This window comes from Phocoena phocoena, chromosome 7, assembly GCF_963924675.1.
Source record: "Phocoena phocoena chromosome 7, mPhoPho1.1, whole genome shotgun sequence".
Lineage (NCBI taxonomy): Eukaryota > Metazoa > Chordata > Mammalia > Artiodactyla > Phocoenidae > Phocoena > Phocoena phocoena.
In genome coordinates this window covers 81,458,279-81,602,457 of record NC_089225.1, presented here as the reverse complement: position 1 = coordinate 81,602,457, position 144,179 = coordinate 81,458,279, and the positions used below count along the sequence as shown (strand labels likewise).

The 144,179-nt window shown below is 41.3% G+C and overlaps 1 protein-coding gene across 2 annotated transcripts; it reads right to left on the bottom strand.

Moving 5' to 3' along the window:
* Nucleotides 1-35,882: 35,882 nt before the first annotated feature.
* Nucleotides 35,883-122,381, bottom strand: CDK15 (cyclin dependent kinase 15). Of its 2 annotated transcripts, none has more exons than XM_065880639.1 (13): nt 122,259-122,381; nt 121,386-121,535; nt 121,087-121,181; nt 114,743-114,822; nt 98,562-98,656; nt 97,747-97,809; nt 89,807-89,930; nt 88,086-88,206; nt 74,934-75,027; nt 68,294-68,357; nt 53,704-53,752; nt 46,567-46,706; nt 35,883-35,992 (listed from the first exon to the last, which is right to left on the bottom strand). In XM_065880639.1, exons 1-13 carry the CDS (start codon nt 122,379-122,381, stop codon nt 35,883-35,885), a joined length of 1,308 nt encoding a protein of 435 aa, XP_065736711.1. The 2 variants fall into 2 exon arrangements, with proteins under 2 accessions (XP_065736711.1, XP_065736712.1); XM_065880640.1 differs by having other exon boundaries at nt 35,883-35,974.
* Nucleotides 122,382-144,179: the final 21,798 nt, after the last annotated feature.

Genomic DNA, 144,179 nt, shown 5'->3' with positions numbered 1-144,179 from the left:
CATCAAGAGAAAGAGGACTCAAATCAATAAAATTAGAAATGAAAAAGGAGAAGTTACAACAGACACCGCAGTAATACAAAGCATCCTAAGAGACTACTACAAGCAACTCTATGCCAATAAAATGGACAACCTGGAAGAAATGGACAAATTCTTAGAAAGGTTTAACCTTCCAAGACTGAACCAGGAAGAAATAGAAAATATGAACAGAACAATCACAAGTAATGAAATTGAAACTGTGATTAAAAATCTGCCAACAAACAAAAGTCCAGGGACCAGATGGCTTCACAGGTGAATTCTATCAAACATTTAGAGAACAGCAAACACCCATCCTTAAACTCTTCCAAAAATTTGCGGAGGAAGGAACACTCCCAAACTCATTGTATGAGGCCATCATCACCCCAATACCAAAACCAGACAAAGATACTACAAAAAAAGAAAATTACAGACCAATGTCACTGAAGAATATAGATGCAAAAATGCTCAACAAAATACTAGCAAGCAGAATCCGACAACACATTAAAAGGATTTTACACCATGATCAAGTGGGATTCATTCCAGGGATGCAAGGATTCTTCAGTATATGCAAATCAGTCAGTGTGAAACACCATATTAACAAATTGAAGAATAAAAACCATATGATCATGTCAACAGATGCAGAAAAAGCTTTTCACAAAATTCAACACTCATTTATGATTAAAAACTCTCCAGAAAGTGGGCATAGACAAAACCTACCTCAACATAATAGAGGCCATATACGACAAACCCACAGCAAACATTATTCTCAATGGTGAAAAACTGCAAGCATTTCCTCTAAGATCAGGAACAAGACAAGATGTCCACTCTTTTTTTTTTTTTTTTTTTTTTTAAATTATTTTTGACTGTGTTGGGTCTTCATTGCTGGGCGCAGGCTTTCTCTAGTTGTGGCGAGCAGGGGCTACTCTGTTGTGGTGTGCGGGCTTCTCATTGTGGTGGCTTCTATTGTTGTGGAGCACAGGCTCTAGGCATGCGGGTTTCAGTAGCTGCAGTATGCGGGCTCAGTAGTTGTGGCTTGCAGGCTTTAGAGTGCAGGCTCAGTAGTTGAGGCGCACAGGCTTAGTTGCTCTGCGGCATGTGGGATCTTCCTGGACCAGGGCTCGAACCCATGTCCCTTGCATTGGCAGGCATATTCTTAACCACTGCACCACCAGGGAAGTCCAGGATGTCCACTCTTGCCACTATTATTAAACATAGTTTTGGAAGTCCTAGCCATGGCAATCAGAGAAGAAAAAGAAATAAAAGGAATCCAAGTTGGAAAAGAAGAAGTAAAACTGTCACTGTTTGCAGATGACATACTATACATAGAAAATCCTAAAGATGCCACCAGAAAACTACTAGAGCTAATCAGTGAATTTGGTAAAGTTGCAGGACACAAAATTAATGCACAGAAATCTCTTGCATTCCTATACACTAACAATGAAAGATCATAAAGAGAAATTAAGGAAAGAAACCCATTCACCATTGCAAGGAAAAGAATAAAATACCTAGGAATAAACCTACCTAAGGAGATAAAAGACCTGTACTCAGAAAACTATAAGACACTGATGATAGGAATCAAAGATGATACAAACAGATGGAGAGATATACCATGGTCTTGGATTGGAAGAATCAATATTGTGAAAATGACTATACTGCCCTAAGCAATCTACAGATTCAGTGTAATCCCTATCAAATTACCAATGGCATTTTTTACAGAAGCGGAGCAAAAAATCTTAAAAATTGTATGGAGACACAAAAGACCCCGAATAGCCAAAGCAATCTTGAGAAAGAAAAACAGAGCTGGAGGAATCAGGCTCCCCAACTTCAAATTATACTACAAAGCTACAGTAATCAAGACAATATGGTACTGGCACAAAAACAGAAATACAGATCAATGGAACAGGATAGAAAGCCCAGACATAAACCCATGCACCAATGGTCAACTAATCTATGACAAAGGAGGCAAGGATATACAATGGAGAAAAGACAGTCTCTTCAACATCTCTTCAGTAAGCTGGGAAAACTGGACAGCTACATGTAAAAGAATGAAATTAGAACACTCCCTAACACCATACACAAAAATAAACTCAAGATGGATTAAAGACCTAAATTTAAGACCGGACAGTATAAAATTCTTAGAGGAAAACATAGGAAGAACACTCTTTGACATAAATCACAGCAAAATCTTTTTTGACCCACCTCCTAGGGTAATGGAAATAAAAACAAAACAAAAATAAACAAATGGGACTTAATGAAACTTAAAAGATTTTGCACAGCAAAGAAAACTGTAAACAAGATGAAAAGACAACCCTCAGAATGGGAGAAAATACTTGCAAACAAATCAATGGACAAAGGATTAATCTCCAAAATATATAAACAGCTCAAGCAGTTCAATATTAAAAAAAAAAACAACCCAATCAAAAAATGGGCAGAAGATCTAAATAGACATTTCTCCAAAGACATACAAATGGCCAAGAGGCACATGAAAAGCTGCTCAACATCACTACTCATTAGAGAAATGCAAATCAAAACTACGATGAGGTATCACTTCACACCAGTTAGAATGAGCATCATCAGAAAATCTACAAACAAAAAATGCTGGAGAGGGTGTGGAGAAAAGGGAACCCTCTTGCAATGTTGGTGGGAATGTAAATTGATACAGGGAATGTAAATTGATACAGCCACTATGGAGACCAGTATGGAGGTTCCTTACAAAACTAAAAATAGAACTACCATATGACCCAGCAATCCCACTACTGGCCATATACCTAGAGAAAACCATAATTCAAAAAGCACATGCACCCCAATGTTCACTGCAGCACTATTTACAATAGCCAGGTCATGGAAGCAACCTAAATGCCCATCCACAGAGGATTGGATAAAGAATATGTGGTACATCTATACAATGGAATATTACTCAGCCATAAAAGGGAACAAAATTGGGTCATTTGTAGAGACGTGTATGGATCTAGAGACTGTCATACAGAGTGAAGTAAGTCGGAAAGAGAAAGACAAATATCGTATATTAAGGCATATATGGGGAATCTAGAAAAATGGTACAGATGAACTGGTTTGCAAGGCAGAAATAGATACACAAATGTAGAGAACAAACGTATGGACACCAAGGGGGGAAAGTGGGGGCAGGGTGGTGGTGGTGTTGGTATGAATTGGGAGATTGGGATTGACATGTATACACTAATATGTATAAAATGGATAACTAATAAGAACCTGCTGCATTAAAAAAAAAATGAAATAAAACAAAACAATACAAAACCTCGATCATGGCCAGGCTACAGTTTCTGTAGTTTTTCTCTGTGGAGAAAGGTCTCAAATCAATCAGGTGACTTTATTTATCTAATAGTCACTACCAAGTCTACTGCATATCAAAGCAGAAGTGTGCCTGCATTAAAACCAGGTGGTCCTTGTAGTCCAAGTGAAAAGATAAAAACAAAGTACCAGAGGTCAATGTTGAGTTGTCCGGAAGCCTGGGAAGATCTGAGCTCCTTTCTCTCTTCCCAGTGTGCTTTCTCCCCACATTTCACCTCATTTCTGTTCTTATACTTTATATCATTAACATTATTGAGTGTTTTCTTGTGCTAGACACTGTGATAAATCGATTACTTACATTTCCCCTTTATGTCTTCATGTTAAGCTGGTATTCTTCGCCCATTTTTCAGACGAGGAAATAGAGGCTCAGAGGCACCGACTGGCTTGAAGGTACACAGCTTATAGTTGGTGAGGCCTGTGCTTGAGCCTCCATGGCTCTTGCCTCCAAATCCTATGCACTTTTTACTGCACAAATACTCCTCTACAGCAACCTGTAAAACAGATATTGTTCATTCTGTTGCCAATAGAGAAACAGGCTGAAAGAGTGCAAGCAATTGATTGCCCAAAGTTTTACCACTAGGAAATGGCGAAGCTGGAGCTGGAACTTGGGTTTTTTGACTCCAAATTCAGTGCTATTCCTCTTACCCCTGCATCAGCCCTGGGTCATTGGCAAATTCAGAAAGGAGAGAGAGCTGAGTTCATGGTTTCTCCAGGGCCCCTTGCCTTGGTCTGTCACTACCTAAGCCCTGAACTCAGGTGCCTGGGCTTTCTTAGGCCTTGGGCTGAGCAAGCTGCCCTCCAAGGCCCCTTTCATCAAAAACCACTTTCCAGTGCAATTGACCACAAGCATCCTCACCTGGGTTTGGCTAGATAATTTCTCAGGGTCCCTCTTAGGTTCTTTTCCATTAAGATCCCCCTTCAAAGTCCCACTTCTGCAGGAGCCCTTCCTTCTCTCTTTGGCTCAGTTTACTCTATTTAAAACCTTCTCTCTATCAAGCTGACTGTTTTCTCCTTCACTTTTCTGCCCTGGGTCTATGAGAGTCTCCGCTAGATCCCAGATGTGGCCTCCCTAGAATATGGAAATGCCCAGCACACCCTTGGGGACCCCTCACGTCTGTGAGGAGGTAGATCACCTAACAGCGCCCTCCCCTGCACAGGCTCCAGGCCCATACCCCACGCCTGTTGCTCCCACCTTGGGTTTACTGTCCTGGAAAAGGTTCGAGGTGGTGATAGAGTTAATGCAATCCAATCCTAGCCTGTGAGGAAGAGCTTGGCACTAGTTATAAACCTGCTCATTGCCAGGGCAGCCCTGTTCTCCATCATCCTCCGCTCCCTCTCCCCAGTAAAATGACCCATTTAAACCAGATTTTTCTTATTAACAAGCTTCCTACTAAATGGCTTCAGCTGTGCTTGTTGATTTATAGGACTTAGAAAGCACTGCTCAGCTGTGCCCCTCCCTGCTAGTCCAAGGGCCTGACTGAAACATCTTGTCCTGGTGACATGGTGGGAGGGCAGAAGTCGCCTTCCAAGTGGCAGCTCCAGAAGGGGCTTCTTCTTTTCTTCTTAATATTTTAATTTTAGAAATGTTCAAACCCACAAACTTAGAGAAAATAATGTAATGGAGCCCTTTGAACCGTCACCTTGCCAATCTTGTTTTATCTGCTTCTGCCTGTTTCCTAAACTAACCCCACCAGCTAGATTATTTTAAATTAAATCCCATTTTATCACTTCACCCATTTCAGTATATTTTCTAAGAGATAAAGGACTGTGTGGCCTTTTCACATAACCACAATATCATGGATATATCTAAAAATATTAACAATAATTCTTTAATATTATCTAATATCCATCCAGTGTTCAAATTTTCTTGACTGTCTCATAACTTTTAAATACTTGATTCATTTAAATCAGCATCTAATCAATGTTCCCAACTGCATTTGATTTAATATGACCCAAGTTTCTTTTCAATCTATAACAGTTCCTCTCCTCTTTTTTTTTTTTTTCAGGGACATCTTGATGTAGACGAGTTCCCCAAACATATGTACACTGTGCCATCACCAAGAAGGAAATCCTGAAAGCACCCTTGTCAGCACAGACCTTCCTTATACTGTGGGTTAAGTTATTTATGTCCTTGGGTATGGCCCTAACCCACAGGCCTCTGCCTACTGTCCCTCAGAGCACCTTAAGACGGTTAAATCACACATAAAAATGCTCAACATTGCTAATCATTAGGGAAATGCAAATCAAGACCACAGTGAGATATCATCTCACACCTGTCAGAATGGCTATTATCAAAAAGAACACAAATAACAAATGCTGGTGAGTATGTGGAGGAAAGGGAACCCTTGTACACTGTTGGTGGGGATGTAAATTGGTGCAGCCACTGTGGAAAACAGTATGAACGTTTCTCAAAAAACTGAAAATAGAACTACCATATAATCCACCAATTCCACTGCTGGGAATATATCCGAAAAAAACAGAAACACTAATTCAAAAGACACGTGCACCCCAATGTTCATAGCAGCATTATTTACAATTGCAACCTAAGTGTCCATCAACAGATGAATGAATGAAGAAGATGTGGTATATACAATGGAAAATTACTCAGTTTATGAAAACTACTCATAAAAACGAACAACATTTGCAGCAACATGGATGGACTTGGAGGGCATGATGCTAAGTGAAATGTCAGACAGAGAAAGACAAATACTGTATGATATCACTTATATGTGGAATCTAAAAAATACAACAAATTAGTGAATATAACAAAAAAGAAGCAGTCTCACAGATATAGAGAACAAACTAGTGGTTACCAGTCGGGAAAGGGAAGGGAGAGGGGCAAAATAGGGGTACGCGTAAAAAAAGGGGTTATGGGATTATATGAAATTACGTGTGTGAAACTTTTGAAAATTGCAAAGCACTATAGAATTTAAAGAATCTTTCATTCAATAAAAAAGGAAGGCTTAATCATCTTAGACCAATACTGACTGCAATAGCGGGGTCCTCAAGTGCTGAGCAGTCACCAGCCCCTTCACTCCAATGACTCATACGTATCAGCACGTAAGCATTTACCACTACCCGTCAGGATCGGTCCTCTACCATCTCTATTTTCCCAGATGAGGAAGTAGGATAGAAGAATCTGTTCTACTCTTTCTGATCAGTGGATGTGGGCTTTGAAATCAAGTTGTCTGAAGGATGCACCCATTTCTTAACCACTGAGGGGCCCTGCCTCAGGGTACAAGGTCTTATTTCCCACCAGGGGCTTTGCTGGGTTTCCAGGCTCCTCTCAGGCAGGGCCAGCAGGGAGAAGTGAGAATTTTGATCACTAGGATGTGTTTGCAGTTCTGGGGAAAGGTGAGGGCAAGGAGGTGGCAGAGAGGCACAGCTGGCATGGAGCTCCGGATCTTCTGTGGACTCCCTTTGTCCAAGCTGGGCTTGTGCCCATCCCCACCAACTCCCGGATGGAGGCTGTGAGCGGGCCTCCCCACCTCCTGTCTTTCACAGGTCCACACAAACCATCATTACCACATCTCTCAAGCCCACACAAATACCACATCCACGTGCCCTTAGACCCACACCACTCAGCTCACAGGCCAGCCCTCACACGGCTCAGGCCTGCAAGCACATACTTGCCTACACACACATCTCACGGTGCAGAATAAACACAGACCCTGGAGGCGCTGGCGGGGGGTGGGGGTGGGGCGGGTTGGCATTTTCCCGATGGTAGCCAGAACTAAAGGCTACCTGACTTCAGATAGAAAGGTTGTCTATCTATCATCTATCTAACTATCTATCATCTATCTATCTATCTATCTATCATCTATCTGTCTATTATCTATCTATCATCTATCTATCATCTATCTATATCTATCTATATCTATCTATCATCTGTCTATTATCTATCATCTATCTGTCTATTATCTATCTATCATCTATCTATTATCTATCTATCTATCTATCATCTATCTATTATCTATCTATCTATCATCTATCTATCTATCTATCTATCTATCTATCTATCTATCTATCTTTAATAGGTCTTTAGTTCTGGAAAAGGCAAAGGCTTTTGAGCTCCTGGTCTCTGTCGGTCCAGAGAGTCTGGAAGGAGCTTGAGGGTTAGTGAGTGAGGCCAAGGTGGAAGGGTAGGAGTTGGGTAAGCAGCCGGCTGGATAAATAGGACTAAATCAAATTCCCCCCATCTGAAGGAGGGGAGCTCTAACCTGCGGTTTTAAGAGATGGAAAAACACCAACTGCTAGCAAGATAATCCAATTTCCTTTCTCCCTTGCTCTGAAGGGGGCTGCCCCAGCCCTCCTGCTCCGACCTCACGCTGGGTTTCAGTCTGGCTAGAACTCTTTACCCCTGCAGCAGAGTTCATATCAAAGCCTCAGCCCCCCAGGGTTCATTAGGAGGCATTTATTTCTGCATATTCTTGGAGAGCAGGAGGGAGGATAACTTGATTCGCAATGCAAATTACTTGGCTGTAATTTCAACTCTCCCTCCCTTCTCACAGGGAGATTTTGCAGGTCATTAAAAATATATGATTAAAAAAAATATATATATATATGATTGCCTCCAAAACAGCAGTGACTGCCACTCTGCTGGGCAGGACCACGTACTGGTGCTTGAAGGCCACTGAACGATGTGGGGTGGATGCCAGGCCCTCGCTCCTCTTCCAACCTCTATGCTTCAGATCCCAGGGATGGTGGCCCAGTTGGGAGGCCAATGTGGGGATGCAGACCTACTCTGTCTTCATTTCTGTTTTGCCTTTTACTGCTGTGGGGCATCCAAGCTCTTGGTTTCCTATCTGTGAACTCTCGGTTTCCTCCTCTATAAAAATGGGGATAAATAAGGAGCTGGACCCAGGATACCTGGCACAGAGTAGGTGGGCAGTCAGCTCTTTGGGTTAGGCCCTTCCCCACCCCAGTCTTGCTGTCTAGCTCAATGACCCCTTTCTTCATCCCATCGTCCACCCCAATTTGGGCTACTGGGATCCAAACAGTCAAGGGAGTGTTGCCCAGATCTTCTGCTAATGATAGGGGTTTCACTTGGTGTTTCCTTTCCTGTATTTTTGTGGGAATTCAGAAACCACAGAACTATCTAGGCCTTTGCCTTCACCCTAATTGATCCCATAGACATTGGTCAATTATAGGTGGAGGGAGGAACTAAGAGATGTGAGCATCGATCAAAGCCAATATCTCTATATAAAACCAAGAAAAGGGCTTCCCTGGTGGCGCAGTGGTTGAGAGTCCGCCTGCCGATGCAGGGGACACGGGTTCATGCCCCGATCCAGGAGGATCCCACATGCTGCAGAGGGGCTGGGCCCATGAGCCATGGCCGCTGGGCCTGTGTGTACGGAGCCTGTGCTCTGCAGTGGGAGAGGCTGCAGCAGGGAGAGGCCCGCGTACCGCAAAAAACAAACAAACAAATGAAGAAAAACCAAGAAAAGATTTTAGGCCAGGCAGGCAGGAAACTACTCCTCCATGAGTCTGAGGCACTAACCTGGGATTTCCTGGGAGGAAGGAGATCTCTTTAGACATAGCCTCCCTGAGTCTCAGATGCTCTAGTCCTGAACTGCATGCATAAGAGATGTCCTGCTTATATAATGATAAAGTTAATTCGTAAATCCGGACCCACAAAATTGAGGCTGCCCCAGGGCCCAGCTCAAGTCACAAATCTAAACCTAAGTCAGCCTGCACTTACAGGAAACACCTCTCTGTCACGGAAAACTAACACCAACCACAATCCCCCAACTCAGCTTCAGCTAGCTCACCTTACTCTAGAAAATAGGACCTGTAGCCTTGTAAGGAAATCCCTAACCTCCTAGACAATCATGCACTATTTCCAAGTTGCCCCTTGTTGCCTCTACATACTGTAAACATCACTCTTGACCAAAATCCCTTGGAAAGAGCACTATATTCCCACAAGACATGGATTGTTTGCCTTTGAACAAAGGACATCAGACTCATTACTAAACTGTTTTAGTTTTGTCATTTGACAATAATATGCACATAATCCTTGAGGAGCATGTGTTGCTGTGTATAATTGTTAAAGGAAAGTTATATATTTTGAAGGTTTTAAATTACCTTTTAAATTCAGATTTTAAAGATATCTGGGAAAACAATTTGGCAATTTCTCAAAATGTCAAACAGAGTTCCAAATGGCCCAGCATTTCTACTCCTCCATCTACAGCTTAAGGAAATGAAAACACAGGGCCACATGAAAACTTACACATGAACTTTTCATGTGCAAGTTTATTCATAATAGCCAAAAAGTGAAAACAACCCAAACGTCCATCAAAGAATGAATGAATAAATAAAATGTGGTCTCTCTCTCACACGCACATACACACGCACGCACGCACGCACACACACACCCCTGCCTGCATTCAGGATTTGGTTTCAACAGTTTGATGAAAAAAACCAGTCTTCTGGGTTCCCTGGTGGCACAGTGGTTGAGAATCTGCCTGCTAATGCAGGGGACACGGGTTCGAGCCCTGGTCTGGGAAGATCCCACATGCTGCAGAGCAGCTAGGCCCGTGAGCCACAACTACTGAGCCTGCGCGTCTGGAGCCTGTGCTTCTCAACAAGAGAGGCCGCGACAGTGAGAGGCCCGCGCACCGCGATGAAGAGTGGCCCCCACTAGCCGCAGCCGGAGAAAGCCCTCGCACAGAAACGAAGACCCAACACAGCCAAAAATAAATAAATAAATTAAAAAAAAAAAAAAAAAAAAAAACCAGTCTTCTTCTCCACACAAGGGGTTTGGAGCCAGGTTCACCCCAGGAGCCTGAGAAGAGAGGGCCCTTTCCCAGCGTCACCTCCTGTGGCGCCTCTAAATTCTCTCCTCTACATTGATCTTCTGCTTCGGCATCTTCAGCTTTTTGCATTTCTGGAAGCCTCCCATGCCTTTGTGCATCCTGATCATGGAACGCTTTTCTACTGCTTCTCTGCCCACGGACCACCTACTGGTCTTCCAGAGCCTTTCCCTGGAAGCACTTGGTCTCTGCTTCCTCCTGGGCAGGGAAGAAGCACAGGCCCCATGGGATTGAGCTCCTCAGGTGCAGGGACTGTGGCTCACTCACTTGAATCCTGGTGGAATGCAGGATGTACGGTAGGTGCTCAAGTGATGATGGGAAGGAAAAAAAAAAAAAGAGGTAGAGGGACAGAAGGAAAAGGAAGATCATTTTTGTATTATTTCTATTTTTATGTAATAACATTTAAAAAGAAAAGGAATTAGGTACAAAAGTTCTCTGAGTTCTATGCAATTTTTTGTTAGTCTCTAATTTAATTCATTAATACAGTGGAAAAGGAGAAAGGCACATTTTACATTCTAATGAAACAAACAGATTTGACGATTTAAAAAATGGTTATCTTGGACTTCCCTGGTTGTGCATTGGTTGAGAGTCCGCCTGCCGATGCAGGGGACGCGGGTTCGTGCCCCGGTCCGGGAGGATCCCATAAGCCGCGGAGCGGCTGGGCCTGTGAGCCATGGCCGCTGAGCCTGCGCATCCGGAGCCTGTGCTCCGCAACGGTAGAGGCCAGAACGGTGAGAGGCCCGCGTACCGCAAAAAAAAAAAAAGGTTATCTTTCATAGACAATATTCATTTCTCCCCTATAGAAAAATAATTTTTCTCCCCTAGAATGACCTTGACCCTTACTGTTTCAGGAAAAGGGTTTGATTGACCTAAGGGCCAAATATGGAGCTTCTTTCTCTTTGTTCAAATGGAAATCACACACACACAGGCATTCCGTTTCAAATCAGAAGAGGCTTAACTTTTTTTTTTTTTTGGTGGAAACCTATCCCCCTCAACACTCCCTGTGTGCAAATGCATCAGGTTTGTGGACTTCGAAGGGCATTCCCCATGAGTGCTGGAGATATGGGGGTTCAGGAGGTGGGAATGGCCCCTCTTTATTAGCTAGCATTTACTAAGCCTTTATAATCATTAACTAGTTACCCTGACGGAGTAGTTCTTTTTTTTAAAATTTTATTGAAGTATAGTTGATTTACAATGTTGTGTTAATTTCTGCTGTACAGCAAAGTGACTCAGTTATATATATATATTTTTTTCATACTGATGGACTCATTCTTATAGGCACTGATGAGAGTTGTCGGAACATAGCAAGATGGAAACTGATCTGCTGACTTGGTAACTGTTGTCCTGTCCCTAAACAGGTCCCTTTATGAGGCACTTTTCAGAACTGGGGGCAGTATAGTGCAGAGGGGAAAAAAAAAGCATTGAACTGATTCTTGCTCCAACTTTGTCATTAACCAGCTGTGTGACCTTGGCTGCAGCCTCAGCTGTGCTGTGGCTGGCTTCAATCAGGGAAAGCAAATAGGTAGCATATGCGCCACCACTGATGCCCTCCTGTCACCAGGGCAGACATTGTTAATCAATCCCAGCCCTTTTCCTGAGCCTGGACAGACTTCCATAATCCCACGTGCCTACAGCTGATCAGACTGCTGCAGCTTATTTACCATGCCTGGACTAAATGGTCTCTTCACTGTCCCTTCCAAGGCTAACATTCAGTAATGTTAAGTATTACAGCTATTCCATTCGTTGTGGCAACCACCACCAACAGACTGTAAAATCATGCCATTCCATGCCAAGGATCATAAAGAATTTCCCTCCTCAAAATACTCCTGAGAAACAGGAAAATAAGCATTCTATTCCAACCGTCCCAGAGGTTGAGTCTGCCTGAAACCAAGGGGATGGCCTAGATAACTCTAAAATAAGTTCCAAACAGGGCTAAAAGTGAAGGCAGCCACGGCAAATACTTCTTCCTTCAGCACTGAGGGCTGGGAGCCAGTCCTTCTATCCAAAGGGGAATTCCTACAGGAGTTAACAGGAGAGTTTGGCATTAAAGTGAATAGGTTCCTCTCATTCACTGCTGGTGGGAATGTGAAATGGTGCCACTGCTTTGGAAAACAGTCTGGCAGTTCCTCAAAATGTTAAATATAGAGTTACCACATGACCCAGCAATTCTACTCCTAGGTATATACCCAGGAGAAATAAATACATATGCCCACATAAAAATTTGTACCCGGATGTTCACAGTAGCATTGTTGATAACAGCTAAAAAGTAGAAACAACCAAAATGTCCATCAACTGATGAATGGATAAGTATAAAATGTGCTATATCCATATAATGGAATATTACTCAACCATAAAAAGGAACGAAGTACTGATACATACATGTATGAACCTTGAAAATCTTATACTAAGTGAAAGAAGGCAGTCACAAAAGACCACAAATTGTATGACTTCATTTATATGAAATATCCAGAAAAGACAAATCTACAAAGACAGAAAGATTAGTGGTTGCCTAGGGTTGAGGCAGCTGGAGGGTTCGGGGTGATGACTAAGGGTGGCGAGGTTTTTGGGGTGGTGAAAATACTCTAAAATTGACTGTGGTGTTGGATGTGCAGCTCTGTGAATGTACCAAAAGCCATTGAATTGTATGTTTTAAATGACTGAATTGTACGGTATGTGAATTATATATCAAGAAAGCTGTTAAAAAGCAAAGTTGTTAGATTAAAAAAATTTTTTTAAATAAAATGTGTAGGTTCCTTCGAAACTGGGTCATGTGTTGAGACGTGGATGGGCTTGGAGACTGTCATACAGAGTGAAGTAAGTCAGAAAGAGAAAAACAAATATTGTATATTAACGCATATATGTGGAACCTAGAAAAATGGTACAGATGAACTGGTTTGCAGGGCAGCAATAGAGACACAGATGTAGAGAAAAAAGGTATGGACACCAAGGGGGGGAAAGTGGTGGGGCGGGGCGTGGTGGTGTTGGTATGAATTGGGAGATTGGGATTGACATGTATACACTAATATGTATAAAACGGATAACTAATAAGAACCTGCTGTATAAAAAAATAAATTAATTAAATTAAAAATAAATAAATAAAATGGATAAGTTCCAGTTTTGAGGAAATCTTCATGTGGCAAGTTAAAGGTTGTGTTTGTGTGTTTATGTGTATGTGTGCCCTAACAGTGATGACAGAATAGCATCCTACAAAATGATCTGGTAATTAACATGACTAAATACTGATCTGATTTTTTAAGGCTTGACTAATGTGTCCCAGTCCATCTCCAATATCTTTAACTTGCTGATGAAAAAAGGGAAAATATATGTTTAATCCTCAATAGTGGACCCCACTGTACCATCATGCCTGTCTCCTCCGTATAAGCCTTCAATCCCACTCCTCTGCTTGTAATATAAAGTCAGAACATATATAACTCTAACAAGCTGCCCTTACTTAATGTACTAGGTCTTCTCCTGACACTTTTCCTAACACCCTCTGTTCTCTTGTCGTTCAGAATGGCACACCCCTGCTAAGCGGTCCTCCTGAGCAATTCCACACCTCCGTGCCTTCAGAGATGAGGTTCCCTCTGTCCTTTACACCTTGCTCCATCCACTCTGCTGTTCCTTATCTGGCAAAATGCAACACACTCCTTAGAAAACTGAAGCCTTCTCTGGATCCCCAGGCAACTGACTTGTGCCCATAACTCTGTACAGAGCTCATCGCTGACACATGCTTTGTGGACTTGTCCATCTCCCCCCATCAAGGGCAGGGGTGATGTCGTGGAGACTTATGAAATCCCAGGGCTTAGCAGCATGCCTGACATGGAGTGGGTCCTCAGAACACAAATGAATAGATAACACTTGGTGGCCCTGAGCTTGTGATAGTAAAGCTGCATTATTTGAGTAGATGATATGCTGTGTTTTTTTGCTTTTGGAATGGAGGTGAGGCAACCAAATTCATGTATAAACAGAATCTTTAAGAATTTGTTTTCACTCCAGTGATGGCTGATAGCTTTTTCTGCAAAAATCCAATTGTGTGGAATTACAGACACACCACCCACCTAATTAAGAATGTCTCCTTTTGACTCAGTTTGTGGAGGGTAGAGAAGACAATGAAAGGTCTAGTTTCTCTGGGTCTCTTTCTGACCAATGAGGAGGAAGTGGTTGGAGAAGCGATGGAACCTTGAGAGAAAACCCCCAGGTGGCCATTGACTCACCACGACTGTTGGCAGCGTAAGTCTGTTGCCACGTCTTTGCTGTGTGGTGGTCCTGGCGGATCTCCCCAGCACATGTGTAGCTGTAAGTTATGCATGCACTGCTGTGCTAATTGCATACATGTGAGATCACACAAAGGTTTTATACACAGACACGTGCTCATATACATATGTACACACAATAGCTACATAGCCCTTGTGTGATTTTAGATTAATATATTTAATAAATATTTATATTTATTAACATGCATATAATCATATAATAATGTTATATAAATTTAATAACATTCTTGTATATTCTAATTTTTCCCCAGCAGGTTATTGGAGTATAGTTGATTTACAATGTTCTGTTAGTTTCTGCAGTACAGCGAAGTGAATCAGTTATGCATGTTTGTTTTTTAAATCTGTGCCTCTATTTCCCCCCAACAGTTTAAAGAGCCTTTCTCTATGTTGCTACTCCCGTCCCACTCTGCCCTCCAATTCAGAGACAACCAACCTAACTCAGTGCAATTCCAGGAAGCAGAGCTCATTCTCCCCACTTGAGGATGAGCAAAAGAAGGCCCAGTGGATTGAAGGAATCGCCCAAGCCCCACAGCTGGAAGATGACAGTCAGCTCCCGAACCCTCCTAGATAAAGTCTCCTGCTGACTCTGCTCACCCCGGCTGCAGGGCAAGGGGCCAGAGCGTGCATGGGAAGAGCCTGTAAGAAAGCAGAAGGGCAGCTACAAGTTGTGCAGAGCCAGAAATGCTGTGTAAATCATTTAGGAACAAATAGGAACTGATCTTCATCCCACTTTGAAAATATTAGAACATGTGAGAATAAGTGTTTTCATGAAGCATCTCTGCTTCATACAATTCCAGGGCTTGAAACCTTATATGCAATGAGCAAGGTTTGATGGAAAAGCCGCCTTCTGTGGTGTATATACAGAATAAATGATGGCCCCATAAAACATGGATTTCTTTAATCTACTGAGGGAGCAGCGCTGACAAGACACCATGAGGGCACAGCTGTGTTTACTCCAGGGTCACCAAGTGTTATTTATAATAAATCCTTTCGCTTTTGCTCTCTGGTGACCACCTTTCCCTGCCCAGGATATGAAGTATGTTACCGCAGAACCAGACGCTGTTAATGGGCCCACATGGCTATGAACACACCAGCCGGTCCATGATTTTATAGCATCCATCACGGGACACCAGGATCCTTATTAAAGAAGAGAGCTTTTACAGCGTTTTCCAGAGCACTGTATGTATTTTTTAGACCCAACCCACAGGGAGAGTGCTACAGGGAGTGCTATTGCATTATAGGCTGTAAGATGGGGTCTGGGCCAAGGCTGCGAGGGAAGAAAATAATCAAATGGTATTTATGATATGTGGTCCTGTGTTGATGCAGTGCTAGGGGCCATATGAGGAAAGGTAGACTGTCTTGAGGCTTTTCCCTTAGGAGCTTCCATTTGGGAAGTGAACACTGAGGCATACGTAAAAATTATGACCCAATTCACCATGTACAGTGTGGAGCAAAAATGTAGTTAACTTTGATTTATAGCATGTAGTACAGACCTTGATCTACTCAACCTTTTTGGGCCACCAGAAGTCGTTACTTATTTCAATCCTTGTTTAATAGCTTATCAATTGGTCTCGAGCCCCTATTCCTATGTAAGAAGCAGAGTTTACCGAATATAATCTTATCTCTCTTTGATGGTCAAGAATCTTGTGGTGTCAGATGTTTGTAAACGTTCATCCACTCCATGAGCTCCATGGCCGACTGGGGATTAAGGGGGCCGGCTTTGATGTCAAAACCTGGCTCCACCACTTAACGAGCTGGGTGGCTTGGGACAAGTTGCGTCACCAGCCTGAGCTTCCGAGCCTTAGTATTCTCATCTGTGAAATGGAACTCATGGTAGTTACTTGGCTAGGATTAGAGATGATGAGTGTAGAGTCCTTAAGCCTAGTATCTGCTACATAAGAAGCACCAGGCAAATAAGAGTTCTTCTTATCTGTTGTATCAAGACGAGATGGAATGTAGATAGAGCTCAGATAGATCTCATATACCCTAGAAATATCGATTGCTGGTGGTGAATACTATTATGCCTGCCCAGATCTCCTCCTCAGGACCCACCCACCTGTCCTCCAGCAGCTCTAATGACTCACAGTTGTGTTCCTAGCTGGGCATGGCCCGTAGCCGTCAGGTACCGCTTGGCCCAAGGTTATACTCCTTCCCAGGCTGGATGATGTGGAGACAAATGTTCAGCCCCATTGCCTCAATTTGGGACAAACTTGAAGGACTGCCCCAGCTGCAGAGTTGCCTGTTGGGTCAGCTAAACCCTCAGATACAGCTGCGTTACAGGCCAGTGTCTCCCTCTGCTGGGTCCTCACCCCTTACAGGTGCATCTCCTGAGAGCTATCCCCAGGAAACATGTGGCCCCCAACTTTCCATGTGACAGTCTGTCTCAATCTAAGAGCTTGCTTAAAATAGTTGATTTAAACTTTTCTTGAGATTTCTTTCTTTCTTTCCTTCCTTCCTTCCTTCCTTCTTTCTTTCTTTCTTTCTTTCTTTTTCTTTCTTTCTTTCTTTCTTCCTTTCCTTCCTTCCTTCCTTCTCTCTCTCTCTCTCTCTCTCTCTCTCTCTCTCTCTTTCTTTCTTTTCTTTCTTTCATGTTGGGTCTTCATCGCTGCCCGCGGGCTTTCTCTAGTTACGGCGAGCGGGGGCTACTCTGCGTTGTGGTGCACGGGCTTCTCACTGCAGTGACTTCTCTTGTTGCGGAGCACGGGCTCTAGGTACGTGGGCTTCAGTAGTTGTGGCATACGGGCTCAGTAGTTGTGGCTTGCAGGCTCTAGAGCACAGGCTCAGTAGTTGTGGCACACGAGCTTAGTTGCTCCACGGCATGGGGGATCTTCCCAGACCAGCACTCAAACCCGTGTCCCCTGCATTGGCAGGTGGATTCTTAACCACTGCGCCACCAAGGAAGCCCTGTATATTTCTCTTGAAAGCGATAAGCAGAAAAAATATCAGTGAATTGTATTTTCTGGTTATTTAGGTCCCAGGTAACTGTATACGTTTTCTATTGCTACTGTAACAAATCATCTAATCCTAAATTTAGTGGCTTAAGACAACACAAATTTATTATCTTAAATTCTATAGTTCGTAACCCTGAAATGGGTCTCACTGAGCTAAATTCAAGGTCTCAGCAGGATTATGTTCCCTTTCGGAGGCTCTAGGGGAGAATCTGTCTCCTTGCTCTTTCCAGCTTCTAGAAGCTGCCCAAGCTCCTTGGCGTTTGGCCTTCTTCCTCCATCCTCAGGGCCAGCAATAATGGGTCCAGTTAAATATTACATCACTCTGACCTCCTTACACTTTTAAGGACCTTGGGATAACATTAGTTCTACCTGGTTAATCCAGGATTGTCTCCTTGTTTTAAGGTCAGCTGATTAGCAACCTTAATTCCATCTGCAACTTTAATTCCCCTTTGCCATGTAATGTAACATATTCACAGCTTCCTGGATTAGGATCTGGACATCTTTAGGGGGCCATTATTCTGCCTACCGCACCAATTAAAGTTTTACTATTTAACTTGATAAGACAAATGGGAACCAGAGCAAAGCAAGTGAAGACGGACTTACTTGGACAATTACAATGTGTATACATTTTGTCATCTGGGATGTTTCAGGGTTGTGAACATCTGGGAAGCACAGTCGGGTGAGAGAGGGAGCTTTGGAAGGAACAGGGCGGCAGTGTAGGCAAAACTAAAAGTGACATAGAGCTTGAAGAAACCTAACTTATGCAATGCAAAAAGTAGAAAGGCTGTGTTCTGAGTACATTTGAAAGGAGGGATTTAAGTAGGGTCTGCCGTAATGACTAAACCCAGTTAGAATATCTTTGGGCTGTGTTAGCCACCCTGACTTATCAAGTGCTGGAGACCGAGAAAGGCTGTGGAAGGGTGGTCCCATGTGTCTGACATGAAACTGATTGTCATATGGCTGGCCACATAAAAATCAGATGAAGAAATTTTGTCTAAATTTAACCAACACTGTCTGGGATCAGAAGCAACACCAGGTTTCCAGCAACTGGGAAGCATTTAAGTTCAGGGTAGTTCCATGAATGAGAGAACTGCTGACTTCCTATCAAAAAAGCTGTACCCAATACTCTCATTTGTCTCTTTAGAGCCCGAAACTCTCTCAAGCTAGTAACTGCCATTTCTGTCTTAGGGCTCGGCATTGCAGGACAGAGAGCTGCTTCAAGGTGCAAGTGTGGGGATGTCCATTTCCTCAATGAACACTTTTGCTCATGTTTGTAACCCACTGAATAAGAGTTTAAGAGTCCAGACAAGACACAATTGAAAAGGACTCAGTGACCTCATCAGTTTCCTCTGCCTCAGCAGAGTTGAGTGTCTGGGGCTTCCAGGCAAGTTACTTGTGAATATATATAAGGAAATTTAAGGTATGGGTTTTTTTTTTTTTTTTTTTTTTTTTTTGCGGTACGCGGGCCTCTCACTGCTGTGGCCTCTCCCTTTGCGGAGCGCAGGCTCCGGACGCTCAGGCTCAGCGGCCATGGCTCACGGGCCCAGCCGCTCCGTGGCATGTGGGATCCTCCCGGACCGAGGCACGAACCCGTGTCCCCTGCATCGGCAGGCGGACTCTCAACCACTGCGCCACCAGGGAAACCCTTAAGTTATGTTTTAAATAAACATACCAGAGCATATGCATCCCACATGAGTCTCCCCTTTAAAGCAGTCCCGTTGGAAGATGAATCACTTATTCCAAAGATACTATTAAAAACAATCTGGATCGTTTCTTTTTAGACACTTAAGTGCATACTTTGGAGTATCTTGATGGGAGCAAATATTTATCCTCTAAAGGTGGATTTGATTTTTACCAACAGCCAAAATTCATTTGTATCAAAGTCTGGGAAATAAGGTGAATAATCAAATTAAGTGATATTATTTTAGATTAAAAGATGAGTCTGATATAACTGAATGAGACTAGTTTTCTCCTGAGGGTTGTAGATGGTTCTGAGGGCCAAAGAGTAAGAACAATGGACTCATTGATGGGATTAGTTTGCACCTTTCAAAGTGATTTCTTTAAAAGATTATGCACAGCTGAGGGTAGTAACTTCTGGAATTTTTCTTGAGGTTTATTACTTCAGAGAGACATTGTATCTTAGTGATTCAAAGCATAAGCTCTGAAGTCAGTCTTGGAACCAAAGTTCAGCTCTATATTTTTTCAGCTGTGTGACCTCAAGCAAGTCACTTACCCTCTCTGAGCTTTGTTTTCTTCATCTGAATAGGAGGCTTATCCTATAAACTACCTCAGAGGATGCCTGCAAGGAATAAATAAGGTCATATACATGAACACGAGGTCATATATATAAAACACCCAGTCTACAGCATGACACACAGTAGGTGCTCAGTAAGTAGGGGCTCTTGTTTTTCTTCATCAACACACTGGGTACACACAAACAGGTGGGAGCAAATTCATAATATTGATTGTATTTTGTGATGTGATAGTACTAGTAACTATCATTTATTAAACACCCCTGGTGGGTAAAACCCTTTCAAGCCTCACTATAACCCCTTTAGAGGTAGGTACTATTATTGGACCCATTTTAACAGATACGGAAATTTGAGGCCTAATGAGTTAAGTAACTTGCCCCAAAGCATTCAGCTACAAAGCTGTGGAGTAAGGATTGGAACCCAGCTACTCGGACTTCCAAACTAGGACCTTTAACCCTTTCTCACACAGCTGTTTATGAAGACCTGTTGGTCCTCTTCACAGTGACATGAGGACAGCGTGAGTAGGGGTCCAAGCATGGGCTTTGGAACCACATGGGCTGGATTTAAGCTTGAATCCCAGCTCACTCCCTTATCTGTCATGTGGCCCCTCCCCGTTTTCTCAACTATAACGTGGGGCTAATGAAGAGAGGCTGCAGGAGTAGCGTGTCGCACGGTCGGTGCAGGGAATGAAATGTGAATGAAACCCCCAATTAACAGAACATTCTGCACAGAGTAGCTTTTGGTGCCATACCCCAACCCTTGAGATCCACACGCCTGCCAGGGGGAGAGCAGTATCGCTGCTCTGAAAGCCTGGTGATAGCCTAAGTACGAAGCACAGCCTCACTGATAGTGGGAAATTCTCCTGAAAGTGGGCAGTTTCCATCAGACTGTGGCCGAATTCCAGTGGGGGTGGAGGAGGTGACAGACAAAACCACTTAGTGTTCCTCCTTGGCCCACAAGTTGACACTCTGATCAAGCACTCTTCCTAACACGTGTTCCTAGAGAGGGGCTTCTTATCTGGAGCCGGGGCTGGCTGTCCACCCCAACTCCTGCCTGGGGCTGCCCCCCGCCCGTGTAGTTCCTTCTCACACCGTGACTTAAGAAAAATCCTGAGTGGCCAGAGGAAACATAGCATCAGTTGCAGCTCAGTGTCCAGCTGGTCTAGAGCACTCATTCATTCATTCATCTTCCACAGGAGAGAAGTTGGCAGCCAGTCTTACAGCTAAGAGGCCAATTATGGACTGAATTGTGTTCCCCCAAATTCATATGTCGTGACTCAGAATGTGACTGTATTTGGAGATAAGACCTTTAAAGAGGTAATTAAGGTAAAATGAAGTCATATAGGTAGGCCCTAATCCAATATGACTGGTGTCCTTATAAGAAAAGGGTGTTAGGACGCAGATAACAGACTGAGGGACCTTGTGAGGATACAGTGAGAAGGTGTCTTCTGGAAGCCAAGGAGAAGCCTCAGAAGAAACCAACATTGCAGACGCCTTGATCTTGGAACTGTGAGAAAATAAATTTCTTTGTTTATGCCACCCATTCGGTGATATTTTGTTATGGCAACCCAAGCAAACTGATACAAGGCCTGAACTTCATTTTCAGCCTTGCGCACAAGGGTCAGGGTGGATGCCTCCCAGGAGAGCCCTGCAGTGAGATGCTTCCTGGAGATCAGGCCACCAAGGCCTAGTGGTGCTGGATGTTTGGCACAAAGAGCCTCCTGGGTTTTCCGTCCGCACACCTGTGGCCAGTGCCCCTGGCTGTCCCCTTTGCACCACCTGAGCAGCCTTCCTGACTTCTGAGCCAGTCACTCGGGGTCACCAGGGAAACTCTACACTAGACTGTCCTGAAAGCGGAAAGTGGCTTTCAGACCTCTTGGGGGTGATTCAGACCAGGAGGACACTCTATTGAAGTGATTGTTTGTTTATTAAAGAGGCTTATTTATGCAGTCCTATCTGCTAACCACTTTTATCTGTTCTTTTTTGTTGCTTGAAGAAGAACTTGTTAAATGACCCAAATTGTGCCTTCTATCTGCCTTTTGAAAGGACAGAGTAACAAATGTAAATGCGTATTGGGTAAATGTGCTTTACTTTCCAAGAGAGGAACTATATGATCTGGAACTGAAAATGCTCAAAGGTGCAACCCATGATTTTTTTTTTCCCTGAAATTCTTTTCCACCTGCCAGCTTCTCACCTCATGGTAAATCAGGTGCTGTCCCAGTTATAGTGCTTACTCAACAAGTCACTGATGGGGCCAACTTTTACAAACATGGACCTGTATTCCTACTTGGTCAGCATTAATTTGTAACTCAGAAAGTCTTTGTTAAATATTGAAATTAAAATGGCTTTCCTGTGGGGTTATTTCCATTTCTTCATCTGTAAATAAGGAGCTTTAAGGTGATCTCTAAGATACCCTCCAGCTGCCAAAATTGTGATTCTGTTTTGTAAGATGGGCAAATGTGTGAGTCCTTCTATGCCGCCACACAGCATGCCACCATTCGAACCCAAATGCTAGTTATTTCGTTCATTAGCTTAATAAATGCTGTTGAGTGAGGGACTGAATTAATTAATGAATGCCTACTGGGTTCCCAGCCCCAGGGAACACGTAGATAAATAAGACAGTTTCTGCCCGTCAAGAGCTCACGCTCTGAAGGGGGAGACAGATGTGTAAACAGATGTGCTGCTCAGTTCCACTTTCTTTGTTTTCAGTTAGTTTTACCTATTATGATAATAAAAACTTTAACTTATTTCGTGCCTGCTCTGCGTCAAGCACTCTGCTGGGTGTTGTACAATGAGTCCTCATGTTCATTCTACAAAGTCCGTATTATTGACGCTCTTTTAAAGATTAGAAAACAAAGGTCAGATACTTAGGTCTGGTTAACTCCTTGTCCACATTTTAATAGGAGCTACGTGAGCTTTACTGTTTCTGGAAAGAAAAGCCAAAGGACACCATGATTCCATCTCAGTGAAAGGCAGCAAGTGTGGTTGATTTTATTTTCAATTTATTCACTTAAACAACGTTTATTGAGCATCTTCTCAGTGTCGGTAAAATTTAAAAGCTAAGTATTCTTCTGACCTGCTCCTGGTGCAGACAGTTTTAGCAAGGAAGTGTCAACTAATGATTATACCAAATGGACCAATACTCTCATGTAAAAGCAACAGAGTGCTCTGATCCCAGAGGAGAGAGCAACCAACTCAGGGCTGGAGCAGTCAGGGAGGGTGACCTTTGAGCTGAGTTTTGAAGGACAGATAGGAATTCATCAGGCAAAAGGAAGAAGGATGCTGCCGGCAGAGGGAACAGAAAGTACAAAAGCCTAGTGATACGAACAGAACACTGCCTTTGGGGAATGATGAGCAATTCTGTGTGGCTGAGTGTAGAAAGAGTGAATGAGCCTTGAGGATGGAGGAGCCAGATGGAGAGGTCGAGTGGGGCCATGCTGAAGGGTCCTGTTCAGAATTTATCTTTTGACTGATGAAGTCTTTTCTAGGGGGATGGTGACATCATCTGATTTGCTTCAGTGCAGTGCAGTGATTAGCAGTCCTGGCTACACATCAGAATAACTTGGGGAACTTTAAAAAACCCTGATGCCTGATGCTGCCCACCAGATCAATTAAATAAGAAGTCCTGCGAGCAGGACTCAGGCATTTGGTATTTGAAAGAAAACGTTCCAGGTGATTCCGATGTGCAGCCAAGGTTGAGAACAACTGGTGCGGAGAAAACTCCAGAGAAGAAAGAAGTTGGTGACTGGGAGGCCAGTTAGGGGACTACTGGAGGCCTGGAGAACCCCTCCAGGGCAGTGATTCTTGAACTTCAGTGCATCAGGATCACCTGGAAGGCTTGTTAACTTGCTGGATCCCAGCAACCAGCTTCTGATTCAGGAGGTCTGGGGCGGGACCGGAGAATGTGCATTTCTCACCATTTCCCAGGTGGTGCTGATACTAATGGTGAAGGGACCCCAGTCTGAGAACCACAGGTCTGTGGCCAGGCAGTGGGATGGAGAGGAGAAAATGGGCTGGGAGGTATTTTGGAGGCGGGGAGAGGGGGATCTGGCAACGGGGTGAATGACAGTGCGATGCAGTTAATCAAAATGGAAACGGAGAAGACATTTTGCTCTGTTTATGATGTGGGGGGAGAAGATTTCGGACATGTAGGACTAGACGTATTTGTTGGAAAGATCTAAGTGAAGGCACCTAGTCAGCAGCTGGGAATACTTCTCTAGCTATCTGGAAGAAGTGAGGCAAATTCTGGAACAAATCAGGACCTCGGATTTAGCCTGACTCAAGATAGACATGAACTGTTGACTGTATATAGCTTGAGAATAAATCAATATATTGCTTCTATTGCTGCCATCTTTTTCTGATGTGTTTAATCAATAAAAGATGGTGGTGGTATCTTTGTAGCCGCTCTGCAAAAAAAAAAAAAAAGAGAGAGATCCACGTGTTACCTAAGCCATTAAACCTGGTCGTTAAGTATACATAGGTCAAAAGTTAAAACTGCCTCCCCCAGTTTTTCCCATTTATATTCACACATGATTTTGAAAAGCAAAAATAACCTCTTTCTCTATTATATTGGTAATTATTATGTTTTCCGCTGATTTGTGAGAAGAATCCAAGGCATTTTGCTGAGCCTCAGTTTCCCCAGTGGGTTGGATTTAGTAACTGCCAAGTACCCTTCCAACTCCAGAGTTCCATGCCTTTGACTTGGTGTCAGTTTTGCCAGAAGGATCTCCAGGAGCTGGTAACACTGGAAAAGTTTTTTTTTTTTCTTCCCCATTTGAATTTAACTTTTTTAGAGTACATTTTTATCAAAAAAATAGTAAGGCCCTATTGTCAGAGCTCTGTCCTTAAAGGTATTTCCAAACTTGTTTCTTATTCCTCATTTGACAAATGCTGTCACAGAGCTCCATCACTCCTGCACGAACAGCTACCAATAAACAGAAAATTATTTCCAACCAGCTAACATGCTGTTTACTTTCCAGAAAAATTGCACTTTCCTATCTGACAGTTGATCAAGGGGTATCCCGCTGCTGTCAGCAGGGAGAAATGTTTAAACACAGAGATGGGAGTTTAAACATTTTCTCATTATCACAGAATAAGGGGGAAAAAACCCACAAATAAATAAATAAGTAAAACTGGCATCCAGACTCTCTAACCCCCTGCTGGGAGCGTAATGAAGCTGTGTCATGTGACCCAAAGGAGTGGGCTTTCATCTCTGGCCCCAGTACTGTTACTCAAGTGACACCTGTCACATGACCCAACTTTGGTCTTTTATCTGCCTTCCCCAGGCACCCTTGTGGGGAATTGTCTTTTCCAGAGATGTGTGGCCTGTGGTGGCCATTGTAGTGGGTTCTGTTAGTGCCATTAGCCTGGCCCTTTGCATTTCCTGCCTCAAATTCCCTGCACCTCTCCTCAAACATTGTTTAAACATAATAAAGTACGAAACACCTGCAAAACTAAAATAAAGACAAAAAAAAAATCTCAGAAAGGACCAAAAAATTCAGTGCCATCATTATATTTCATGGAAGTTTGCAGGAATTGGAATTTGGAAAGAAACAAATTTTAAAGCACTAATATTCATGTCTGAATGTTTATTAGAGCAGGTGGTTGATAAAACCCGAGTACGCTTCATTATAAAAATGCCTGCAATTTTAACTAGCCAGGCTCACCAGGGAGAACCACAAACAACCAGCACCAGGTGTGGCTTTTCCTTCCCCAACTTCATTCTAAAACCCACTCTAACCTGGCCTCCTGCCTCTCCTTGCTAGCTGGAACTCCATGGCGCTGAACCTTTCATTTTCCTGGTCTGTTTATCTTCTGCTCTCCTACGACGGCTACCGACATCCGTCATGACCACCACCTCCATAAACATCACCCACCATCACAGGTTAGCTGATTTTCACAGTGCTTACTATCTTCCAGGCACTATTCAAAATACTTTAAATGTATTAAATCATTTGATCCTCGCAAGCAACTCTGTGACACAGATATTATCACCATCCTCATTTTACAAAGGAGGAAATGAGAGCACAGAGAAGTGAAGTAACTTGCCCAAGGTCACACAGCTAGTTAGTGCAGAGCCAGACCCAAAAGCAGTCTGGATCTTGACCCTGCTCGACGCTGAGCAATCTTCAGAACGTTTCTAAATCTTTACCCGTGTACTTTTCTTTTTTCCGATCACAGAGGATACGTGTCTCTTATCCTCTTCCAGGCAAACGTAAACTCTTAATCTCATTTCCTTCAATGTCTGATTCTTCACTGATTCATTCATTTATGTATTCCACAAATGGTTATTAAACACCGATTATGTGTCATGCACAATTCTAGATGCTTGTGATATATCAGTGAACAGAACATTAAAATTTGCTCCTGTGGGATTTACTATCTAGGAGGGGGAGAGAGCAAATACACTCGACCCTTGAACAACATGAGTTTGAACATGGGTCCACTTATATGCAGATTTTTTTTCAGTAGTGAATACTACAGTACTACAAGATCTGCGGTTGGTTGAATCCATGGATGTGGAGGAACCATCAATAGAGAACCGACTGTAAGGTATTTTCAAATTTTTGACTGTGCAGAGGGTCAGTGCCCCTAATCCCTGAATTTTTTAAGGGTCAATTGTAAACAATAAATATAAGACATCAGTGTGTCATATATGAAAAAAACAAAAAAAACCCAGATCAGGTCAAGGGAGTAAAGGAGTGTGGGGTTGCAGTGAAACAAATGGCAGAGGAGTTCATTCACTCAAAAGACATTTATCAAGGTCCTACTATGTACAAGGGACTATTCAAGGTGCTTGAAATACATCAGTGAATAAAACAAAGTTTCCTATCCTCAAGGAGCTTACATTTTAGTAGGGGTGAGAAAAACAATAAACATCGTAAACCATAAATTATACAGCATGAAATCCAGCAACAACAGGCTTTAGAAAAAGCGGCCGGGGTAAGGGGGATTTGTGTGCAGGAGGCTTGGGTGTTGGATAGGGTGGCGGGTGTAGCCTTTGCAGATAGATGGCATTGGAGCAAGTCTTGAAGTTGGCAAGGGAGTTGGCTGCGTGAATATTTGGGGGAAAACGTTCCAGGCAGAGGAAAGAGCCAGGCAGAAGCCCAAGGAGGGAGCATGCCCAGTGTGTTTAGACTGTCCAATGATTCTCCCAACTTCTTTCTTTTTCCTTCACTCCATAAAATGCATAGTTCTCTCCTGTGATAAAAAAGAAAAGGAACCCTCTTGCTGCTTCCACATTCTAGCTAGTACTCCATCCTTTTCATCCTTTTGTGATAGTTTCTGAAAGCTATGTCCTGCTTCTACTTTCTTACCATTCACTCTCCCTTTAATCTGTTGTATCTTTCTATGACCACCATTCCACGGAAGCTGCTCCCTTAGAGGTCACCCATGACCAGAAGCCACCAAAATCCATGGCCTGCCTTGGTTTACACCTCTCTGATATTTTCTCTGTGGGTCCCTCAGTCTTGGAACACTCTTCTTGACTTTTATCACCCAGAATGATTCTAGTTTTCTGCCCCACCCCTCCAATTTCTAGCCATTAATACTTTGTTTCCTTTGCGAATTCTTCTTTCTTCCACCCTTGTGCTTCTTCTCTTTCTATATGTTCTCTTGGGGAATCACATCTTTGGGACTTCAGTGACATGTATGTAGGTGATGCCCACATATAGCCAGTCTTCATTTCCTAGTCCCAGGTCAGCCGTTCCAATTGTCTGATACACACCTCCAACTGAAGATGTCCAGAAATGAGTGCATAGCCTCCTCTCTTGAACTAATTGCTTGGCTAAAAATGATATAACAAGTCATCCAGGCCCACAGACTGGAAACCTTACAGCCATTCTTCATCTCCCACCACTCCCTGCACCACTACACCCCACAGACAGTTGCCGTGGCAGATTCTTTGGTTGACTCTTCAACAGTCATTCCTCACTTCTTCCCCAGTTAAGAGAAAACTGATTATTCAGGAACTTGCCCCTCAGGAAAGTGATCCCCGCTTCAGATCAGTAGCAAATCCTGACCATTCTAAAGCGTCATCTAATTTCTCTTGCTGGCAGTTCAGGGGTGGATATGTGACCGTCTGTTCAGTAAGATGTGAAGAGAACCATGCTTTCTTTGAAAAATAAGCACACAGGAAGAGGCATCCTCTTCCTCTACCGGACATTGTCATGCCTGTATGTGATGCCTGGGGCTGTGGTAGCATCTTGTGACCATGACAGGAACCAGCCTGAGAATTAGGCAATGAAGGACACCGAAGATGCAGTGAAGAAAGACGAAGGAACCTGGGTTGTTGATGACGTCTTTGACCCATCAGTTAATTAATCCTGGAACCTGGAATTAAATCTAGGTACTTCTAGATTTCTTATGTGACCTCATATCTTCATGGATTAAGCCACTGAATGGGGATTTTCAATTTCTTACAGCCAAAAACCATCCTGTCCTTTCTTTACTTCCCACACACAGGGCTATCTTCTTTTCACCCTCCTCCCCACGCCCTCACCAATTGCCTGCCTGGAAAACTCTCACTTGAAGACAAAGATGAATTGTCATCTTCTCTATGACAGGGAGGACTGAAATGTCATTGGATCTTGTATTTATTTCCACCTAATGCCCCAGTTGACTACAGGATCCTTAGTCCACTGCAGATGTTTGTGGACTAAATTAATGAATAGATGGGAAAGATTATTTTATATCTTGGTTCAGTTTTTGGCTCCCGCAAGATTTTTCTTGCAATATCCAATGACAGTTCTTACAAAAGAAACAATTGTTTACAAGAATGCCAATAAACTTGGATGAATTCATTACCCAGCACCTCAGATCTTATACCAGGTGCCTATTAACCTACTTAGGGATGCAGAGGAGTTAGAAGTAGAAAATGTGAATAGATTCAGAGAGGATGGACTAAAATAAAACTGTTCTGGGAATTCATTTATGAAAGGCATTGAGAGTAACAAAAAGGTGTCAGTCAGTGTAACCTTCAGGAAAGTCTGAGCACTTTGGTTCTAAGAATTGTAACTGCTCAGAGTGATTTATTTTCCTCCAGAAAGTAACTTCCATTGGATGTTCCTAGAGATTTCATTATAAAAAGGCAAAAGTTTTTGAGAATAACTCCAAGGTGGTATTGGATGTGCACTTAAAGTATCAAGAAATGTTAGAAGACAACGTTACCAACTCTCATAAAAATCCTACCACTCTATGTCAGCACTGTTCAGCAAAACTTTCTGCAATAATGGAAATGTCCTATATCTGCATTGTGCATTATGGTAGCCACTAGCCACATGTGGCTATGGAGGCCTTGAAATGTGGTTAGTGTGACTGAGGAACTAAAATTGATCTTGATTAAATTTAAATATAAGTAGTCACATGTAGGTAGTAACTTCCGTGTTGGACGGTGACCAACATGTTTTATGTGACCTAGAATAGTCAGGATAGGCTAGGTTACACTGCAGTAACAAATAATCTCCAAATATTAATGGATTAAAACAAAGTTTTATTTCTCTTTCTCACTATATATTCATTATACATCATCTGGGGACTCCGTTCTACATCCTTTCATTCTGGGACCATCTTGAATGCTGCTGGTCACTGTAACAGAGGGAAAAATGAAGAGAGATCTGGAGGGTGTTGCACTGGCAATCAAATAAATGCTTGATTCAGAAGTGATACATTTCACTTCCACTCACAATTCATTGGCTAGCGCTAATCATACAGCCCTATCCATCCACCAGAGAGCCAGGAAGTGTCATCCAATTATGGAGTCTGGGAGACAGAAATACCAGGTGAGTAGCACTAGTGGCTGAAAAAGTAAGCATTATTAAATAACTAATACATCTAATTGAACAAAAATAACTCATGTTTTTTAAAGTCAGGTATATGCCTATAGAAAGGAATCAACAAAAACATGGGAGGAAAAAAATATGCACAAACAGGAATGCCCCTTTGATAGAATCAAGGAAGAAACGAAGATTAGAATAATGTTTCGGTGTTTCATACATAATTTTTATTAAGCTTTTGAATAGGCAAATCCATTCATTAAAGGAGAAAAAGAAGGAAACACAAGCATGATTTATCTTCCATTATAATTAAAGAGAATAATTTTGTCAATTTTTACTTTTTAAAAAATCCTTTTAAAAAACCCCAAAACGAGCCTACCTGTTCTTACAACAATAGGATCTTACTATAATTCCAAGTATAGTCGCTCCACAGCTCTTCAAAAGCCCTTATTAGACATCTTTGAATTAGATGGGATCTTAGGGGTCAGCTATTCTAATTTCCAATATGGGAATCCCTCCTAGAGCTTTCTATCTCGTTTGGGGCAAAAAGGAAGTCCACTACTGCTGTGGGAGCTCATTTCATTGGTGGACAGGTGAAATTTTTGGAGAACTCTTCCTGCTGTATCAAAAATACCATCTCTGAGCTTTCAATGTACGTATTTGTCCCGGCTCCACAGCCACCCAGCAGAAAGCCAGCCCCTTTGCTCCGTGAGAACCCTCAATTCCTTGAAGGGAATTTCTCTGCCCCTGGGTTTTCCCTTTTTGGAGTATTCCTTCTTGTGCCCTGGTCTCTGTACCCTCTGTTCTCCCAGCAGCCCTCCTTGGAGCGTGCGGCCCAGACTTTGGGGACAGAGTCTGAGCATCAAATCCTAGATGCTTAAATTAAGTTCTGCGTTCTTCTCTGCAAGGCGGGGAATAATTACACCTACCTCTTACTTGTTAAGAGGATTAAACAGGATTAAATCTGTAAACTAATAGATGCACAATAAATATTTACTTCAATATGATGTTTCTTTTAAAGTGTGATGGGTAGAGTGAAATTTAACAATAATTTAGATGTGATCTGACTAATTCCCTTCTCTGGGACACCCTCTTATTCCTTCATTTATATCAGCCACAAGTATTAGCATTATCTTTTGTGGGCAGCCAGACATACTATTAATTCGTATTATAGTTAAAAGTGCCAACTTCCACTAAGCCTTACTTAACTTGTTGACATTTTAAGCCTAAAGTGTAAGAAATTAAACCAGATGAAATTTGATAGGAATGTATTGGCTGTTGCTCATCAGCTTTTTTTATTTTCTGGGTTTTTTTCTTTTGGTTTGGTTTTAATAGACTTGATTTTCCAGAGCAATTTTTTTTTTTTTTTTTTTTGTGGTATGCGGGCCTCTCACTGCTGTGGCCTCTCCCGTTGCAGAGCACAGGCTCCGGATGCGCAGGCTCAGCGGCCATGGCTCACGGGCCCAGCCGCTCTGCGGCAGGTGGGATCTTCCCGGACCGGGGCACGAACCGGTGTCCCCTGCATCGGCAGGCGGACTCTCAACCACTGCGCCACCAGGGAAGCCCTCAGAGCAATTTCAGGTTCACAGCAATATTCAGCAGAAGGTACAGAGAGCTCCCATACACCCCTCCCCCCAACATGCACAGCCTGCCCCATTACCAACGCCCTCCACAGAGTGCTACATTTGTTACACTGTATGAACCCACATTGACTCATCATTATCATCCAAAGTCCGTTTTACATTAGGATTCATTCTTGGTGTTGTATAGTCCATGGGTTTGGACAAATTTTTGATGAATGATGTATATCTTTATCCACCATTATAGTATCATACATAGTTACCCTGTCCTGAAAATCCTCTGTGCACCATCTATTCAACATTCCCTCCCTCCCCTAGCAACCACGATCTTTTTACTGTCTCTATAGTTTTGCCTTTTCCAGAATGTCAAATAGTTGTAATGATGTAGTGTGTGACTTTCAGATTGGCTTCTTTCACTTAGTAATATTCATTTAGGGTTCCTCCACGTCTTTTCATGGCTTGATCGCTCCATTTCTTTTTACTGTTGAATAATATTCTATTGTCTGGATGTACCACAGTCTATTTATCCACTTATTTACAAAAGGACACCTTGGTTGTTTTAAAGTTTTGGCGATTATGAATAAAGCTGCTATTAACATCTGTGTGCAGGTTTTTGTGTAGACATAACTTTTCAACTCCTTTGGGTAAATACAAAGGAGCATGATTGCTGGATCTATGGTAAGAGTATGCTTAGTTTTGTAAGAGACTGCCAAGCGGTTTTCTAAAGTGGCTACGCCCTTTTGCACTTCCACCTACAATGAGAGTTCCTGTTGCTCCACATCCCTGACAGCATTTGGTGCTGTCAGTGTTCTGGAATTTGACCATTCTAATAGGTGTGTAATGCTACACATTAGCCTTTAGCAAGATCTCAGGCTTTTGAATCATGATCCAATGCTAAATGTCAGCTGCCTCTTCAAGAGTTGTGTATTCTACAGATTTGATAGGTATGTGATTACTGGAAAGATCATAGACATTGGAGACTGCCAGACCTCAGGTGTGTACCTTACCTCTGCTGTCCTACCACAAAGGAGTTAGTTAACGTCTCTGAGCCTCAGTTTCCTCTTTTGTAAAATGGAAGTAATAAATGAGTAATAACAGTACTTACTTTAATGAGTTATATGAATAAACTGTGTGCCTTCTCCAGTTTTATTCAAGTGATTAATAATAAAAACATTTGACCAGAATAGGACTTAGGGCTGAAACTTGTACCACACCACTGCTGGCCTTTCTCCAGTAAGGCCACCGTTCTTTGAGCACATATATCTGCCTCATCATCCAGCCCACACAGTTTCATCTTTCAGGTATATCTGGACAGGCTTTGTCAAATGCCTTACTAAAATCAAATACTCAGTAAGGTAGATTTCTTTGGACCATCTGTGTACATTTTTCCTCCTTCCATCTCAGACTCTGAGTGCATAGGTACTATTTTTAAATTCTCTCTTAATTAGTTCCTCCTTGTTCTTCTAAAGGCTATATAGCGGTCTCTGGTTTCTAGGCTACTACATTTCCTGAGTAGATCATCCCCAGATGAAGTAATTTGAGTTTCCCCAGGTTCTTTTAGAAGGACCCATTGTAGAAAATGAAACACATGTTAGCCGAGACAGATCTCTCATTTTATTTGAGGCTTATGTGTGTGCACACAAGCATGTGTATCTCATGGTGCAACAGGACTTGAATTACAACTTTGGAACTCTTTGCTCTTATCTATCTATTCAGTATCTCTGCCATCAAGTCAGAGCTGAGATTACTCATCACTTTTGCTGTCATCACAGACAATTAGGATTCAGTAGAAGGAGACAGCCTGAAATTTAATTCTAACCAGCAGCTCAATCCAAACTCCCAAAATCTGGCTGGGATGGGGTGGTAATGTGTTTTGACAATCCAGTTAGTGAAGGAAGAAGCGCCCCCTAGGAAATCATAACAAAGAGTCTTAAGCAAGACTCCTTTCGTTGACAACTTTATCCAAGAAACCACCTTCCCTGTAGACTTTTCTAAACTTTAGACTAATCCTCTCCTTGCCACAGAAGTCCTTTTGTTGCGGAAAATTGTAAGTGACCACAGGAGTGACAGGCCTCTGCAAGCACCAGCTCTGTCTCCAAAGTCTTTCAATTGTTGTCTCTCGTCTGTCCTGTTCTCCTTCTGGCCCAAGGATCACTCTATCAAATAACGAAATGAATGAAATTATTCAGAAGTTCTCTTCTCAGATGATTTCAATGTATGTCTAATTTTTGAGCCAATCACTGTTAAATTCTAGGCAAATGACAGCATCAATAACCTTTCACTGCTTTTTCCTCAAGTATTATGCACTGTTGCCTTGGACATCATATTTAAAATATTCCACATCACAGGTGATGTGATGGTATAAAACCCTTGGTCCAGTGTGGAGTTAGATTTGAAGCTTCTTATAAGTGGAAGCAAATTAAAATGGAAACAGCAATACAGGTAGCCCTGGAAGTGAATGAAGAATAAAAAAAATCAGAATCATGAATAACAGATTGAGTAAGGAAACCTGTTAAATATTATTGCAAAGTTATTGATGGAATTATATATAAATACAGATGGATAGATAGATAGAAAAGGTGATAATAAATTTTAACAGAGGCAGCATCTTACCCCTGGTAATCAAAATCTACCTCCAAATGTACAAATTATCGTTATACCTCACCACACCCTAACTATTCAAAACACACCAAGCTTTGAAATAATATGTGTAAAGTGCCTGGCACATGGTATATACCCAGTAAATTTTAGTTCCATTTCTCTGTTGTAGACATTAGCATACAGTTTTTCCATACCTGAAACTGACATTCTGAGGATCTTTTAAGAGTCTTAATTTTCAGGCATTGCTGCTAGTTATAAGCCCTAATATCCCAATTTACATTTTGAAGCTCCTGAAAAGTGAATATTTTAACATAAATTCAATTTAGTGGAAAAGATTTACAGGCCCCAAGTGTCCATGTGATTACCACTTTTAGTCCCTAACTCCAGCACTCCCAGATTTTGCTGATCCCAAGCCGTTTATTAAACAGTTTAATTGCTCCAGCTTCTCCCTGTTGTGGTTCATCTCCTGCGGGTTTTATCTCCTTACATTAGTACCAAGGGCCCGGGGACATCGGGAGATTGCTCCAGTGCACATTCCGCCTGCCCCCTCCCTTCCTCAACGGCTGACACAGACGCCAAGTTTGTCACGCTGCTTTTAATTGATTTTCTATTGTGACCAGTTTACATCTACAGGTAATGAATGATTCTTTGCGGAAACTGACTGTAGTTCAGAGAGGCAGGGTAAGCTCCCTACCTCCTGGCGGCTTTAGTAAAACAAAATAACAATAGAAATAATTGTTATGTCTTACGGGGCACCACCATCTGAGACCATTTCCATCAATGTCTTTGATAATTTTATGAAGGGCAAATCCTAAAGTATATACCTTGTTCTCATAACTGGTGGGTTTAAAATGGCATAATTACACAGTAAAATTTCTGCTCTAGAAAATATTTTACTTGGGAAATACCGTGTTATGATTGTATTGCCCATTGTAATTCCAATTTTATATCGTCAAAATATAAACTTCAGTATTTCATAAAATGCTCTGACGAAGAGCTATAATTCTAAACTTCCCTGATCTTTCCAAATTTCTAAATACAATGATCTTAGAAGATCCAAAAGGCAGACGCTCTTGATGCGTACATGCCTTTAACAGAGAAACTGGCAAAGAGCTGAATCCTGCCATGTGAATGACGTCGGGGCAGGGGTGGTGCAGGGAGTATGCCAGTCATTACCATCTAGGCCCCAAAAGTTCTGCTAGGAAGCACGGCAAGCTGTGGTTGCCAGATGCGTGGCCAAATCATAGGTTAATGACTGTGGACTGGGATATAGCCAGGGTCACCTGCAGGGCTGGCTGGCTGGCTGTGTGCGTGGGTCTCACCTTGATTCCTCTATCTAGATCGCTGTCCCCTCTACCCACCATGGAAGGCCCAGGATGAGTGCTCTTGTAAGATCTAGGAATGTCTATACTATGGTGGCTTTTGGAGTTGTCCCACCTGGCTTTCTGTGCCTACCAGCAGAACTCTTTAGGATATGGTAGCTTTGCAGAAATCCTCTACAGCGCCCCTTCCTCTTCAAGGTTACCTTGGAAGGCTGGGTTGCCCTGGGCTGATGGAGGAGACTGCTGAGAGCAGCTGAGTCTGTGACATTTGTGGATGGGTCCTCCCTCCCTATCAGGTCCTCATGGTTCCCAGAGCTCACCCTGGAGAGGACTCCCTGTAAGCAATGGTGCAAAAAGGTGTAGCCTAAGAAGCCTGTAGCAGTGATGACTGGACACTCGTAGGCCTCCGAAACCACCTCCTGGGTGGTGCTGGACTGAGCCAGGTCTGCTCTGGCACCTGCGGGCAGGCTAGGTGGCAATTTGCATTTGCAGTACTATGGTGACCAACCGTCCTGGTTTAGCCGGGACTGTGTCACTTTTGGCGCTGAACATCCCACATCCCGGGACACCCCTTGGTCTCGAGCAGGTGGGGACAGTTGGTCATCCTGACCTCTGATTTTGTCCTATCAGCTGACAGCGAGAAGTACGTAGTTAAGGGAACTTAACATGTCAGTGGAGTCCTGTATTCCAATGTGCCAGCTCAAGGCCTTACAGTGACGTGTAAGGGTTGTCTCAGGAGTCCTATCAGTGCCCTGGCGGTGGGAGCTGATGCACACTGCCATCCTCCTTTCACAGCCTGTGAGGCCTAGGCCTCTATGTCCAGAGTGGGAATGAAGAGCCGGGCCCAGGACAGAGGTGCTCTGAACCCATGAACCAGGTCTTCACTGGACAGTGGTTGATTTTCAATTCCATCCATAAGGAGCCACACAGTTGTAACCACTTACCTGGAAAATCTTGGTGATCTCGCCCTTTCTTTTCACCAGCATTTGCTAAACCCAGCTAGGTGGTGACCTTTCCGGTAGGAGGCCAAAAGGTCACACATTTCTGGCTTTAGCCTCACTCCTGAAACTGTAAATAAAGACTCCACTGTAGGGAAGAAAAGAGAAAAGCACCAACATATTATTTCCTGGGATCTTTCACGGTGTATTTTTTATGTCTGTTGTAATATTTGTCACCCGAAGAGACATCAAAATGTAAGCCAGACTCATACATCAATAATTTATACTGACTCATGGATAACTCACTTTACTGAATAGCTGTCAAGTGCCTCCTATTCAATTCACTTCAATTCAATTCACTTCAATGCATATCTACCAAATGAACACTTGGGTAAAGGCACCTTGGTGCTGAAGGTGGTCAAAACAGGAGTAGAACTGGAAGCCACACACACACTAACAAGGGCCAAAATCAAGCCAAGGAGTCTGGACACGAGTCCCAGTGGTGACAGGCAGTGAGCATGGTGCTGGGCTAGATAATGTTTTGGAAAGTTTCAAATTTCTGTTACATTAGATACATTTGGCAATCCATTTAAACAGACTCTAAGGTGCAACTTTTGTAGATTAAAAAATGTTTTTGAAATATATGTATATTACCTATGCCCTCAGACTCATGTATTTGGTTAGCTCAGAATGCTGACAGTTTGCATTTTTATAAATGCCTGTGTTTGTTAAATGTGTGTTGTCCCTGGGTGCTTTACTATGCTAAACTTATGGGCCACGTCCTCTAAAAGTTAACATTTTAAGGGGCTCATCTGCAAAATGGGGATAAGAAAACTTGCGGGCAGATTGCTCTCAGCTTAGAGAAGATAATACGTGCCAAACGTCTTGGGTTGCTCTGATACACCATATATCTTTAATAACCGGTAGCCATCGTTACAAGCATTAGCACAGATACCATCTGAGAAAAACATCCGGGGCGACAGCCACATCGTCACCAAAGCACATCCACAAAACCTGCTCAGGACACCCTTCCACTTGGGCACTGCTTTTCCAAGGCTCACAAGCTGCACAAACTGGGTTGCTCTCAATACCACACAGTTTCACAAAAAAGAGAAGCTCCAGCTTTGGTGCACCGAAAGCATAAAATGCCGTAATAATATTGTTTGCTGGAAGCTATTCACACCCAAAGGGAAGAAATAAACCTGCAATGCTGACTCTGTCTTGGCTACCTTGGGTAAGCTGTGGCCCTGACTCCTTCGGTTTGGAGTTACATATTTGCTAGACTGGAAAGGGGAGACCTCAAGTCCTGTTGATATGCATAATGTATTTTCCCAGGTACATTATAACGCACAATTTTGTAGTCTACTTTCTTTTAGCTCGGGTCATAGCTTAAGCAGTCAAAGAGTTCAAATAAACCGTGCATATTAAACTTTACAGATTACTCTCAGATCGACTCAAGTCCAAACCATTCTGGGAACGTCTCTCAGGAAGAAGTGTCCTCTTACCTTGGGGACAGTGGCATGAAGATGTCCCTCAAAAGCAATAGTTCCTCAATAGCAATGAGGGAGGCGGGGGGGGGGGCGGGGGGAGACGGAGAGAGAGAGGGAGAGAGCAAAAAAGAGTGAGAGAGGGAGGGAGAGAAAGAGACAAAGACAGAGAGAGGGAGAGAGGGAGAGAGAGAGAGGAAGAAAAAGAGAGATGGGGGTGGGGGTGGGAGGAGGATGTGTGTGTGTGTGTGTGTGAGAGAGAGAGAGAGAGAGAGAGAGAGAGAAACATGTGGCAGAACAGTGCTGGGAAAGCAACCAGTTAATCAAAGGGATTTCAATTTGGCCATGGACTGCCCGACTCTCCTTCCCAACTCACAGAAAAAGAAAAAGAAAACAAGAGGAAAAAAAAGAAAGAAGGAAAAAAGCAGCCGAGTGGTTCTCCTGCAGCATCTCACAAATGCAAAACCCTCCATTTGCTGACTCCTCATTAGCTTTCTGAATCTGACAGCATAATTATTGCAGCTGCTTTGCGCTTAGAATAAATAAATACAAATGTGGGTGTTTAAAAACTTTTTGAGAAGGGAAATTCAGTCATCTAGACAGTCAGTAGGACAAGTTTATTTAAAACTTTGAGATTCTTACGTATTTAGATCATTTCGGAATGAGATAATGAGATAGTTGTCTTTCAGTCTAATTGAGTTCCTAAGCTCCTGGCTGTTGGCTGTCACCGCTTTCAAACTTTGCTTTAACTTTCCTTCCTTTAGAAATCCGATCCTGGTGTCTCCATTTACTCTTCCTGGGCTGATAACCTGCTGAAGTCTCAGTGCACTGGAGTGCAGAAAGTGACTTAATGGCATTGAGGAGCTAAATAACCTTTCACAGGAAACAAGACAATCAAATCTCTTCTACTTGCCTGTAATGGCTGAAAGAGAAAGCACAAGTTGAAAAGAAAGCTTGGAAATTAAACCATCATTTCAAAATGTCTTGTAATTTTCCTTGTCACGTGGTTTTCGTGCTACTCTTGCACATCATCAATCCGTCAGCTGGAGTTGCTTAGTGCATTTAATTATTCATAGTGCACACAGCCTCCGTGACTGAGCGGTAATTTTAGCTCATGTGTATGTATATAGGCTTCATATCTTCAAAGCCCAAAGGATCACACACTACTTTAAATTGAAGTTGCTAACTAACATGGAGTGCACTTCAAACTCTGACTAGGGGCACAGCACACATGCATTTCCGATTAAAGCAGATGATCTTTCCGTTTAAAATTAATTAGTGCCTATTTATCTTTTCCTCTCCCTCCCTCCTCTCATTCTCCCAGGAGGGCATTTATGTGAACCCTTGAAATTAGTGAGTTAAAAGCTTTATAAAATAAATATTCTGTCAATCTGGGGTGCAGGAAACTAGTGTTAACCCATTGTGCAGATTGAGAAATTGAGGTTTATGAGGGCCAATAATGCATGTGATGCTGGGGGAAAAAAGAAGAAAAGTTTTTAAACTCTCAATCCAGAGCTTGAACTCCCTGTACCATTTGTCTTACTTTATTCCTTTAAACAATAAAGGCAATATAACATCAACATGAAAGAAAACTTGGAAAAAAGGAAAAAAATTACCCACAATTCCCCTCAACTAGAAGAGCATTTTTATTTTTGTATTCTACTTTCCAGTATTGTTGATATGCATAATACATTTTCACAGGTGCATTATAATATGGAATTTTGTATCCTTTCTTTTAGCTTGTGTCATAAGGTAAACATTTCCGTACTACCCCACACTCCTGTGAATTATCATTTTAAATGGTTACATAGTACTGTATGCTGGGTCAATATAACAATATTTATCCGATCAGTTCTCTTGGGTTGAATATTTAGAGTTTCTTTTATCTTTCAGAATTAAAAAAAATTATAGACAACACCACAATGAACATTTCTATGCATCTAGGGTTTGGTTTTTTTTTTTCTTTCTTTTCTGTTCAATTGTTCCTTTGGATAATTTCCAGGAACCAAAGTATAGGGTTGAATGTTGTTAGCATTTTTATGGCTCCTTATAGGTATGGCAAAATGCTTTGTAAAGGTTGCCCCAACTTACACCACCATCTGCAGAGAATCATTTTACCACAATCTTCCCAGCTCTGGGAGTTAGGAGTCATTAAGTTGAGGGAAAAAAATAACTACTTTAACAGTTATTTGTATTTATTTAATCACTAGTTAGACTGCCTATTTATCCCATGTGTTGGTATGTTTTTTTCATTTCCTTTGTGTAAATTGCTATTTTGTGCCTTTACCCAATTTTTCATTGGATCCTGATATTTTTCTTACAAAACTGAATAAGTAATAGTAAGGGAAAAACAATAACCAGCACTGATTAAGAAATCTTAAAATCCAAGGGTGACTGTGTTACAAACAAAAAAAAAACCAAAAAACAAAAAAAAAGAAAAAGAAAGAACAAACTAAGACCAGATGACATTAAGGATTAAGGAAGAGGTCAGGGGCTTGAGTCTTTATTAAACATAAAATTGAGCCCTCTTAATTGTGAGATATTGAACATGTTACCTGGGAACATGTGACATATTTCCTGGGAAGGCTTTAAAGTAAACATAGAGCACGACGAGAGAGTGGAAAGGTCGCAGGGCTGGGAGTCAAGATCTTGGTTCTAATCCTGGTTGTGTTACAGTACTAAGTTTCCCTGTGATCTTTAGCAAGCAGTGATGAGAAGTGGAAGACAGTGGCTTGGGAGTCTGATTTACACTCAAATTTTGCCTCTACCACTTACTAGCTGTATGACTTTGAGCAATTAGCCTCCCTCAGCCCCAGTTTTCTAATATGTAATATGAGGATAGTAACTCCAGATTTGAGAGTTAGTATCTAGATTGAGTGAGAATTTATGTAAAACACAGGGACGCCCAATAAATGGCAGCCGCTATTCCTCTTCTCTGGGTGTTAGGGACTCATCTATATAACGAAGACATGGAATAATGTGTCCCAAGATCCTTTTCTTGTCAAAGGGTCTCTAACTCTCTCCTGAAGCATTTATCTTTATTTGGAGATTCTTTCAGTCCACGATGCTAACAAATTTAACCAACTTAAGCAGTTGGTAGAGCTGAGGGACTTGGTTTACCCAGACTTTTCCTACCAATGTTAACTCTACACAACATCTTGAGCCACGTCTCAACCCAGCATCTTGTATTCTAACGTATGAGAGTGGGTAGAGGACAACAGTGAGCACAGAAGGTAAAGAAGTGTGTTACGGAGGACACTTCCTAACTTGCTTCTTAAGTACTGATTCATGGAGGATTTCAAAGGTAGACAGACTGAGTAATATTCCATTGTATATATTACTCCGCCATAAAAAGAAACAAAATTGAGCTATTTGTAGTGAGGTGGATGGACCTAGAGTCTGTCATACAGAGTGAAGTCAGTCAGAAAGAGAAAGACAAATACCGTATGCTAACGCATATATATGGAATTTAAGAAAAGAAAAATGTCACGAAGAACCTAGGGGTAAGACAGGAATAAAGACACAGACCTACTAGAGAATGGACTTGAGGATATGGGGAGGGGGAAGGGTGAGCTGTGACAAAGTGAGAGAGTGACGTGGACGTATATACACTACCAAACGTAAGGCAGATACCTAGTGGGAAGCAGCCGCATAGCACAGGGAGATCAGCTCGGTGCTTTGTGAACGCCTGTAGGGGTGGGATAGGGAGGGTGGGAGGGAGGGAGACGCAAGAGGGAAGAGATATGGGAACATATGTATATGTACAACTGATTCACTTTGTTATAAAGCAGAAACTAACACACCATTGTAAAGCAATTATACTCCAATAAAGATGTAAAAAAAAAAAAAAAAAAGGTAGACAGAGTGGTCTGAGTTAGGTTATAAACTCCTAGAAGCAGAATAGGATTGAGAGACCTGGCTCGGAATCTCCCTTCCCTCTTCCCTACGAAACCCAACCTCCGAAACCTGGCCTGTGGAATGACAAAATATTCTGGTTAAACTTTGAATAGACTAGACAATAAAAGCAATAAACAGAGTAGATTTGAAATCATTAGCACACAAAGAGCTAAACTAAGCTTTGCTGGTACATGTTAAAGAATGTTTAAATTGCTGCAAGAAGGCATACAATGATGAGGACTAAGACCTAGGATGGAATATGAGTCAGGATTGTACTTATTAAAGAGAAGATACCTTCAGATAATAGTAGATGGCATTCAGAGGAGGATGACATTCCTCTCCCTGGATATCCTTCCTCCCCAACCACCCAGACCCTGTCACCTTTCAAGACCCACTCACAAAGCCATCCTGGACCCCTACAGCTGGAGTTTAATCTCACCTCCTTTGAACTGTCAGAGCACGTCACACTTGGTCTACGGCCGTTTATATACTTGTTTCACTTCCTTAAGGACTGTAAGCTCTTGGAGGACAGAGTCCATAACTAGTTCATTTTTGTATCCCTCAATCTCATATCTAATAGACCCTCAGTAAATCGTCCATGAATGAACTGGAAAATAACTCTCCCAGGATGTTAGAAACCTGAGTCTAGTGTGGGTCCATAGTCTCAGAGATAAGCAAAATAATTGGAATCGGTTCAGAATAGAATAATGAAGCAAAATAGTTAAAAGGTAAAATAAACAATCTATATTGGGTATGTTTGGTGGAGGTCAAAGGAAGTCAGCCTAGAGAAGTGAGCTTTAGAAAGTGATATCAAGGGATCTTCAAATATACTAAAGAGATATTATTAAAAGAAGTCCTGAACTTCTTTTATTGGAGCAAAACAAAAAATTACTCAGATTTCGGGCTTCCCTGGTGGCGCAGTGGTTGAGAGTCAGCCTGCCGATGCGGGGGACGCGGGTTCGTGCCCCGGTCTGGGAGGGTCCCGCATGCCGCAGAGCGGCTGGGCCCGTGAGCCATGGCCGCTGAGCCTGCGCGACCGGAGCCTGTGCTCGGCAACGGGAGGGGCCACGGCAGTGAGAGGCCCGCGTACCGGAAGGAAAAAAAAAAAAATACTCAGGTTTTAATGGAGCAATAGGAATCAGGCCTGCTGAAGAACTACCAGAGTATAGATACTAGGGTGATGTGATGAAGGGTAGAGGTAAGCGCCATGCCTTCTTCCATCCCTGTAGGTACCAAAGTATATGATGACAAGAAGGACTCTGGTAAATTATTTTTACAAAATTACAAAATCAGTTGCAAGCTTTTAAGTTGTAGGGGTTTTTTGTTTTGTTTTGTTTTTTTGTTTTAAGATGCTGAAACCTGTTTTAAAGGAGAAGGGGGATTTAGACCAGGAAGGAATGGGAGAGACTCACGTCTGGGATTTAGAAAGCAAAATGGGACCAACTCACAGAGAGAGACAGCCTTTGATGTCCTGACGATCAAGGACCATGGCTTAAGGACCAGACTCTTAAATCACGTGGCATTTACTGCCCGAGATAAAAAATACTTTTGTGGATCAGTGTCTGTGGTTCAAAATGGCTAGGTTCCAAAATCAGTCTTAACTTTCCAAGGGTAACATTTGGAAGGCTCCTTGCAAGAACGGAGTGGAGCCAGTTTCTAGAAGGGGCAGCTTAATGATTTTCTACTCCCCTCACTCTCAAGTCGTTAAACAGCCGTTCCTTTCCCAGAGCCCAAGTTCATGCTGAGGGCAAAGGGAATTAAAGGAAGAAGCTGAACCTGCAGCTAAGATTAGAGAGTTGCCAAGGGCCTAATTTTAGGTCCTAGCTGCCCCAGCTGATGTCCTGCACTGCTGGCTCAGCCGTGAGGACCACAAGTGTGGCCGTAAGCAGATGACTTGAGTGGGTAGAGTGTCTCCCAGGCCATCTGCAAAAGCAATTAGCTTGCTGTTGGGTGTGTTTTGAGAGAGACTACCAATTATTTCTCCTTCAACTAATGTTTCTTCAGGTGTTCAAAAGTCAATAAGGGAAAATGTCAGCGCTTGGCAGAAATTCCCACATGCTTGCCATTCTAGTATTCATGCCTCTCCACTTAAGAATGTGCTCCTAAAGGGAACTAAGCCCAGAATTCCTGGATTTTCGTGGCAAGTGACCCCCCGATTTCCTCTGGCCATAAGCTTACTGCCACAAATTAGGGACAGTGTTGTTTGGGACCTCTCGGCTTCGTGAAAACAGACATGGATGGATGAGAGCAACCCTTGCATTTTGTGGGGAATTTCTGTGCCCTGCTTCCGCTGGGATTTAGGCTGTCTTTCCACTCTTCACACGGTTCCCAGCCTCAGGTTTCATGCTTAAATTGTCTTCGTCAGAGGGCAGACAATAAGAGCTGGAATCTCCCAGATCAAAGGGGAAACAGAATATATTTTAAAGTGACAACTTTGTTATCCTGCAACCGGAATAAAACCAGAATAATAAAATAATACAAATATAACCCCGTAAGTGATTCCATACTGCCACCAGAGAGCAAAATTTCTTGCATAATTATGGCAGGGAAACTCTCTTTACACACCACTCACAAGATCATGTCTTATTTTTGCACAGTTCTTATGACTGGGGCAGCCCACCCCTTGGATGGAGACTCTGTGTCCCTGAGGGTTGGGAACTGTGATAACTGGCCGGTTCTTCCTGTCTGCAAAGGAGGCTCTTAATAAAGGCTCATTGCCACGGACAATGAAAAAGTAGGCTGGCACTGCCCGGCCAAGGGAGTGCACCCTTAGAAGACGTGCCCTTGGTGACGGCCAATGTTCTTAAGGTACACAAACTGGCCCCAGTGGCTGCTCTCTCTGACTCTATTTTTCTTTCCAATAATCCTGGTACCTTTGCTTTCCCTGTCTTCTTGTCCACATCCTATCTGTCGATCTGTCTCTAAACCTATTTCTGCACCCCCCCCACGCGCACACACACACACACACACACACCCCGATCTGCCCCCCTTCCCCTGTCTGTTGGCGCTGGCCCTTTCATCTTCTCCCTCGGGGATTCGAGATGTCGCTGCAGGAAGTGCTTGTCGGCCGAGGCAACAGCAGCAGAGCCCTGTGGCTTTGACAAACCTCATTTAATTGGGAGGAAGCCAGGAGAATTTGAAAGAACTGAAACATCCACGAAACTCCTTTTATCAGGCATAATTTAAACTCTGCATGGAAAAACCCCTATATGTATAAAGAAAAGTCAACTTCCCTCCTGCTGTGAGCACTCCTTGTCTCCCCGACAGCACAGGCAGGCTCCTGCAAGATTCCATCTTTTCATTTTTCTAAAAGTGTCAAAGTAGATTTGGGCTCTGTGGCTGGGTGAACAGAGAAGGAATACAGATTGGTCCCTCTCCTACACCTGCATGTGCATGCACACACACACGCACACACACACACACACACACACACACACACACACACACACACACACCAGAGTCCCTGTGTTGGTGGCTTTGCTTCAGATGACCAGGATGAATCAAAACCCAGGTTTCTAACAACACATCAGTTTGCACAGTGATTTTCTCCTAATTACTCTTCATCAAGGAAAAGCTGGTGCCCAGAAAACTTTGAAGATCCCCAGTGGTTCTCTGTACACAGAATAATAAATCCTGGAGGAGGGCCCATGGGAGAAGTTTCTTTAAATGGAGAGAGGGAGCGTGAATGTGTGTGTGTGTGTGTGTACACCCCCAGTGTGTATACTTGCGTGAAGTGGTAGCTGGAAGCCCCAAGCCCAAGAGGAGAAAGCTAAGAAGGGGGGATCTAGGGGTTCAGACTGGGAAGAGGGGATTGAGATGGGAGTGGGGGAGTGGATGGGGCTAAAGCTTGGGGTGAGGTACCAGGAAGGGCGTAAGAATTGTAGGTCTGGTGGAATGTCCTTTATTCTACCCATATGCCAAGCCACGTCCCTCCCCTCCTTCCAAATTCTACTCCAGCGTCACCTCCAGTCTCATCCATCTTACTTGAGTTATTCTAGTTCCTCCAAAGAATTGCCTTTAGCGCACACATATTCTCTGAACATCTGTAGCTGATTATGTGCAGACTTTAGCTGTTTAGATATGATTTGTGCTAATATGTGTATGAGGGTGTCCTGTTTCCTCTTCCTCACCCTCTTTTCCTCCCACTTCATAGGAGCCTTGAGGTCAAGGACAAGCCTCTTTTTTCCCTCAAATTTTATAGTACTTAATATGTTCTTGACACTTGATGGCAACTTAATAAATACTGATGACCGACTCTTCTTACAGGGTTAAGCAAGACATTAACCCCAGTTGTATGATTATGGTTATTTTTGGAGATCCTAAATGACTCACTTTAATAATAAAATACCTCAAGAAATCCCAAACTAAGAGCTTTGGGCTGATGCAGGACAATGTCCCAGTTACAGCGGAGCTGCGTTTGCAAACCCTGGAGACTTTGGCCAGACCACATGCCTAAGCCTACTGAACAGTAGCTCCCCACCCCACGCCCATCCTCGCCCCGTCACACCCCCCAGCCCAGGACCCTCCCCGCAGTCTGAGCCCCTAGACCTTCCTTATTAGCTTTCTTCTCTCTGGCTTAGGACTTCTGAAAACTGTTTTCAGTTGAATGCTGGATGTTTTCAAAGAAACTCCACCTAAGGATAGGGCCCCGCAAACAGCTGGGGCCATGACTGCACTGCCCACAACTTCTGCACAGCCTTTCCTGGCCACGTTCTGAGAAACATGAGGAGCGCTCCAGCCACATGATCCCTCAGAAGTTTTCAGGTTTGGAGGATGACTTCAGGCCCAGGCAGCAAAGCTGATTTCAGGTTAACTTGTGCTTCCCGTGAGCGTCCAGCCTGGGAGGACGCTCCCCTCTCCCCATGCCCCACCCCGTACTTCCTTGGGCAGCATCAGATTACCAATCAAGACAGGCCCAGCTCTCCTCTCCTGATATATCCATGTCACCTATCATCTTACTCTACTGAAAGAGAAAAGGGAGTTGTTAGAAACTTTGGTTTTGCTTCTCCTGGCAGATGCTAGTGAAAGCAAACTCAGAGGCAACTTTCATCTCATCCAATTTCTAAGAGTAAGTGAGTATATGGGAAATGTCTGGATCATTACAAGGAGATCTGTGTCACCTCAACCCTCAACTTTTGAGTTTTAGAAAATCGCAAAAAAAAACCTCAGGCAAGATTTGAACCCATCTCGCTTCTCCCAGCTCTAAGCTCACTTCTGGCTGCGAATTCTATAATTCTCCAGTGCACTGAGAAAATACTTAGACACCGAGACTTATATGTGTACATGAATACACTAAACACACACACACACACACACACACACACACTCCCTTGCTTACCATCAGGAAGTTGGTGGAGCTGAGCAGGCAGGGCCCTGAAATAATTGTGAACCAATGCTTCCTGGGCGGAGACACGGGCTCTTGGAAAGCCTTTCAGCATTTGGGAGGCCAGGTCTTCAGCTTCCGGAGCCCTGTCTAACCTGGAAAAGTGAGAGAGAAAAAGAGTTTCTCCAGAGGCCTCACTTCTGAAAAATCAAGGGGGAAAGAAGAAAAGTAAAGAAAAGGACATGGCTAGAAGAGTTTCAAATAGAATTTTTCTGGGACTAGTAAAGTTGATGGCAAGTTGAAACTCTTACCTGTCCTGTTACTAAGATTAAGGGAAATTTTCAGCATTGCCACCATTCAGCCCCCACCCCCGCCCCCTCCACCGTGGCTCTCGGTACCAGGTGTACATAAAGGACCTGGAATTGTAATAATAGAAACAGAAATATATAATTAAGGATTCTTCTTTGAGGGACACAGCGGCCTCTAGCAAGCAGAAAAGCCCAGATGGAAATATGTTCCAAGGGTGGCAAGCACAGAATCCTAGGAGGGGAAGAGGGAAAGAGGAGACTCTGGAGGGTGAAACTTGGGTGGAAAAAACCCTTATTTACAGTGTTTCTGAAGCTCAGCTCCCAGGGTTTGTCTCTAGGAAGCTCTATTGGTTTCCCCTGAGATAGAGCATAGGCAAGAAAGATAATTAAGTACCCAGATTACAGTAAGGACAAATCCTCAAGTTGACCTTATGTTGAATTATAAATTTGGAGTTGAGCAAATCCATTAGCTGAGCAACTACTATGTAGGCGGTTGGATCTGGGAGATGCAGGGAAGCTGTCTTCTGGCAGCTTAATCTCGCAGAGGAGTCAGACACTAATCAAATGGTCATACTAATGCATAAGCACAATTGGGAAGAAAAAGGTCCAGACTTGGGAGGTGGTCAGGGAGAACTTTCCCGAGGAAGCAGCATTTGAGCTGAGAGCTGAAGACCTGGGGCAGGGGAGGGGCAGGCGTTGCAGACCCCCAGGGTGGGAGGGAGAAGAGTTATTTTAAAGAAAGGAAGAAAGGCCAGTTTGCTGGCCTGGAACAAAGAGGAGAGGGGCCTGATATGAAGCTGGGGAGGGTGGCAAGGGTCTGACCCTGCAGGCCCTGTGGGTCTTCCATGCTTCCTATTTACTTACAGTGGCTGAAAGTCTTTGCTAATCTAGTGCCAGTCATTTAAGTACACCCATCTCTAGAGCCCACAGACAGGTTTACAAGTGGAAAGCACAAGACAGAAAACTGTGCTGATCCCGAGAGACAGTTAACTGCCGAACTGATGCCTGACATTCAGAATTCAGTTGCATGGCCATGCAACTCCCCAATTAAGCAAAAACAGATGAGCTTCCTTAAGGTTGAATGTACATACCAACCTGAAGCGAGAAACAGATACCCTTTCCCTCCCCAGGTGCCATGATGCAGTGATGCAGGAAGCCCTGGCCCAGAGTTGGAATTTGCCTAATTTTTGCATAAGATTTGCATAAAAAACTTTCAGGTATCTGACTCCCATGACATAAAACTCTTTCTGCAAACAGATAACTGACTCTACCCTCAAACTCAAGAGTAAATGCTTCACAGACTTAAAATAGAGAAGAAATCTGCATATCCCCGGTCCTTGCAAATTTCCAGGCCAGCTGGAAGAGAAGGGAACCAGGGGTGGAGGCCTGCTTAGTAGTTTGTGACCTGAAGTGCTGGCGGGTCTTTTCTCCATCTAGGGTGCCCTGCCCAGGCGCAGATTTTCAGGGCCAATGAAATAGGAGTCCAGAGTGCAGAAGCTGGTTCACATCAGCAGGACCCAGGACCCGTCTGGAAGGAGACTCAGGGAAAATCTGTTTTCACTACAGGGTGGTGGAGTGGGATGCATGCCGAAATTAGGGCCTGAAACGTCTCTGAACTTCCGGGGGTGGCCGGGTGGACAGGTGATTACGGGCGGGTGGGGGGGGGGGGGACACAATGCATCCGCCTCCACACTGCACCCCAGTCAGAGATGTGTTTCCTTGGTACACTCCCACCCAGCTTGCTCATAACAACTGAATTGTTACAGAACTGCTCTGGAGAAGGGGCTTAGGGGCTGCGATCTCATTGGGCAAGGAAGGCTAGGGGACTTGTTCCAACCCGTGTTAGTTCGGGCGTACATACTGGTTTCATTTAGACTGTATCTAGGTGGGGTGGCTGCCGAAGCCAAGAAAGGCTGATGGAGCTTACGGGGCTTGTGGGGACACATAGAAGCAGAGCAGGGCACTTGCGGCGGACAAACGAAAGAAAGGAGAGTGGGAACCGGTCAGTAATAGGGAGACTTCTTCTTGAGGACTTTCCTCTTCAACTAACCAACCTTCCCCCGACCCCACCCCACCCCCCGGCCCCCGCCCTTCCCACGAGGTTGTGTCAAGGCTTTTAGTGGCGTTGGGACTTATTTCAATCTCACGGCCTCCAAACTGTGACCGCCGTCACCTACTTCTGCTCCTCAGCGGGCAGAGGCGGAGTACACGCATGAATGAAGGCTTTTCCTCGGGTGAGACCATTTCACATTGGTCTTCCCCGTATAAACCAAATACGTGCCCTCCTGACTACGAGCCTTTACTAGTAGCACAGTAAAGGCTTATAGTAGGACCACCTGATCTGGACACGCATCCTAAGAATCTCCACCTTGCTATGATCTCTTATTTGGGAGCTGAGAAAAGAGCCCTAGGGATACAGATGTTGCTTCTTTGGGCACAAATGTTAATTTACCTCCATGTTTGTATAATTCTGCTTCTTTCTGCCATCTATAGTCTTGTTCACTATCCATTGCCTTTATTGGCACATTTCTACAATTTTCCACCTCCTCTAACTCCTACCCGAACAATTCTTCACTGGTTACAACCCCTGCTTTGGAAATGAAAGTTGACAATTGAAAAGCGAACATCGCAAAATTAATTTGCCTACTAGCACACTTCCATATAGGCTAAATGTTAATAGATATTATTTGTTAGGCTTGTGATATTAGCTATGGAACATGCCAGGAGTACCTTGCAAAGTTAAGAGAACCTACCACCCAATTAATGGGAGTCTGTTAATAAAGACAAAGAATCCTCTGGTGAACCTCTCCTACTAGTAACATTTCCAGAAGTGAGAAGCGTTCCATTGCCAGAATAATACGTTTGTTGTAGAACACTTAGAAAATGCAGAGAAAGAAAACTGAAGCTATCTCATCACTCTGAGATGACCCTTTTCACTCAAAGATAATCACCATTGTTTTAGTGTTTATTTATTCTTTAGTCCTTTATTTTTATACAGATATATTTTTTGTTTTACAAAAAAATGGGATCATACTCTACATGCTGTTCAACCTACTTTTTGCACTTGACTGTCTTGATCATCTTCCCAGGACTTTGAATAGCCTTCTGGGACATAGTTTTAATGACTGCAGAGCATTTCGCTATGTAGCGATACCATAGTCCACATAGCCAAACGCTTATTGAAGTTGTTTCCTTTCTTGTTGGGGTGTAAGGGGCTACTATTAAAATCATGCTGTGACAAATATCCTCAAATATAAATCATTGCGTACTTGTGCAATAATTTCCTTAGTATAAATTCTGGAAATTGAAATTCCCAGGTTGAAGGATACTATACGACATGTTAAATTTTTTTTTTTTTTTGCGGTACACAGGCCTCTCACTGTTGTGGCTTCTCCCGTTGCGGAGCACAGGCTCCGGACGCACAGGCTCCAGCGGCCATGGCTCACGGGCGCAGCCACTCCGCGGCATGTGGGGTCTTCCCAGACCGGGGCATGAACCCGTGTCCCCTGCATCGGCAGGCGGACTCTCAACCACTGCGCCACCAGGGAAGCCCTCTAAATTTTTTGATTATCAGCTAGTTGTCCCAATTTCCATTTCCACCAGCATTCCAGGAGAGCTCCTGTCTGTGTGTGCATAGAAGACAAATTCATTCCAGCCAACCTGAATTGCCACGGGCCCCACTGCTCATGATAGTGGTAAAAGGATTATAAGTGTAAATCAATCCTGAAAGATGTGCTGGGTGTGAGGACATCCACATTTAATTTTAGAAGTCCAGAACAGAAACATGAACAATAAAAAGTTACTCAACATATCTGGAATCTGGTGGCTTTCAGGGGCCTAAGGCAACAGCCTTGATTTCTCTGCACAGCCTGGCTCTGAGTATAAAACTCTCCCACTGCCATTGCTGCCAGCAGGTTGATGGGGGAAGGGCTTTATCTGTTTGCAGCACAAGGCTGGTCACGGTGAGTTCAGCTGGGTTCTTTGTTGTTTTCCCCTAGATCCATAGAAAGAGAAAAAGGGCAGGGATAGAGTGGTCACTTTCTTTTTTCCAATTTTTCAATTTGTTTTTATTTTGAAGTGATTTTAAGTTTACAGAAGAGTTTCAGGAGTAATAGTTGTATGTTTCACTAGCTTCCCCTAATGTTAACATTTCAGATAGTCATAGTAAAATTATCAAAACTAAGTAATTAATAGGCAATATTATTAACTAAACTGCAGACTTTATTCAAATATTGGTTTTTTTCGATGGTGACCTTTTTGTTGTTGTTGTTTCAGGAGAGTGGGTACTTTTTTAGTGCTGTCAGTTTAGGATGTGGTAAAGCAGATATCCCTAATAAGAAATATCTCCAACAGGGCTTCCCTGGTGGCACAGTCGTTGAGAGTCCGCCTGCTGATGCAGGGGACGCGGGTTCGTGCCCCGGTCCGGGAAGATCCCACATGCCGTGGAGCGGCTAGGCCCGTGAGCCATGGCCGCTGAGCCTGTGCATCCGGAGCCTGTGCTCCGCAACGGGAGAGGCCACAACAGTGAGAGGCCCGCGTATCAAAAAAAGAAAAAAAGAAATATCTCCAACACTAGAAGGAAACATCAGAGCATCAGAGAAGCTGTCCTATAATTTCCTAATCAGTCTAACGAGTGAGTGTGCACTTACTAGGCCCATGTTAATCGCGATCCCATCAAACCCCAGACAAGGCCTCGAGGTGCATTTCCAGTCCGCTCACAGTTCCTCTGCTCCTTGGCAGAAATATTGTAAAAAAGCCAGTGACAACAAGGCTGCTCTTTACTCATCACACTTGCAACTTGACTCAACTGACAAAGCCACAGAGACCTGGGTACCAGATGAAGCCCAGCCCTACCGCTTGCTTAGCTTGATGACTTTGGCCAAGTTATCGAACTTCCTTGAGGTTCAGTTTCCTTCTCTTTGAAATGGGAATGAGATTTGTGAGGCATAAGTGAAATAACATGTGCAGCCCCCTACTAGGCACACAGCAAGCATCCCACCTAACCTTAGTCCCCTTTCAATGACAAAGCCCTTCTCAGAGCCAAGAGTTTTCTCACGTGATAACTTAGGCCAGTGCTGTCTAATAGAACTTTCCGTGCTGATGGAAAAATCCTATTTCTGCCCCGTCCCATATGGTAGCCACTACTCACATGTGGCTACTGAGCCCTTCAAGTGTAGCTACTGCAACTGAGTAGCTAATGTTTTTTAACTGAAGTATAGTTGATTTACAATATTGTGTTTGCTTCAGGTGTACAGCGTAGTGATTCAGTTTTGGGGGTTTTGTTTTGCAGATTATATTCCATTCTAGGTTATTACAAGATATTGGATATAATTCCCTGTGCTATACAGTAAATCCTTGGAGTAACTGAATTTCAAATTTAATTTTAAATAATGTAAATTGAAATAGTCACATGTGGTTAGTGGCTACGGTATGAGACGGCACATCTCTAGACATTACTCCTTGCTTTGAGAATCTGAGCAAAGAGAAGCCAGGAGTCTGAGCTAAGGCAGAGGTATTGCTGGGAACGAGGCGGTGGGCCGAGGTGTTGCCTATGGTCAGAAAAGCCAGCGGGATGTTCAGCCAGTCCACGTCCTGCTCAGCCTAGAAAGAAGGGCTGGCTGGGCGGCTACAGGCGCTCTCTCCTGCCGTGAGACAGTGACAACAGCAGCAGTGCAGGGTAGTAAGGTGGCCTGCAGGTTTGGAGTTACCGTTTATTTTGGAAGCCAGTGGTGAAATGGAAGAAAGCCACAGGGCAGCATGAAAATCCAAATCCCTCGAGTTAGGGGTGAGGGAGCCTGACTACGCGGGCAAGAGGAAGTTTGCACGTCTTGCATGAAATGATAAACAGCAGCTCCCTGGAACCTGTCTCCAAAACAACGGCGAGGTTCAGGTGATACAGTGCGCGGACGCCCTGGGGAGAATCGTCCCTCCCAAAAAAAGATCCTTTGCTAGTTCATAGTTCTGTCTTCTGACCTATTTCACTCTTTGTGCTCTGATATCCACTCTCCGTGGAGGCTTTTTAAAGCACATGAACAGTAAGTATGGGGAAAAAAATCAAACAAACTTTGGTTGGGTTAAACCCTACCACATTTTCAGGGAAGAACAACGTTCAAACGTTCACTGAGGGTCTCTTTCTCTTCTCCCCACCTGCAGGAGGGTGTTTTTCTTTGACATTTGAGCCCCTTTCCCCTGTCTCTGATGTTTTTCTCACTGCCTTGTTTGTCTCCTCACTGAAGCAAAAAGAACAGAGCCTCGGCTAATTACTCTCAGATCAAATAATACTGGTTATTGTAATTGGTCATTGTCCGAAAACACTGAGTTCTTCTTAGCTCTGAGGTTGCCTGGCACGGCTTAGTTAGCTAACTATTCCGGGAATGTCTCTATTATCTGTTTTACTTTGCAAAAGAAACCGGGGACTTGTTGAAAGCTGGTAATAAAAGTCTGCCCTGGTCCGAGCCGAGGCTGCGTAGAGAGGGCCTGGGAAAGCGTGGCCTCCATGAATCACGTTGCCCCCCAACAGCTGCTCAGTGACATCATTTGGTTTCTGTGTCGGAGAATAATAAACCCACTAGGTCTTCTTACAGGCCAACGCTCCCTCGTTCTCAGGGCCTCGGGCAGGGTTGAGGGGCGCAAAACAATTTTAATGACCAAACTCACGGGAAGTAAAATGGTTCACAGAGAAAAACTAACAGACTCACAGGTGGCTGCCTGTCCAAGAGGCGTCTTCCTGGGGCTGAGGGCCCCCAGATCAAGGTGCTCAGGGGCTGGGTGTTCATCAGGTTGAGGCCCAGGGAAATGTCCCTTCAACCCTGCTGAAAGATAAGCTTTCCAAGGCGGTACTCACCGGTTGCAGACATTCTGAAGGCTCTGAGGCTTAGGCAGTGGGAACCATTCTGGAAAGCATACACAGACATGTTAAAAGACAAAAACAACCCTAAAATCCTGTTGCCAAAAATATTATTAAAATTCTAAATGCTCTTCTTGGCTTGGGGTAACAGGGAATTCAGTTATCAGGTAGGCAAACTAAATGAGTTTAAGTTTAAATGGAAGGTCACTATTCTGGGTTGAGTTGTGTCCTTCTCCCGAATTCATATGTCAAAGTCCTAGGCCCAAGTACCTCAGAATTTGACCTTATTTGGACACAGGGTCGTTGCAGATATTATTAGTAAAGATGAGGTCATTAGGGTGGACCTTAATTTAATATGACCAGGGTCTGAATAAAAAAGGAAATTTTGGACATAGAGACGGACATGTGTAGGGGAAGACAAAGAAGAGACAGGAGAAGACAGCATGTACAAGCCAAGGAGAGAGGCCTGAACAAATCCTTCCCTCAGAGCGCTCAGAAAGAACCAATCCTGCCAACACCTCAAGTTCAGATCTAGCCTCCAGAAGCGAGAGAGACGATACATTTCCGTGGCTTAAGCCACCCAGTTTGTAGTACTTTGTTACGGCATCCCTAGCAAACTAAAATAATCCAGTCACAATATTTAATGTCTGCTGTGTGCAGAACATGTGCCGAGTGCTGGGAGAATACAAAAGTAATCACAAGAAGCTTCCCCACTCCTACAGAGCTTACAATTCATTTGAGAGAACAAAACGTGCTTGCCCCACCCCCCTCCAAGAAAACTCCTGTGACAAATGAGGGGGCAAAGTCTTAAAAACTCAGAAGTGGTTAAAAAGTTAATGGGACTAATTTTATATGTCACTTACAGTAAAGGTGGAAGTGAATCCTGGCTTGAATAATCCAAAATGGATGATAATAAGATTTGTAATTTTCTTTGGAGCACTCTTTACAACATTACATGTGGATACATGTGTTTCTATTTTTTTTTGGATACTGACACTATTTAACCCAAAATAAAACCACTATAAAAGGAGACAATTTCTTATTCATTCAAGAAATACCAATTAAATGCTTACTCTGTGTACGGGTGCTAAAAGGGGCTACAAGGATGTAAGCTTCTGTTGCTTATCAAATCCTTCTATTTCCGACTCCAAATTGAGAAAAGAGTATTTCAACTCTCATGTAAAAGGATGTTTTTGCTTTATATTTTCCTTGGGCCTGAAATGTAATTCTCTTGGTTTTAAAAGCTCTCTTCTTCCAGCTCCTATAGGAATGGAATACAGCAAGACTGTTTATCTAACAAAGAATTTAATCATAGTTGGGCAAAAGATGGTTTTGACAATACTGACCTTTTCATGTCTGTATGTATATAGAAAAAGCCCTGGAAGACCACTCACCTGATCGTGATAATGGTCACTAGGGCTTACCCTTCTCACTTCTATGCTAATTTTCTTAAATTTATTTATTTTTAAATAAAAAGCACATATTACTTGTCTAACTTCAAAAAATATGTTCAATTAAAGATGGACATTATGCTGTTAAGAGTTGTAGAATGAAAGCTGTGATCAAAGAACATGATTTAAGCTGAGTTTTCAAGGTCAGATGCAATCAAATGTGAACTACTCTGCTGGCAGTATTTTTTTAAAATAAATTTATTTATTTTTGGCTGTGTTGGGTCTTCGTTGCTGCGCGCGGGCTTTCTCTAGTTGCGGCGAGCGGGGGCTACTATTCGTTGCTGAGCCAGGGCTTCTCATTGTGGTGGCTTCTCTTGTTGGGGAGCATGGGCTCCAGGTGCGGGCTTCAGTAGTTGTGGCTCGTGGGCTTTAGAGAGCAGGTTCAGTAGTTGTGGCTCAGGGGCTTATTTGCTCCGCAGCATGTGGGATCTTCCCGGACTCGGGCTTGAACCCACGTCCCCTGCATTGGCAGGCGGATTCTTAACCACTGCGCCACCAGGAAAGCCCTCTGCTGGTGTTTAATAGTCCCAGGTGGGCACTAAGGGAAGCACTTGCCTATACCGGTTATTTACTCTCTCTTCAGGTGATTGTGTCTAAATTTAAATGACCAGTAAAGATAAGAATACCTGGCATTTGTTCAGAATGTTTATTTCCAAACCACTTTTTGCTGCCTACTGACAGTTTTCCCTGGCTAAACAAAATTAAAGTATATCCTCATTCAGTCATATCCCAATTTCCAATTGATATAGTGAGATCCATTTCAATGCTCTCCCATGTTTTGTTTTTATGTGCTGGGGGTTTTGGCCTTTAGTATTTTAATACAATTGCTGGCTTTAGTGTTGTTCTTGTGGAACATGGGTTTGGAATTAGCTGAATTAGGGTTTGAACACTGAACCTAGGGATTGAAACTACTGCTTCAAGTTCACTGTGACCTTAATTAAGCAAGATACTTTCGCCATGGCCAGCCTGTTTCCAATAACTCAAGTTGGAGGTCATAGTCGCCTCACAAGGACTAAGTGATTTGTTGAATTTATGGATGCAGTGAGATAACGAATGTAAGGTGCTGGCCTCAGAGCATTAAGTAAATCCTATTTCCTTCTCCTTCTTTCTCTTCCTTTGAAAAGTGATGGGCAATGCAAACTATGTGTAGTTGGGACCTGGACTTGGTTTTTTTTTTTTGTGGTACGCAGGCCTCTCACCGTTGTGGCCTCTCCCGTTGCGGAGCACAGGCTCTGGACACGCAGGCTCAGCAGCCATGGCTCACGGGCCCAGCCGCTCTGCGGCATGTGGGATCTTCCCGGACCGGGGCATGAACCCGCGTCCGCTGCATCGGCAGGCGGACTCTCAACCACTGCGCCACCAGGGAAGCCCGGAGCGAGATAATTATAGCTCCTACTGCACAGGGTTGTGGTGAGAATTAGAGCAGTGAGTGAAGTATAAGTATTTCCTCATCCTTTGCCTTTTTACCTTCTGCCTCTTTCTCTTGTTTTATGTACCATGTATTTCTCCTTTCAGGTTTCAATAAGGTTTCTGCTTATTGTTCTCCTTGGACACCCATAATTTGCTGTTTCACTCTACTGAAATTCTAATGTGTTGCAAGCTTGAGTTCGTACAAGCCTAGCTTAATTTCTTTTGAGTTTTCAGTGTGGGCCAGAGGTGTGTGCCTTAGCTCTGTGGTGTAGTAACATGAACACAAGCCCAGGCTTAAATCTCCTTTCTGCCACTTATGAGCTCTGGGCTTTGGGGGAAATTACTTCACCTCTCTGGTTAAGTAACTCAGAAGTTTCTCAATCTGTAAAGTGGGAACACTTTTCCAGTTGCCTGGGAGAATTAGATAAGATTAAGCACTTGGCCTGTAGTAGGGGCTCAATCAATGTTAGTCTTATTCCTTTTTCTTTTTCTTCTTCTTGTTTCTACCTCTCATTTTGGAGAAGCAATCTGGTCTCACACAAATGGTCCTCAAGCCAAGCAGCATACTAGCATCACCTGGGAGAGTTTTTGAACCAAAAGGAGGCGCTGGCTTCACCCCACAGAGTCTAATTCAACGAGCCTGGGGAGGGCCCAGCATTGGTCGGTTGTTGTGTTGTTACGTTTAATGGTCTCCAGATGTTTCTAGAGTGGCACTAAATGAGGCAAAGGACACTGGTCTATCAAGGAGGGCAGGGTCGACCAGCAACTCCCAGCAACTCCTACACACTTCTCTGGGGCTCATTTCCTCAAGTAGGCTTGTGAAAATTCAGTTAATCAATGTACATAAAAATCGCAGAACACCGTGTCTGATGCATACTTCACATGTTTTTCAAGGATGTGAAAGAGGAAGCATGATGAAGGAAAAAAATCATTCCTCGTAAATTCTACCAGTAGAGGTTGACTTGTAAGAGTTGGCCCCAGGGCTTCCCTGGTGGTGCGTGGTTGAGAGTCTGCCTGCCGATGCAGGGGACATGGGTTCGTGCCCCGGTCCAGGAAGATCCCACATGCCGCAGAGCGGCTGGGCCCGTGAGCCATGGCCGCTGAGCCTGCGCGTCCGGAGCCTGTGCTCCACAACGGGAGAGGCCACAACAGTGAGAGGCCCTCGTACCACATTAAAAAAAAAAAAGTTGGCCCCAGGAGGCAACGTGACAACATTGAACTTGAGGTTCCGTGTCTTGCATAGACTGTGCCTGACTCTCTTCCCACACCTATTTTGTAGCTATGTTAGCCCAGATAGAGGATTGAGGTGTCCAGCGTCAGCCAGGTTGCTGGTTATGAAGCAGAGCCAAAGCCCAGCGCCCGTTTGTGGCCAGCCCTCTGCTCTTATGCAGATAACCTGATGCTGGGTGACCTTGCCTCCTTCCCATTGATTTTTCCCAGTAGTTAAACCGCAAGCGGATCAATGAGAGAATGATCCACAAACAGGCATTTTACCCAGCGCCATTTCAAGAGAAGTCTGTTTCTCTGGCTTCAGTAGCCTCTCAAATCGTAGGTCTGTAGGTAGCTTATTTCCCCTCTCCTTCCAAAGATGATGGTTAATCATTAGACCAGATTCCTCTCCATCTCCTCCTTCTGCAGTTCTCTTTAAAGGAGTTCTCGTTTGAGTTCAGTTGGAATTTGAGGCAGGAAGAGCAAAGTAAACATTGCTTTTGTAAAAGCCAAGTTTAAAAGCTGAACATTTTAATTTCCCAACTGAACAGAGTAAAAGTAAAATGAGGGCCAAACTGTTGCTACCATAGTAAAATAATGCATTTTTTCATAAACCTTTAAGAAAGCTCATTTCACAACTGATTCAAGTCAATAGAGATTTGTTGGTTGGTTGATAAAATATCACCAGGACCATTTTGAGCCTTAGCTCAAAGTGAAACATTTTCCAGTTACTATAGTCTTTACCACAATCCCCCTAAGGTTATCTTATAGTGCGGTCTACTGAACTACACCTCTGGAATTTCCCCGGAACACAATGCATTCTTGAGATACCATATATTTAGATAGTTGATAATGCTGTTAGCCTTACTGCGCTATCTCAAGCAGGAACTTTAAAGCGGCTTTGCAAAAATCTGTAGCTCTTCTACCTCACCCTCAGCCTCACCCCAGATATACACACTCAAGCCCTCACAGCTGCTCGCCTCCCTCTTCCTCAGGTAGCTAGCTTAGTCTTTTGCTCAAGGAGTCTGAACTTGGCATTCCTGTTTGAGTGTCATCGGGACACCAAAAGCCAGTGCTCTCACGGAGGGCGCTCCTTGGCATTTGAGCCTGGCACTTCAACTCTCATTGGGGGCTTATCACTTTTCTAACCCTGCATCAAAACTTCTTGTGGATTCTAAGAAAATATCTATCCTCGGAAGACTGTTCCTAAGGTAGTGGTCTCTGGAGAGGAAGGGGAAGCCAGGCCTGGTTCCTGGTGCGTGGATGGAGAAGGTGGAGGTGATGGGCTCAGTCAGGAGTCTCCCCTCTCCCGGGGGCAGTGTTTAATGCCTGTCCACACCCACAGACGATGTTTGAGCTATAGCTTGATCATGCCATTCGGTGTCTATGGTATTTAATGACGCATCATTTGACAACATTTATCACTCCCCTGTAGCCTCTACAAATGTTTAAGGGCCACACGTGCAGGTGTTGTGCTCAGCACTGGAAATGCACAGACATGGTACTTGGTGCTCCCCCCAAGTTTACAGCCGTATGATTTCCATGGAATTATGATGCCAACAATGATGGTAATTATCATCATCTTTTGGTCTTTTCCAGCCTCTCTGACTCTTCCTTCTCAGCTTCCAAAGAACCCTTTCCCTCTACTGGATCCTTCAGCATTGGTCCCCCTGGTGCCATCATAGTCTCCTTTCTCCACACGGTCTCCCTCGCGTGATTGAACTCACACCTGGAGCTTTAAATACCACTTTAAGCAGATGACTTCCAATTTTGTATTTCTAGATTAGACCCCTATAATCACAGGCTTGTATTTCTTTTCTTTTTTTTGCCACACTCCATAGCTTGTGGGATCTTAGTTCCCTGACCAGGGATTGAACCCGAGCCCTCGGCACTGAGCGAGCAGAGTCCTAACCATTGGACTGCCAGGCAATTCCCCACAGGCTTGTATTTCTAATTGCTTTTCAGATATCTCCATTTGGTGGTCTCACAGATATCTTCATCTTGAAATGTTCAAACCTTATACTCATTACATTCCCCACAAATCTGTTCCTTCCCCCTTTTACTTCCTGTAAATGGTATTATCATTCTCTCACCCACTGGATTTAGATTTCTCCTTCACAAGTCAAATCCAATCAGTTACAACCTCCCCTTGACTCTACCTCCTTCATGCTTTTTAGATTTGCCCCAACATTCTTCATCCGTTGCTACTGCTCTAGCTGACACTTCCTATTTATCTTCTAGAATCCAGAGCATTGCCACACTGACTACCACCAATTTAATTCTACATATAGTCTTTCAAGCAATTTTTTCTAAAATTGAAATCCTGCCATATCACTTCCCTGCTAACAATCATCCGATGCCTTCTCTTTGCTTCTTAGTCGAGTCCAAATCCTTAGGTTGATTACAAATCACTTTCCAGTCGGTTCCCCATCTGTCCTTCCAGGTTAATCTCCAGGTTAATGGTCGGCCACAAAGCCGACATTCTAGCTTCCCTGAGCAATTCACCTGCGTGTACATTACCAGGTACACCCGCTTTCCTACTCCTCTGTGTCAAGTTCCTTTGTCTGGAATGTCCTTCCCCCTCTTGCTCACCTGGAGAAAGCCCACTTCATCATGCCTGAAACCCAGCTCATGTCTCTTTCTCCCAAACAGTCCCTAAATTCCCCAGACAAGCCAAGGCCTTTTTCCAAGTGTTCCTAGAGGTCCCTAGGGTATCCTGCTATAATAATACTTTCCACATTGTAGTATTTATTTGTTTCTCCCACTAGACTGTATGCCTTGAAGGCAGGTATCAATGTATTATCGATTTTTGCATCTTAGTCTTAGCACCTAGCATTCAATAAATATTTGTTGAATGAATGAAAAATTGATGCTTAGGTGAAAAATAAAAATTGAAATTTACTAAACCTTATTCTTAAGAGGTAAAAGTGACTCGAGAGAGCCCACTTGTGATTCCCACTCTGTATCTTACAGAGATCGATGATGCCAGGCACAGGCCACGAAGGTGTGGAAGAAGTCTCTGATCTGACCCAGATCCATGATGTTTGCGACCTTAAGGCCTTTTTCCTGAACTGGGAAGAAACATAGCAGGGTTTACTTGAAAAAAATTTCTTTTAACCTGCTTTCCTTCATTTGTAACTTTTCCTAATCTTAACTACTTTAAGATCATCCAGTCCCCCTCAATAAAAACTAATAATTGCCCCCAAATAAAGATGAGAAAACTAAAAATAAATGTAGAAAGTATTAATGAAGATCAAAGTGGGCCATGTATCTAAATGAATTTCACTGCTTGATTGGGGGGATGGGTTAATAAAGATGTTAACAGTAACTCCCACGAGCTTTTGCCGTGCTCCAGAAGTGGGACAGCAATGCGCCTGATGGTGGTTCATAGATTCGGTGAACATCGTGGCTTCATTACCTGAAGCAGGCGGGGTTGCCTGCTGGAGTCCCAGGGCGGGAGCTCCACTCACATTACATTTCAGAAACATGTCACCAAGCTCACAGATTCTAAAAGCAAGTCTGGGTTAAAGGACAGAATCATTTGGGAATGAATTTGGAAAAGTGTTATTGGCTGATGCCAGCCTAGGGCATTGTTTTATTACCAAATTATATTTGCCCTTGGAAGGTACTGTGGAATTACCTATGAGCACCAACTTGGAGTTCAACAGGCTGGATATTCTGGGTCACCCCCTTCCTGGCCAGGTGACCCTGGGCAAGACACATACCTCCCCAAGCCTTAGCTCTCTCGTCTATAAGTAGGAATGATAACGTTGCCCCTGTTGGATAGAGCTGTTGTGAATCCAAGTAGTATGATGTATGAAAAGTGCCTAATTCATAGTTAGTGCTCAATAAACGACCGTTATTTTACCCAGCAACAAGGTGTATAATAACTTACATGTACTTTCTTGGCAAAGCAGGCAGAACAAGGATTATTAGTCCAGAAGGTGCTAGAACCAGGAACTAGAACCCAGGTCGCCGTTGATTTCATCTAACAAATATCTATTTACTATTACGTGCCAGTTATGGGGGCAGGTGTAAAATACTAGAAACACTGGAAGTGGTCAGGTTTGCTTTGTAGAAAACCTCAGCACTCTTTCCACTGTACCATGCTTTGGGTGAAACCAACAATGACAACATGAATACCATCTGTGATTTAGTGGCCCTTACTGGACACCATTATGTAGATAATAAGTGTTCTCCTGGGGAAGAGCCCTGTGGCCACAGCGTGGGCAGGCATCTCACAGCAGTTTAGGATGGGCAGCAGAAAGGAGCCTTCACCAGAAGGGACAGATTTAACAGGCGCTCAGACTGACTCAGGTAGGTGTTTGAAAACTGCAGGTCAGCTCTTAGGGTATGTGAATTCAGGCAGTGTTTAGGCCCAAGCAAGGAAAAACCAAAGTCAGTTCTGGCCTAGGAGGTATGCCTGACATCTATAAGGAAGCCAAGAACTCTAAGGGAGCTAAACAGAAAGAAACAGACATTGCATCAGCTCTCACACAACTACCATTGAGTCTGAACCCTGGTGAGTCACTGAGCAGCTGAATGAACTTCCACCCTGTGTAAAAAAAAAAAGGATGCGAACTAACTTTTATTGGGCATTGCCTAAAAGTTAGGCACTGTGGATGTTAACTATTGTTTTATAATATATACATATATCAGATCATTATGATGTCTGCAAAACGAGACAGAGGGACATAACATGGTTAACAGAAAGAGAACAGGTTTGCTGTAGACTGACCCATCTCCAACCTAGGAAATGCCTCTGTGTGGAACTGGGAGAAAGCCTCTGTTTCCTCAGGTGTAAAACTGTGCTACTCCAACCAGCATGGACCCTAGCAGACAGTATAAGAATTAGCTATTACGTATGTCCTGTGCCTGGCACACAGGGGACACTTTTTAAATGATAGGATTGCTCCCATTTTGCAGATTAGGGAACTGGGAAAGAAAGAACTTCCTCAAGTACCCCCAGAGAGTACGAGGTGGAGTGTGGATCTGCCGCTCCATGAATTGATGCCAATAATTGAAACCTCTCTTATCAGTAACCTCTCCCTTAGTTCAGCCCACTGAGTAACTCACTTGGCTAATAGCTCATTCTACTGAGTGGATGCACCGCTTAGATTGTGTTCACAGCAGGCACACAAAGACACACTCAGAACTCTTTGAGCCCAAAGCGTGGTAGCTCTATGTAATCCCGACATGAACAAGGATCATTTTAGATTTTTAATTATCATCTGTCCTATAATGATGTCAGATGAAGTGAAGCTCTCACACTGGATTTCAGGTCAAAATAAAACGTTCCCAGGGTAAGGCTAGCTTGCTGTGTTGTGAGCCTGTCTGATGCCAGTATTCCGCCCCCATTATTTCTTGCTTCCACCTGGTGGTCAAAAGTTGAAAAAGCAGGCGTACTGAAAATAACTAGGTGTCAGCAGGATCCATTTGCCTATCGTTTATAGGACATCTGAATCTGGGTCGCTGCAGGGCTTTTAGTACTGCTTTCCTGCCTTTTGATTTCTACCAAGTTCCTCCAGTGGAAAAATCTTTCCATGTGCAGTGTTCTTTCCTGGGGCTGAAAGGACCAAGATAATCCCGGATGCTTCCCTGCAGCTGAGCTCATGTCACAAATCAGGCATGATTTTCAGCAGATATTTCTTTAAAAGTTTGAAGGCCTCTGTGGACTCTATTCCCTTCTCAACGGGAACAGGCATCAAAGAGACGGGAATAAAATGCTTTGCACTCACATCAGGAACTAATTGGCAATTTGGCAAATGCATTGACTAATGTCATGCACTGTTATTTCTAAATCCTCTCCTGTCCTTGACCCCCAGTATCTAGATGTAAACTTGGGACCATTAGTGGAGAAGGATAAAGTCTTCTGGTACCTCAAATGGAATTGAGAGGGATTTAAACTAGGCGCTTTTGAGTGTGGTGAAATGAACCCAGCAGTACATTAATGCTAGGATTTGAGCTCACACAGCATGAGTGCTTTCAAAAACCGTGTTTAAGGAAGCAAACAGAGCCACGACAGACCCTTTCAGTGGAGCAAAAGGAGTTGGATGAAACAATCAATGACACATTAAAAAACCACAACTGGGCTGCAATCATGTGGGCAGAAAAAAAAGTTTTTCTTTATCACAGGATCTTTGCATCTAATGAGATGGTGCCTGGGCAACCTCCAGAGGGGTAAGTCCTCTGTTTACTTTAGCTGAGAAATGTCTAAATATTTAGTTGGTTCCCTCAAAAGCCTTACACCAGTCTGTAGCAAACTGGTCTTTCAGGTATGATCTTATTGGGTCTATATTGCCATTGGGAGAGCTATTTAAAGGGAATTTGGAAAAGTCAGAAGATATTACCACTGAAGGTGCAAATGTTAACTTTTTTTTTCCCCCTCTCAAAATTAACTCTTTTTAATGTCCTCCAAATATTTAATTTAGGACCAATACCTTGCCAGCCAATACTTTCTCTTAATTCATCCTAAATGGTTCTCTACTTCTTACATACACTTTTTTCTTATTGGTTCCAGTTGGGCCCGAAGTGCTTGAGGCTAAAAAGGGGAGGGGCTCCTGAGCGCATTTTCTTGGGAGCGGGAGGGGAAGCCAAGAGGGCTGAGAGAGCTTTGTAAAAATGTCTATAGGGGTCCACCCTTTAAATTCACACTACTGTCATGTATCAGCAGATTTCAGTCAAGACCAATATCCAGTTTGCTCTAAGATTCTGGGATCCTCTGTGTCACAAACACAGTGCATCCCAGATATGGCATCAGTTGGGGCTTTAACCTTTTTAGACTTTCTGATAGTAGAATCCCCTCCAGCATGCCTTCTTTATTATTGCTTCCTGTGCACTCTCACCAAGGATCACCGAACTGCTCCCCTCCCCCGCTGCAGGAGGCCAGCACAGACCCTGTTCCGCCAGTTTGATGAATGTGTCTTGGCTAATTGTGTGCAAGATGGCAGGCCTTTAGCAAGTGTGACCAGTTTATTGTTCAGCCAATCACAGGCGCCTCAGTTAGCATGTGAAAAGGGGGTGTGTTGCCAGGGAGGGTGAGTGTTCTGGCGGCTGAGTCAAAGGAGGAGCGTTTTGGGGGGTCACAGAGCAACACCCACTTCTTTGAGGGGATGTTACTATGCTCTACTAAACCTGTAAACCTCTTACTCAAAGCACTTTTTTTCTCTTCCCTCTTTTTTCAAGGAGATCTTTTTTTCCCATGGTTCAAGCAAGGCAAGACACTGGCTACTCTACAGATGGAGCTCACGTTCCAGGGTTTTTAATATTTCACTTTTATATTTCTGTTAGAGAATGATCCTGCTGAGAGTCTGGGAGTCCGTGCTCGTCAGAACCCCTCACTGACACTTGGATATATTGCTCTGAAAGCTATCCCAGGAGAAAAGATTAAACAAAAAAAAGCCTACTTTTCAAAGCCTACTTCTCAATCTGCCCACATCAAAATAAGACAACTGGCCCTTTGAAGTGGAAGACACAAGAGTTCTCAGCCAGCTTGCTTAAAGCAGGGGGTGGGGCTGGGGGAGATAAGGAAAGAAGGAAGGAAGGAAGGAAGGAAGGAAGGAAGGAAGGAAGGAAGGAAGGAAGGAAAGAAGGAAGGAAAGAAAGAAAGAAAGAAAGAAAGAAAGAAAGAAAGAAAGAAAGGAAGAAAGAAAGAAAGAAAGAAAGAAAGAAAGAAAGAGAGAGAGAGAAAGAAAGAAAGAAAGAAAAAGAAAGACCAGACCAGTGTCTAAAATTATATACCTTTCTTCCCTCACCCAGATTTAATCAAGCACAGGAGTCTGAATTTCTGGTGAGAAAACTTACAGCCCTGCTCATCAGCGCCCCAAGAAAACAGGTAACTGGTCAGAGAAACCTGTCCAGCGGGGTCAGCACCAGGTGTTTTTTTAAAACCTGTGCAAACAGAAACTGTGTTGTTCATACATAGTTGAGACAAGACCTGGTGAGGGCAGCGTGGGCACAGGTGGCCACCGGATGGTTCTCGAGTTCTGAGCTCTCCAGCTCCCTCAAAGTTGTTATGCAGCTGAATTCAAAGTTTGGGGGCTCTTGGAGTGAAAAGGAGAGGAATGAAAATCTCATCAAGCATGGCGTTAACAGTTCTCCTCTGTGACATTTTACTGGCTCCCTTCCCCTCTTCTGGTCCCTTAATCACTGGAGCTCAAGTCCCTGGAAGCAGCAGCAACAGCTCAGGGATGGGGGTGGGTGGGAGGTGGCCTGAAGGGACTTCTTAATGCATATAAGGGGATGTTCCCGGAACACGGATGTGGGTGGCTGTTTTAAAACATAGTCCTTGTGATTGAGTTATCAATAGTACTGACCCCATGCCCAAGATATGCTGGACTTTTAAGATTTACAAGTAAAAGTTGAGACATCTTGGCTGTGACTAAGGTTACAACGCCCTTCCTTTCGTAAGCCTAGCCTGGCCCACAGCTATACACTGCCCAAGCCCGTGGAAGTGGGGCTCACAAATGAGCACACACACACCCCCATAAGGAGAGCTGGTGAAAGAGTGTGGATGAATGAATACAAACACAACCTCTTAGAGGTCCATGAACGTGCCGAATTCATCTATGCAAACCCAGCACGTCACACAGTGCCTGGCAGATAGTAGGTGCTCAGAAATTTTTGACTTATTTGAATTAAATTGAATCCTTACTAGAAAAACAATGCAAAGTATGAAACCTATTGATGTTGGGCCTGGAGAATTCTCTTCATAAATAAAAAATTGTATATTACTTTGAAATGACAGCAAAATAAAAAATGCAACATATTTCTCAATGTTTTATTGGAACCCAGTTATCTTATTTAGTACAGAACCTGGCAGGGAAGCATTTTGGACAAGTTTCTATCATTATTGTTCTCATCAAGGATCACTATTTATTGCCTGAATCAACCTGAAACCCAAACATTTCAAGTTTGGGGGAACAGCATATGCTCACCATGGCAGCTTTGTATTGAGATCATCCAAATTGTTTTCTACAACCCATCTGTGACCCTAAACTTCTGCTTGCGTCCATGTTAGGAAGCTGAGGGGTCCCATTTCACTCAGAGAGTGAAAGGGAAAAGGCGTTATTCCAAGCCCTGTGGCGAGAGGGTGGCATTTTTCTCAAGTAGTAAACTCAAGCAAAATCATTAGAAATGATAAACTATTTGGAAATGATCTGAACAGCGTTTAGCAATGCATACAGGTCATTCACAAAGCAGCTGAAATGACTTTACAGTTGGTCTTTAGCTGGTATAGGTTTTCCACAATCCTGGTCAGTTCAAGATGCCTGAACCCTATGTATAGCTGTTTGAGCAAAACTATTAGATGCTGGAGAAAAAAGTAAAAAATTCCCATCCTCCTATGTCTTTTGTTTTCCTTTTTTTTTTTTTTTTTTTTTTTTTTGGTATGCCGGCCTCTCACTGCTGTGGCCTCTCCCGTTGCGGAGCACAGGCTCCGGACGCACAGGCTCAGCGGCCATGGCTCACGGGCCCAGCCGCTCCGCGGCATGTGGGATCTTCCCGGACAAGGGCTCGAGCCCGTGTCCCCTGCATTGGCAGGCGGACTCTCAACCACTGTGCCACCAGGGAAGCCCATGTTTTCCATTTTAATTGTCTTTGAAATCTCCTTACAATTTCTTGCTCTCAAAAAACCCTTCCAGGATAACCTCATACCAAAGTTAGTAATGACAACAACTTGGGGAAATTCCATTTTAGTTATGGGACAGTGGAATAATATAGAGACCTGGAAAATCAGACTTGGGCCACATTCTCCCTAATTTGTACCTATTTACCTCCCCTTTAATCCTTCCTGCAAGAGTCCAGCTCTGGTATGGCCATTACTTGCTTCTCAACCTCTGATATGGTCCTTCATCCTATAGCTCATTGCTTGCCTCCTCTCTTCTGTCTCAATGTCCTTAAAGTGACAACTGGGTAATCTGACCTCTCTGGCATGCTCTTGGGACCATTTCTCAAAGACATCCCCCATGGCAACACTTCCACCCCCAGGAGCCAGTATTGGAGGACGAAATGTGTGACAGAAAATAACCAAGTGTTAGGTTTGGAGACAATGGATGAACTCTGATACAATCTAGAGACATGTCACCTGGCCTGTTCTAGGCCCAGTGAGCCTTTATTTCCCCACTATTGTATTAGCTTTCTTTTTATACTTTACGAGATACAATAACCTAGCAAATAAACTCAATGGTAGTCACTGGGCTCAAAAATGAGACCATCTTTTGAGTTGTCCTTTTAAGCCATTGGGTATTTGGAAATGGTTGTGGAGTCCACAGTAACAGTCATTCCAGATTGTTATTCAGCTTGTTACTTGTGTTTTACAGAGTTGGAGAACTGATCTAATCTCAACTACTATTTCAATGACGTCCTCCTCATAAAAAGATTAGTCAGGGAATATGAGTCTAAAAATCTGTCTAGAGCTATCTACACTGTTAACAATTAAAGAGGGACACTCTGTTTGTGGGGCCAGTGCTCTCACACTGCTAATTCTCAGAGCTTTCGGAGGCTCAAGTCAATATTACCTGGATTGTAGTTAGGTAGCTTGGAAACTCCAGGCCAGTTATCCTCTGTAGGGACTCCCAACACCTATATAAAGCCAAAGAAAGACAAAGAAAGATGAGGGGGAGATGAGGTGGATGGAGCAGGTATGAAGGACACATCAGGGAGGAAGAGGGAAGAAATGAATGTATGTCACATTATGCCAGCTGATGTGTTAAAGAAAGAAACTTCAGTGTTTCCAACATTTGCAGTTTCATGGGCAAAACTGCAGTGTATTTCTATGGTCCTATGTGTCAACATGACTGGGCTAAAGGATGCCCAAGATAGCCGGTAAAACATTATGTCTGGGGTGTCTGTGAGGGTGTTTCTGGAAGAGATTAGTAATTGAATCAGTAGACTGAATAAAGAGATTGGCCCTCACCAATGAGGGTGGCATCATCCAATTGGTAGAGGACCTGAATAGAACAAAAAGGTGGAGGAAGAGCAAATTTTCTCTCTTTCTTCTTGAGCTGGGACATTGTCTTCTCTTGCCTTTGGACATTGGAGCTCCTAGTTCTCTGGCCTTCAGATTCTGGGACTTAAACCAGTGGTCCCCTTAGACTGAATTATACCACCAGCTTTCCTGGTTCTCCAGCTTGCAGAGGACATATCTCAGCCTCCATGAAATCACATGAGCCAATTCCCATAATGAATCACAAGAGATACACACACATACGTACACACACACACATACACATACACACAAATACATACATGTCTCCATTGGTTTTGTTTCTCTGGAGATCTCTGACTAATACAGATCATATGACCTTGCTTAAAGTCATATTCTCATCCCCAAATATCTACAGACCTACCTTGGGATATTATGGGTTTGGTACTACAAATAAAGTTAATATTGTAGTAAAGTGAGTCACACAAATTTTCGGTTTCCTGATGCATATAAAAGTTATGTTTACACTATACTATGGTCTATTAAGTGCGTAACAGAGCAATGCACATACCTTAATTTAAAAAACCAATGTACATATCTTAATTTAAAAATGTTTCCTCACTAAAAATTGCTAACCATCATCTGACAGCGCAGGGTTGCCACAAACCTTCAATTTGTTAAAAAAAAAAAAAAAAAGCAATGTCTGCAAAGTGCTATAAGGTGAAGCACAGTAAAACGAGCTATGTCTTCTGTACTGCATGATCACCATACATTAGGATGCTGCATTGGGAGTTAGGAATAGAAAAAGCCAGGAGTGATAAAGTGTCCCTTTGCCTTACATCAGATGACTGTATTTATATATATATGTCTCAACAGGAGACACTTGACAGTTTAAATTATGCCTCAGCATGGGCATTCAGTTGTTCCCCGATGTGCTCAAATTAAAAAGGATTCAGATTACTGACCTTTAAGCAGTGGAATGTTGGCTAAAAATGATCCCAAACCTAACTCTAGTCTTTTCTACCAAATTCATCTCATCTGCTTGTTTTCTCTGTGGCCCAGCAGCTTGGAATATGGTACTTGGTTTTTAACTGGTGGATAGTAACATTAACAACATCACTTGAAAAAGAGCTCACGTGTGCTTTGGATTACCAAATTGAAGCTTTAGTTTTTAATTACTATGAAAAGTCTTTTGGAGTATAAAGACAAACACTTCAGATTTTAGATGGTGCTGTTACTGTGAGTTCCCTTGTAGGCAAAATCTTACCATTCTTTTAAGACAGTCATAAAAGCCCAATGTCAGTTATATCTAGGAGCCAGAATAATATTGTTTTTGTGAAATATTAATAAAACACTAGTAGTTTTCATACACCGCTACAATATAACTCTTCTTAGAAGCATATCTCAGTACAAGTCTTTATAGAAGCATCTCTCATAGAAAAAGCCTAGTGAATCCATTTGTAAAATGCTGGATACAGATGCTGGCCCAATTGTTATGGCAGGAAGTCAACTGCCCAACAATGATTGACAATAATCAATGAGGAATCCAGAAGGCTCTTAATATTTACCAGCTTGCTGACCAGGACTCTAGCCGAGAAGTACACTCTTTGGTGTCTGTTAAGCTTGTCCTCAAACAAAAGACACTGAAGCGCCATTTTCCCTCCCATAATAAAAAAATTAAGCCATCCAGTAGAAGCTTCTTTCTTTGATCCATTCCCTAAACAAACTGAAAAGCTACTGAGAGGATTACAGGCTTTTCCTAGCAGCCACCCTGAGCCGGAGGGAACACTAAGAATCCTGGAATCCATTTTGAAAAACCAACTGGACTAATTCTTCTTTTGTGGGAGAGGGCCAGAGGATGGGAAGCTAATTCTTCTTTGTTAACCTACCATCTTATGTATTTGCACAGATGTGCATGTAAACAAGTGGGTGGGATGATTCACATGTACCCCTACGTCTTCTGTTGCCTGGCAAAGCACAATGAAAGAAAGTAAATATAATGAAGAGAAAGCGATAAAGGAAATAAATAACGACCATATCCATATTTTCACTAAGGTGAAAGTTACCAGAATTGTTGGTTACTTTGTATTATTGTGTAATTAAAGCCAACAAAATGGGTACCAACAATTCTGGAATATTGTGCTAAAAGCTTTAAGCCTGAGATTTTAAAAGTTTAAACAAAAATTCAATATCCTTTATTTGGAAATTTGATGCTCAGTTTTTATTTGAAAGTTATTGAATTCATTTTCACTTGTACTCAATCTCCGCTTCACTGACTGGGAAACTGAAAACCAAAAATTGTTGATTTACTCCCTCCCTGAAGGCTCTTAAAAGGCAGCTAGTGAGTGCTGTGTTTGAAACCACAGTGGGCTGCAAGGGCTGTTTTCTGCCTTTGTTGGAATGGAAACTGAAGGCATTTTGATTAATGGCTTTAAAGTCTGCATCGTTTATTTTATTCTGATTTTAGAACCACATCTGGTATTATTTGCTAAAAGTACTTATTGAAAGAATTAGATTTCTAAAAAATTGATTAAAAATTGATGACAGCCATTCAGATGTAAACACACACACACACACACACACACACACACACACATACACACACACACACGGAGGCATTTCAGAAAGATGGTAAAATAAAAATTCAGGACTTATTATTATGTCTTTATTCCTAAGTGTGAGATCTCAGAATAAATGTAAAGAAAAGTTGTGATTAGAGGTTGGGAGATGTAGACTAGACCATTGCTTTCAAAGAAGCAATTCCTACATCAAGTATCATAGAACCCGAAATAGACCACCTTTAGTAAAACACAACTCAGGAGCCATTTGTAATGTTTGAATTTCCAAGCTGCTTGGGATGTAGTAATGTAAGAGATAACACACTGCTGAATGTGGTTCTCTCTTTGTCCTCAGAGCACGGAACTACAGATGTGTGGTAACAAAACTGTGGCCTTGGGCTTCCCTGGTGGCACAGTGGTGAGAGTCCACCTGCCGATGCAGGGGACATGGGTTTGTGCCCCGGTCCGGGAAGATCCCACATGTCGCGGAGCGGCTGGGCCCATGAGCCATGGCCGCTGAGCCTGCGCGTCCGGAGCCTGTGCTCCACAACGGGAGAGGCCACAACAGTGAGAGGCCCGTGTACCGCAAAAAAAAAAAAAAAAAAAAAAAAGATAGAAGCTACAATATTCTCTTAACACTTTGTTCAAAGAGGTCACAAGTTCATGGAGTCAGAAAATCAAATATACTTTAAGATGCTAGAGACCCAGGGAGATAAATTATGAGACTTGCGTTACCACCTAACCTGAAGTTAGGGCTGGGTTCAGAATTCATGTCTACTAACACCAAGCCAGTGTTATTTCTAATGTGTTTACTTGTTTTATATTTGTAATGAGTTGTCATAAATGTCAAAATAAAGTCCTTCTGATTTATTGCAGTGTGATAAGAATAATGGTAGACGTGAACATGGCTTCCTGGGCAGGACCTGTTGGACCCATTTGTTAAGACACATTTGTTTTGGCTGCATCACTCATGTTTTGGTACTTTATGTCCAGATACAAGCCCAAAATTTTCACTTACTGAATTACGTAAAACATCTTCAGATGGCCAGCGTCAGCCACCAAGACCAGTCCCGGAAACTTGAACTAATAACTAGAGAGCCATCAGGTCCTAGGAAACGTCTAACTCATTCTTTCTGTCCCATGATTTCTAAGTGCTATGCTAAATGCAAAGAACTGTAAAATGATTGCTTTTAAGAAAACGATCATTTAAAAATAGGAAGTAATGTAAAAAAATCAGTTTGTATATAACTCTTCAAATATCCTAATAGCATACCTTAGCTCTTTTATAATTTATATATTTATAAGTTATATATTATTATAATTTAGCTATTATAATTTTTATTAACTATCTATATATACATACATCTTTTTGCATCTATACATAGGTTATGTTTGTTTTACATATATTTACTTATATTCCACCCATCACCCCACCCAGACTGAACAACAGGTGAAAGCATAGATCATGTATTTTTCCTATTCTTTCCATTTTTCCACGCCTTGTAATATCTTATAAGACAATGAGTGTCCAATAAATATTGTGTCCTCATTTAATGGCTAGGAAAAACTTTTCAAATGTGTAAAAGATCACTGCAGGGTCTGGTCTAGGCAGTGCTAGCTGAGCTTCCTCTAATGTGGACAAGAAGTAATATTAAGCGGGAGAACAGAACAATTAGGTGAAATATTAGGAAATGCCTGTTAACGGTTTGGTCATTGAAACATCTCTATGAAAATAATTTCTATGAGAGAGAAAGCAAACATTTATCGATCACTTATGGCACATGGGGCTTGTGATGCATTTGATCTTATGAAATTCTCACAGAAAGGTTAGAAAGTCATTATCGCTAGCCCCATAAACAAGTGAGGAAACTGGAGTTCAGAGGGACTACATAACTTGTACACGTTCGTCTCACTAAAAAGTGGCTGGAATTCAAATGCTGGTCTTCGACTCTAAAGCCATTAATTACATTAGGCTGCCTCCAGTTTAGATGATGATATCATCCAATGATACTTTTTGAAGGTAGCAGTTCTTGGTCTTGCAGGGTAGTTTTGAGGAAAAAAAACAACTTTTGGCTTGAAAAAATGTTTTTTTTTTAGTTTGTGAATGCATCCCAATTTTTCCTATGTTCCTCCATAGTATCCCCAATGTTTCCAAAAGAAAGCTTAATGGCAGTGATTAATCTCTATAAAATGTCTTAATTTCACAAAGGACATTTTACTTTATTTTGACATTCACAAAGCACAATGTTTTCTGGGTCATGAATCTGTAGCCTTAGACTGGTTTGCACAGAATATCTTCATAAAGGTGAGCCATTGACCCTGCAGACACTAGCAACTAGCTCTTCCCTTTTCCTAAATGTTCCCTGAGGATTTTCCTCACCTTCATGTGTGTATTAAAGATAAACTCAGCTTTTTTTTTTAAATAAATGAAGGACTCCACAGTGGAGACACAATTCGAAAATGAAACTTTTATACCATTCCTGGAAAGGCAAAATATTTGGGGCCACTGAATCAAAATCATAAAGAAGTTTGAGAAAAGACAAGTTTCCTCATCTGCACACAAAAATCCTACTCTGCAGTATTTCCCAAGATACCCGATTGGGAAGCTGTTAGCAAGTATGCTCTAGATGCTTGCTTGAAGCAAGCAAACTTGAAAGGGAGCAGAATCCAGGATACAAGTGATACCCTCCCCCCACCCCAGTTTAAAGCACTTGACACATGCTACAATATGGATGGATCTTGAAAACATTACACTAAGTGAAATAAGCCAAGCACAAAGGACAAATCCTGTTAAGATTCTACTTATATGAAAACCTAGAATGGGCAAATTCATGGAGACGGAAGGTTGATGAGAGGTTACCAGGGGCTGGGGGCAGGGAAAATGGGGAGCTGGCTGCGTGGATACAGAGCTTCTGTTTGGGATGATGAAAAAGTTTGGGAAATGGACGGTGGTGATGGTTCCATGGCAATATGAATGCATTTAATGCTCTGAATTGTATCCTTAAAAATGGTTAGAATGGTAAATTTTATGCTATATATATTTAACCACAATTTAAAAATCATCAAAAAAAAAGACAGCAATATATAAATGACTATAGCACATGGCATATAAGCTACCAGGGACATAAAAATGAAGTACATAATGGTGCAAATGAGGGAGGGATAAATAATGAATAAAGAAATGGAACCACACACACAAAAGCACCCTGTTACCTTAGGAATCTGGTTTTGGAGGAGCATGATACACGGCATACTTCTCTCACACTAACACAGGAAGCCTTTGTTTTATCAGGGTTCTATGAAAATTCAGTGCCTTGTCTTCAGTTGACAAAGATCCAGGGCCAAATATAGTGTAGACTTAGAGCTGGGGGTGGCAGGGCAGGGATGTGTTTAATTAGTAATGGCAGAAACTACCCTGGGAGGTTGAGACAATAATCACCGGAAGCAAGTGGATTCATGGGCTGCCACAGGACAACGGGGGCGGGGGGGCGGGGTCCTGACCACTCATTGCCAAGGTGCTTATGCCCCTGGCAAATACCACAGTTTCCACAATCCTTAAAATATGGCTTACTCTCTCAAAGCAGATGGACTGCTTCATTTGTCTCTAAGGAAAATTTGGTTCAAAGTTTGTAATGCATATATTTTTTTTCTTCCTAAGAGGAATTCTTCTCTTACCTCCCAGATCTTCTCCAGCTGTTCAAGGATGTTGGAAACCCCAGGAAACAAGGGTTGACCCTGGAACATTTCAATAAAGATGCAGCCTGCACCCCTAACAAAGAAATAAGAGTCAACCCAACGCTTTCAAGGAACCCATACGTACAAAACTGAACTACTAGCATTTCACCTCCCAAGAAATACTCTGAGGACAATTAGATAGGGGCCACATAGTATGAAAAGTCTTGGCAGAAAAAGTCCCTATGTTAAACAAAAATAAAAACAGCCTGCAGCTTTTTGTTAAAATGGAACGCAACGGGCATTTAGGAACACAGTATAGAAAGCAAGCATTTGAGTTCATTCAAGCTCATTAACAATCTATCTTCTGAGAGGAGGAGAAAGTACTGAATCTCCAAACTGAATACCCTCTTTCACTGAAACTAAGATGCTATCATTGTAAGAAGCATCATTATTGTATGTACTTTTAAGAAACCCAAAGAAAAACAAACAAAAAACCCCACAAGTTAAACTGTGATGATCAGAATGTTTCCTTCATATTCATTGAAAGGGCTGTTACAAATTTAATTAGACAGATTATTTCACCATATATCATACTTGTACATGCAAAAAAAATGGAATATTAAGTGGAAGAAATTGGTTTCGGTACTCATCAAACTTTTTGACATTCAGCATTTAACTCAGACTCTTTGATGTCTGTGTTTATCCATGGTATCGTCCTTTGACGGTATAGTCAGGAGTTTGATGATACAGCATTTCTTAGAATAAGCCATAAAACAACCAAGAGTCATTGGTGCTGGGGCTCCTAAGCTGACCTTGCAGTTACGTGTTAGCCAACTTTTGACTCCAGCTTAAAGAATGTTGCTAAACATGTCTGATTCACACCTTCTCCACAACCATTTGGTTCCTAGGGGTTAACAAGAAAAAAAAAAAAGAGGTCTCCTGTCTTCCAAGTTACTGACACCCATTCTGCAAGTTTTGATGCTGCCATGTTTGATGTCCACACATGTACAATGGTAACTACAGTCATAACTGAAGCATGGCTGATGGCTACTGTAAGATGCTACTGATTTTAAGATGCATCCTGATTTAACAGAGAATGTGCAACTTAAAATAGATTAAATAGGGAGAAATATAAATTTTCTTTCCTACTTAGTCAAACTGGAGGATAATTCCTCAGGAAGAGTAAGAAGTAAGATTTATTTTGCTAATAATGCACACTTTTACTCTTACAAATCTTTATTTATTTAGTTTTGGCTGCGTTGGGTCTTCGTTGCTGCACGCTGGCTTTCTCTAGTTGCAGCGAGCGGGGGCTACTCTTCGTTGTGGTGCACGTGCTTCTCATTGAGGTGGCTTCTTTTGTTTCAGAGCACGGGCTCTAGGCATGGGGGCTTCAGTAGCTGTGGCACGTGGGCTCAGTAGTTGTGGCTCGTGGGCTCTACAGCGCTGGCTCAGTAGTTGTGACGCACGAGCTTAGCTGCTCCGCGGCATGTGGGATCTTCCCAGACCAGGTCTTGAGCCCCTGTCCCCTGCATTGGCAGGCAGATTCTTAACCACTGTGCCACCAGGGAAGTCCCAACTCTTACAAGTCTTTTGAGAATGCTTCAGGTGACTGATTACAGAGATTATCCCCATGGTCTAATACTTCCCGAGTTTTGATGCCAAATCCCTTTCACCATAACACATAATCTCGCAAACTCCCTTAATCGTCTAGACATTTTGCTGTGGCATGATAAAGAAGAAAATTTCAGTAAAACATTTTCTTTTTTTTTTTTTGGCTGTGTTGGGTCTTCTTTGCTGCGTGGGCTTTCTCTAATTGCGGTGAGCAGGGGCTACTCTTCGTTGCGGTGCGCGGGCTTCTCATTGCGGTGGCTTCTCTTATTGCAGAGCACGGGCTCTAGGCGCGTGGGCTTCAGTAGTTGCGGCACACGGGCTCAGTAGTTGTGGCTCGCGGGCTCTAGAGCGCAGGCTCAGTGGTTGTGGCGCACGGGCTTAGTTGCTCCGCGGCATGTGGGATCTTCCCGGACCAGGGCTCGAACCCGTGTGCCCTGCATTGGCAGGCGGATTCTTAACCACTGAGCCACCAGGGAAGCCCTCAGTAAAATATTTTATTATAGATCATCATATTATTAAAGATTTATTATGAAGTTCATTTTAAAATGGTCTTTAATATTATTCATACGTATTTATTACATATGACAAATTTTTACTTTTTCCATCTGACTGTAGACACATGCTATTTAACTTACTTTGTGTAGGAGAAAGCAGATTTCTTGATAAACAAGTTTAAGAATAATTTTTATCTTGTGTCTGGTTTGGGGAGAGAATATATATTAAAAGAAAGACTGACATTTAACTGTATCTTATCACCTCAAAAGACACAAAAACTATTTTCATGACCTAATATTTGGTTTGCATGTAAAATAATCAATTAGCTAATTCTTAGAATTTTGTATACATATAAATAAGAGGTATCAGACTAAGTTTTGCAGGTAGGTTTTTGGTTTTTTTCCTCAAACAACAGGTTGTCTTTATCCCTAGTTGTTAAAAAGCTAATTTAGATTAAATGGCCACGATATTTTCTTTTTACTGATCTTTCATGTACAAGAGACATCTTGATATGTGACATAAGAATTCTGGGAATTCCCTGGAGGTCCAGTGGTTAGGACTCGGCGCTTCCACTGCTGGGGCCCGGCTTCAACCCCTGGTGGGGGAACTAAGATCCCATAAGCCAGCACGGCCAAAAAAAGAAAAAAGAAAAGAATTTTGATCAGGCAAATATAGCTTAAGAATCTGGTGCACAGTATCTTGAGGTGAATTTTTAGAATTATTATCATTTTAAGGCTGCTTACTAGCTTGTTTTTAAATATCCATGGTCTTTTTGCTTCTTGCCTTTAAAGCAACAGATATAAAAGGTAAAAATGAAACAATACATGGAGAATAATAAAAGTAATAGGAAACTGTCAAATGGTTAAAAAACATCCTGGTTGCTAGCAATGGTCAACAGTGAGATAAGCCAGCTGAAAAACTGAGGTGGTGAATACCGTCAAACGGTCTCCATCCACCTCCCCTCATGCCTTGTCTATGCATACTTGAAAGGTCTCAAATCATTTCATTTTGAAGCAAAACACACACACACACACGCACACACACACCTGTTTATTTATCTGTGTGTATGAAACATGTAATTGTTTATTAACTGACACAAAATAGAAATGGAAATGTAACAGCTTTTGAAGACTTAAACCAACCCTCTATCCAGTACCCTAACACCTTCCAGAAACCCAGGGGCTCACAAATCACCAGAAGGCCTGCGGGCATTTTAAACAAGGTTCAAATCATAGTCATTGCTAGGTTTAAGCCTGTAGTTCACTTTTTTCTCTCCCCTCAAAAGGCTTTCATGGCTTAGAAAAAGCTTGTTGCCTTTTTAATGTCCTTTCATACTGGTGGCTGTGGGGAGCCGAGAAGGAAGCCCCTTTCGTTACACAGTTTCTTAGTGCCCTTTACCTTCTGTACCACTAGGACAGTGTACACAACGGTGTAAACATATTGGAGAAAGCTGGACTTTAAGGCCACTGTGCAAGTACTGCAGTCTAACACAAGAGATTTGCACTAAGAAATAAAATGCCAATATTTGGTTGAAATTCCCATTTGTATTTGCATTTGTATGGTTGGTGCCATATAGGCATTCTCTTGAGTCTTTCTTTTTAAGCTTCACTTGGGGCAGGTCAAAACCTTTCTCACCTAACAATCTGGAGTCTAAGGTTTTATATATATATATATATATATATATATATATATATAGTGTGTGTGTGTGTGTGTGTGTGTGCGCGCACATGTGCAATGCACTTAGAACACTGACAAGACAAACAAAATTCCTAAATCAATTGTATTTCAGGACCTAGCATATCCGTATCATAAATATCAGTGCACTGGTAAGAAAATAAGGCTGTTCACCTTAAGTCTGAGAAGGAAAGATATTTTTCAGGTAAGCACTGTTCTTCAAAAACTATCTGATTCATCTTCCTATTTTTTTCATTTATTCTTCAGAACTGTTTTTTTTCATTTGCTTTGTAAACAAGTAGTGTGGCTTTCATATTTTTTATTTGCTTCTTAAACAAGTTGTGTGGCTATCATCTATTTTGCCCACCCCAGACTAGCCTTAAAGCAAACATTTTAAATAATCTGAACATTCAGGTCTAGATAGAGAACCAGCTCCTATTTCCTTTTATTCCTCTGTTTTGTTCTTAAATCTTCATTCCTGTGGCTCTTCTTACCCTACATATCTTTAGGCTTCTCAGAGGATTTCTGCTCTGTGGAGATACCCTTGGGGCAGCTCATGTAGATGAAGTGGAACTTCACATGCAGGAGAAAAAAAGACCTGGTGATATCAAAGAGTGAACCCTTCCAGAAGGGAGAGATGCAATGGGTCATTTTATTGCTCCAACTGTGGTTCTCCAGTCAAGTTAGACGAGACAGCTTACATATTTTCTGCTTTTTCTGGCTCTCTTCCTAGTCTTTTCTCTATTCTGAGCATGAACAAATTCTTCCATAAGAAAGAAAAAGATTCCTCAAATTCCTTAGGCAATCTCTGGAGAAATAAACCATCTCAGGAGTTTTAGGTTTGGGGAGGTGCAAGGAGTACATAAGAACATTTTTGGGAGAAGTGAATCAGTATTTCATTTTTCACTATTGACATTAATTCAGAACAGCATGATATATGGCAGTGACACGATATTTCCATTTGCTTTCCCTGGGCCACTCTTTATATTTGGAAGTTTGCAGCAAGAAATCTGACCATAAAGAATCTCTCAGGCAGTGACAACTTTCCATAGTCCTAAATCCAGCAGCTGCCTGCAGTTAGTTTTGAATAGAGGACTTGTCTACCAAAATAAATCCTTCTTTAAAACCCAGTTTACATGGTTCTGAAGAACCTAGGGGCAGGACAGGAATAAAGACACAGACGTAGAGAATGGACTTGAGGACACGGGGAGGGGGAAGGGCAAACTGAGATGAAGTGAGAGAGTGGCATGGACATATATATACTACCAAATGTAAAATAGATAGCTAGTGGGAAGCAGCCGCATAGCACAAATCAGCTTGGTGCTTTGTGACCACCTAGAGGGGTGGAATGGGGAGGGTGGGAGGGAGATGCAAGAGGGAGGAGATTTGGGGATATATGTATATGTATAGCTGCTTCACTTTGTTATAAAGCAGAAACTAACACACCATTGTAAAGCAATTATACTCCAATAAAGATGTTAAAAAAAAAATAAATCCCAGTTTACTACAACATGGATGAACCTAGAAAACATTATGCTAAGTGAAATAAGCCAGACATGGAAGGATAAATATTGTATGATTCCACTTATGTGAGGTTCTAGCATGGTCAAATTCATAGAGACAGGAAGTAGAATAGTGGTTGCTAGGGACTGAGGGGAGGGAGTAACAGGGAGTGATTGTTTAATGGGTACAGGGATTCATTTTGGGATGATGAAAAGTTCTGGAGATGGATAGTGGTGATGGCTGTACTTGATGCCACTGAAATGTACATTTGAAAATAGTTGAAATGGTAATTTTTATGTTATATATATTTTAACACAATACAAAAAAGTAAAAACAAAACCAAAAACAGTGTAATCATCCTAAAACACTGAGTTTTTCTCTTCACTGAAGTTGCTAATGGAATCTTTTAAGGTCTGAAAAAGTAGCAGAAAGAGAAGAAAAGATGTTGGGAGATTAGAGGATGCTGGTTGTAAGTGCTGGGAATAGCCAATATGTCTTACTTGTATATTTTCCATAATCTAACTGTTTGCTTTGGGCTTCCCACGGACTCTCCTGTTCCCCAAGGTTTACTGTGAATGAGAGGCTCTTGCACTACGTGTTATAATTAGTTTCATTAAGAGAAAGGCTCTAATGCTCACCCACTGTCACCTGCCTCCTACAAAGGCATTCAGTTTGTACCCTACAGGGTTGCATGCCTAGCAAAATAGGATTTTTTCCCCTTTTCTTCTGTTGTAATCTTTTCCCTGCCCATTTCCCTCTTATCACTCTGAAAAGAAAAAAAAATGGGGAAGAGGAATCCCAGGGTAAACACCCAATATCTAACAGTTACATAGAGAGTGAACAAATATAGTAAACAGTGGAAAATGCCTATTATTCTATTTCTACATTACTTTTTGAGTTTTACTGGACAAACAACAATAATGAAATCAATAGGAGTAATGACAATAACTTTAACTTACAACTGTATTTTTATTCTGTGTCATCATTATTCATCAATGGAATAACATATGTTTTTGTATATGTAGTAAAAAGTAAGGGATACATAGTTTAAAAGAGATTTAAAGAAGTAGTACATGAGCTGAAGAAATTATCCAAATGCAGCACAGAAAGTCAAGGAGACTGAAAATATGAAAGAGAGGATAAGAACCATGGATGATAGAAAGACATAGTCTAATAATCTTTCATTGGAGCTCCAGAAAGAGAGAATGGAATAGAGGCAACACTCAAAAAGAAAATGGCTGATGAAAAGCATGAATTCATCATTGGAAGAAGCACAATATGCAACAAGCAGGGTGAGTAAATAAAAAAGTCCACGCTAGACACCTTATAGTGAAAACTGCATAGTAACAAAGGCAAAGGAAAAATCCTTCAAAACGTCCAGAGAAAATGGGAGATCACCTGCAAAAAGGGAAAGACAAGAAGGCCAAAAGTAAACTTCTCTACAATTAGGCTAAGAGCAATCTTCACAAGAGCAGCAACGGAAGACAAAGCTGGGGAAATGGTATCTCCAAAGTTCTGAGAGAAAATAACTGTCAATCTACAATTAAAACCTTAGCATGACTACCTTTCAACAATGAGAGTTTACCTTAAGAAACAAAAGCAGAGTTTGCCACCAACAGGCCCACACTAAAGAAAGTTCTAAAAGATTTATATCCAAAGAAAGGAAAATTATTCCAAAAGTAAGATTTAAAGTGCATGAAGGAATGATGAACAGTTTTAAATTTATTTGCACTTAATGAAAATAGCTGCAAAGTATATAAAGCAAAAATGAATAGAATTGTTCATTGTTGACAAATCAACAATATATCAAACAACTTCAATACATCTTTCCCTGATAGCTTAAGCAGACAAAAATTATATAAAGACAATGTGAATAACACAATTAACAACCTTGAAGTTTTGAACATATGTAAAAACCTATACCCAACAATTCAGGAATACACACCCTTCTCGAACACATGGGAAATAATTGAAAACACTGATCACGTACTGGGCCAGTGCTTCTAACAAAGCCAGTGCTAGTTCACTATCTTTGGTGAAACACCAGATTTTTCTCAATTTTTTGCTAACCTTTGATTTTGAAAAAAAACAGTAGAAAGAACTCTTTTTTTTTTTTGCGGTACGCGGGCCTCTCACTGCTGTGGCCTCTCCCGTTGCGGAGCACAGGCTCCCGATGTGCAGGCTCAGCGGCCATGGCTCACGGGCCCAGCTGCTCCGCGGCATGTGGGATCTTCCCGGACCAGGGCACAAACCCGTGTCCCCTGCATCGGCAGGCGGACTCTCAACCACTGCGCCACCAGGGAAGCCTGAAAGAACTCTTTTATATCCTTCAAACAGATTCACCAATTGCCAATATTTTGCCTCTTTGGTTTTATCATATTATCTATCTATCTCTCTATCTATCTATCATTTATTTTTTCTGAAGCAGTGGAGAGTAAGTTGCAGATACAATGACTCTTCACCCTTAAATACTTCCACATGTATTTTCTAAGTACAAAAGCATTCTCTTACATAACAACAGTGCAATTATCAAAATCAGGAAATTTAACATCAATCCCAATAGTACTATCTAATCTACAGTCCATATTTAAATCCCACTGATTGTCCCAGTAGTGTTCTTTAGCTCCATCTCCCCCAACATCCAATCTAGGACCATGCATTGTGCTTAGTTGGCATATCTCTTTTCAGTCTGGAACATTTCCTCAGCTTTTCTTTGGCTTTTAAAACCTTGACTCTGTAGGGGAACGGAAAATGTCACCCCAAGATATGCCACCCTGCCATAAGAACTGTTATGAGCTGAAGGCAACTGAGAAAAAGCAAACACCGGATGAGCTCTTTGCTTCTCCCTAGCTGCCTGAAAGGAGGGCATAAAATCCCCTTATGAAGATTCCCCCATTCCCATCCCAGGAGGGGAGAATAACCTTATCAACATATGTAGAGATGGCACCAAGAAGAATCTATGTAAACAAACCTTGCTAAGTAACCCTTATCTACCACCAGGGTGCTCCATACACATATTCACCTTCCACAATTACCACCCCTAAAGAGTCCAGAAACCCCTTTCCGGGACTTCCCTGGTGGTCCAGTGGTTAAGAATCTGCCTTCCAATGCAGAGGACATGGGTTCGTACCCTGATCAGGAAATTAAGATCCCACATGCCAGGGGGTAACTGAGCCCACACACTCTAGAGCCCACGTGCCACAACTAGAGAGCCCACACACTGCAACTACTGAACCCATGCTATCTGGAGTCCGTGAGCTGCAACTAGAGAGAAGCCCGTGCACCGCAACGAAGAGCCCTCACGCCGCAATGAAGATCCTGTGTGCTGCAACTAAGACCTGACGCAGCCAAATAAATAAAATAATAATAATAAAAGAAACCCCTTTCCTTTGTCTTGTTACTTCTCTACAAGTGTATTGTCCTTTGTAAGAATGGTATAAAAGCCTCCAAGGCTAGCTGTTTCTTTGGGGATTGTCTCTTCTTTCCATGAAGTCACTTCCCCTGTGTCACATAAAACTTTTAACATAAAATAAAATGTGTGTGCTTTTCTCCTGTTAATCTGTCTTTTGTCATTTTATTTCACAGACCCATCCATTGAACCTCAGAGGACAGAGGAAACTTCTTCCTTCCCTACAACGCTTTTAAAGCGTACAGTCTAGTTACATCGTAGAATGTTCCTTAGACTGAGTTGATCTGATGCTGCCTCATGATGTGACTCAGGTTATGCTCTTTTTCTGCAGGAAAACCACGTATATGATACTGTCTCTCCAGTGTGTCCTATTAGGGGGCGCACGATGTCAGTCAGTGCCATTATCAACAATATCAACAATTATCAACTCTAATCACTTGATTAAGGTGATGTCTGCCAAGCCTCTCTACTATAGTTACTATTTTTTTCTTTTGTAATTAACAAGTAATTTGTAGAGAGGTACTTTGAAACTATGTAAATAAATATTTTATTCCTCATCAAATCTTCTCCTCTAGTTTAGCTATGATGTTTCTTGTTTGAACCAATTACTACTATATTGCAAAATAGTGATTTTCTAATTCTGTCATTTCTTTTCCAGTTATTATTTGGCATTCTACTGTATAAAGGAGCTTCCCTTCCTATCTATCTATTGATCCATCCATCCATCCATCCATCCATCTGTTTACCTTCAGTATGGACTTATGTATTCTTATGTTATTCAGTGGTCTAATACATTACATTACTCTCACTGTTAGGATGCTCAGAAGGTACCAGCTTTGGCCAGCGGGAGTCTTTTCAAGCTGCTTCCCACATTTTTTTACATATTCCCATCATTTTTTGGTCACTTTGTTAAAAAATGTTCTGGCTTAACAAGATGTTCCCAGCTCATCTTATACTTTCCCTGACCCAGCCTCAGTATTGGCTACTTCTCCAAAAAGGCCTAGTTCTTTTCAGTAGGGAATGGCATTAAGAAAGCAATATCTGGGTAGCAGATCAACACTTATGTAAAATACAATAATATATTTCTTTTTTAAAAAATGTACCTAGGAGAATCAAATGTGAATCCTCTCTGAGAGACCACACTTCATCTGAGCCCTCAAAAAAAAAAAATCCCACAATTAAAATTCCAAGGATAATGAGCATATCATTGTCAAAAACAACAAAACACACATGGAGAAAAGATACCATATGGAAGAAACAAAAGAAACAATAAACAACAGAAACAGACTTACAAGGAAGGACCTTTGCTCTAGATATATAAGAGCTTAGAGAGGAAATTATAAAACTTTACTAAATGGCATTAAAAATGAGCTAAACAGATGGAGAATTATACGGTGTTTAATAATTGGAAGAGGATATTACAAAGGTGTTAATTATCCTCAAAGTGTTCTATAATTTCAATGCAATTCCAATGAAAATACCACTAGGGTTTTTCATGAAACTTGAAAGACTGAGTGTAAAATTTATATGGAGAATCAAACAGGAAAAATAGGCAAGATACTCCTGAGGAAGAAGATGAAGTAAGTGGTGAGACTTATCCTAGCAGATATCAAGTATTATTATAATGCTATAGAAATTAATACAGTAGGATGTTGGTACAGGGACAGATAAATTGACCCCAGTAGAACAGAGTAGAGAGCTCAAAACAGACCTATGCATTTATAGAAACCTGATATATGAGAGATTTGGCATACAGATTGCTGAAGAAATTAGGGTGAGACCACTGGGTTAGCACAGAAAAAGTCAATTTCCAACGTATTAAGGATTTAAAGCGAAAGGAAAAATTTTACAACTTTTTTTTTTTTTTTTTTTCTGGTACGCGGGCCTCTCACTGTTGTGGCCTCTCCCGTTGTGGAGCACAGGCTCCGGACGCGCAGGCTCAGCGGCCATGGCTCACGGGCCTAGCTGCTCTGCGGCATGCGGGATCTTCCCAGACTGGGGCACAAACCCGTGTCCCCTACATCGGCAGGCGGACTCTCAACCACTGCGCCACCAGGGAAGCCCTACAACTTTTAAAAGAATGTACTGGATATCATTTTGACCTCAAGGAGGGAAGGATTGTTTTAAACAAGAAATAAAAGGGCTAACCATAGAGGAAAAGACTGATAAAGTCAGCAGCATTAAAATTAAGAACTTTTGTTTAAAAAGACAACATAAAGATATGAAAACATAAGCCATGAACTGGGGAGCCTGCTTGTAGCACTCATAGCTGATAAAAGATTAGTATCCAGAGTATAAGAACTCCTATAAATCAATAAAGAAAGAAAGGGAGGAAGGGAGAGAAAAGGAGAGACACAGAAACATAGAGACCAAAAGAAAATAAACAAAAGACACACAGAAGTATTTCATAGGAGAAAAAACACAAATGGCAAATAATCCATGAAAAGACATCCAGCCTCATTACTAATTAGGGAAATGCAAATTTGATCACAACATGCTACCATTCTACCCACTAACTTAGCAAAAATTAAGAAATCTGATTTTATGAAGTTAGTGCGGATGTGGATAAGGGACTATGATACACTGCTGGTGCATAAATTGTTACACCACTTGGAGAACAATTTGACACTATTTCATGAAGTTGAACATTCATATACGCTGTGACACAGCAAATCTACTCTTAAGTAAGTACTCTAGACATATCCTTAAATATAAGTACCAAGTATATTCAAAATAGCAAAAAGAAATAAAACAAAAGGCAAACTAAATAACTGAAATGTTCATCAACAGAAAATAAAGTGTAGCCACATAGATCAACATGGATGAATCTCAGAAACACACTGAGTTAAAAAAAAACAAGTCACAGAAGACTAAAAACAATGTAATATCATTTTTATAAAAACTCAAAAGCAAGTAAAATAAAATAATATTTTTAAAATATATAAAAATGTAGAAATATTATTTTTTAAAAGGGTAAGGGGATGACGACAAGGACAAAAATTCAGGGTAGAAGCCCCTCTGGTGGAGGGGCAGGCTGATGGGAAAGGGACACGAGTGGATGTGACAGTACTGATGATGTTTCTGGTTGTTACATCGGGTAGTGGGCTCATGGAGTTCACTTTACTATGCTTTTAATCTACATCAGTTTTCTCAGTCTTGACACAATTGACATTTTGGGCTGGTTACATCTTTGCCATAGGGGGCTGTCCTGTGCATTATAAGATATTTAGTAGCATCCTTGGCCTCTACCCACTAGATGCCAGGAGCACCCCACCACCACCCAGCTGTGACAATAAATGTCTCCAAACACTGCAAGGGTCCCTGGGAAGCAAAATTGATCCTGGTTAAGAATCACTGATGTACATATTTATATATTTTGAATGTTTTAAATGTTCTATAATAAAACAAAGTTTAAAAGTGACGAGAAGAAGTTTCACTGTCTGTGAAGCACAACTAGGAAATGATCATTAAGAGCTGAGAAAGCCAGAGCCTGCTGAAGGCCTTTGAAGTGACAGTGCAGAGCAGTGAGAGCTGACAGTTTCAGGGGGGTTTGACTAGCAGGTGATATTTCAAGAAGTGCGACTGGGTATCAGGAAATCAATGGCTCCAGATATACTGACGGAAATTCTCTTCAACTTTTCTCAATTCTTTGGGAAATTCAAAAGCTTAGTTTAGCCTTTTAGTGTTGTTTTTTTTTTTTAAACACGGCCTTCTATTTATATAAGACCATCTAAGGAGTTGAAGGAAGCCCATACATTTTGTTACCTTTGAGGAGGTGGCTGTGACTGCAAATTTACCACACAAATGACTGGGATATTTCCAGGGATCAGAGCCAGATTACATAACACCACTACTCCAGGATGATGAGTGGCTGACAGCCCATTCTCACCACTGCACCCAGTTAATCCAAGAGCCTCTCCAACAGTGTGGCTCTACTTGATAGCCTCTATCTCATTCTTACATTTGCACTACAGTCCCCCTTAACCCCTCATGGGGAGAGATTATTACCCTTATTTTAAAAACAAAGAAGCACAGACACAAAGAGGATACATGGCTTTTTTGAAGATAACGTAATGCAGAGTAACTGATTAGAAATATTGGCATGAAAATCAGGTCTACCGAGTCTTGGTATTTATGGTTTTTTCACCAGGCTCTGAAAGGTGTTTGGGCATGTGCAGACATGTGTGTGTGTGTGTGTGTGTGTGTGTGTGTGTGTGTATCTGTGGTTTGGGAGTATATGTATGTTTCCCTGAGGACAAGGGAGAAGACAAAGGATTGAAGAGAAGAGCTAGAAGGAGGGGCATTGTAAAAATCAAATGAGATATATATTTGAAAGTACTTTATATTTCTGTATACAAATATGATTGTCATTATTAGAATGGTTATCTAAAATGTAATACAGGTAATAAAACAACCTTCACGGGTAGGATGACTCACATTTTCTTGGCACTAGCTCTTACCATATGTCCAGTTCAGAGGAATATTCAGTGGCTCCCAGCAAGGCATCAGGAGGGCGGTACCAGAGAGTCACAACTTCTGAAGAGTATGTCTGGCTGGGAATGGACTTGGCCCGAGCAAGACCTGACCGAAGGGGGAAAGCACAGAACTCACTGTCCTGAGACCTTCTGGAGAGCCACAGCGATAAAGTCTGCCAAGGAGAGTATAATTGGCAGAGTAAACAACATTTAAAAAATAATACACAAACTTTGGTGCTTTTAATAGAGCTACTCAACTATCTTGATTCTTACGTACCTCTTCATCAAATGAATTTCTCAAAATTTGGCCTACTTTGCAGCTAGATGTGGGCTTCCTGGCAGCTAAGTGTAGCAAGGCAACTAAATTTTTGCCTATTTGATATGAATAGAAGTGATGTGTGAACTTCATGGAGGGGTTAAGTGTTGGTCTCTTTTCTCCTTCCTCCAGGCTGTAGTGGCTGCCATCTTGAAATAGGCCGTGGGGCAATACCTAGGGGTGGTGGGGCCTCATGACAGAAGGAGAGTGGACCAATACACCATGGGGCCACTACAGAGCTCTGACTGCTTAGGTCAGACTGTTACATGAGAGAACGTGAAGCTTCGAGCATGTATACACCTCTGTAATTTGGGCTTTCTGTAACAGCAATGGAAAATCGATTCACTACTACTAGGGCCACCCTCCATTTCTGCAGTCCAGGAATTCCCAGTTTAGTAGATACAGGGTGAGGGCTGTTGATCCACATTACTTATTTGGCAGGACCTTAGCTGGATCATTCTCAAGTGCTCCTCTACAAAGTCAGAGTACTTTCATCGGTTAGCTATTTATCTCACTGGATCACATGATCTATAGCTAGAAAAAACCCTGAATAGATGAGTTCACTGTTGTGGGGAATTTGATAAATGAATGTCTGTTAAAGGCTTACTGCAGCTATAGTAGCATCATTTGACATCTGCCAAACAGAGAAGAGTGGTTCCTCAGCTTATACAGAACCAGTTTTTCAACAAAAATTTATTGAGCACCTGCTATGGTGCCAGGCACTAGGGATATAATGACAAGCAAAAATGGATCCAGGCTGCCCTCATAATGCTTATAGTCTAGTGGAGGAGACAAAATCATCACAGAAGTATGTATGTGTGTATATATGTATAATTATAAACTGTGATATGTGCTAAAATGGAAAGACACAGTGATACTCAGGGGAAATCTGCATCACTTTGATGAGAATAAAAGCCTCAGGTACCCATACAGGCCCACTATATAGATACATAGGTGAGCAGGAACAGGCGTCCTGGAGCCTCCATTCCAGAAGGAGTCCATCCTACAATCTGGGCTTAACCTCTTTATCCTGTCATCCTGGGATAACTTTGATCTAGTCTGATGGAATTTGTACATCCACCTAGATTTAGGTAAACCTACCAAGTACGTTCACTCTACAAAAGTCTTTACATCAAAAATGGCAGTGAGGTAGTAGGGGTAACCAAGTTTTAGGGTCTGATTAGACTGAGGCTTGATGGAACCCTAAGAAGTTACCAATCTCGTCCTATTTCTTGCCTCAATCTTCCTATATGGTTGTTTGAAATCCTGACAAAGCATCATGTTCCCCGGTTCCCACTTTTCAAAAGCCAGCCCTAGTTGATGCTTTAAACATGTGCACACAAAAGCATCATTGTTCATAGCCCAGGAAGAGACTCGGGAGGCGACTTACCAAAATCAGCCACTTTGAGTTCTCCCAGGTGACTGATGAGTAAGTTCTGAGGTTTCAGGTCCCTGTGGAGAACGTGTTGGTGGTGGATGTACGCCAGGCCCCGCAAAAGTTGAAACATGAAAAGCTGGAAGGAATGAACACCTTATCTAAGCAGATTTGAGCCACTATGTGTTGATTTATCCTCTAAATCAAAAACAGTCATCTGAAAGAATATAGTAAAAGGGTCTCTTGAGAGACGAAAAAAAATTGAAGATTTTGCATTCAAACGGGATAAAAAGGACAAGGAAAGTCAAGTAAGTAGACCATGTCCTAAACAAAGGGATTCTGGCTTTTCCTGACATCTCATTTCTTTGACACTGAAGGAATTACCTTTCCTTAAAAATCTAAAGTGAAACTTTGAATTTTCCGTTGGAACACTAGTTATTGATTTAGATGTGAAAGATTTAGTTTTTTTCCCACTGATGAACTTGGCATATAAGATCAAAGTTGACCTGGAAATGATATTCTAACATTTACAACTGCTTAAGTTTTCCAGGCTCTCTGATACAAAACCCTTTTAAAAACAGAACACAGGGAGACCAGACTGGGAAACATATCCTTAGATGGTATTAGGAAATAAAGGAACCATTATCTTTTTAAACGAATTTTTAAAGTATTAAGTTCAAAGTGAAAACAAGGGAAATATACAGTAGAGATTCAGAGGGAAAATATACCAAAATAAATTAGACCAAAAAAAAAATGAAAAGAGAATAAGGAATAAATAGTATAGAGAAGAAAAAAGGGGGCGGGGGGGGAACAAAAGGAGAAATACATTCTAGGCCTAAATTTTAAAATGTTGCTTGTGGTTACAAGGCAGAGAAACGAAAGACATTATTAGGTTCCCACCAAAACACAAGCTTAAGGAAAAAAAAAAAAAAGAATGCTAGTATTCCAAGTGTCTTTTGTTATTTTCCAGTGCCACTGGCAACTGAGAATTCAAACACCAACATTAGTGTTTACAAAGACCTATGCCAACTGAGAACATGTTCTGGCAGTTTTGAAAAGACAAGGCCAGCCCCAGCATTCCTGGGACACGGGCAAAATAGTAGATGCAGAGCCATGCGGATAAATCCACTTTTTCCATCACATCTTGGAAACTAGGAACTTCAGAGATGCTCGAACCTGCAATGACCTAACAATGACTTGGACACATTGGAATCAAGTTGATGAGTGCCATGGTCTGACCAAAGCGGGATCCTGGGGAGTTTACCTCCCACTGCACAGCTGTGGCTGCATGGGCTCCATGCAGTTCCCATATCAGGGACCCCAAGCCGTTTAAGAATGTTAACATTTTCTTGAGGCTCCTACTTCAAATGTTCGCTGGCTCTATGAGTCTTTCTCATCCCAATTCTTTCTCTTCCTGGTGCTTCAAACACACACACTATATTATTCATTTTACCGTTCATCACATCACTCAGCTGCCAAAGCACAAAAGTCCCATAACGACATTGCAACCCTCCGATCGGTTATAAACATAAATGTTCATGGAAGAGACAGTAAAAAGGACCAACTTAAATTCCAGGTAAAAGATAAGATGCCATAGTAGGTGCTTAAAAATATGTTTTTCAATGTGATAGTAGTAAGGAAAGAGGGAGATGAAGACAGGTGAGAGACAGAAGACAGAGAGATGGTGACCAGCAAGGGACAGAGACAGAAGGAAGGGAGGGAAAAGAACATGTACTGAATACCCAGGACCTTTTGTGATCCTCAAAACAACCCTGTGAGGAAGATATGCTTGTCCTTGATTTATATCTAAGAAAAATAAGGCTCAGGGAAACATTAAAAACATGTCTAAAAAGAGTCAGGGCCAGGTCTCAAATTCAGACCTGCCTGACACCATCCTGAGAAACCGGAGAAAAGTTAGAAAATTAAAACCTGACAGGGAAGGAGAGAATTGGCTAGCTGAGTCAGAGACAGAGCTTCATAGTGGGCCAGCCTGAAATCCCTTTCACGTCCCAAGCATAGACTGTCTCACTGATTAGTAAAACACCCGCCGCTCACCTTCTTGCTCCTTAGCTCCTTTCCTCCCTGGCTCCGCATGTCTACAAGCATTTGTAAATGGCAAAACACTGCAGTCTTAAGGTGTGGGATTTCATAGCCACACTTGTCAAAACTGCAGTGTGTGCTGAGTAACCTCACCACCCACTTACTCTTTAATCCCTTACAACCTGTATTCCTCCTTTCCCACTGCCAAAACTTCACCAGTAATACGACCCAATCTGATGGTGTTTTCTCAGTCACCATCCACATCGTGACTCTTTCCAGAGGGTTTTCCTATAGCCCAGGGGTTAGTCCTGTTTCCAACACAATGAGGCTCTTGGGAACAAAATAATTCCATTGGGCTAGTGCCATCTGGGCTAGGAGTCCCACAAAAACACAATCAGATCAGTCAGCCAACTCTTCCAGGGAAGCCCGAGTCCTTCCACTCACGAGGGAATTCCTGGGATTTGTTCTATTAGAAATCTGACACAGGCTAATCTCACTATGATTCCCATCCTGTCTTCTGTGGTCACTAAAAATATAAGCCTCTCTGACTATTCCTTTTTCCTCCCTAAAGCTCATCTTCATACTGCTCTCTGCTTCCTCTCATTTAACCCAGCATCCATCATCCCTCTCTCCCCCAAACCTTTTCACTGTTCACTTTTCACTCCTCAATACTGGTTTTAAAACTTCCTAAAACCCACCCTCTGATGAACTTCCTTCTGTCTCCTTTGGCTTAAATTAGACCTTGAGTTCACTGCTTCCCTACAGCATTCTCAAGTGGATGTTAGTTCTTCTACAACTTGCTCATACCTTTGATTACTGCGAGGTGGGGTACTGGGTGACTTCCCAATACCACTTCAAAACCATTGCTTCTCCATCCTCAAGTAAAAACCCTTGTTGTTTGGACTTTCATGCCATTGAGCCACATCTTCTTCTATCCCTCTTCTCACTGTCATCCACATGACTCCCCACCGTTCTCCATCATTCACTCAAGACTTGGGCACCCGGATCCCAGCTGTTGCTTCCCTAACATCAGTGCCCATGTGAACATGTCCAGTCACCCTCCACACTCTGACGATCTGCTTCTCCAACACACTTTAGCCCCTCACTCCCCATGGTCACACACTGGGCCTTGCCATCATATGGAATTGTTTTTCTTCTGAAATGTGAAATTCATCCCCCTACAAAATGGCTTCTGCTACGATCACTTTATTCATAATGTTTTTACTGTGGTCACCAATGTCTTTTGCTACGAAAATCCAATGGATACCTTTCACTTCTTCTCTTTGCAGCATCTGGCTTTGTTGACCGTCTTCCTTCCTGAAGCTCTCTCCTCACTTTGGTACCACAATCTCTTAATTTTTCTCCTACTTCTCTGACTGTTCTTTTTATAGGTTCCACTTTCTCTACTGATGTCTAATATATTGATATCCCTTAGGGTTCCATCCTTGACCTTCTATTATCACTTTACATGCTCCCTTAGCCATCTTATCCACTAACATTGCTTCAATTAACAACTGATTATTCTGATTATTTAAAAGTCTTTAGCTCCACCTCAGATCTCTTTCCTGAACTGTTAGACCCCTATAGTCTGAAGTTCACCTGGACATCCCATAATCACCTCAAGCTCAGTATGCCAAAACTTAACTCACTGTATCCCTCCAAAATCGATTTTCCCATTTCTCTGTTTCAGTGAATGGCACTATCATCCACCTAATTACTTAAAGTTAGAAAAAGGATTGCTGACTCTTCCATCTCCCATTAATTCTGGCTAAGTAATTAATTGCACATATATCCAGTTTCCTCCACCATCAGTTCACATCTGCACCACTGCTGTCCTCATTAGCCTCACTGTCAAGGTCGGAACCCTAATGGACACCAGCATTTAGAGAATGACTGGAGGAAATGACAGTATGGGGCGGGAGTAGAGAAAACACAAGGGAAGAGTGAGGTCAGGGGACTATAATATTTCAAAAAAACCAGTATTGCTCACCTTCCAATCTATTCACCACAGTGTCATCAGAGTGAGCTCTACAAAAAGGAAATCTGAATTTATCACCTCCTATTAAAATGATTGAATGGCTCCTCATATGGAATAGCATGACATAGCTGGGCCCCTCATGCTCTGGCTCCTACTTACCTTTCAAGTCTCAGCTCTAACCACCCTCAACTCTGTTCATTCTAATCCAGGCTTAACTCCTGAGTTATCTTCAGTTCTTGGAATATACCATACCCTCCCTGGCATCCCAGCATTTTCACTGCTGCCTCTACTGTGGGGAACTCATCCCTAGTCCTATCTGCTTTGATTGGATAACTTCTTCCTTTGTGCTTCCATATAGCCCTAATAAATTCCTCTGTTTATTAGTGTACCCCTCACAAACCCACAAAGTCCTTGCTATCAAATATGATTTTCAACTTTGTGACACTCTCAACCATGCCCTCCTTGAAACTGTCTCTTGCCTTGACTTCCATAAAAATGCATTTTTCTGGATCTTCTGTATTCGTAAAAGCTGCTTCCCTCTGCCCCTTGCTGTCCTGTTCCTCTTCTCACCCCCAAAAGCAAAAGTTCTACCATCAGTTCTTTTCTCTTTCTGTTTGCTCTTTTGATTATCCACTCTCTCGTCTTTAACTACAAACTCCATGCATCAGTTACCCTCAAATCTACATCTCTAGCATACACCTTCCTCCTGAGAACCAATCTCCTCTTCAGTTGCCTACTGCTCATTTCCTCTGGCTCTCCCACCTCAACGAGAAGCTCATCATGTCTAAAACAGGACTCTTCTGCCTTCTCTCTAAGTCGACTTCTTTTATTTCTGTTAATAGAGGTATAATTTTCCAGGTATATCACAGCCCAAATCAGTCATCTTTGACCTCATCCTTTCCCTCCACAAGCCCAGTTAGTCACCATGTCCTGGCTGAACTCTTGTTTTTCACATTCCTTTCTATTTGTACCTTCACTACCATAATTTATCACTTCTTACCTAGAAATTTGCTACTCAAAGTTTGGTCCTCCGCCAGCAGCATCTGTATCACCTTAGAGTATGCTAGAAATGCAAAGCTCAGGCTTCACCCTAGACTAACTGAATCAGATCCCCAGGTCATTCATCTGCTCACTGAAGCTTGAGAGGCACTAGGCTAGCCCACATCAATAAACTCCTAACTGGAATCCCTGACTCCAGTCTCCTCTCTTTAATCCATCCCACAGACCACAGTTACATACATTTCCTTCTGATCGTGTCATACTTTTTCAATCAAACCCCTTTAATGACTCTACTGTCTAAGGAATAAAGTCCACATCTTAGAAAGTGAGGCTCTCAGCCACCTATCCAATCTATTTCTCCAGACTAATATACTCCATTTCACTAAGATAGTCTCTATTTTAGGCCAACAGAACCAGAGATGCAGTATGGCACTGGTAGAAAAGAATCTTAACCAAGAATCCTTTTTAGCAATGGCAAAAGCTGGTTCTACAACTTCAGGCAAAACATTTGTCCTTTCAAACCTTGGATTCTAATTCTTCAGAAAAAGAAAGTTAGACCAACCCAGTGTTTTTAAGGCTTTTTTTAAAAAAATTGCATCCTCCACTAAGAAATATATATGTTTCCAGTTTTCACATTCATACATAGATAGAAGCGCAGCTTCAAATGGAAAAAAAGTTGCACAAAATAATCCTTATTCTTACTGAACGTAATATACCATAATATTTTCTATTCTTTTCTCATCCATTCCATTTCATTTTTTAAAATGCTGGTTGCTAATCACCAACTGATTTCACAGCCCACTAGTGGGTCAGAAACTGAAGAGTGAAAAACACTCTGGTCCCTTCAACACTAACAGTCTATGGCTCTGGGGTCCTCTTCCTTGAACGCATCCTCTACTCCCCTGCTCTGTACCTTTGCTGAAAACATTCCTTCTTCCTCTAACATCTTCCCCTATTCCAGCCTCTTGAAATGCATTGCAACTTTAAAGGTCTGGCTTATTAAAACCTCTTAAAATGAGAAGATATCTTTTACTTCTTTGCATGTCTACAATGTTAGGTCTTATTTCTTACTTGGTGTTATTCACAAATGTCCTGTAATAGTATTGGTGTGTATGTCTTATCTCCTGTTTTTGGCTCTGTGTCCCTTGAGGAATCATGTTTTCTATGTCTTTCTACTTTGTTAAGCACTTAGCACAGTGTTTGGAATGAGAGTCACTCAAGCCTGAAAATGTTCTATCTTTCTCACAGTTACTCTTTCTCCAACTGTTTTTCTATTTAATCAAACCTCTAGTTCCTTGACTCTTCTGCCCTCTCCCTACCTATCAGTAACCTGCCTATCTTCACTTCCTTCCCTCAGATTGGACTCAGTTTAGAAGTCTCTGACCATCCCTTTAACCTCTCTCTTGACAATCGCCAAATATCTTGCCCACTTGTCTTTTTCTCTCACATGTCTGGCAAAGCCCCAATTATCAATCAATCCAACTATCTACTTTCTCTGCTCCTCTATTTGAACTGCTAAGCACTGCCAGAGAGAGAGAGGAAAAGAAAGAAAGAAAGAAAGAAAGAAAGAAAGAAAGAAAGAAAGAAAGAAAGAAAGAAAGAAAGAAGGAAGGAAGGAAGGAAGGAAAGAAAGAAAGAGGGAGGGAGGGAGAGAGAGAGAAAGAAGGAAGGAAGGAAGGAAGGAAAGAAAGAAAGAAAGAAAGAAAGAAAGAAAGAAAGAAAGAAAGAAAGAAAGAAGGAAGGAAGGAAGGAAAGAAAGAAAGAGGGAGGGAGGGAGAGAGAGAGAAAGAAGGAAGGAAGGAAGGAAGGAAAGAAAGAAAGAAAGAAAGAAAGAAAGAAAGAAAGAAAGAAAGAAAGAAAGAAATCTCATGATCATGTAGATAATTTAATGGATTTCATCCTCACCAGCGTCCTTAACACACTACTAGACATTCCTTCTTGGTTTCCCTAGTTAGTTTTCTATTCCATTTTCCTCTAACTATTTTAAAATGTTTTCACTCTTTTCAAACCCCTGTCTTCAAACCTTCCTTTCCCCCTTGCCTCCACGACTGGATTAGGTCCCCTTACTATGAGTCCTCAGAGTATTCCTAGTTAACATGGCCATAGCCCTTATAACTTTGCTTCTCACTACCTATCTAAGTCCGTATGTCCTACTGGGCTTTAGCTCATTGAAAATAAGAAACACAACTTATTCATTATTGAAACCTCAGGATTTAACATGGCACTAAGTAGTCAATAAATATTTCTTGAATGAATGAATTAATAAACACATAAATATTAGTTAAATGAATGAGTACATCATATACAAATCTCATATGGTTATGTTAAGGGCCAGTCTATTAATTAATGCCAATAAAACCCTAGGGAATGAAAAGTATGAAATACAAATGCTTTCTAAAATTTATAACAGATGTAGAATTACAGCTAGTTAAGAGTTTATTATTATTTCTATTCCAATGACTGGAAAAATGGAAGTTGGTCCCACATATAATCGGATCTGATAGAACAGGCAAAAGGATAACTGATAAAGATCCAACAAGGGTACTTTGTTTGCTAGTTATAGTGGGGAACTATAGGTACAACACAAACTTTATCACAGACCACAGTAGTCTGCTATGAAGAAAGTATTTATTTTATGATGGCCTAACTTCACATTTTTTCTTGTAATGCAAATCTTTTTCATTGGTTTATACTTCTAAAGACACATTTGCATGATGACAATGACTGACAGGGTTAGGCTGCCCAGAAAACAGCCAGACATTGCTCCATATCTTGAGGCAAATCCTTTTTTTTTTTTTTTTTTTACTTTCCCCTAGAATATCAATGATATCCATCTTCTTATTAGTATCATGGAATTTCAGTTTGTGATGGCAGTCTGTTTCAAGATTCTTCTGCTGTGGGCAAGCCAGAGGAGAGTCCCGACCCTCAAAGTACTCACCCTGACATTGTGAGGATGAAGCCCTCCTGGATGCTGAGACATATACTGAGCCAGGTCTGTGTGCTACACAAAATGGTGGAGAGAGTGACATTAGCAGTGCTTGGTCAGTGTCACAAAGCAGACCACACACTTGACTCTCAAGGGTATCACAAAGTTCAGAATTTTTGAGAATAAGGTGCAAAAGGTACACAACCAGGTTTTCTGAGACACCACTGTTGAAGTCAAACACAGTGTACCTTCCTAACTGGCTGCTCTTAGAAGGAAGCCTGTTTCTCGGCACAAGAGAGGCTCATTTTAAATGACTGCCCCTGAACACAATGACATGGGGATTTTGTACTCTTCAGTGTCCTTGGAGGCAAGTCAGGTACACATGCCTTATGATTCCTTTCTGCTAATATTTGAACAATTTTTTCTTTCAGAAATACAAAATGATGTATTCTTTAGTAAACTTGTATACAATTTTTTAAAACCTTGTGGTTTATGTCTTTATTGTCAATGAAAAAATGTTGGGTTCTGCTCGGATAGTGATTAAAAATAGATTAAAAAAATAAGTGCAAAAGTTTTATTTAGGAGGCAAACTCAAAGTGTTTATTATTGCTGGTGAGGGGGGAAAAGGCAGCAAATATAGCGGGTAAAGGAGCAGGACTAAAGAATGAGCATAAAAGCAATAGGCTCCACTAATCACAATAATGAAAAGTTCCATGACACTTTCCACATTGTAATGGAAGTTTTATCATGCCGTAAAATATTAACAGATTCATTATACAAGCACCAGGCTTTTCCCTTATGCTTTATAAAATGCTGGGGCAACTCACCATATATTCAAAAACGAATGTCAGTGTCTCTTTGGTATGGATAATGTCATGGAGCAGCACAATATTGGCATGTTTCAAACCCTTCAGGAGAGAAGCTAGAAAAATTAAACAAAATTTTAATTCAATCATTGATCATGAAAGTACTGCTTTAAAAATATCAAGCACTATTTATTTTTTAAACATTTCAAATCAACCATTCTGGTTTTTTAATGTTGGAAAAAAATCTCTTGTTGTGAAATAATATTTAAAGCTATAAAACAATCTTCATTATTTATTAAATGGTGAATCATTGCATTTACATAACTTATTTTTCTTACAGGCTAAAGCAGTTGCAAAAAATATGTTTCCATTTACCCAATCAATTTCATCAAAGCGCTCAGAGCACTTTGCAAATGCCTTCCTCTGGGAAGCTTATCATCTCTGCTTCAGAGCTACAGGAGAGGAAGCCTGGAGAGATAAAGGCCATTGGAGGAGAAGGAGAAGGAGTGCTGTGCCTTCTACAGCAGGACTTTGCAACGTGTGACCATTCTCTAATATTCAAAGTCCCACAGGGGGTCAGCAGGGCCTGTAGATATGACTGATGGAAGGCAGGGATAAGAACATGGGATGGATTGCTGAATCATAATATAGAGAGTGGATGGGATTTCTTAATGGGAGAATTGAAAACCTGTGGAAAGGAGGAAATTCACACTTAAAAAGAGGAGAGGGACAAACTTGGGGAGCCCGGATGAGTGGGAAGAGCTGAGGACTGTCTCTTGCATCTTCGATAACAGGTTATTATTAGGTCACTAAAGGCAGCTCTAAAGGGGAGAAGTCACCACAAAAGGCCAGTGAGTGGCTGGGAGAGGGTTTGAAAGGATGACTCTGGGGGCTCCAGAGATAGGAAGACCTTCAGGAGGGTGGAGACCAGAAAAGGCACAATAAGGAGATGGTGAGTCTCAGCTCAGGGCATCCCTGCTTGAAGAAATAGTGTCTTTAAGACTTAAAGGAAAGGAAAAGTGAAGTGTAAAAACTCAAATCAGTGTTCTGCAGGGTCTGCCTGCATATCATGAATCTCTTCCACTTACTCTCTCCCAGAATTCCATAAGATTAAAAACAGACTAACTCAAATACTCAAAATTTTACAATTACTTCCTTCAGGAATCTTATCCTGTTGTAATGATCCTGTTGTTTTATGTCCTGGCAGCCACTTTCCTTTCTAGTGGGGACACCTCTATTTTACTCTGGGGAACCAACCCTCTCCCTACCCAGCCCATGCTACTCTGATGGGGCTGATACCACCCCTACCTAAGATTGGGCATGTGACCTAGGTCTGGCCAATCAGAGCACAACATCCCCCAGCCACAGTGATTGGTTCAGAGACAGGCACAAAATCCAAGCCTTAAGAGAGCTCTAACTTTGCTTGTGCCGTTAGGAAAGACATGCTTTCTTTTCCAGTATAAGGGCTGAGTTTGTAGGATTTAACCGGGAGCTGCTGTGGCCAGATTACCAATGCCTGGGACTAAACCTAAGGCAGAGGAAAACAGTGTTGGGTGATGGACAGATTCCTGGTGACGTCCTTTGCACCCTGCAAGCCTGTAGTTATCAGATCTGTGAGCCAGTGAATTTCCTTCTTTACCTTGGTTTGAGCTGGGAACCTTACCATCATAGGAGCCCTACTGTACCTGCTAACCCTACTCTGCTTGAATGACTAATGTTCTAACTTATAGTTTTCCCCCCTGAATTCTTATGAACTAAATTTATTATTTCACTTTTACAAGTACATTGCTTTGTAAACGTAGTAAATTATTTCACAGGCATCTGTTTACTGTCCCTAGTCCCAGACCAAAGACGATGTGGAAATGGAGCAACTTTCCCTCTCTTTCAGATGCTGCCACATCACCTAGTACAATGCTCAGCCAAGGCTAAGTACTTAATGTTTTCAAATATATTTACTGGGTGTCTTAATAGAGAACTGACTGTAGAGCCACAGGCCTAATGTGAATCCTGGCCTTGTCACTTTCTACCCGAGCGAGCTCAGGAAAGAATCCCAACCCAAGTCTCCATTCACTCCTTGTGAAAAGGAGATAATGCCTTTCCTGACCTGACTTCACAGGGTTGACAAGTGGATGGAATCAGATCCCATGCATAAATATAAAGCATCACCCCTGTTGCAAATTAAAATATCCCAGCCTTCAGCTTCTAAGCTGCCCTATCAATTTGAACCTCACTAAACCTCCACTCCCAGATTAACATCTTAAAATTTTGTTTATGTCATGTTTCTGCTAGAGTTTTCAACACCATCCATACTTACAACACTGACTTCGGACAATCGGTTGAGAATGCTTGTATTTTATGTATATTTTTATTTACAAATTATGTTCATGAACTTCTCTCTCTCTTTCTCTCTCTCCCCCTCCCTCCCTCTCTCTCATCTTTCTACACACACACACACACACACACACACACACACACACACACTACAAAGCATATACCAAATTAGATTTTTTTTTTTTGCGGTACGCGGGCCTCTCACTGTTGTGGCCTCTCCCGTTGCGGAGCACAGGCTCCGGATGTGCAGGCTCAGCGGCTCACGGGCCCAGCTGCTCCGCGGCATGTGGGATCTTGCCGGTCCGGGGCACGAACCCGCGTTGCCTGCATCAGCAGGCGGACTCTCAACCACTGTGCCACCAGGGAAGCCCCCTGATGCTTATTTTTAACCATGATGGTATGTTTTGTTAATCACAATGGCCTCACACTGTCATTTGGTAAAAAGCTCAAGGAGCAATATCTTCTTAGGATGAGGCTCACTGCTAATGACAACATTGGGTATAAATCTTTATTTCATATAGTTTTCTTGATAATTTGTTTTATAGGAGTAGGAAAAGTGTCACTTTTGCCATTTCTCTGTTGTTCTCTTACATTTGCATTGTTAGTCTTATCTTCACAATTTTTCAGAAATCTTTTGAAGCCATTAATCAATATGATGAGGATTCCCCACTTGAGTAAGTACTCCTCTCAACTCCTTCTCACACCCTCTTCCAATCCATCAGCAAATCTTCTGGCAATACCTTTAACACATGTCCAGAGTTCCTCCCTTCTTACCATCTCCTCTGCTCCCATCCAGGGCCAGGCCACCATCATACGGTGCCCGAATTACTGCAAATGTCTCCTAACTAGTCTCCCTGCTTCCTCCCTTCCTTCCGACGGTCTCTTCTCCATAGAACCCAGCCACTGTTCCCCTTCTCAAATGGAAGTCAGGACATGTCCTCCTGGCTCCAAATCTGCCCGTGGTGTCTCATCTCACTCAGAGTGAGATGGAAGGGACATACAATGCCTGTCCACCCTTGGTACTGCCCTGCCCTCCTCTCCTCACTGCATCCTCATTCACTTGTCTCTGGCCACTGGACATCCAAGGCTGTTCCTTGGATGCTTCCAAACACACTGACACCCCAGGTCTTACACTTGCCCTTGTCCCTGCCAGTAACCTTGTTGTCTCAGCTCAGCATGCTTCCTCCCTCGCTTCCTTCAGGTCTCTGCTCATATCATATATATAAGTCCGAGCCCCTGCCCCTGCCCCACGCTCAGGTATCCTCTATCCCTGTGCCCTGCTGTCTCCTTCTCCAGAGCACTTATCAACCCTGACATATTACCTGTTTGTTGTCTGCCTCCACCTTTCGGAATATAAACTCCAATGAGAGCAGGCACTTTTGTCTATTTTGCTTATTGCTGTATTGGCAGTGGCTACAACAACGTCTGGGGTATTATAAGCACTCGGTAAATATTTGCTATTCAATTAGTGGTCACTAATTACCTAATATTTCTATACATATTATTGGTTGGCATAGAGTATTTCTGTTGAAGATGCTTTTTTTTTTTTTTCTTTTTTTGCGGTACACGGGCCTCTCACCGCCGCGGCCTCTCCCATCGCGGAGCACAGGCTCCGGACGTGCAGGCTCAGCGGCCATGGCTCACGGGTCCAGCCGCTCCGCGGCATGTGGGATCCTCCCAGACCGGGGCACGAACCCGTGTCCCCCGCATCGGTAGGCGGACTCTCAACCACTGCGCCACTAGGGAAGCCCGAAGATGCTTTTATTCCATGTTTATTTTAGTTATAAATGTCGTGTGTGTTATGACATGTCTACTACAGCTTTTTTTTTTTTTTAAACACCCCAGAACCACTGAAATACTTATAGGGAAACTGTGACTTTTGACAAGTAATAATAGGGTATTTATGTGAAAGAGTAGATGATGTTTAAAGCAGTTTTCTCATGATATTGGTATGTTGTTTGGTCCATCCACCAGAGATATCTAAGATGCCTACCACCTCAGATGTGTGGGTCTGAAACCCAGGAAGGAAAGGTCTTTTCTTCTAATTTCAAGGCTACCTCGTAAACTTCACAGCAGAATATGGTGTGTTCTACAGGATAATTAGCTGAGGGATGCAAAGCCAACTGAGAAGAGGAAAAATCCTAAAATCAGAGCATTCTGATTCCTGTAAAATTATTGTTTTTATAATTCACAGTCTAGATATACTTATTTTTGTTCTTCTTCAAAGTCGACGCAAAGATAAACAAGGGAGTCTTTAATGCTCCAGACAAATGGAATCACAATAGAATTACTTTAAGTGCTTCTAAAATACTTTTATAATGATAATAATGATGATGATGATGGCTAACACTCATTGGGCATTTACTACATGCCAGGCACTGGTCTAAGAATTTTACATATACTAACTTGGTATGATCATGAGAACACCCAGAAAGCCCAAGAGAAAACCTGAAGAAAACAACATAATCCCAAAATCAGAAAAAAATGACCCATGATGAAACGTTAGTCAGCTCATTTAAAAAATGTGAAGTATTTCTTTCTTTAAGTGTCCCCAAAGGTGTTTAATATGACCAACTAAATACCAATGAAATTCCAGCTAATGAAATTTAACCTGATTCTCATATATGTGAGAGTAATAATTTAGAAAAAAATTATCATTTTCACCTTGCAATGATATGAGAATATCTAATTTCTTTGTTTTGTTAATTTCATTGGGGTTTGTGGCTTAGTGAAGTTTTAGGAAAATTGAAGCTTTGCAAGTGAAATGGGTCAGGATGTTTGATGTTACTCTCTGTTCTACTTTAGAAGAAAATGTAAAGATGACAATGACAAAGAACAAGGCTGATTCTCAAAGTCCTGGGCCACAGCTATATAGCGTGAGTGCCTGGTAGTCAAAGTCCTCCTAGGCTCTGAACTCCTTGAGCACCTAGCATACGCCTGGCATGTGGTGCTCAGTAAGTGCTTGTGAATTAATGAAGACCAGACAGTTGTCATGAGTTTATGTAGGAGTCAATAATGGAGTCAATTCTCAGGCCCAACCCACATTGGGCATTGAATTGAAAAGAATTTGTAGTTCCTGATGCCATGTTTTCTCTGGCCTGAGTGTCACAAATCAAGTCAATGAGCTGAGTTACACATTCCAAGAAATCACCTACATAAATTTAGAAAAATATGAAGACAAATGTTAGATAATAGTTATCATCTGACTTCTTTGGAATTGTTATCCCAATCACATGGCATTATTTTGTTTTATAAAAATACAACTATACACATATAAATGTGTTATGTCTCTGACGTTATTTGATTGCATTTAACGGAGGACTTCTTGACAACCAGGCCTATGGTAATCTATATGCGGTAACCAGCAACTCAGTGCTTCTAATTGCTATCCTCCACCTCACTGTATGACCTCACAGAGGTGCCTCTGTCTATTTTTGGCTCAGTTTTCTCATATATGGACTGGGAATAATTACTTTGTAATGTTTTCTACTAGAGGATGATATTAAAAGATTCTCAGCTGAAACAGTTTTCTAACTTAAAGACTTGCAATTACAGTGCTGTAGAGTGGATGAAAGAATCAGAATTGACAAATATACAATATTATATATTATTTTCTTTAAAATGTCTCTCCTGCATTTTGCTTACCACTTACACAAAATGTATCATAAAAATAGATTTCTATTTTTATTTTAACTGTTGCAAAAGGAAAAATGCTTGAGTTAAGGATTTCTAAATGTATCATAATAAAGTAGAAAGGATATTTTGAATATAATAGAATGGATTTGAATAAGTAATGACTCTGATTACTAGCTCTGTGACCTCAGATGTGTTACCTAACCTCTCTGAAGTTCATATTCCTTCATCACTATGACAAAAATAACACTTTACCAACTAGAGTTGATGTAAAGTTTCAAAAAAAAGATTGAGTTGGGGGGAAGATTATGTCATGTGCCTAGCCTTCAAAAAAGATTAGTTCTATGATTGCTTCCTCACTAATGCTGCTAACAGGCTGAAAGTCCTGGAAGTTCTTTTTAAACCAAGTTTCTATTTTTATAGAAAGATATTCAAAATAATGCACATTATTAAGACATTTATACATAGGTTAATAAAACTAGGGAACTTGTTCTTATATAAAAACTTTTAACATTTGCCTATTCAAATGAAAGTGTTATCTCCTAGTTGCAAAAATAAACATTTAAAATATAATTATGGGGGGCAGAGTCAGGATGGCAGCATGGGAAGACACGGAGTTCGTGTCTCCCCACAATAGGGAACCTGCCAGATGCTGGTGGGGGACCTCGATGCCCAAGGAGATGGGAGGAACCCCCAAGCAAACTGGTAGGATATGGGGGAACCGAGAAGGAAGGAGAAGTGGAGGCCAGACAGGACCAGTGCCCCTGAGGGGTGGCTGGAAGAGGGGAGGGGTTCCCATGCCTAGAGGGACCCTCGGGGTCTTGGATCGGGGAGAGTGTGACGAGCGTTTCCCCTGCCCAAAAGGCCTGGGAGCCTGCCTGGCTCTCAGGCCAGGTCCTATGCTCTCAGAGGCCCCCTCCAGGCCACAGTGGTCCTGGGGGCATAGGAGGGAGGGCAAGGGAGAACAGGAGGGGCAGGTGGGAGGGGCCCTCCAGGACCGGAGGAGCAGGAGAGGGTGCTTGCTCCACCCACTCGGGCCTAGGAAGCCTGCTGGCCTCCCAGGCCGGGTCCCCCACCCTCTGAGACCAGAGGCATGCCTGGGCCCCTTCTGTTGAGCCTAAGCCTCACCCCTGCCCCCACCCCGCAGGGCCTTTTCCAGCCCTTTGGGTCCTAAGCATAGGCCCTGCCCACTGCCCAAACCCCGCCCCTGCGTAGGCATCATCCTCCACAGCCAAGGCCTTTTCCACCTTTTTGTTTTCTTTTTTCTTTCTCCTCTGTTTTACAATTGTGGTTCTGTTTTACCTTCATCTATATTTTTATTTTTATATTCTTTCTAACATATCTGTTAGTTTCCTAGTCTAAGTTTATTCTTTACTCTTTGTTATTGTTCTCCTTTTTTCTGTTTTTTCTTTTCTTGTTTCTTTTTTTTTTTTTTTTTGCTACCCCATGCACTTGTGAGAGCTTGGTTCACAAGCTTCAGTCAGGCTGAAGCTCCTGTGGTGGGAGCTCTGAGTCCAAACCACTGGACTACAGAGAACCTCAGACCCCAGGGAATATTCATTGGAGTGAGGTCTCCCAGAGGTCCTCATCTCAGCACCAAGACTCAGCTCTACCCAACAGCCTACAGACTCCAGTGTTGGAAGCCTCAGGCCAAACAACCAGTAAGACAGGAACACAATCCCACCCAACAACAAAGAGACAGAAAAAAAATATGTCACAGATGAAGGAGCAAGGTAAAAACCTACAAGACCAAATAAATGAAGAGGAAATAGGCAATCTACCTGAAAAAGAATCCAGAGTAATGATAGTAAAGATGATCCAGAATCTCAGGAATAGAATGGAGGCACAGATTGAGAAAATACAAAAAATGTTTAACAAAGATCTAGAAGAACTAAAGAACAAACAAACAGAGATGAATAATACAATAACTGAAATGAAAAATACACTAGAAGGAATCAATACAGAATAACTGAGGCAGAACGAATAAGTGAGTTGGAAGACAGAATGGTGCAAACAACTGCCGAGGAGCAGAATAAAGAAAAAAGAATGAAAAGAATTGAAGACTATCCCAGAGACCTCTGGGAAAACACTAAATGCAACAACATTCAAATTATAGGGGTCCCAGAGAAAAATAAAGGGTCTGAGAAAATATTTGAAGAGATTATGGAAAACTTCCCTAACATGGGAAAGGAAATAGTCACCCAAGTCCAGGAAGCGCAGAGAGTCCCATACAGGATAAACACTAGGAGAAACACACCAAGACACATATTAATCAAACTATCAAAAATTAAATTCAAAAAAAAATTTTAAAAGAAACAAGGGAAAAGCAACAAATAACATACAAAGGAATCCCCATAAGGTTATCAGATGATTTTTCAGCAGAAACTCTGCAGGCCAGAAGGGAGTGGCAGGATATACTTAAAGTGATGAAAGAGAAAAACCAACAATCAAGATTACTCTATCCAGCAAGGATCTCATTCAGATTCGAAGGAGAAATCAAAAGCTTTTCAGTCAAGCAAAAGCTAAGAGAATTCAGCGCCACCAAACCAGCTCTACAACAAATGCTAAAGGAACTTCTCTAAGTGGGAAACACAAGAGAAGAAAAGAACCTACAAAAACAACCCCAAAACAATTAAGAAAATGGTAATAGGAACACACATATCAATAATGATGTTGAATGTAAATGGATTAAATGCCCCAACCAAAAGACACAGACTGGCTGAATGGATACAAAAACAAGACCCATATATATGCTGTCTACAAGAGAGCCACTTCAGACCGAGGGACACATACAGACTGAAAGTGAAGGGATGGAATAATATATTGCATGCAAATGGAAATCAAAAGAAAGCTGGAGTAGCAATACTCGTATCAGATAAAATAGACTTTAAAATAAAGACTGTTACAAGAGATAAGGAAGGACTCTACATAACGATCAAGGGATCAATCCAAGAAGAAAATATAATAAATATAAATGTTTATGCACCCAACATAGGAGCACCTCAATACATAAGGCAAATGCTAACAACCATTAAGAGGGAAATTGACAGTAACACAATAATAGTAGGGGACTTTAACACCCCACTTACACCAGTGGACAGATCATCAAACCAGAAAATAAATAAGGAAACACAAGCTTCAAATGACACAATAGACCAGATAGATTTAATTGATATTTAGAGAACATTCCACCTGAAAGTGGCAGAACACACTTTCTTCTCAAGTGCACATGGAATATTCTCCAGGATAGATCACATCTTGGGTCACAAATCAAGCCATGGAAAATTTAAGAAAATTAAAATCATATCAAGCACCTTTTCTGACCACAATGCTATGAGGTTGGAAATCAATTACAGGAAAAAAACTGTAAAAAACACAAATACATGGAGGCTAAACAGTGCACTACTAAATAACCAGAGATCACTGAGGAAATCAAAGAAGAAATAAAAAAATACATAGAAACAAATGACAATGAAAACACAATGACCGAAAACCTACAGGATGCAGCAAAAGCAGTTCTAAGAGGGAAGTTTATAGCAATTCAATCCTACCTTAGAAACAAGAAAAATGTCAAATAAAGAATCTAACCCTACACCTAAAGCAACTAAAGAAAGAAGAACAAAGAAAACCCAAAGTCAGTAGAAGGAAAGAAATCATAAATATTAGAGCAGAAATAAATGAAATAGAAACAAAGAAAACAATAGCAAAGATCAATAAAACTAAAAGTTGGTTGAGAAGACAAACAAAATTGATAAACCCTTAGCCAGACTCATCAAGAAAAAACAGGAGATGACGCAAATCAATAAAATTAGAAATGAAACAGGAGAAATCACAACTGACATCACAGAAATACAAAGGATTAAGAGACTACTACAAACAACTATATGCCAATAAAATGGACAACCACAAAGAAATGGACAAATTCTTGGAAAGGTACAATTTTCCAAGACTGAACCAGGAAGGATTATAAAATATAAACAGACCTATAGCAAATAATGAAATTGAAACTGTAATTAAAAATCTTGCAACAAACAAAAGCCCAGGACCAGATGACTTCACAGGCAAATTCTATCAAACATTTAGAGGGCTTCCCTGGTGGCGCAGTGGTTGAGTCCGTCTGCCGATGCAGGGGACATGGGTTCGTGCCCCGGTCCAGGAAGATCCCACATGCCGTGGAGCGGCTGGGCCCATGAGCCATGGCCGCTGAGCCTGCGCGTCCGGAGCCTGTGCTCCGCGATGGGAGAGGCCACAACAGTGAGAGGCCCGCATACCGCAAAAAAACAAACAAAAAAACATTTAGAGAAGAGCTAACACCGATCCTTCTCGAACTCTTCCAAAAAATTGCAGATGGAGGAACACTTCCAAATTCGTTCTATGAAGCCACCATCACCCTGATACCAAAACCAGAAAAAGATATCACAAAAAAAATTATAGACCAATATCACTGATGAACATAGATGCAAAAATCCTGAACAAAATACTAGCAAACAGAATCCAACAACATATTAAAATGATGATACACCATGATCAAGTGGGATTTATCCCAGGAATGCAAGGATTCTTCAATATACGCAAATCAATGGGATACACCATATTAGCAAATTAAGGAATAAAAACCATATGATCATATCAATAGATGCAGAAAAAGCTTCTGACAAAATTCAACACCCATTTATGATAAAAACTCTCCAGAAAGTGGGCATAGAGAGAAACTACCTCAACGTAATAAAGGCCATATATGACAAACCCACAAAAAACATCATTCTCAATGGTGAAAAACTGAAAGCATTTCCCCTAAGATCAGGGACAAGACAAGGATGCCCACTCTCGCCACTATTATTCAACATAGTTTTGGAAGTCCTAGCCATGGCAATCAGAGAAGAAAAAGAAATAAAAGGATACAAATTGGAAAAGAAGAAGTAAAACTGTCACTGTTTGCAGATGACATGATACTATACATAGAAAATCCTAAAGATGCCACCAAAAAATTACTAGAACTAATCAGTGAATTTGGTAACATTGCAGGATACAAAATTAATGCACAGAAATCTCTGGCATTCCTATACACTAACAATGAAAAATCAGAAAGAGAAATTAAGGAAACAATCCCATTTACCATCACAACAAAAAGAATAAAATACCTAGGAATAAACCTAACTAAGGAGGTGAAAGACTTGTACTCAGAAAACTATAAAACACTGATGAAAGAAATCAAAGACGATATAAACAGTTGGAGAAATATACAATGTTCTTGGATTGGAAGAATCAATATTGTGAAAATGACTCTACTACCCAAAGCAATCTACAGATTCAATGCAATTCCTATCAAACTACCAATGGCATTCTTCACAGAATTAGAACAAACAATTTTACAATTTGTATGGAAACACAAAAGACCGCGAATAGTAAAAGCAATCTTGAGGAAAAAAAAAACGGAGCTGGAGGAATCAGGCTCCCCAACTTCAAATTATACTACAAAGCTACAGTAATCAAGACACTATGGTACTGGCACAAAGACAGAAATATAGATCAATGGTACAGGATAGAAAGCCCAGAGATAAACCCATGCACATACGGTCACTTAATTTAAGACAAAGGAAGCAAGAACAGACAATGGAGAAAAGACAGCCTCTTCAATAAGTGGTGCTGGGAAAACTGGACAGCTACATGTAAAAGAATGAAATTAGAACACCCCCTAACACCATACACAAAAATAAACTCAAAATGGATTAAACACCTAAATGTAAGACTGGACACTATAAAACTCTTAGAGGAAAACATAGGAAAAACACTCTGACATAAATCACAGCAAGATCTTTTTTGACCCACCTCCTAGAGTAATGAAAATAAAACCAAAAGTAAACAAATGGGAACTAACTAAGCTTAAAAGCTTTTGCACAGCAAAGGATACCATAAACAAGATGAAAAGACAACCCTCAGAATGGGAGAAAATATTTGCAAATGAAACAATGGACAAAGGATTAATCTCCAAAATACACAAACAGCTCATGGAGCTCAATATCAAAAAAACAACCCAATTAAAAAATGGGCAGAAGACCTAAATAGACATTTCACCGAAGAAGACATACAGATGGCCAAGAGGCACATGAAAAGATGCTCAATGTCACTAATTATTAGAGAAATGCAAATCAAAATTGCAATGAGGTATCACCTGACACCGATCAGAATGGCCATCATCAAAAAATCTACAAATAAATAACGCTGGAGAGGGTTTGATGAAAACGGAACCCTCTTGCACTGTTGACGGGAATGTAAATTTATTCAGTCAGTAGGGAGAACAGTATGGTCGTTCATTAAAAAACTAAAAATAGAACTACCATATGACCCAGCAATCCCGCTGCTGGACATATACCCTGAGAAAACCATAATTCAAAAAGAGACATGTACCACAATGTTCATTTACAATAGCCAGGACATGGAAGCAACCTAAACGTCCATCGAAACGTTTAGGTGTATGTGATGTGGCACATATATACAATGGAATATTAGCCATAAAAAGAAACGAAAATGAGTTATTTATAGTGAGGTGGGTGGACCTAGGGTCTGTCATACAGAGTGGAGTAAGTCAGAAAGAGAAGAACAAATATTGTATGCTAACACACATATATGGAATCTAAAAAAAATGGTACTGATAAACCTAGTGGCAGGGCAGGAATAAAGATGTAAACATAGAGAATGGACTTGAGGACATGAGGGGGGTTGGTGGGAGGTGGAAGCTGGGACAAAATGAGAGAGTGGCATGGACATATATACACTACCAAATGTAAAATAGATAGCTAGTGGGAAGCAGCCTCATAACACAGGGAGATCAGCTCGGTGCTTTGTGACCACCTAGAGGGATGGGATAGGGAGGGTGGGAGGGAGCCTCAAGAGGGAGGGAATATGGGGGTATACGTATGCATATGGCTGATTCACTTTGTTGTACAACAGAAGCTAACACAGCATTGTGAAGCAATTATACTCCAATAAAGATGTATAAAAAAAAAAGAAAATGTTTGCAAACTTGAAAAAATATATATAATTATAGAGCTAGTTATGAAAGATTCTCTAAGTTGCTATGAAGGTGGCTAATCTTTTTAATTAGCAGAGGAATAGGGTAGGGAACACGCCTATTGTGTCTGCTGCTGTGTATCTAGCAGCCATCAGAGTACCTGGCCAAAATAGGTGCTCAGTAAATACTCATGGAATGAATTCTAAGGGACTGTATGGATTTTTGAATCAGAGAGATTTGGTTTGAATCATAGCTCTGGACTGGAATCGTAATAATCTCTATCTCCAAAGGTTATTAAGAAGATTGAAAGAGGTAACACATGAAAAATATCTGGCACATGTATTTTCCTTAGTGCTGTTCATACTTTTGCTAATTTCATAACATTACATGTTACAATCAAATAGTATTCCAAATGACAAGATTAATAAACTGCTGCATGTTTTCTACCTGTATGTAGAGAGACTGTACATGTAGTAAAATCCTACTCAATAAATCTTTGGCTGATATACCATTAGAACAACCGAAGTGTTCAGGAAAAGTATTTCCTACTTCAAGGATTTTTAGAGAAGTCTGTATTGCTCATTTACTTTTGCTGCACATGGCTTTCAGTTGTCTTTTTAGCTAGTGACCCTGGATTTTGACTAATGAACTCCAGCTGTTCTTATTTATTTATTTTTTTGCAGTACGTGCGCCTCTCACTGCTGCGGCCTCTCCCGCTGCAGAGCACAGGCTCCGGACGCGCAGGCCCAGCGGCTGTGGCTCACAGGCCCAGCCGCTCCGAGGCACGCAGGATCCTCCCGGACCGGGGCACGAACCCGTGTCCCCTGCATCGGCAGGCGGACCCTCAACCACTGCGCCAACAGGGAAGCCCACAGCTGTTCTTATTTTGCCTTTTAGCCCTTCTCATTTAACCTCCTGTCTCCCTGGTCTCACATCCTTAAAGTTCTTACAGGAAAAATGGGACAGTGCCAAAGTTTTCAAATGAGGCCTCCTGTCTTCTTGAGGGGAGAGGGCTCCTCTATGAAGGGCTCCCAGCTTTTACACTGGTGGAAAAAGAAACATCCATTGTTGGAAACTGGATGCCTAACAACCTCAAATGTGTCAAAAAAATCCTTTGTGGTTTTTCATATTAAATAAGCAAAGCATTCAGTAAGGTAAGTCCATAAAACAAACCAAGAAAGTCCAAAGTTGAATACTAAATGTAATTGCAAACACCTGTGATGGAGAGGCAATTCCTCGGTAAATATGCAATAAAAGAAACATTTAGCATACAGAGCAATACACATCCAGCTTTTCTGAACCATGCTAAGAACCATCTGTTTGCAAAACTGGCAAAAGTTTTCACTGTTAAAGTCAAATGTCATCCCGAAAAAGTTGGCTGTGGGCAAAATCTGAGCGAGGCAGGCCTGAAGCAACAGGCAAGCTCAGCTCACAAAGGAAACACCATGAGAACAGGGTGAACCTGGGCCTAGAGGCCCTCCCCTTATGCTGGTGACCTGGGGATGTCTATTATGCTCAGAAATCCTCTTTAGCCTATCCACACATCTCTTTCTAAATCTGATTATCCTTTCAGGGGGACCACTAATACATACATCAGTAAGTACAGCTTCCATTATATTAAACACTTAAGGCCACACTTTCCTCCAGAATGCACCTGATCCTACCAGGCTGAATCCCCGGCTAACCTGATAGCCATTTGGCCCTTCTGCAGAAATTCAAAATGATGTATTTCCCAGTGGCTCTGGAAGACTTTTGAAAACGGCATCAAATTCAGTTATAAACTCATTTTCTGAATTCCTTTTTCCATGCCTGTTTGCATGACCCATCCTCCCAAGCTCAGTTCAAAATCTATTGACTCTATTAGCCACATTGAGGCTGACTTGTTCTCATCTCAGTTTACAAGGTCTTTGTTACCTCCATCATAACACTGGTTGCAACTTGAATCATCTGCTCTGTCACAACTGAAAAGATAGAGAGCAAAGATCAGGCTTTTTCTTCTCATTCTTCACAACACCCAGCAGCATGCTTTGCGTATAGGATGTGCTCCATAAAGAAGGGAAGATGAAGTGGTTAAAAGGGAAGAAAGAAAGACCAGGGAGAAGCCATTTCTCTGGGTTTTTGAGGAAATGAATAGCAATCCTGTCATCATTTTATTTCAAATGGCTTATGTAAAAAGGTTAATAGATTGCAGTTAATGATTTATTTTCACTATACTGGCTTCTTGACTTTTAAATTATAAATTGTTAGTTATCTTGATAGTGAACAAGACATCACTAAGGGAAAGTAAAAAAAATGGACTAATAATAACAGCCAACATTTGTTGAAGATATGAAGATAAAACTCTGTGATTAGTGTTTTATATGTATATTCTCATTTAAGCCTCATAACAACTCAGTGAAATAGGTATTATTATTCTCTTTCTGCAATAAACTGAGTCTTAAATAGGAAAAGTAATCTACCCACGGTCACACCACTAGTAATTGGTATATCTAAGATTCAAGCTCAAGTCTATCTGATGCCACCAGACTTCTCACCCACTTGCTCTACTGTCCAGGGTTCAGAGAAAATACAGGCATAACACTAAAAATACACATTTTCCTAAGGAGTTTTTCAAATGCTATCTCAACAACATTTTTTCAGGCAAACTGCTTACTGAGAATTTGTGTGAGTATATTATTTACTTTCTCTTTTGTATGGCTTTTTCTAGGGTTATATAGATACAGCCTTAGCACTTAACATGGGACCAAACTTGCAGAAGATATTTAGTAAATACTCACTGAGTTCATAGTTTGGGTCAACTAATATAATAGTTTTGAATTCTAATTTCCTCAGGAATAAGTAATAAAATGATTTGGAAAACTGGTGTGAAGAATAAAATTGCAATTATAACATTACTTCTATAAATACAAAAAGCTAGGGCTTCCCTGGTGGCGCAGTGGTTGAGAGTCCGCCTGCCGATGCAGGGGACTCGGGTTCGTGCCCCGGTCCGGGAGGATCCCACATACTGCGGAGCGGCTGGGCCTGTAAGCCATGGCCGCTGAGCCTGCACGTCCGGAGCCTGTGCTCTGCAATGGGAGAGGCCACAACAGTGAGAGGCCCATGTACCGCAAAAAAAAAAAAAAAAAAAAAAAAAAAAAAAAAGCTAGATGTTGAATGGATAGGCTCAATGCATTTTTATCAAATCAGAAACTTAAAATATCTCTTGGGTCCACTCTACTGTTCTTACCTTCCCGGATGGCTGTAAATGGGACTCCTTCCTCTGCATTCATGCTGATGACTTTTAAAGCCACAAGTTGTCCATTTATCCTAGAAGAGTTGGGGGGGAAAGGACACAGATTTGTTGACATGGCCCATAGCAGCAATTTATACTAAGGATGGTTTAACAAAAGTAGCTTTCCTTCAAAATTTATTCCAGTATATGAAATGTACAATTTTCTCAAAATAAAAAAGTTTAAAAAGTGATATGTATACAACAAGCCATTGTTTTCTCTTTACCAAAGTGATATATATTTATTACAGAAAAAATGGAGAATATGGGAAAGCACAGAAAAAAATAACCCAACAAAGCCAGCTTCATATTTTGATGTATACTGTTTCTTTGATTTCCCTTTGTGCACTTGTTTGAGCCATTCTTATTTTTCATCTGAATTATTGTAATGACCTCCTAGCAGTCTTTCTGCTTATATGTTTGTACCCCTACTGTCTACTTCCAACAGTAGCCCAGGGCATCTTTTTTAAAGTGAAAGTCAAAACAAGTCACTTCTGTGCTCAAAACCCACCGTCATCTCCACATTTCATTCTGAATAAAAGCCAAATTCTTACAATTGCCTCCTAGGTGCTACCTGACCTGTCCAGTCCCACCATTCTCTCTCTCTTCATCTCTTACTCTCCCCTTATTCATTGTTCTGTTTGCTGATGTAAGCTAAATGCCAGAGAACAGAGAAGATTTTAATGTAAGTATAACTATATTGTTTTTAATACAGTGGGATTCACATCGTATTATTAGGAACCTGTTTTTCCTCCATTTAACTTTTTCTGTTAGTCATTCTTGTATTATTTGACATTTAATAGTAACATTTCATCATATAAATATGTACAATGTATTTTGCCAATTCCAAATATTTTAACATCGTTTCTAACTTTTGGCTATTATAAAAATGCCTGGACGATCATATTTGTTCATATTTGTAGATAAATCTTTTCATACAGCCTCTGTTATTTTCTTAGGGTTGTGGTGGAATTGCTAACTCAAAGAGTATGCAGTGCACAAATTTTTATTGTTTTGAACACATGTTCCCACATTGTGCCGCAGAGTGGTCACACCACTAACTGGTCGTGAGCCTGGCCATTCTAGCACCCTCTCGCCAACAGCGGGCAGCATTGTTTGTTTTTTGTTGTTGCTGTTGCTTTAAGATTTCATATTTTAGAACAGTTTTAGATTGACAGAAAAGTTGAGAAGATAGTACAGAAAATCCTCATATACCTCACATCCAGTTTCCTCTGTTGTTAACATCTTATATCAGTATGATACGTTTGTTAAAATTAATGAGCCAACATTGATACATTATTATTAACTAAAGCCCTTAGTTTATTAGGAATTATTTAGGTTTTTTTTTTTGCAGTAAAATTGTATTGCTTGTTGGGGGTTGCATTGTAAATTGGTAAAATTTGGGGAAATGCAACATGATCATATGTGTGAAAAGCCATAAAACTACCACACTCAGGAATTTTTCTCAGTTACTTAACAAAGATTTCAATAATTCCAAGTACATGAAAGGTATCATTCACTGTGTTAGTTACAATAGAAAAAAATAGAAATAGCTGAAATGTTCAACATGGGAGAAAAAACTGATTTGATACATTTACATATTGCAATATGATTACCAGGATTTCTTTAGTTTTTACCTGATGTCCCTTTTCTATTCCAGGATCTCTTCTAGGACACCACATTGCATTTAGTTATCATGTCTCTTTAGGCTCCTCTTGGCTGTGACAGTTTCCCAGACATTCCTTGTTTTTGATGACATTAAAGGTTCTGAGGAGTACTGGTCAAGTATTTTGTAGGATACCGCTCTATTGGAATTTTTCTGATGTTTTTCTTATGATTAGACCACAGTTATGGGTTTTGGTTTCATCACATCATATTAAAGGTACATATTGTCATCAAAATTTATGGCTTTTGATGTGGCCTTAATCACCTGGCTCAGGTAATACTTATCAGGTTTCTTCACTGTAAAGTTATTCTCCCCCCACCCCCTTCCATACTGAACTTTGGGAGAATGTCACTATGAGTAGCCCACACTTAAGCACTGGAAAGTTATGCTCCACCACCTTGAGGGTGGGTTATCTGCATAAATTATCTGGAAATTTGTCTCTTCTCTCCCATTTATTAATTAACTGAACCACTTATTTACAGCACTATGGACTCATAGTCACTTTATACTTTGGGTTACAACCCAATAAATACTATTTTATTAATTTTGTTGCTCAAATTTTTCCACCTTTGTTCTTTGGGAGCTTTTTCAGTTGGCTCCTAGGTATCTTTGACATATCCCCATAAATGTGGGGCTTCTTTTGGGGGGGCATGTTTTTGTCTTCATTTTTTGGCCTATTTAATAGGTAAAAAGGATTATCACACTTTAATTTCTATTCCTTTAAATAATTGTGGAACTGAGTTTTCATAAGGTTATTGGTCTTTTCTGTTCTTTTGTGGTTTACCTGTTTGCCCATTTTTTATTGAAATATTTTGCATATACTTTTCACCAATTTCTTTTGTTTGCCTTATCATATCTTTGAAATTTTAAACTTAAAAATTTTTATGATGCTCAGTATTTTCCAAAATGTTTTACCCAGAACATAGCTCTGTGAAATTCTCCCTATCCCCTACCCTAAATTTTTCTGTTCAAATATGTTTAGAAAATGCTTTATACTTTAAAATTTTTCTTCATCTTTTTAATTTTTTTTAAAAAATTTATTTATTTTGTGGTACATGGGCCTCTCACTGCCGTGGCCTCTCCCGTTGTGGAGCATGGGCCCCGGACACGCAGGCCCAGCGGCCATGGCCCATGGGCCCAGCCGCTCCACGGCATGAGGGATCCTCCCGGACCGGGACACGAACCCATGTCCCTGCATTGGCAGGCGGACTCCCAACCACTGTGCCACCAGGGAAGCCCTCTTCATCTTTTTTAGAGAGTCATGGTATACATCAACATTTTAAAGATGCTGAGAGCACCTACAATAAAGGATCACATTTTATTTTGTTCTAGGGTTACCCGTGTCAATTGCACAATGGTAATGGTTTCAGTGAAACTTCTATTAAGGTGTCTCAGAACTGGGGGGGGTCCCTAGAACGTACTTGGATAGATGGGGCACCATGGACATGTCCAATCTTCCCTTACAGGTTCTGACTTAAGTGTTACATATAGACAGACCTTTCCAGTCCAAAAGTTACACAGACTTCCCGTTTATTCTTCTAGCTCTTGTATGTTTCCTTTTTCATTTAACTCTTTAATCAACTGGGAATTTATATTGTATATTTACCTTTTCCAAATTGCTAACAATCATCCCAACTCCATTTATTGGACTGTTTATTTATTTATTTATTTTCCCTGCTGATTCGACATGCCACCATGATTGTATATTAGATCTTACTAAAATACTTGGATTAGGGACTTTTCTGGACTTTTACAAATCATATTTCTTTGATCTGTCTTGTACTTGTGCTACACTATTTTAATTATCATAGCTTTTGAACATATTTAGAATACATTAAAACTCTAAATTACAGAATCATTGACATCTTTGTGCTACTAGATATTCTAATCCAAATACCTTTACAAGGGTCCCTAAAATGATCTACAAGACCCTATATAAGGCCCTATTGCATCTGCAGCTCCTCACTGTCCTCACATCCTTCCATTCTCCCAGCCCAGTGCCAGGCCTGCTCCTGCCTCAGGAATTTGCTACTTGCTGTTCCCTCTGCCTGAAACTCTCTTCCACTACACACTCACACAGCTCACGCCTCACCTTTGTCAGTCTCTGTTCAAGTGTTCCTTTCTCAGTGAGGCCTCCTCTCTCACTATTTAAAATAGTAATTCATCACCCCCCTTTGGCACTCCCTATTCCTCTTCCCTGTTTTATTCTTTCCAAAGCATTTTCACTCTTTGACAAACTCAGTCAAAGAGTTCATTTGTTTATTGCCTCTCTCACCCCCACTAGAACATACACTCCATAAGAGCAGGGATTTTTGTCTCTTTTGTTTTCCAATGAGTCCTTATTGGCTAAAATAGTGCCTGGCACAGAGTAGGTGCTTAATAAATATGAGTAGAATGAATGAATGCCTTTCTGGCTTTTTCTTCAAGTCTTTTATATCCCTTACTAAATCTTTATATAAATCCTGCCTTTTTTTTTTTTTAATTTTTGGCTGCATTAGGTCTTTGCTGCTGCATGTGGGCTTTCTCCAGTTGCGTTGAGCAGGGGCCACTCTTAGCTGCGGTGCACAGGCTTCTCATTGCGATGGCTTCTCTTGTTGCGGAGCACGGGCTCTAGGCACATGTGCTTCAGTAGTTGTGGCACACGGGCTCAGTGGCCGTGGTTCGCGGGCTCCAGAGTGCAGGCTCAGCAGCCGTGGCACACAAACTTACTTGCTCCACGGCATGTGGGATCTTCCCGGACCAGGGATCGAACCCATGTCTCCTGCATTGGCAGGTGGGTTCCCAACTACTGCGCCACCAGGGAAGTCCCAATCCTGCCCATTTTTGATTGTAATGATTTTTTTGTTGTTGCTTTTTGAGAATAATTTCCCCTACAATATTTTCTATTAAATGGTTATTGCTAATACATAAGACAACTTTTGATAAGTATATTTTGATTTTGTAAACTGATCACCTTATTGTTCTGTCTCACTACTTTTAATAGTTTCTTAAACGATTCTTTTGGGTTTTTTTAGGTAGACAATTCTATAATCCACAAAAATTATATTCAGTCTTTTTTTCCTCGTTGCATTGGCTAGAATGCTTATGATAATCTTTAACAACAGAGAATAGTGGGCAGCCTTGCCCTACCTCTAACTTAATAGTGATGTCTCTAGTATTTAATAAAGAAAAAGTATGTAGACTATTGATTTGAAATTATTGTATAACATAATGAGTAATTATCATTCTAATCCTATTTTGTTCAGAGTTTTAAAAACTAGAAATTGATGTTGAATTTATCAAATGCCTTTTTGACATCTATCTCTATATGTTTTAAGCTTATAAATGTAATGCTTTTGTGGTAAGGAATAAAGTGAAAAGTTTGAGTGACCTTTCTCCATTCCAGTTTCAACCACTAGAAGTAGCTACTTTTAATAATCCCTTGTATATTTTTCCAGATTCCTCTAGGCACATACAAATTTGTACATGAACAGTGCTTTTTTTCTAAATGAGATCTTATATTGTTCTGTAACTTGCTTGTTTCTCATAAAATATTGGGCATCTTTTCATATATCTTATACTCTAGATGGTTGCATACTATTTCATTATATAGTGATAATTTAGCCAGTCCTCCATTAATGGATATTTGTAACCAGGTTTTTACGTTTTCTATTATAAATCTTGCTGCAGTTAATACACTGTTACATATATCTCTGTGCACTTGGACAGGGTATATATTTGTAATGTATTTTTCATTCTATTACTAGGCTGAATCCCTTGAAGGAAACCTTTTATATTCTTAGTACCTAAGATAGTTTATGGAAGTGAATTAAATCCTGTTTTTACATAATATATTTAAAATGGTATCTCCTCCCAAATCCTCTTTAACAAGTAAAAATTATAACACAAGTCCTAAGATAAAATAATAGTCTTGTATTTATATTAAATTTAAAAAATTAACATTTAACTACTTTGAGCCATTATTTTTCTCCATTGGAGAAAACATATTATTAAAGAAATCAGACCTTCTGACTATCCCACCTTGACTAAAAGCTGTGGAATTCGTGAATCTTCCAAATATGTTTAACAAAGTTTTTATTAGTCAAAATGGGCACTTGCTTTCTGGATTAACAATCTTTTTATTCTCCAGCCATTTTGTGTAGAATTGCAAGTGTAGAATACCCAGGATTAATCATTCTTTGCATACTATGTCATACTTTGTAGAAACCAACTTCAGTTTCTTCTACAAAGGCCAAGTGGAAGAAGGAAGGAGAAAACCCAAGGCTGCCATTGCAAACCTCTGTCATTGTGTTTTGGGCTGAATGGGGGGGACATGAAAATATCTGTAGAGACACCTTATCAACTGTACTTCCCACCAGGTGAAGAGCAGTAATTGTTCTTTGGGTCAGTAGTTGAGAAAGTTTAATTTGAATTGAATCAAAAAAAGGAAAAGCTGATAAATTAGTGGGCTGATTTTAATTGGGGCAGGAGAAGTTTGTTTTCTTTCAAGGCTACTTCAATAATCGTGTCTTTCCCTATTGACTATGGGGTCTTGCATAGGTCCCGAACTTCTGTCCTGTGTCAGCTGGCTTCATAATGTCAAATCCTGGGGGTGAAATCCTCATCTCCAGTCTCTCCCAGCTAATGAGTCACTCACCGGCTAATCCCCTTGTAAACTGTAGCGTAAGAACCTTCACCCAGCTTCTCCAAGTTCAAGTAAGATGAGGCTGCCCCAAAGGCGAGGCTCTTCCTCTGCATAAGGGGAATGAGGAGGAGTGAGGGGGGGGAAGAAAAGAGCATTTTTTTAGTGTTGCCTTTTTCCCCCCCCCAGAGAAATTAGACAGCATTGCAGAATGTACTTGGGAAAGTCTGCTCAGTAATTGCCCTGGAAATAAGGCCCAGCCTCTCTAGACAAGCACACATTAAATTCTTGATCAACATCAGCTGCTCACTCACCCACTGAAAACCCTGACTCAGATCCTCTTCCTGAAAAGAATCGCTGTTACTCCGTGGCCTTTTACTCTTGAACTTCCGGGCACGGACAGCCTGAAGTCCCCTGGGGTGAAATGAAGTCATGGAACATGATGCTTCTTTTAGGTCTGTTAGCTAGAGAAAAAGGAAAGGGCGGGAATAAAATTTATGCAAAGTCAAGGCTCAATGGCTAGCATAAACCATTTTTTCTTTATTTGCCTGATGTTAACTCTTCAAATGTTTTCCAAGCTTCCTACACGCCCAAAAGGCACCTTTCCTGAACATCAGTTCCTTAAAAAATAAATAGATAAAATAATGATATCAACTGCTGAAACACAACATTTTCTCTTCACGTAAAAATATGTCTTTAAACACTTAGGTTAACCTAAATTTCTTTGATGGGTGGTTTCAAAGTTTTCTCTGTTAAACCTACACTCTTTTTTTTTTCATGTCCCCTTAATTTCTCTTTTTAGGGGAAAAATTTTCTAGTATAACATTGCTAATAAACATGAACTAATTACTGAAATTTTTAATCCGTAGGGTACCATTACTGCAGCTTGCTTTTTGAGGTTCAGCTCTCTAATTTAGTACTTCAGAGATTTCAAGAGAATAACTTTCTCGACTTCAAGTCAAGTGAGTTTCATGCAGCCCAAAACATAGGATTATTTTTCCCTTTTGGCTTAAAAGAAAATCTCCAAATTTGATAACAACAATCACAAATTCTCTGTGACTTTAATAGAATTTTCTTTTTATTGCTTTCTACCTAGTGCAGGAAAACCAGACCCTGCTACAGAAAGGGAGCCTCTGAACCCCTCGGTTTATGGATAGAGGAGGATGCTGCTCCTGGAATACAAATACCTTGATCGCAGCCTCCATCATCACCGGAGCACTCCTCTGACGGCTGTGTGCATCTCCTCCCTCCCAACAGCAATGGCAGCTGCATCCAGGCTGCAGAGTCTTTGCACACAGCTCTTGGCCCATAATCTTCTAGGTTCAAGGAGAAAACCCGGCACTTGAACCTCTCTCCCTCTGCCTCTCCTGTCCTTGTTCACTCCCTTTTTGCCAGAGGTCAGCAATGCTGGAGCTTTCATATGACTCACATGAGGGCTCTGCTTGGAGCAGCCTCATGACTTCAGCAGTTTTTCTTCATCAGTGCAAGAAACTACACATCAGAAAGGCGGCCGCCTGCATTCATATGTGCGCAACTGAAACCGGGACAGCTAATATTGGGAAAGAATAAAATTTGGCACAATTAAAGTTCTTATTCCAGCCACAAGTTAGTGCTACTGGTATTCACGGTTTTTATGAATTTACATTGCTTATCCATATTATTGATAATATTTATTAGGCTTTCCTGGTGCTAAAGTGGATATGTTGAGGAGTATTTTCCCCCTGCCCTTCATCTGAAAGTATTTTGTTTTTAAGACTTCAAAATAAATTTGCAACCTAGCCAACTTTTAGTAGTCAAAGAAACCACAGAACCCTAAAACAGGAAGAAAGCTAGATATCTACTCCATCTCTTTGCCTTTAAGCAATAGTGTAACTAAGAGTCCCAACGGTACTCATTCATTCACCAATTCAAATACTATCTAGTGAGCACCTGTGTTGTTCTTATTACTAAACAGGTAACAATGTTACACAATGGTGGAGAGAGAGAAGTTTGCATGAAATAGCTCCTTCTCTCCCTCTCTCCTCCCCTCGCCCTGCCTCCTTCCTTCCACATAAATGTAATTAACGTTTACTATATTAATACCATGACATGTCAAGGAACTACCTCAAGCTAGTTTGCAGTCTTTGAACAGAACTTTTCTCTCCCATAGACTCCTAAGGTCATTGTCACTATAATGTGCTAATTAGAGTGAGATGGAAAATAAGACACATATAAACACACACACACACAATCATTAAGGAAAAAATAAGTCATGTCTATTATCACAACAATATTTATATATATTTGATATCTGAACCTTACAAGAAAAGCCTTTCAGATAATTTAATTATAAGCATGTATGAAGTTTCATTTCAAAATTGCCACGAGAGACCTAAAACAAGTCAATTCAAAGATTCATTTCAATTAGAGACATTTAGTAAACACAACAGCAACAACAAACAGACTAGTTAACACTAATACAAAAAAATATTTTGTTAAACGATTAAACTTTTGCCTGATAATCAACAGAGAGTGAGAGAAGCTAGTTTCTCAAAATGTTTAATTCCATTAGAATTGAACATAATTTGATTGTAATACATTTTATCAGAAATGCTGATTTCTTTCTAAAAGATTGTGAATTTTGTTATACAAAAGTTATACCCCAGACCAGGTTTGAGACAGTTATTCTTTATCACCCTCTAATTATTGTAAGTTTCAGAATTTTTAAAAGATTAGCATTTTTATTAGCCTAGGGGTAATTGACCTAAGTCTCAAGTTGCTAAAACAGAATAGTTTGATTTTTTTAAAGTTTAAAACGGTATGTTTAGATACTAGAATGGGCTACTGAGGGAAATTGTGAAATACCCTTCAGAATTTTCAAAAATAAAATAATTTATGGTCTTGTTTAAAGTCAAGGAAATGACTTAAGGTATTTTCTAGTGATAAAATTGTGATAAACAATTTTTGTTACCAAAGATTTCTGAATAAGGACAGAAGACTTCGATGATTTCATTTTGAATTGTGAGTCAGACCCAGTTCATGTGCCACTCCAGATTGGCTGGACCTGCCTCAGGGCCTGGTTGGCTTCTTAATGGGAGAAACCCACTATGCTGTCTTGAAGCATGGCCACTCTTACTCATAGACCAAAGATCCCTCACACCAGAAGCTGACAAGGAGAGACCCCTGTGTCTTCCCACCAGTCTGAATGGACCAACAGAAGCTCTGGCTTCTCTAGCAACTACCTGCAAGGGCCAGGTGACACAATCGAGGAATGCAGGAAGTCCCACGGAAGGACTTCCACTATGAAACCAGCGATGTTTGTTGTGGAGCTGAAGCCAGCTCAGAAACATGCTCCATTTATGCTCTCCTTTCTTCCCTCCTTTACTTCCCTTTCCCTCTCATTTCTGCTTCCCTGGGATTGCTATGACCCTTCCCCCTCAAAATGAAGTGTTTGCATTTAAGCTTTTTTTTAAAAATAAATTTATTTATTTTATTTATTTTTGGCTGCGTTGGGTCTTTGTTGCTGCGTGTGGGCTTTTCTCTAGTTGCGGTGAGCGGGGGCTGCTCTTCATTGTGTGGGCGGGCTTCTCACTGTGGTGGCTTCTCTTGCGGAGCATGGGCTCTAGGCATGCAGGCTCAGTAGTTGTGGCTCACGGGCTTAGTTGGTCCGCGGCATGTGGGATCTTCCCGGACCAGGGCTCGAACCCGCGTCCCCTGCACTGGCAGGCGGATTCTTAACCTTTGTGCCACCAGGGGAGCCCTGCATGTAAGCTTTTGCTTGAGGTTCTGTTTCCAGGGAATCTGTGTTGACAAATGGTAGCCATTTTTTTAAAATTAGCAGTAAAATTATAGGTTATTAATATTTCAGGCTAGATACTCCCACCCTACAATTTTGGAGTCTTTTTTCCTTTCTCAATTGGTGTGTATTCAAACAGCTAAGTTTAGTTGAGAGTTTGCACTTTTTCTAATCTTGCATTCTGTCTTTATTTGATTTAGCCAGATTATTAGGAATTTTGGTCTAATTATAACCTTTCTAGAATATGTAGATAATCTAAACATTCAACAGATATTAACATGAAAAATAATGTGAAGTCTGTGTCAGAAACATTAAAAATAATCCACCTACATCCAATGGAGTGCAGCTGTAAAAAAAAAAAAAAACACTATATAATGACATGCAGTGATCATCAATATATACTTTTAAGTGAAAAACAGACAAAGATATTACAAAAAAAGAAAATTACAGACTAATGTCACTGATGAACATAGATGCAAAAATCCTCAACAAAATTCTAGCAAACAGAATGCAACAACACATTAAAAGGATCATACACCATGATCAAGTGGGATTTATGCCAGGGATGCAAGGATTCTTCAATATACACAAATCGATCATTGTGATACACCATATTAACAAATTGAAGAATAAAACAATATGATCATCTCAATAGATGCAGGAAAAGCTTTTGACAAAATTCAACACCCATTTATGATAAAAAAATCACTGCAGAAAGTGGGCACAGAGGGAACCTACCTCAACGTAATAAAGGCCATATATGACAAACCCACAAAAAAAATCATTCTCAATGGTGAAAAACTGAAAGCATTTCCTCTAAGATCAGGAACAAGACAAGGATGTCCACTCTTGCCACTCTTAATCAACATAATTTTGGAAGTCCTAGCCATGGCAATCAGAGAAGAAAAAGAAATAAAAGGAATACAAACTGGAAAAGAAGAAGTAAAACTGTCACTGTTTGCAGATGATATGATACTATACATAGAAAATCCTAAAGATGCCACCAGAAAACTACTAGAACTAATCAATGAATTTGGTAAAGTTGCATGACACAAAATTAATGCACAGAAATCCCTTGCATTCATATACATTAACATTGAAAGATCAGAAAGAGAAATTAAGGAAACAACCTCATTCACCATTGCAAGAAAAAGAATAAAATACCTAGGAATAAACCTACCTAAGGAGGTAAAAGATCTGTACTCAGAAAACCATAAGACACTGATGATAGGAATCAAAGATGATACAAACAGATGGAGAGATATACCATGGTCTTGGATTGGAAGAATCAATATTGTGAAAATGACTGTACTACCCAAAGCAATCTACAGATTCAATGCAATCCCTATCAAACTACCAATGGCATTCTTCACAGAATTAGAACAAAAATTTTACAGTTTGTATGGAAACACAAAAGACCGCAAATAGCAAAAGGAATCTTGAGAAAAACAAAACAGAGCTGGAGGAATCAGGCTCCCCAACTTCAAATTATACTACAAAGCTACAGTAATCAAGACACTATGGTACTGGCACAAAGACAGAAATATAGATCAGTGGTACAGGATAGAAAGCCCAGAGATAAACCCACGCACATATGGTCACCTAATCTATGATAAAGGAGGCAAGAATATACAATGGGGAAAAGGCAGTCTCTTCAATAAGTGGTGCTGGGAAAACTGGGCAACTACATGTAAAAGAATGAAATTAGAACACTCCCTAACACCATACACAAAAATAAACTCAAAATGGATTAAAGACCTAAATGTATGACTGGACACTGTAAAACTCTTAGAGGAAAACATAGGAAAAACACTGTAACACAAATCACAGCAAGATCTTTTTGACCCACTTCCTAGAGTAATGAAAATAAAAACAAAAATAAACAAATGGGACCTAATGAAACTTAAAAGCTTTTGCACAGCAAAGGAAACCATAAACAAGATGAAAGGGCAACCCTCAGAATGGGAGAAAATATTTGCAAATGAAGCAACTGAAGAAGGATTAATCTCCAAAATATACAAACAGCTCATGGAGCTCAATGTCAAAAAAACAAACAACCCAATCCAAAAATGGGCAGAAGACCTAAATAGACATTTCACCAAAGAAGACATACAGATGGCCAAGAGGCACATGAAAAGATGCTTAATGTCACTAATTATTAGAGAAATGCAAATCAAAACTGCAATGAGGTATTACCTCACACCAGTCAGAATGGCCATCATCAAAAAATCTACAAACAAAAAGTGCTGGAGAGGGTGTGAAGAAAAGGGAAACCTCTTGCTCTGTTGATGGGAATGTAAATTGATACAGCCACTAGGAAGAACAGTATGGTCGTTCATTAAAAAACTAAACATAGAACTACCATATGACCCAGCAATCCCACTACTGGGCATATACCCTAAGAAAACCATAATTCAAAAAGAGTCATGTACCCCAATGTTCATTGCAGCTCTGTTTACAATAGCCAGGACATGGAAGCAAACTAAATGTCGATAGAGTAATGGATAAAGAAGATGTGGTGTAAATATACTATGGAATATTACTCAGTCATAAAAAGGAATGAAATTAGGTCATTTGTAGAGATGTGGATGGACCTAGAGTCTGCCATACAGAGTGAAATAAGTCAGAAAGAGAAAAACAAATATCGTATATTAACACAGATACATGGAATCTAGAAAAATGGTACAGGTGAACCTATTTGCAGGACAGGAATAGAGACGCAGACGTAGAGAACAGATGTGTGGACATGGGGACAGGAAGGGGAGGGTGGGATGAATTGGGAGATTAGGACTGACATATATACACTACCATATGTAAACTGGATAGCTAGTGGGAACATGCTGTATAGCACAGGGAGCTCCGCTCAGTGCTCTGTGATTATCTAGATGGGTGGGCTTGCGGGGGGAGGCTTGAGGGAGGGTGAGAGGGAGGTCCAAGAGGGAGGGGATATATGTATACATATAGCTGATTCCCTTCTTTGTAGAGAAGAAACTAACACAACATTGTAAAGCAACTATACTCCAATAAAAATTTTTAAAAGTCCAAAGTAGTATAAAAAGTTGAAAAAAAACCCTATATAACGACATGCAGTGGTCATCAAAATATATTTTTTTGGTTTTTAAAATTTTTTATTTTATTTTGATTCTTTTCTCTTTTTTAAAATTAATTAATTAAATAATTTTTGGCTGCGCTGGGTCTTTGTTGTTGCACGTGGGCTTTCTCTAGTTGCAGAGAGCAGGGGCTCTTCATTGCAGTGTGCAGGCCTCTCATTGTGGTGGCGTCTCTTGTTGCGGAGCACGGGCCCTAGGCACACGGGCTTCATAGTTGTGGCTCGCGGGCTCTAGAGCATAGGCTCAGTAGTTGTGGCGCATGGGCCCAGCTGCTCAAACCCCTGTCTCCTGCATTGGCAGGCGGATTCTTAACCACTGCACCATCAGAGAAGCCCCAAAATATATTGTTAAGTGAAAAAAGCAAAATGCTTTTGTGTGTTACATTTTGTGGCAAAGAAATGTGGGAAAATAAAGTGTAGTCATTAGTTTTACTAATAGTAGCAATATTACTACTACTATTTTGAAACTGTTATTGGTGTATTTTAGGATTAGACAAGTAAGTAATTATGCTAATGTCATTAGAAACTAAACTTTTCAGCTTAAGAGAAAATAAACATAAATATCAGATTGAAGAAATCAAGTAAACATTATATGATCTAAAAAAAATTATATGATCTTAAATTTGATTTGGAAATATTGGTATACATATTTTGATTTTGATTATGATTTTTTCCCTAAAAAAAAAAAAAAGGAACAAACAAACTCTGTCAACCAAAAGGATATATTAGAAACAATGACAACTCAACAGAAATGAGCAATCCTGGTGCTCAATTTGTGATCTCTAAATACCATTTTCCATTAAACAGAATCAAGGATCCATGGAGAAGTGGTGGCTGAATGTGTGGAGGATGAAATCTAGAAAGTTATCAAGAATTTATCCAAGGCTCATCTTAAATCAGTGGAGTCACGTCAAAAAGTACACGGGGGCTTCCCTGGTGGTGCAGTGGTTGAGAGTCCGCCTGCCGATGCAGGGGACACGGGTTCGTGCCCCGGTCTGGGAAGATCTCACGTGCCGCAGACCGGCTGGGCCCGTGAGCCATGGCCGCTGGGCCTGCGCATCCGGAGCCTGTGCTCCGCAACGGGAGAGGCCACAACAGTGAGAGGCCCGCGTACCGAAAAAAAAAAAAGGACACGGGAACCAACTTGAAAGGACTCCCATTTGCCGTAACATGGGACAATTTGAACACCAAAAAGAATAATGACTGCAATGGATTGAAACACACCAAATACATAAAATCCATAACTTCATAGTGATTCTAAATAAAAATGACCACTTGGAGGTTTCTAGTGCAGCAATTCATTACTCAGAATATTGATAAATAAAAGGGAAAAATCAAGTATTTATTTTGTCTTTTCTATACAAATTATTTTTCCAGGGTTATCAAGTAGTTAATGAGGGGGAAATTCTTCTTCATGGAAGAATTCCAGCTAATAAGTGCAGAAGAAATGACAGAAGTAGAAAATTCACTATTATGCAATCCCTAATGCAATAATAGTTCTAAGCAACAATCATCAATGGATGCTAAAATGATTAGGTGAAAGATTGACAAGGAATTCTGCAATGAAGGGTCAGGTTGACACCATCTGAGTCCTATGATCAATTTTAGCCTCACTAAGTTTGGGACATCCAGACAGTATATGCCTCCTGATGTGATACAACAAAAATTGCACAGCATTACCTGTGAAGTTTTTTTTTTAACTTTTTAATTTATTTTGGAGTATAGCCAGTTAACAATGTTGTGATAGTTTCAGGTGCACAGCAAAGGGACTCTACCATACATACACATGTATCCATTCTCCCCCAAATTCCCCTCCTATCCAGGCTGCCACACGACATTGAGCAGAGTTCCCTGTGCTATACAGTAGGTCCTTGTTGGTTATCCATTTTAAATATAGCAGTGTGTACATGTCGATCCCAAGCTCCCTGAGTATCCTTTCCCCCGATCCTTCCTCCCGGTAACCATAAGTTCGTTCTCTAAGTCTGCAAGTCTGTTTCTGTTTTGTAAATAGGTTCATTCGTATCATTTCTTTTTAGATTCCACATATAAGGGATATCATGTGATATTTCTCTTTCTCTGTCTGACTTACACCTGAGAAGTATTTTTGACTAAGGAAAAAAGTTTAACCCGAATCTAAATAAATATCTACATCTAAAACCAAATTACGAGAAATACAGAGGACAGAAAAGTTAAATAATACCACAAGGAAGCAAACAGCTAAATCAGAAAGGACAAATAACCTGATTTCTCTTAAAATATTGATGGCAAAAAAAAAAAAACAGTCACGAGACATGACAAACAAATGCAATATGTAGACCTTGTCTGGATCCTGATTTGAATAAACTAACTGTAAAACAATGTTTCTTTTTTTCCCCCCAGCTTTACTGAGGTATAATTGACAAAAAAATTTGTATGTAATTAAGATGTACATGGTGATGTTTTGATATATGTATACATTGTGAAATGTCTACCACAAGCAAGCTAATTAATATATCAGTCCCTTCACAGTTAACCTTTGTGTGTGAGAACAATTAAGATCTACTCAGCAAATTTCAAGTATACAATACAATATTGTTAACTATAGTCACCCTGCTGCACATTAGAGCTCCAGAATTTATTCATCCTGCATACCTGAAACTTTGTACCCTCTGACCAACATTTCCCCATTTCCCCCACTCCCTAACACCTGGTAACAACTATAAAATGACATTTCTTAGACAAGTATGGACATTTAAATATTGTATTAGATGACCTTAAGAATTCATTTTCAATTTTGCACGATGATTATGTTTTGAAAACAATCTTATGGTTAAAGATGAATACTAGGGGGCTTCCCTGGTGGCACAGTGGTTAAGAATCCGCCTGCCAATGCAGAGGACATGGGTTCGAGCCCTGGTCCCCGGAAGACCCCACATGCCACAGAGCAACTAAGCCCATGCACCACAACTACTGAGCCTGCGCTCTACAGCCCACGAGCCACAACTACTGAAGCCCGTGCGCCTAGAGCCCGTGCTCCATAACAAGAGAAACCACCGCAAAGAAGAGTAGCCCCTGCTCGGCGCAGCAACAAAGACCCAATGCAGCAAAAATAAATAAATAATAAGTGAATGAATTAAAAAAAAAAGAAAATCTACCTTAAAAAAAAAAAAGATGAATGCTAAAGTATTTGCAGGTGGAATGATTTAATTTCCTTGCTTTAAAATATTCCAGAAAAATAATGCTGGAGACAAAAAAACCAAAACTGATAAAAATGTTGATAATTGATTAAGCTGAGTGATGGCTATATGGAGGTTCATTTTTGTTTAAGAATTTTCTAAACAAGAAAGTAGAATAAGAATAATAGTTTTGAAAATACATTCACATGAAATCCATGTATTTTGATTATTTACTTATTTCCTTATATCCCTGCCTAGTTCCAACAAGGCAGGGCAGGGCAGGGCAGGGGAGGCTTTAGATAAAAGTCAAGTAGTAATAGTAACAGCAACAGCTACCATGTCAGTGCCTGCTCTGTGCCAGACTCCATGTTGATCCTCCCAACTCCATGACAATGAGAAGGTACCATTATTATTCCCACTTAATCACGAGGGAACTGAATCTTAGAGAGTTCAAGTAACTTTCCCGAGATTACTAAACTAGCAAATAGTAGAAGATAATAAAGCTGCTCAAAGACTACTAAACTCCCCAGATTTTATTTAATGAGGACACACTGATAATTGTATCTGCATAAAGAGCATAAAATCTGTCTGTTTGGCCTCATTCTTTGTTCATTATTAGGCTTACATTTAAATTAGTTATTATATTTCGGATAAATCAGTAATAGGTAAGTGACTCTAGTTTGTTAATCACCAGGCATGTGACATCATCTTCGGTCCAATACAAGCTAGAGTACGATTCTGAAATCCCATGCCTTCCTTCTTCCTGGAGTTCTTTAACTTGACACTTCCACATGCTCAGAGTGCTGTCTGCTGACAGTAAGCAGAACTGCAAGCACATGGCATCTGGTCTCCTTTGCACCTTTACATGCATCTGTGGTCTTTATTTACATCATACTATTATTGCCTATTAGTGTTGTATTTGTTTACTTGTACTCAGTTTTCACAATGAAGCTGATGGTGTAAATCCTAGTGTTATATTTTATTTCTATTGCCTTTAAGAAAGTAAAATTCAAAACTGATGAGTTAATTAGGAAGTATGTGGAGCAAGATGGTCATACTTCCAAATTTCACAAGTTCTCGTTGATTTAAGACAATTTTGGAGTCCCGGGTATTTCTGCTCAGAAATGCCAAATGCCCCAGTCACAATTTTCTAGACTTAAATTCTGTGCCCCTGACTCTGATACTAGACTCCTCGCATCCTGGCCTTATGTACTGTGAATCAAAACTGTGAACTACAGATAGAACGCTGAGGAATGCTGAGTGATTCCTTATGTATAGGTCCATATCTTAAAACCACTGGAAAGCAATGACAGGTTAAAAGAGACATTTCACAAGCAGGTAAAGAAATCTAATTGCAAGGTGTTCCTGTGACAGAATGGCTTAGCCTATGAAAGTATAAAATTACACTGAACGCTATACCTAAAGAGGACCCTTTGTCTAAAACTGTAGGAATCCTTGGCATATCTGTAGACGCAGGGAAAATGGAAAGACACTATTTCCCGTATAAGCAAAAAATAAAATTATGCTTCTACAGACTAGAAGTTTTCTCTGTTGTTATTTGCATTTGTATGATTGTTTGTTTTAATTTCTTGAGTCTGAATGTATTAAGGGAAAATTCCAGAAATGACTTGAAGTGATGATTTGGTGCCCAATAAAATGGGGGACACCAATTTTAACCTTTATTTTTGATTTTTAATATATAATGAAATAATAATATGATTTTCAAAAAGAGTGATTTCACGTTCTCTTTATAAAGAATAGATTTGTATTTATAGCATAAACAGGTTCCGTGGTGAGGCAACTAGTCACATATTTAGTCCAAGTCTTCTGGCTAAAGGTAGAAAACAAATGACAATAATACTAAGACAAACACATGGTTTGCCTGTATTTACTCATAACAGTTCTGTAGTCAGAAGCATTAAACAATTTGCCCAAGGCCACACAAGAAAAAAGTGGTGGAACCAGGATTTAAACCAAAGCAGAAAAGCTCCGATGTCTGTACTTTAAACCTACTTGACCATTTTCCTTCTTGATATAAATTAAGAGTTGGGAGATAATGTCATACCAAAGACTTACCACGCCTGTTCTTGGTCCTCTGTTCTTTCATTAGGCATTGCCACCTAATACGGCTACCATTTTTTGATCTGTTCTAACCAAGCACTTCATATATATTATCTCATTTAATTCTGTGACATAGATATTTATTCCCCCAATTTTAGATGAGAAAACTGAGGATTGCCCCACATTTTTTAGAGTATAAAGTGTCACAATTAGAATTTAAACCCACTGGTATTGATTCTAGGATCTGTGCTCTTAACCATGTCTCCACACAATGAGCACCCAGGTGCTATGAGCACCCTTTTCCCTGACACACAGTGGGTCCATTAACTCAGCACAGTGTTCTCTTGTACATGGACAGGAATTTTGTTTCTTGGTACCCAGAATGGTACTCTAAGCCATGTGAAAGAACTTCCTCTCCGACAGGAAACATGCATCCCTGAAAGCAGAGGCTGAAGTGAGTGTCTTCCTCCTGTGGTCTTCAGCACAACCTGCATCTCTTCCCAGTAGCCCCTCACAGTCAGTTTACAATGAGAACAATTAGTCCACTAAAGAAGTGCTCAGGCCGGTGACTAAAAATAATGCTACCGCTGGACAACGTGCCATTGTTAATTTTTGTGAAATGGATTAAAATGCTCCCATAATCTTCTTTAACATTGTCCTAAGGTTTCTTGCTCTGTCAGAGTAAAATGGTCTAGCCCGAAAACCCATCCTTTTTCATGCTGAAGCGTAGCACTCTCCAGAGTACTAAAAGTATTATAGCAGCTTTAGAACTGTTTGAAACCGTCTCCTGCAATTTACTATTACTTTAAAATATGTGTATATTGTGGGTCTGGAAATACAAATAAACACAACTTACAAAAACCTGACTTGTAAATTTCTTATACCCACAAACTGTGTGGCCCACTCTGAGATTCCCTCTCCCCATCTCTGTTCCAGGATGCCGGATCCCCACCTAGTCTTTCATTCCGGAAAGCAGCCAGCCTTGTACCGACAGCACCACTAGGTGGCCAGGGTGGAGAACTGGCCAACTCGACTTTTCCTCCCTCCAAACATCTTTTTTTCCTCAAGAGAATGCCCCAACCTCCTCCACCACACACTCACCTCAATTTTCTTTGGACGTTGCCACTCAGCCACGGTGATTCCACTTCAGGCGATCTTTCTCCAGTTTACACGTATCCGTTTTAAAAAATCTTTTTTTTTTCCTTCTCCTCACCCAGTTACTTCATAAGTTTTTCTTAATCTTCCAACTGCCTTTATCATATACAAAAGCCTAGCAATTACTAGGGCTGGGCAAACCAAACTTGGCTCCAAGGCTCTGAAATGTAGAGGATTTTAAAAAATTAAGGTTTTTAAACCTGTGCAAATCGATTAGGCCTCTTCTTCTCAGAAATACTGAGCCCTCCCCAGCTCCAGTCCCCCAGAAGCCAGTTAGCTCCAGGCCAGGGCACAGCCTTCAGTAACAGCTAGGGGAAAGCTGATGGGCTGGAGACCCAGAGTAAGAAAAGAATTTAAAAAAATTAAAAAGAAAGGTAGGGGGCTTCCCTGGTGGCGCAGTGGCTGAGAGTCCGCTTGTCAATGCAGAGGACACGGGTTTGTGCCCCGGTCTGGGAAGATCCCACATGCCGCGGAGCGGCTGGGCCCGTGAGCCATGGCCGCTGAGCCTGCGCGTCTGGAGCCTGTGCTCCGCGATGGGAGAGGCCACAACAGTGAGAGGCCCGCGTACCGCAAGAAAAACAAAAACAAAAACAACAAAAAAGAAAGGTAGGGAGGGAAAGGTGGGGGTGGGGAGAGGGAGAGAGGGAAGAAGGAAAAAATGTTGGGAGAGAGAGACACAGAGAGAAAAAGAAAAAAAGGAAGAAAAGCTTAACCTGGGGAGACCCTTGTGCAGTTTCCTTTCTCATTGCTTCCCACCAGCCAGTGCCTGATTGGGATGAGGCATAAGTGGGGACGAAGGGGGGCACCAAAAATGAACAAACAAACCCTCAGTAATCAAAACAAATTAGAATGATAAATAATCTTGATGCAATATTTTTTGATGCAATATTTTTAAATATAATTTTTTTAATTAAAATAAAAATTAATGCAAAAAATCCATGATGAACAGAATACAGTATTAACAATTTAAACAAAGACAAGCTGTTGCTTGTTTATTTACGACCTCTCATCTCTGCACACACAGAGCAGTCATTTCCAATCAACCCCTGGCCCCTACAGCGTGGCTGCTGACCCCCGCCCTTCCTCCCACCCCCCAACTGGCTGTGACAGTTTATGAGGGCTGGTTGACAGGGCTGTGTAAGCAGATTGGCAATGTGGGATTTTTTTCCTATCTATCTATCTATTATCTATGTTTTTCCAAATTATAGGGTTTTTATTAACTTTTTCTGATTGATTAAAAAATATGGGAGGATATTTAGATCTATATAGGTATAAGGGCACAGGTTTTTCCTGTTGCTCGGGTTCCAGTATGGGGCGCTGCTTCCCACTCTGGAAATCCAAAACTTTCATCCAACTTTTCTCCTTGACCCTTAAAACCTGCCTTTCTTTAACTACCAGCATTCATGAAAAATTATACATTCAATACCAAGGGGTTTTCCTTCTTGTTTTTTAAATTGTAAAATATTGCAGAAGTATTGATTTCAGGTATATTTATATATATATGTACATAGGCCCCATGGCATGGCATGTGGGACCTTAGTTCTCCACCAGGGATCCAATCCATACCCCCTACATTGGAAGCACAGAGTTCTAACCACTGGACCACCAGGGAAGTCCCTCAGTTATATATATACATATATATATTTTTTTGTTTTAATTAATTAATTAATCTTTGGCTGCGTTGGATCCTCGTTGCTGCGTGTGGGCTTTCTCCAGTTGCAGCGAGCAGGCTTCTCATTGTGGTGGCTTCTCTTGTTGTGGAGCACAGGCTCTAGGTGCGCAGGCTCCAGTAGTTGTGGTGCATGGGCTTCAGTAGCTGTGGCACGTGGCTCTAAAGTGCAGGTTCAGTAGTTGTGACGCACGGGCTTAGTTGCGTCATCCTCCTGGGATCCTCCCTTAGTTGTGGGATCCTCCTGGACCAGGGCTCGAACCTGTGTCCTCTGCATTGGCAGGTGGACTCTTAACCACTGTGCCACCAGGGAAGTCCCACCTCAGTTATATTTTTAATTGTAAATGCACATTATTTGAATGACATCATAAATCAAATAACATTTGTAGATTAGTCCAGGAACTAATCCATTATTTACCTCATTGTTACTATGGGAAAGCATGTTCTAAGTTTCAAAAAACTCATCTGCAAATACATATTTGAGATGCTATCTTTTGTAGGCTGGGGGCTAAATGCTTTCTTTAAATATTTATAACAATTTACATGTTATATGTGTAATACACACTAAGGAAGGAGGCCCTTTAGCCCAAACTACTGCTCTTTACTTTTAGGAAAAACAGTGACTTGTAATGCCCAGCTTGAGATCAGAAAACTAAGCTATGCCAGTAGAATGGGTTTCGTCATAAAACTAAGGTAAGGAAAGAATAAGAGAGAGAAGTGTGACATTATTAGGCACATATTACATAACAATAACTCAAATCCAGAAGAATTTTTTTTAAAAGAAATTCAGGCAAGGTTTTATTTCATTTAAATATAGATATTTACTTTTTTATTAATATATGCTTGCTCTAATGGTTACTTCTATGTCATAATATAGGATTTATTAATATATGCCTCAACATATCTCATACAGCTATGTGCTTCCATTTTAAAAATAACAAGTTAGCACCTGCTTACCTACATCTGGTGGTTAGTCATTTAATCCACTATTTTTTTTGCGGTACGCAGGCCTCTCACTGTTGTGGCCTCTCCCGTTGCGGAGCACAGGCTCCAGACGCGCAGGCTCAGCGGCCATAGCTCACGGGCCCAGTCGCTTCGCGGCATGTGGGATCTTCCTGGACCGGGGCACGAACCCGTGTCCCCTGCATCGGCAGGCGGACTCTCAACCACTGCGCCACCAGGGAAGCCCTTATCCACTATTTTTGGTATGAGGTGAGTAAAAGCATTTCTTTTTAAACCATTCCCCCAAATTACAATATGTTGTCAGCAGGTCTTTGCTCCTCATCTTGGTCATTATCTTCTTACATGAAGTTCAGCCACAGAGTAAAATGCTCCCAGATGTCAATGAGATTTAGGTGCCCCTTTTCTAAAATCTCAGCCACTTAGAATCTCAGCATCCGTTTTTAAAAACAAAGGTGTAAGTTGTTTTAAACTACCTATTTAACTTGGGAGAGAAATGTAATCTAATTCAGTAAGAATAAAAAATGTAACACACACACACACACACACACACACACACACACACACACAGAGCCTCTGTTTTAATGGTTAAGTAGAATAAAAAACACAGACTACAACTTTACTTTGAAAGCCCAGAAGATGTTTCTGTGGTATACTTTTAAAATTCCTCTTTGATCATTTCTGATACATCCTCACAGACCCTTAGTTACCTATGAAATCAAGTCTAAATTCCTCAGCTTGGCTTCAGACAACCTGACTCTATCCTGCCTCACTCTCCACTATTCCCCACTCATCCCCCTACTCGTCACTGTAGTCACACCAGTAGCTTCACTGTCCAACAGACCTTCCCTGCTGTTCTGACTCAACCTTCATGTGTCTCTCCACTGACACCTTCTTCCCTCCCCTGTACCTATCCATCCTTCAAGTCCAGGCTGAGGTTCTATCTCTGCTCAAAACCTTTCCTTGCTTCTTTGATTCTACCCACTCCACACCCCCATCTCTTCCAAGGATGAGCTCCTGGATCACTGACTGTCTGATCACTCTAATAACTACTTTTAATGTTTTCCTAACAAGTTGAGAAAAACATCCTTTGAGGGTATGAACTATATCTTATACTCCTTTCAGATTCCTATTAAATGGCTGTTAAATTAAATAACAGGGCTTCCCTGGTGGCGCAGTGGTTGAGAGTCCGCCTGCCGATGCAGGGGACACGGGTTCGTGCCCCGGTCCGGGAAGATCCCACATGCCGCGGAGTGGCTGGGCCCGTGAGCCATGGCCGCTGGGCCTGCGCATCTGGAGCCTGTGCTCCGCAACGGGAGAGGCCACAAACAGTGAGAGGCCCGTGTACCGCAAAAAAAAATAAAAATAAAATAAAAAAAATTAAATAACAGCATGTACATATGTGTATGAATGCACCCCTACACACATTCACATTCATTCATGTAGAGGATGGGAGCTTAAAATCAGCATTCACTTATTGTTCATTCTGATCCTACTCTGAGGCATATCCCTGAACCCTGCCCTCCCATGAGTCTTATTCTCAGTTTCTAATACTGGCCTTCACTGACTCTGTTACTTCTTTTCTGTCATCCTCTATCATCCTCTTTTGGAACCCTACTTTTTAATCTTAGTCCTGAACTCTATATTCAACACATTGATCCAGTTGGAGTTGAAGTAGGGGACAAAACAGAGAACTTGGAGTTTGGAGATCCAGATTTGGAGACCTGGGTTTGAATCCCTCTGCCACTTAATAGTAGTTAGTTTAACTTGGACAAGTCAGTGGGCCTCAGTTTCTTCATCTGTATTTTAGGAATAATTACCTATCATGGGGTTGTTTTGAGGATAAAGCACATATATGAAGCATTTTGCAAATTGTACATTATAAAATATATTATATTGCAATATTATTAAAATTAATCCAACTATCATTACCTTCAGAGGGTGCATTACCACTAATCACCCCTCACACACATTCACATACTCACCCATGGATTGCCTCAGGGCAGGTAAACCACCACCTTCAATCCTTTTGCCCTTTGAGCCCAGAAGGATTCTTGTAGGACTTTCGCCAACAGGAACATTAGTCAACAGCCAATCTAAGAAAAAAATAGATAATTTTATTCAAGCCAATCTGAGGATTATAACCTGGGAGACAGTCTTCCAGAAAGCTCTGAGGACTGTTCCACCCATTAGAGAGCAAAGTACAGTTATACAAGTTTTTGAGACAAAGGGTTATATTATACGTCAAATGACATATGTCAAATGACATATTGTTGACAGTTTACACAATACAGCTCTACATGTACAAAGTGAGTAGTGGGTCATGGATCTTCATGGCCCCTTACAAGATTTAGAAGGAAGGTTACCTCCTAAGGAGGTCTGGTTAATATAGATGCAAAATACAGACTAAAGGGAAGTGAGGAGGCCCAAATGGGCAAAGAAAAATTTTATGTTTTAATTTTCCTCATCTTGCCATTAAATATGAATTTTATTTCATCACTTTTAAAGATAGGAAAGTGGGAGAATCATGACTCAATTCCTCCCAGGGGGTAACCAATCAGAGAATAGGAACAAGGTCCTATGTCAGTCAGGGTAGCTGGCAGAAGAGGCAAGCACTTAAGTCTATTTCAATGAACTGCATTTCAACAAATTGTTAAATTGCTAGATCTCAATAAACAATTTACTGAATAATTATTAAGTCTAAGGCACTGTTGCTGGTCTCTAGAGAATTAAAAAATAATTTAAGTACTGTCTGGGACCTTAGAATCTAACAAGAGAGACATATAGGTTTGCAAATTAGTGTAATACATGCCATGCTAAAAGAGCTTATATTTATAACTAAATTCAACTCAGGTTGTGTGCTGACAGTATTGAGTCTATGACAATATCAAGAAAGACATGTTTGGATATCTTTTCTTTTTTTCCTTGCAAGGTCAGTTTCTTTCCAATGGGAAATCTGGGTTTGCTCTCATATCACTTATCTGTTTTTTTAATGCTTGGGTTTTGCGTATCTATTCTGTACCTTGACATTACTTTCCCCTCCAACTACTACCCCAGTTTTCTATTCCACTTCACAGCAAAACTTCTTGAAGGAGATGTCCCTGCTACCTCACTTCCTATTCTTTCTTAAACTCACCCCCAGTAAAGCCTCTTTGTCTATTGCTCCACTGAACCTGCTCTTGTCAATGTCTACTGAAAGAAAAATACACAACGTAAAAGCTGTGAGTTAAGTTTTATTCAGGGACCTTACTGAGGACAATAGCCTGGGAGACAGCCTCTCAGAGAGCTCTGAGGAACTGCTCTGAAGAGGTAAGGGAGGAGCTAGGATATACATATGAACTTTTTTAACTGGGAAAAACGTGTATTCAAGCATCAAAAGATTACTGCTAATCACAAAGAACAGATAACTGAAGTTAATGATTTTAGTGCTTTTCTGTATATGGGAATAAGCAAGAATCTGAGGTCATTTGAAAATTTTCCTTAGATATGCATCTTAATTATCTAAGGGCCAGTATATCCAAGGCACAGAATGTTTCCCGTTTTTCTCCATCCTGAATTCCCCTCTGGGTGCACTGTCAGTGGGCAACTGCAGTGGCTAATGGCTTGATTCCTGTAGAACTGGAACGGCAGGCAACATTTTTTTTTCTTCACACCAAGTCACCAGAGATTCCATCTTATCAAATCACTTCTCGTACCTTATCTTACTTTACCATTTAGCAGCATTCAACACCGTTTATCATGCTATCCTTCTTGAGAGTCTCTTTGATTTCTGCAAAGTGGGCACTTTCCTAGTTTTCCCCCTACCTCTCTGGGACTCCTTTGCAATCATCCTTCCTGGTTCCTCCTCCTCTGCTCAACTTCTAAGCTTGGGCAACCCAGTACTTAGTCCCAGCCTTATTCTACACCTTCTTATCAACACTTTCTTCCCAGGTAAGTTCATCTAGTCCCTTTAGCTCTGAATGGCACCTATGTGCAAATGACTCAAATCTCTATCTCCAGACCTGACTTCTCCCTAGAACCCCAACTTCCAACTTGATATTTCCACTTGGATGCCAAAAAGGTATCCCAAAGTCAATATGCCAACAACAGACCTCTTGAACCATGCCAAATGCTTCTCCTTAGTCTTCTCCAGTTTAGAAAACAGAATGCCCATGAATCACTTGCTCAAGAAAAAACCCAGGCAGGATAAGAATTAAATTTATGTCTAATCCATCACTAAATCATGACAATTCTACTCTCAAATCTACCTAATTCTCAATTGGTATTGCTATCACCCTAGTCCAAGTCATCATCATCGCTCATTTGGCCTAATGAAATACCTTCTCCTTGGTCTCCCTGCTTCAATTCTTACTCTCCTGTAATCTATTCAGTCAGAATGAAATTTAAAAATATTAATATTACTGGGCTTCCCTGGTGGCGCAGTGGTTGAGAATCTGCCTGCTAATGCAGGGGACACGGGTTCGAGCCCTGGTCTGGGAAGATCCCACATGCCGCGGAGCAACTAGGCCCGTGAGCCACAACTACTGAGCCTGCGCATTTGGAGCCTGTGCTCCGCAACAAGAGAGGCCGTGAGAGTGAGAAGACGGTGCACCGCGATGAAGAGTGGCCCCGGCATGCCGTGACTAGAGAAAGCCCTCGCACAAAAATGAAGACCCAACACAGCTATAAATAAATAAATTAAAAAAAATTAAGATTACTAAATCTCAACCCTTGAGTAAACTTCTTTTTAATATTCTGTGTAATGAAATTGGAGGTATACATAAAGTACTAGGCAGAATGAACTTTCAAAAATATAAATAAAATCAGGTCACTTCCCCACTTAAAACTTTCTGATGATTCCCCTTGCATTTAGAATAAAAAACAAACTCATATCCTGGCCTACCAACCCTCACATGATCACTACAACTTCACTTTCTACCACTTTTCCCTCTGTGCTAGATACTTTTGCCTTCTTTCTATTTCTCAAACACAAGTAAATTCTCCTCTCAAAGAACCTAGCAGGATTCTGGGCTAGATCCTCCCTATCTTCTTAATCTCTAAATAGAGTTTGGGCCTCAGGCTGCTTATCTTTTCCATGGACAACTTCCTAAATTTTATCTCTAGCCCTGATCTTTCTTCTCAACACAAGACTTATATATGCAATTGTCTACTTGGCATTTCCATTCAGATGCTTACTAGCAATATAATCTATAACACGTTCAAATATGAATACTTGGTACTTCTTCCCTATATCCCCAGACATACTCTTTTTCCCATCTCAGTAAACAACAGTGCGTTTTTACCAATAACTCAGGCCTTAATTCTTCTTTTTGTCTCAATTGCTCATTTCTAATCCATGAGCGAATACTGTAGGCTCCACTTTCAAAACACATCAGGAGTCCAACTCCATTTTACCTTCTCCTCCACTGCCATCCTAGGCCAAGCCATCATAACTGTTTGCCACGGCCCTCCTGTGTCTGCGGGTTCTGCATCCACCGACTCAACCAACAACAAATTGAAAATATTTGAAAAAAAAATTCCAGAAAGTTTCAAGAAGAAAAACTTGAATTTGCTGTTCCAGGCAACTATTTATATAATATTTACATTGTATGAGGTATTATAAGTAATCTAGAGGTGATTTAAAGTATACAGGAAGGGAGCTTCCCTGGTGGCACAGTGGTTGAGAATCTGCCTGCCAATGCAGGGGACACGGGTTTGAGCCCTGGTCTGGGAAGATCCCACATGCCGCAGAGCAACTGGGCCCGTGAGCCACAATTCCTGAGCCTGTGCGTCTGGAACCTGTGCTCCACAACAACAGAGGCCGCGATAGTGAGAGGCCCACGCACCGCGATGAAGAGTGGCCCCTGCTTGCCACAACTAGAGAAAGCCCACACACAGAAATGAAGACCCAACACAGCCATAAATAAATTAATTTTAAAAAAAGTATACAGGAGGATGTGCATAGGTTATATGCAAATACTACACCATTTTCTATAAGGGACTTGAGTGTCTGCAGATTTTGGTATCCACAGGGGTCCTGCAACCAATCCCCCATGGGTACTGAGGGACAACTGTACTGCAATAGCCTCTTTCAGCTCTCCCTGCTTCCGCTCTTAAACTCCTACACTAGGATCACTCTTCACAGAACAGAAGAATCATCCCTTTAAAACAGAAGCCAGATTACAACACCCTCTGCTCAAAGCCCCAATGGTTGCTCTTATCATTCAGATAAACCTAAAGTCCTTTCCATCCTTTGCATGGCCCAGAGGATCGGCTCCTACTACCAGATCATTGTCTACCTGATCTTTTACCTTTCAACCTCTTCTCTAGCCTCATTCAGCCTCTTTCAAACTCTTCTCTTTCAGCTCTAGCCACACTGCCCTCCTAGCCTTCACAGTTACTTATTCCCTTTGCCTGGAGTGTCAGATATTCACACGGCTTGTGCCCTCACTTCCTTTTAGATCTCTGTTCAGATGTCTTCTTGGAAAAGGGGCTTGCCCTGCACACCTTACATGAAATTGCACTCTTCCCTGTCTACTCCTTTACATTTCTTTATCGTTCATACAAAACAACAACATTTATATAGCACTTATACGCCGGGTAGCATTCTAAGCACTTTATATTTAGTCCTCATATCACCCTATGAAGTAGCTCACTTTGCGATCTCTGCTTTATGGATGAAGAAACAGCAGTACATAGAGGTTAAATAACTTGTGCCAAGGTCATTAAGCTAGTAAGTGCTAGAGCTGAGATTTGAACGCAGGCTGTGCTTTTAGCTGCTATACTATTTTGCTTCTTTGTAGCCCTAGTCACTGCTGTATTTGTTTACCTCTCACTCTTCCCACTTGTCTCAGTTATTGCTGCATAACCAACCATCCCCCAAACTTAGTGGCTCAAAGCAACAAGTTACTATTTCTTGGGAATGTGGGTCAGGAATTCAGGCAGGGCTTAACTTGGCTGTTACACTCACCTTGATGTCGGCTGGTGTCACTCACTCAGCTGCATTCAGCCAGTAACTGGGCTGGCCTGGAAGGTCCCAGAAGACTGGCACCTTAATGCTCTTCCATGTGGCCTATCTCTCCATATTGTCTTTTATCAACCTATAGTATAGTTGGAGCATGGCAGGCAGCTGGCTCCTCAGATGGGGATGTGGAAGCTGCCAGTTCTTTCTAAGGCCTTGATTCAGAAGTATCAGAACTTCATTTCTGTCACGTTTTATTAGTTGGGAAAACAACCATAGGCTAG

What these genes read in the sequence shown, in the direction of transcription:
- CDK15 (XM_065880639.1), bottom strand. Translation starts at nt 122,381, where the DNA reads ATGGGCCAAGAGCTGTGTGCAAAGACTCTGCAGCCTGGATGCAGCTGC. An exon ending in TGATGGAGGCTGCGATCAAG is followed by an intron (nt 121,536 to 122,258) that starts GTATTTGTATTC and finishes CTTTTTCTCTAG; the next exon opens with CTAACAGACCTAAAAGAAGC. An exon ending in CTTCAGAATGTCTGCAACCG is followed by an intron (nt 46,707 to 53,703) that starts GTGAGTACCGCC and finishes TCACTTTTCCAG; the next exon opens with GTTAGACAGGGCTCCGGAAG.